This window comes from Acanthopagrus latus, chromosome 21 (genome assembly GCF_904848185.1).
Source record: "Acanthopagrus latus isolate v.2019 chromosome 21, fAcaLat1.1, whole genome shotgun sequence".
NCBI lineage: Eukaryota > Metazoa > Chordata > Actinopteri > Spariformes > Sparidae > Acanthopagrus > Acanthopagrus latus.
Window position 1 is genome coordinate 17,078,406 of NC_051059.1, and position 121,118 is coordinate 17,199,523.

Sequence of the window (121,118 nt, forward strand, 5' to 3'; positions counted from 1 at the left end):
CACCCTGTTAAGTTTAGGTGCAGATCTGGATTATAGAACAGATCAAGGGCACCTTTACCCTTAACACTGCAGGACACAACATTTTTCAACATGTTCCTTTACATTTCCACACGGACACGTCACAATGAACGGCTTATCTATCTATCTATCTATCTATCTATCTATCTATCTATCTATCTATCTATCTATCTACCATCTATCTATCTATCTGTCTGTCTGTCTATCTATCAACCCCTAATCAAAAGTCATTTTCTGGTAAGAATGTACTTAAGTAGCCTATCAAAACTACAAGTAAAAGTGAATTATACTTATTTACTCATATTATGGTTCCATGTTATGGCTCTATACGTCTGATTATCTGATATTCAGCAATTGTCTGTTTAGTTGTTTGGCTCTGATGAAACAACAACAACAACAACAACACAGGCAGAATAAAAGCACAATATTTGCATCCAAAATGTAAATATTGTGGCAGTATAAAGCATGAACTGGAAATACTCAAGTACCTCAAGTGTAGTTAAGTACAGTACTTGAGTAAATGTGCTTCAGACAGATAGATAGATAGATAGATAGATAGATAGATAGATAGATAGATAGATAGATAGATAGATAGATAGATAGATGTGAGCAACAGTGCTTCCCTCTATCGACAACACTTCAGACCACGTGACCTGTGTTTACATCCTCTTCTCAGCTGTTTCTTTCTTCCTCCACTTCGACACGGCGGTTCGTCCGTCACTACTTTACCTTTCCGCCAAACTAGCAGGTTAGCTCGGTCGACCAGCTCGCACTTCTTTTAGCCCCCGACGGAGGCTGCAAACGTCTGAAAGACACTGTCACCGACCGTCGCATTGCACGTCCACACACACACACACACAAACGGACAGAGTTATTGCGACACGGCACTGTGAGTATTATTATTTACATTTCTCTACTTTATCTACACGCTTTTGTGCCGTGAGTTATCCGGCTTGTGTTGTGTCGGCGGTGTTTATTTTGTTGCGCTTTGTTCAAATTGTGTCGCGCTAATGCTAGCTAGTTGTTGTGTTAGCTGGTTAGCCGTGTAACGGCTGGATAACGACGCGAGCTTACCTAACCCGCTTTGTCTCTGTTTTGATGATGGCGCACTCAGGCCCACGGAGGCTAACGTTAGCTGTGGTCTCACACAGCGATAACCACCACACACGCGGATGTTACCTCATGCACCCCACTCTCAATTATAAAAACCCTATATTTCACTCGTCTGTGTTGGCAACCTTTTGCTAAATCCGCGCATTTTCTGTCTTTTTTTTTTTTTTTTTTTTGCACAGCTCTTTTGTGACTTTTTTTTTTCTGTCACACACGTTTGTTCCATCAGGCGGAAGAGAGACTCCGAGAAATCGGTGTTGTTTTTTTGTGTATTTGTTGGCGGCTGCTGGGGGAAAAAAACAACAACGCGGGACTCATATTCCTGCATCTTCTCAACAAACCGGTTGAGCTGGTCGCTGCTCAACATTGAGGTTAATCGCACTGCAGATAGCTGGCTAGCAAACTGCGTGTTGGTCGACAAGTGGGAACAAAAAAAAAAAGGCTGGATTAGAGCAGACAAACACACAGTTACACTTGGTGTTAGTGTTTGTCAGCTTGTGTAATAGATGCCTCACTCGCCGTGTGTTTATGTACAGATGTGGACGGGCAGGGTTAAGGGACAGGCGTGATTAATAACGCTTGACAACATTTCGTGAAAACGGTGTTGTTGTTTTGCTCCATCGTCACACGCAGTGCGAAGAAAGCGGTCCCGGCTGCTGATTGGCTGACAGGCTGCCGTCTGTGTGGCAACTGCAACACGTGAGCAGGTAGACAGCTGATTGGTTTCACCAGGTGTCAGTCATGTGAACATCTGTGAACACCAGCGTGGCCAGAAAAATAGGAGCTGTTGTATAATTATGTGAAGCAGGGCTGCGGAAGAGTATTAGGGTCAGGGGCGAGAAACAAAAAAGAGAAGGGGAAGTTTTTTGTTGTTGTTGTTGTCATCATGCTCTTCAAGCAAAAAAGTAAAAATGTCGAGAATAAAATGGACATTTCAAGATTAAAGTCCACCTTTTGAGACTACATCAAATAACTGGTGTAGATGAATTGGTAAACTGTACTTAAGAGTCGGCTTTAGTAACCAGGAAATGATTTGTCTTTTAGCTCGTAAACTCAGTGTAGTCATCAGTATTAGGACTTTCAAGTGACTGTAACACTTCACACAGGACATCACACTCCAGAGGATGAAGTGATGGCAGAGACTGTAGGCTCGGGCAGATTGCATAGCTGGATTTTAATGGACCGTTAGAGTTGACTTTATTTTCTCAATTGACTTTTTTCTTGACGTACACAATGAAAAAATAAATTCCTCCTCTCATTTTGTAGTCCTTCCAGGCCCTAATACTCTAACATATAATAGAACTAGCAGTAAGCAAAGTCAACATGGCCCTGCATCCCTTAATAAAAAGGTGTTCAAGGAGTAGATGTATGGTTGCAGAAAATTAAAATAAGTGCACAATACTTAAGTGCAGTGTTACATGGAGCAAACTTCCACCCCTGGCTTAGATAATGATGAACGACAGTGTACAAACCAAACCACATAGAGTTGAATTAACACTTCAAGGACACAGGTACAAAAGCAATAGACAAGGGGTGCAACTAATGGATACTGTCAGTATTGATTTATCTGTACATTATTTTCTCATTTGGACCTTGGACTATAAGAAAATAGTGAAAAAAGGCCCATCACAATTCCCCAAAGGACAAGAAACTATCATCACACCACTTGTTTTCTCTTAAACAGTCAAAAACCCAAAAATATTAAGTGGAGTGTCAAACATGACAAAGACAAGCAGCAGGTTCTCACCGGTGAGAAGCTAAAAAAATGCTATTTTCAAACCATCTATCTGATAGCAAATCCTGATGATTAGGGCTACAACTACCAGTTATCAAATAACCCACTCATCGCTTGCCAGAGAAATAGTTTTGTCTATAAAATGTCAGAAAAATACAAATATCCATTATTATCCCCCAGGGCCCGAAGTGGTTTCTTCAGATGTCTTGTTTGGTCCTACCATCATTTGAAAAGCCAATTAGTATCACAGATATAACTGAGAAGCTAGAGCCCACAAACCTTTGCTTAAAAAAAGACTTCAGCTGTGGTTGAATGCACATCTCTGTCACACAGGGACAGCAATTAACAACACTTGGAGTGTATGGATTTGCTGGCAGCCCTGCGATGCTATCATTCTCATTACACATCAGTGAAAACAAATAGATGGATCCTGAAGATGTGTTTGGACTGTAATAGGCTTGTCACAATACTGGAATTTCTCATTTTGATACCACACCTTGAAAAATATCGATATTCGACACCACTGGGAAGAATTGACACAACAATGAAGGCACACTATTTTTAGATTACAGAAGCAGAATGAATGAACATGTTTTTCTTCAGATTTAAAAAAAATAATAATAAATGTGTGGATGTATCGATATTGCAGAAAATGAGTATTGAAACAGTTTCCAGTACACAGAATCGATACATATGGAATAACATAATATTTTCGACAAAATTAGACTAAAAGTGAAGTGAAGTTTTGGAGGCAGTGCGATTGCATATAAAGTGACTTGCGAGGTTGCATGTTCATGAAGGTGTCACAAATTGAGGGTCTGTGTGAGTTGAAATGGTTTAACACCTAACCCCGAGTCTTTATGAGCTTCTTTTCATGAATAGACAATAGAATCAGCTGGAGTTGAGGTAATTCTTAAAACAGCCTGAGCCGTTTCACACCAACTCAGATCTCTATGCAGTCTGCTCCTGCTGTAAGCCTCTACTGTCACATCCCTTGGCAGTTTGTGGCTAATTAACACAGTCCAGTGGTCTGACTTGCATAAATGAAAAAAGAGATGCAAATAGACTTTTCATTCAATCTGAATGCACCATCAGAGCTCTAACACTAACCTGAGGGAGAGCCATATATTGTTACCTGAATAAATAGGTTTCATCCACCGCTGAGCATGAAAATGTTCAGAGGTTTGCATGGCAGTGCGAGGGGGAACAAAAGGCAGGTTCATGATGGTGAACCTTGATATGACACTTCCACTGAGATTACCCAACATAACACTTTATAGAGGCATACCACCATAATGGCAAGTATAAGGTAGAAATAGGTCTTCTGTCGTGCATTAAACAAATGTCTGTCTTATAAGATTAAATAGAAAATAAATAGCTTTAGCCTTCACACAACAAAATGCAACTGCACTGAATAAAAATGAAAACTCTTAGCAAAAGTGTGAGCAGGGCCTAAGGTCATGGGGGTAATATATTTAAATGGCTTCTTCCTGTTAGGAGCTTCAACTTGCTGCAGTGACCATCTGCCCTGTAGAATATGAAATGAGAGATTATGTGTAAAAGTTTGCTCTTGGGTTTGACACGAAGGAGGGTCAGTGGGTCATCAAACATATTATGAAAAAAAAGCAATTCCACTTTTCGGAGTTTGAGGAATACTATGTAAAACTGGACATTTCAGTGTTGCAGTTTTGCTGGAAAAAAGGTCACTGGGTGACCAGAACCAATATGATTTCTCTTCTGTGTGCCTTGATTGGGAACTGAGTCATTAGCAGGGCTGCTGATGATGATTATTTTGAGTATTGATATATCTCCAGATTGTTTTTACGATTAATCGACTTAGTCTTTAAAATTAGAGCCCCACCAAGGCTCATGTTTCTGGGTTGATATTAGGGGTGAAAAAGCTAAATACTCAAAGATGTAATGGAGGCAGGATATTTTACAGTTTAACAAGAAACATTATTGTCATAATTGACAGTGTGCTACAGCAGTGAACTTCACTGGAAGTGTAACATTTGTTAATTACTTCCAAGTCAATGACGGCCAACCAATATATCAGATCTCTTTAAAATGTCAAAATGTTCTGAAAAATGCTAAATGTCATGTCTGCAGATTGTTTCTTTTGTCCAACCAACAGTCCAGAACTCAAAGACTCATTTACTATCACAAATGAGAAAGAAAAGCAGTAAATCTTTACACTTAAGAAGCTGGAAGCAGGTTTGATATTCTTACTTTAAAAATGACCGGTTGGCAATTACTTTTCTTGTCATAATTGACTAATCGTTGCAGCTCTGATCAGTAGTTTTTGAGGTAACACTTGTCATTTATTAAAGTGGAAAAGTAATAAAGTAAAGTAATAAAGTGGAAAATGTGACCTGCTGGAGGCACTAGATGAGGTTCTGTACAATTATCAAATTCATTGTGACTGACAAAGAAAGACTGACCAACCAAAATTGCTACAGCCATGCCATTAGCCCCAAAATATAATATTTGTTACAGAAATGGTGTATTGAACTACATCACAAAGTTCAGATTTTTTCTATGTTCCAAATCAGTGTGGAGATAAACAGCACAGCTCCTTTTACTTGCGTCTTCACACAGAGGAATATTACAGAGGTGCATGTGACTTAATAATATATTCCAGTTACCTTTTGTAGCAAAAATAGAGCACTTCTATGAATTTAGCATTCTCTCAGCATATCTGCAAACATGTTGCAATAATACATTTTAAATCACAAAGAAAATTGTCCCTGAATTAATGTCAGGTTTCAGTAATTACACCTTTTTGAGTCTTTTGTTCGGTATCATATCCTTCAGTGTGAACCTCACATGCTCGCATTTCTGCTGAGACAAATCATTCACACACTGTCCTCTAGACATGTAAATTCACAGGAAGGATGTGTTGTGAGAGAATATGAAAATTATTAATGAGAAATGTATTTTTCATGGCTATTGTAGCTTTGAAACACAAGTCATCACAAATTACAAGTGCTGTAATCTGTCAGTACACATCACAAGAGATTTCTGTGCACGCTCGATAGCAAACATGAGACTTTTGACTGTAGACTTATTGATGCATGTGGTTGTTTTCTACAAATACAAGTTGCTTTTTTTTATCTATAGGGATAAACATTATTTTCTTTCTTAAATGAAGCTGATAAAAAGGTCTGATTTTCCACTGGAAGTGCTGATATCCATGAGGTTAGAGTGAGTTCAACTCACCCCGTCTGAAAATGCTGCTGTGTGCTGCCTCGACAGGCCTTTGGTATTTAGTTGCAGCACCAGACTTGATCTTGTGTTGCCAGAGGATCTGTTACATGTTTCGTCACCCCGGATGGTTCACAGTTGTCCCTAACCGGGTCATAGCGGCCAGTTGTGACCTGAGATGGCGTCGATACACTTTCCATACTCAGCAGGGGGCAACCCGGGACACCCTGTTTACCAGTTGATTCCCATTTCCAAAGAGACCGGCTTCACTTCGCCTTAAAGGAGTGGGTGAATAATGACCCCTGTTTCGAGACTTATCACTGGCATGACTGTAAAGCAGTGCCCAAAAGCAATTTCCTTGTAGAATACCTCCTGACCCATTTTCCTAGAATTTCTTTCAACCGCCAGCAACTCAAAGGACTACGCTTAACTAGAATATAAAAATACGCTGCCATACAATCAGCGATGGTAAGCGAATCAATGATTCTTTTCGCCTGCGAGAAAGAGCCAATGGAAAATTACTTTCCCAGGCCTCCCACTACAAAGTCACCCCTGAATTTAATCTGTATTAGCTGAGTCAGATGTGGAGATGCTGAGGAGGCAGATAGGGAATTCAAGACTTGTCTGCCTTGGCTGCATCTCTAGTTTTACCCATTCGCTCAGTGCCAGCGTGGGGTATTCCAGTTATCAAAGCAGCTATAAAACATTTAAAAACCACCATGTATTAAGAATTGTGACTTTATAGCCACAATGTGGTGCTTGATAATTCAGTATTGCAAAGTAGAGCTCAGTATACTCAAATGTAAGTAACTTTCAAATCACCAGAGATCAGTGCATTTTTTAATTGACCCCTTTTTTAAAAAAAAAAAAACTCCCTGCCCTGTAGCAGTTCCCTTTTCGGCTTGTGTACCCTCCAAAATTGAGGGAAACGGCTGCTTGTGAGCCTTAGTGTGGGCATTAGGAATAGATTAACAATAGAGCAGTTTTTTTACATCATTCGAAGCGTCAGAGTAGCAATGATTAGGAGCAGTGAATATTGTAATTTAAAAAAGGATATAACAAAGCTCTTCTGTCAAGGTCCACTGTGTAGGATTTAGGGCCAGACTTGATTATAATGTTCATAATTATGTTTTCATTGGTGTATAATCACCTGAAGCCTTTTGTGTCAGCAGGTCTGCTTCAAGAGAGTACGACAAAGAGTGGACAAACCAAACACTGGCTGTAGAGAGGGCCTTTCATGTTTTTCTGTGTTTTTAATGAGCACTGTGGGAGAGGTTCCTGATGATGATGATGATGATGTGTGGTGTAGTAGTTTGTGGCATATTCACTTGGTTGCCTTCTGTAACCTCACCGCAAGATGGCACTATGTCTCCTGCATAAATGAACGATCAATGAATGAAGAATAAGCTTATTTTTTTTATTATTTATATCTTTCTTTTTATATTTTGTTTCCATCAAGCTTAGTTTCATCTAATTAGTCTAAATAGAAATTTTCCTCCATACATTTCACTGTACATGCAGGACATTTATCTGTCCAAGATATATTGTAAGCCACTCTAAAAACAGGTTATACTTCATTTTGAATGGCCTCTGTAACATGGCTTCACAGAGCTTTGCCACAACACAGAGATTTTGTAATGTGTCTGTAGGAGAGTCGCAGGTGTGGCAAATATTCATGATGGCTCTTTTCCATTAAGCATCCCGGTAAGACGTGGTTGCTGTGAGCCAGAATGTATTATACAGCGTCCTTGTAGCCTAAATTTAATTATTGATTACACCTGTGCTCCTGCTGCTTCAGAAATGTCAAAGTGTTGTGAAAAAGGCGTATGTATGTCAAAAAAGCATATAATTAACCTGTATAAGGGAAGTGTATGTTTGGGGGTTAACGTGTGTGCAGTGGAAATTATGTGACAGGCAAAACGGTCATCTTAATCTTGTTGTCAAACATGATATTTTGGTGAATACGTCGTTTGCAAATAATATTCAAGTCCCTCATGAAGGTGTTGTGAAACATAAATTGTTGATGTTGTCATCCATAAATGAAGTTTATCCAGGGGGGAACTAAGTGGAAAATCACAGTTATAGCCTATTCTCTCTTTTTCTCACACAGTTGTTAATTTTTCATCAAAAGACTATCTCAGTTGTGGGAGAATATTAATAAATCTTTACTTTAATCAGCATCCATAATATGCACTCTTCCTTGCAGATGTAGATAGACGCTGCATTCCCATACTGGCATATTGTCGTAATGTGTTTGTATAATTTTCTCTCAGGTCACTTGCCTGGACATGACTGTTGTCTGAGCTGATATTTGAGGAGTCACAGCGGCAGCATCCTTCAGCTGGCCGTTCACCTCCATGCCACTCTGAGGACTCATCCTGCGTACGAGTTCGGCCCCTGTGTTTCTCTTCTCTTTGCACCATGGGGGGAGCCGTGAGCGCTGGGGAGGACAATGACGACCTCATTGATAATCTGAAGGAGGCACAGTATATTCGCACAGAAAAAGTTGAACAGGCTTTTCGGGCCATAGACCGCGGGGACTACTATCTGGACGGCTATCGGGACAGTGCCTACAAAGACTTGGCATGGAAGCATGGCAACATACACCTGTCTGCTCCGTGTATATACTCTGAGGTGATGGAGGCCCTCAAACTACAGCCAGGACTGTCTTTCCTCAATCTGGGCAGTGGAACCGGCTACCTGAGCACAATGGTTGGCCTCATCATAGGTGAGCATAGTGAACTCTTTTTTTTTCACAGCTGTGATTTTCTCGTGTGTGGGAAGTGTTAAGGTGTCCTGTGAAATCTTGGTAAACAGATGTACTCTGAAAATACAGTGTGTGTCTACAAATCTGTGGCAATGATAAAAGGACTGAAATGATCATTTTCTTTTTATTTCAAATAGTCTAATGATAGCAAAGATGCTCATCACAATTTCCTTAGAGTATAAGTTCACTCAAAAATGAAAATGCATTCATTTTCTACTCACCCTCATGCTGATGGGGAGGCAGGAGAAGTTTCATAGGAGACATTTCTGGAGCTTCTCAGCAAAACAGAGTTGAAACATTCTCCTCAACAACTGATGTAGATGGGGACTTGCTCCTAAACGTAAAAAACAACATCAGATAGACTTAAAATTGCTCCGTAAAGCTTTTCCTGCATAATCCAAGTCATGGGAAGCCCTGAGGTCCAAAGACTGATTTGAAAAGTTGTTATTTACATCACTGTATAAGCCCAAATCTTTGCTGTAGCTGCTGAGCTAACAGCATTAGCATGTAACCTGTCTGAAGTCGGTGCATGTTGACGTCTTTTCAAAACAATTTGGGAACTCTGGGATTCTGGAGACTGATGCTTGGTGAGGTGTGCTGAATCTTTTTTATGTTTATTTTCTGTTGCGTTTTAACACAAATCCCCTTACACTTCAGTTGTTTAGGAGAGTGCTGCAACACTGTTTTGCTGTCAAGATCCAGAAAAACGGCAAATCTTTAAAATGTACTTTTCTGTTAGAAAAAATACACTATTAAAGTATATTATAATCATTTGGTCAATCAATAAATCAGTTAATAAGGGTATTGCGTAAGACTAGGCATGGGACAATATGACAGTTTTAATTAATACAATTACCTTGGCCAAGATAATTGCGATTCAAGATATTATCTCCTTAATCGAGTCTTAAAATGGAGCTGAAACATACTGGAATTAATTTACCTCACATTTTGTGAAAGAAACAAACATTTTTAATTCAGCACAGTTGGGACATGTCTTCCCTTAGTGAACATCCTCTCTATGAAAAATAATCAAATAACCTTGAGGAAGGGAATCATTAACAACAAGTTCCTGTTGCATTTATAAGGGATGAATAAATGCAGAGGACCTCATGTCCCTGTTGTTCCTTAGTTCAGAATGCATACATTTTTTACACATCTGATTTAACTTGTTTTGTGAGGAATACAATGGGCAAACCAAGCCTTTAGCCCTGCTCATAGGCTCAGGGTTTTAAAATGACTGGAAAAATGCAGTCCTCTCTGTTGTGGCACTTCAAAATAAATGATAAAATCAATATAAGACTTTACCTTATCAAGCTTTTTCACAATTACCCAGATAATGAAAATTCACCACGATCAACTTATCCCAAGTGTGTCTATACCTTTCTGTGATACAATCTTATATCCTCCCATCTCCAGGTAATACAATGAAAATATTCTTCCTGATGTGTGTTTTTTCCCAAGGGCCGTTTGGTGTGAACCACGGAGTTGAGCTCCACAAGGACGTGGTTGAATATGCCCGAGAGAAACTGGACGACTTCATAAAGAATAGCGACAGCTTTGATAAGTAAGTTCACAATTTAGAGGAGTATTCATTTTTTTGGCAAATGTGCTGAGTTGTTTTCTTTGCTGAGAGTTAGATGACAAGACTGATGTGACTCAAAGATCTGTCCATTAAATGTAAGGTTGTTAGCTTAGCATAAAGACTGGAAACATGTTTAGTCTAGTAGCCCCGTTCTGTCTTCAAGTAACAAGTCTAAATGAAACTTGTTTATTAATTCTGGACTAATAGAGGCTTTTGAGATTTTGTGACCTTTAGACAGAGCCAGTTGAGCTGTTTCCTCCTGTGTCCTGTCTTTTTGCTAAACTGAGCTGAGTGATATCGATCCTCTCATCAAACTTTCAGCAAGAAAACAAATAAGCTGTGTGTATTTCCCAAAATGTCGGGCTATTCCTTTAACAGGATCGTTAATGTATTCAAACCACAGGCACTAGTAACAGTTTTACCTGCCAGTTTCTCTCCCTTTGTCTTGCAAATTGAATAAATTTAAACCTCTCTTATTCTACTCCTCCGATTTGCATAATTTCTCTCACGTCTCACAAATTTGGTAATGAGCCTGTTGAATGTATCTTATCCACTATATGTGTCATTATTTTTTTCACAGGTTTGAGTTCTGTGAACCCGTCTTCGAGGTGGGGAATTGCCTTGAAATCTCAACAGACAGTCACCAATACGATCGCATTTACTGTGGCGCAGGAGTGCAGAAGGATCATGAAAATTACATGAAAGTGCTGCTGAAAATTGGAGGCATTCTGGTGATGCCTATAGAGGATCAGGTAAGGATGAAACAGAATCAACAAATCATGATTGCTATACGGAATGTGAGCACATGAGGGAAAACAAGGTAAAATAGCTTTGACCTACAAGAGTGGTTATGCAACTTTCACATGCATTATTGAGCCACGCCTGCCCCTGGATTTGAACAGCAGTGCTAGGAGCACACACAGGGCTGTATAAATAAAATGTTTTATTTAAAGTGGATGTGTGAGTGTGGACAGACTTTGGGGCATGTAAGAGGGCATTAAGAATATTTTAGGAAGCTGGTGGAGAAAATGGATGGCAGGAGCCTTTTCCAGTCAGAAGGGTTAAAGATCTTGACATATTTTTGTTTGAGGATTTTGGCAGACGAAGTCAAGTTGAGAAACTTTAAATACCATGACCCAGGATTTGTACGTTTTACTCTGTCAGTTATTTAGTGAAGGCGTGAGCATACTCTGAAGTGAGTTCAGTGAGTACAGTGTATTTTAAAGAAACCCTTCAGATATTATGCTGTGATGCATTATTAGAACGAAAACAGCCTACACACAGATGAATCATGATGGAGAAAATAATTAAACAGAATTTTAATTAGAGGTCTTTGTGAGATCTAAACGGGCATAGAAATGGTCACACTAATGTGAATACTTTTTCTTCTCTCTCACTTGTTCGTCACGGCCTTTCATCAACACAAAGACAGCACTCTCTACCTCCAAAAGTAAAAGCTCATTAAAAAGAGGACAGGTGAAATAACATTGTTCAATGGGGAGAACGGAGTGTTGACACACTTACTGTATGATTGAGAATCTTCAAAGACACAGCTGGGTACTGATGTGAAAAAGCCATGACATTGAAGTCAAAGATGCTGGCTTGTTAAGACTTTTCCATCCTTCTCTGCTCAAGCAGAGCTCAAACATTGTTCAGTCGGCGCTGAGTTTGAAAGAGAGACTGAAGTTAAAGATGAAAAAATAACAACTGTTGGTTGCTTCCATTTTACTAATAACTAAGCGTTGCTGCCAGCTGCCTGATCAATATTGAGCATGTGTAACTCTCAACAGAGATGAGAAAGACGCAAGATGTCCCTCTCCTTAGCAACGTCCGTTATCGGCTCCAGAAAAAAGCGATGTGTCTAATTCTGACACAATAATACAAGTTTAAACATCTCCTACATGAAGTCTGAGAAACAAAGCAGCTGCGGTTGGGAGAGCTAGAAAGTGAATGAAGAGAGGGAGTGGTGTTGGTGAGAACACAGCAGTGAATCAGAGAAATAAAACGTGACTTTTATTTATTTTATTTACAGTCCTAAGCACACATAGACCTATGTAGACCACACTCACCAGGCACACAGCCCTGCACAGCTCCTAACAGACTGAGAGCAGTAGAGAAAGATGGAGACAGCAATTCAGCCTGGCCGCTGCATTTTTATAGAGTTTCGACCTTCTGCCTCTTTGGCTGGGGGCTACAAACTGCTGGCCAAAGGTTACCGCCCAGAAACATCCTGAACACAGCAAAATAAGAAGAAAGTACACGCAGAGGGCATGGCCACTTTAGATACACTGTTTAATACTTAGTGTGGGTCATAGGAAATGATTAAGAGGGATTATTTTGGTCTCGTCATTGTTTTTTTCAATACCTTCAGTTTAACAACATTGTAGCCATTAAAATCCACGCCTTGGTCAAGGTGCAGTATTTACAACCCTGAATCAAAAACCTACTTTAAACTTGCCAATGTTCGCTTGAACTGTGGCTGTACTAAAAGGAAACAAATGAGTAATTACATAGAGGCCTTGTGCTGTGATGGTCAGTGTTATCCCGTTGAATATAGTACATATGGCTCTGAATGGATGCAGCATCCTCTGGTATTAATGGACTTGTTGTGTGCCACTTGAATGCCCACACACACACACACACCAAGATATACACTCATGTTATCACCATGCATGAGGAGTCCAGAGCTTCGTTAATTGTGTTTTGATCACTGTCACACTGTGGACTGGTAATTACTTGTTATGGCCTGAGCCACCAGATATCTGTCAGCCACTGAGGGCTAACGTCTCACACCAGCAGACATTTTGATGATATGTCTGGTCAGGGGTGAACGATGTGGCAGTACACTGTATCTTATAACTGCCATGATTTGTCACCAATATTAATTTGCTTTTGATAATTTAATAATCATTCTTTTTCGAGTATAAATGACGAGCATTTAATTGCTCCAGTTTCTCAGATGTCAGAATTGTGCTGCCTGTCCTTTTTCCTCGGACTGATTGGCGGATGAAACACGACATTTGAAGACATTTTGCTTATGGACCAAACGATTCACATTAATTGGAAAATGGTAGATTGTGATTATGAAAATCATAATTAGTTGCGGCAGTTTTCTCCCGTCAGTGGATTTTCTATAGTGTTATTTACATGGTAGTAGGCCACTGTGGGCAGTTACGCAAGTCATGAGCAGAGCTGATTGATGGCGGTATTAGATATTAGGCAGTATCTGATTGGATGCATTTTAACTTAAAAAGGTTGAGTCTTTTTTAAGAGATGCGTGTCATTGTTTCTCTGTGCGTCTTATCTTACTTTTTTTTTAACCCCTCTGATGTCCTGCCACTCTTGCAGAAGATCTTAATCAATCTCAATGAGGCTGCGTGATTAAATACATGTTCAAATAATCACTATTTAGTGTGACTTTACATCATTCTGAAAAAGTACTTTGATCCCAAGGTCTTTTAAGTTTGCTGGGTTAGTCCAACGTCACATTTCTAAACTTATTATCTAGGGATCAAAGACTATACATATCAACATAGAAATTTACATGAGCTTTGACAGAGACATTTTCACCCTTTCGTTGATGCTGTTCGATGTGTTTTTGAAACCCACTGGCAGTTTTCTGTTCAAATTCAAATGTATTCTTAGTATTTGTAGTGTGGAGATGGGGTTAATAATTCATGAACCTGTGTGATATAGCAGCTCACATGCAAATGTAAAGGAGGCCCTCTTTTCTTCTCCAGGGGCATGGGTTATATTTCTCTGGGTATGTAGTGTATGTACATCTGCCAATTATAATGAACACCTGGAATTTGGAGATCATTAGAAGTGTGAATGTTATTATGTTATGAGTCAATACTGTGCATAGTATATACAGGCATATTTTGAACAGTGTATTATTGGTATCTGGCGAAATAAGAAAGGCGGCTCACCATTATGAAGAAGTAAAGATATTCTGGAGCAACTGTGCTGTTTAGGCTCCAAGTGCCACACAGCAGTATTTCATATTTTATAAGTGTACAGTGTTGAGTTCAGGTTTTATCTCTTTATGCAGCTGACCCAGATAACCAGGACTGGCCAGTGCTCATGGGAGAGCAAAAACATCTTGGCGGTGTCCTTTGCCCCCTTGGTCCAGCAGAGCAGAGCTGATGGAGAGAAGCCTGACACTGTCCAGCTGCGTAAGTTCTCCGGCCTCCGTCCTCAACAAAACAAAAACCTCGGAGTCTCTGGGTGTCGTTGTGCCTAACAGGGTTTGATGTGTGAGGGAGGCAGTATTTTAAAGTCAGACACTACATTCAAAGTGATGTGATGAGACGTTTCCTAGAGCAATACTCGCTTTGACATATGAAGCTCGCCCTGCAGCTGCTACATAGTCAGTTGTTTTTTTCCTTGAAATACTGAGACGCAGTCTCTCTTTGACTTCTTTATGCTGACCTAGTTGAAGTGCTGGTGTATGGATGTATATTCTTATTTGTGCGACGCATCGCCCTGAAGGACTGTGTCATCTCTCTTTGTCCTCAGCTCCAGTGACTGTCCGCAGCCTTCAGGATCTATCTCGGATCTACATCCGCCGCACCCTCAGAAACCTGGCCAACGAGGACAGTCAGGGGAAGGGGGTGGTGCAAAGAGTCCCCCAGAAGCGCAAACGCAGGCGCTGCCGACGGCGACGCATCAATACCTACGTTTTTGTAGGCAACCAGCTGATCCCCCAAATGGTGGAGAGCGAGGAGGAGGAGCACCCCGAGGAAGAACACAAGGAAGTGGAGGAGGAGGAGGAAAGAGACATTGGCGACATTGAAATCCTCAAGCAAGTGAACGTGTTGAGAGACCAAATAATGGCTTTACCGCTGCCTGAGTCACTGAAAGCATATTTGCTGTATTACAGAGAGAAATGACTGTTCAACTCGAGATCCGCTCTTAATGGGTGCGGCGCCTGCTGAAATGCTTTTCCTTCACCCATTTTTTCGATACAAATGTAGCATTATTTCCATTAAATCTTGATGGCAAAACTGTAACAGAAGGAGGCGTCATAGATAATTTTGGATAATAATGTTATGATTGTTATGAATTGTCAGTTTTTGTTCATTTTTCTTTCTGATTTGTATTTAAAAGAACAATGTAAAAAGTATACTAAATGGACTTAGTTTCAGGAACCCGTTTTGAGATTCAGATTTTATCACACTGTCAGGATTTCTGCAGAAGTGTGCAGATTAAAAATTGTATAAAAGAAAAAAAAGTTCTTACTATATTTGTTAAAATATGATCATGCTAAGATGAAGACTTTTATTGCAGCTTTTTTAGAAGCTTTAACTTTCAGTATCAGCGTCGGCGATTTGAAGATGCCGAGAGGAGAAAAAAAAAAGGCACTGAGAGGCAAACGAGGCCACATCCTCCCATTTTGAGTTTTGAGAGTAAGATGTTGCGTAATCACGAATGGGACACTTGTGTCATTGCTCTTCTTGATATTAACGTGTTTTGTACCTTCCTATTACAAGAGATCATTGATATTGGTTCATAATTTTTTCTACAGGGCGCCTTTTAATGTACCTTTTTCTACAGGGTGCTTACATACTTGTGTTTTTCTCACTGAGTAGCTGACATCCTCTTTGATATGAGCAGGTGTTGTAAGCCCTCACCCCACCTCCATGGTTTCCTTTCATTGCAAATAGTATATTCATTTTAAATGATTCATATCAAGAGGTTTAAAAAAACTGATAATGCTGATGATGGGTGTTCAGTGGTGATTCACATTTATAGCTTTTTTTTTTTTTTTTAAAGAGGGAACTGGTTAAGGGGAGATGTTTGTCATTAATGAGTACATGCATGAATATACTGTATACGTGTTGGCTGTTCCTGACTTTGCTACCACATCTTAAGATCGGTCACTGGAGGTGATGTCCCAGGTGATCAAGTCCGGAAAAGAAGATAAAACAAACAGATGATTTTAAAGAATAATAATCAATTAGATGGCCTTGAGATAAAATTCTGTATAGAAATGCGCTTTTTTTTTTTTTTTTAATCGACGACAATGCAAATCAAAATCGCTGAGGATTTTGAAGCCTTTTTGTATCCTGGACTGTCGAAAAAGCGTCCAGAAAAGCACCTTATCCCGCAGTCCTCAAGTGGAAAAAAAAGAAAACAAAGGTGCCATTTTTTTGGCTTAGTTTCTATTGTGGACTGAACTTCTTGTAATGTAAACCCTGTTTAATCAAAGTACAATTAGCTTGCAGACCTTCCCCTGATAGTGATGGCTCTTAAGTGCCAACGTATCCCATCACATTAGGTGAATGCTGCGAGTTTCCGCCACAGTAATTCCACCCAAATAAAGTGGTATATTTCTACAACAATAATTATACTACTACTACTACTACTAATAATAATAATAATAATAATAATAATGATAATGATAATAATAATAATGAAAAAAAAAAGTAAACATTCCACGGTTAAAAAAGAAAAAAAGCACATCACTGATAGATGTCACACTTTTTTTTCATGCTTTTTACAGTCAAAGACTTGGACGTTTTCCTTCATCTTACTTTGAATGCATATTTTTTTAGTATTCCAAAAGCTGAGTTGAATGTTGTTGATATGAATTCTATTCGATATAAAAGTGATATATATGTATTGTTATCATATGAATTCTGCATACAGTTTCATTTGCATTTTGGTTTGTCGTAGCGCCCTCTTGCTGTACTGTATCTTGACACTGGGAAACTCTGTAGATCAACAAACTCCACTGCTGTCTGTTAAATAGATAAGATATATTAGTGCTATAGGTCTTCAGTTTTTGTTCTGGTGTACTGAAAAATCTTTTGTTTTGAGAAAAAAAGGGGGTGATTATTCTATTAGTAGTTTTGTGTGTGAAGAGGTAACATTTATTTTCTGTAAGGTTTTTTTTTTTTTTTTTTTTTTTTTTACATTCATTGGAAAGCTTTGCAAGTAAGCAATAATGGAATAATTTCTCATTCTTATAATTACCAATAATAACATAGTCCCATTTGATTTGCTTGGTATCCATTAAATTTCACATGACCAATTATAGGCATGCAACAGTTTATATACCATTATCTAAAACATAATTGCTAATTAGAGAGCACATTAAGGATTGAAAGCAGGGGACCTACAACCTCGACTCTCAGGTCACGCCTTGCACCAAAGTTAATGGGACTGCCCGTGATTACATTTAATGTGGACGAGAGCTGACTACAATAACGGCACCCGCTGAAGACCAAGTCATAACCGATTCTCCGCTTTCATATTAAGTTAATTTGTCGAGAGCCAAAAGCGGTTCTGTTACTGTTTATCAGGCCCAGGTTGATTTTTCTCATAGTGTGTGCAGTTTCATTTTTTTTGAAAATGTGTTGTTTCTCCGTAAATGTTTGGCACAAAAATAAAGGTCACAATCACATTACGCCTCTTCTAATCATTGTGGGAGCTATTTTTATTTGGGTTTCAGAGTATGTCCGACGTGGGCGAGGAGTCAAATGAGTTGTCACTGCAAGCGAGTGAAGATGAAGTGTGCGACCGCAGTGGAAGTGTCGCCGACGACCTTTTACGCTCTTGTCACTGTTCCATCTCTTCATCCCGCTCAGGACAAGTTCCCTGAAAAATGAGAATGCTGTCATTATCTACTAACCCTTACACTGATGGAAAGGGAGGTCAAGCTTTGTAGACTACTAAATATTTCTTCTCCACAGAAAAAAACAGCATGGCAGCATTCTGCTAAACAACTGTAGCAGATACGGACATAAAATGGTTGTCCAAGATCCCCAAACAAAATATATTTATTAATATTATTATTTTAATAATTATTACATAATTCCAAATAAATGTAGGATCTCGGATCATGCCGGATGAGTTGTTTGGAGGCATTTTATGTTTTCATTTGACTTTTTTTTTTTTTTTTTTTTAACATTTCATAACAAATACCCCTGCTACTTCTGTCGTTTAGTATCCTGCAGAATTCTGAATTTGAATCCTTAAACTGAATTGTAATTTTACATTTTTGGTGTAACATTCATGCACATTGCACGCTCACATGTCGTCCATAATTGCATATGAGCTAAACACTAAACACTGGAGAGAGAAGAGCCGATCAGGAGGTTAATATTTAAAGCAGCCCTCATGAAAACTTAAGTTGAAGACAGGAAAGAGCCAAGTGCTAATGGCTAATCGGCGCCACTGAAGCGTCTACAGCACCAATGTGAGGAGAGTAGATCATGACTGGATTTTCATTTTTGGGTGAACTCATCCTCTAAGTGACAGCCGGTGAGCGTGCAAAGAACAAATAAACTTCAGTTTCACCTCTTGCAGGTCTTTGAGGCAGCGTTAACTTCTCAGCCAAAAACAAGCGATAAGGCCTCGACCTGCACACTAAACCCGATACAGCGTGCATTACAAATTCACAGTATAAATATATTGATGTCTGATAGAATTCCTCCACCTTTGACTGCAGGTAACTGAGAGGTAACATGCAAGATGAATGTTTTCATGAAAATGTAAGCAGCTGTGTGAAATCAATTTTTGATCAATCCACTTCTGAAATATGAAACTATAAAGCCGGTGTTTCAGGGTGTGAATCCACTGAACTTTAACTCCCATGAAGCTCCAGTTAATGAGGCAGATGTTAAATGAATGGTCTCGTATGGAAAACAGTGGAGGAAAACAAAACCTGTTTACCATGTTTAGTCTCCAGTGCGAGAAGCTCCAGAGACACTTGATGCTAATATCCTTATAATGCAACACAGTGGCATCTTTCATCAGATGCAGGTTTCAAGGTCTTGTACTCGTGTATTAATGATATATGAGAAGAACAAATTCAAATACACTCGACTAAACTTCACTGCGCCTCGACTGTGCTACTTTGAAAAAACCCCTCAGTTTGTACTCAGCTGCACTTCTCTGCGATAAGGTCCTCACGATGTATACTCAAATTATAGTTCCTAATATCATTTGCACATTAATGCACATTTCAATATAGCAGAACCACTTGTTTAGTGTGGCTCAAATATGTAAAGAATAAACAAAAACAAGATATCTTGGGTAAATTAAGGATACATTTCAATTAATGTATTCTTAAGTGTGTATTTATAAAGACTTAAATATTATAAAAAGGTGTGTTAAAATAAGTGGAATAAGTCAGTCAAGTGTGGTCATACATACTGTATATTTTGAGTTGTACTGCTCACGTCAATAATTGTTCTACATTTTTGGTTAGACACTTCGTTGTGTGTTGGGAAATTATGTCAATTTAGTAACTGTTTTTAATTCATTGCATGCTCCATCGACCTGTCCAGGGACTACCGGTGGAAAATAGCAATTTGCTAAAACCCGGTGCAATGCAATCTCTCCTTGTTATCTACAGGGTTAATGTTTTATTGTGCACTGTCCCTGTTCAGATGAAAGAAATAATAAGATTAATGAACCTACTGCAAGAGGACGGTTAGCTTAGCTCATCTTAGCTCAACCATAAAGGCTTGAAGCGACCAGAAAACTCATTTTTGGTATAGATTACAAAAAAAGTTAGTGATTTGGTTACCTGGATTCACCATGATTGGCTTCCACGTACAATATCAGTAAAGGCACAATACATAACAAAACTGTGGTTTGGACATCAAAAAATGTAATGTGCTGCAGAAACAACCTCTCGACCGAACCTCTCAATCAGGCTTCCACCTTCAAGGCGTCAACCTGAGTGCTGAAGGTCATAAATAATCAGTTGAACATCCACAACATGAAAAACAAAAAGCGACCACACGTGAGCCATGTTATAAAAGTTCCTATTTATTCATTTATTACACAGCATTATTTGTTAATAAAACATCTGCCGAAAAAATAAAATAAACCTCACTTCTCTAGATCCTGTGTTGGAAGGGTACGCAACCGAGATGATTTTTAATTTTTTTTTTTTTTTTTTTAAAGCACAAGAGCAATCATTCAGGCTTTCTTTGCATAGACCGCACCACCATTAGTCTCCCTCAGATACTCGTGTCAGCTTAACAAGCCCCGCACGGCACCGAGCACTTTACTGATCCCATTTAATTTACCGTCCTCTAGAGTTTACTTACCCATGGGCCTCTTCTGTTTGCATTCTACTCTGTAAATGGAAGGTAAGAGCATGACTAATTGCGCTAATTGACCTGAACTCTTGTCGAGTATGATAGTTTAGTTGGCACTCCACTGCATTTATAAACAGTTTAACGCAGAGTGAAGTTTAAAGGGGGGAGGGGGGGTCCTGAACCTTTGGAGGTCATGACGCTACATATTTTTATATTTTCCTCACGGTGTGTCTTTATTTACAATCCAAAAAGAAATTTTAAAAAAAAGGATAACATTTTCTGAAAAATACACCATAGCTGATTTGGAATTCTTCTTCTAAATTGGTCCACAGAGTAAAAATGATGAAGAGAGCACGAGGTTATGAGCTACCTACCTACCTACCTAACTCTCCGGCGCACATCAAATTAACAAATGCCATAATCCCGACAAGTAATCCCTCGAGTAATCACCGCAATTCATAAATCTTTGAGTTCATTTGAATGTCAGTGTTTATTTACATAATCAAGTTTTGGTGTGTGGGGGGTTGGATAATGCTATAAACATGATGGAAGGTGTTTTTAATCATGTTCGGAGTGGTGTTGTCAGATAACGGTGGCGTGAACCTGATTATCAAAGTGTTCGCTCTTCGTCCGCACAATAGAAAACTACACTTTCAAAACAGCCTTTCTGTCCATAGATCCAGGAAAAAAAGTGATATTCTGCCCACTGTGTCGTACACGGAGAAAAATATATGAGGTCACTCAGTTTAAGAAACCGATCTGGTGCACTCTTTTATCTACCAGATCAGTTTAGTTCGTCTCTAATTACGCTCCAGTGGACAATAAATAGTACTGCTGATGGAAGTAATGACAGTAAGGTGAAGGTTTTCATCTCAAGAACACACAAAAGATGGAAATACCAAAAGCGTGGCTGTACTACGCCGTCATGTTCAGCCTCCGGACAAATCCTCACCCAGGTTCAAGTGTCGTACCGTCTCACGTGGAACAGAAAAAAGAAAAAAACAGGCTAAAATCTGATTTATTATTTTTTTTAACTCTTCAAATCTTCAAAACTTGAATAAAATGACATAGAAAAGCAGACTACCTCGGGAAAAGAATTCTTCTTCGTCGTGATGTGTCGATTATAAGGATGTCTGAGGATCAAGAGGACAGTTCACTTAAAAACTTTTTTTTTCTGTAATGGCACACTTTGCGTCCATGGAGCCTTTTTTTGTTTGTTTTTTGTTTGTTTTTTTTGTTAGTTTTTTCCGGAAGTTTCTCAAAGAGGTTCATGTTTTAGGTCCAGAAAATCCCAGAAAGGTATCAAGTATATCACCCCCAGAAAAGGTCTTTTATTCCAGCGAAGCATACAGCTGTCCTCCAAAACACTTTCCACTTCTCCCCGTCCACCGTTTTAGGCCCGCAGTCGCCGCTAAGTGCGGCGTCCTTTTAGAGGGTGTCTCAGGAGAGCAGCGCCTGTCAAGTGGCGTACTTGAGTTTAGGAGTCTGCGAGTTACACGAGATAGTGGAAAGAGAAGGAAACCCGGTGGTAGTCGCGCTGCCTTGGCTCTCCACAAACATCGGGTCCAGGCAAGCAACTTTGGCAGCGAAGAAAGCGTGAATGCAATGAAGCACGGCGAAGAGGTTCGAGAACTCGAGCTCCTGAAGAGAAACAAAGACAGACACTCAGTGGATTCACTCTGTCACCTTGTTGCTCTGATGTTCTGGTTAGGCATCTGGATTACCTTTGCTTCAATAGATTTGGAGTCTTGGTTTTGGAACAAAAACTTGATCTTGCTTTTCCCGTCATCGGACGATCCTTTCAGTTGAGAGAACTTGTATCTCCACAGAACGGCCTGAAACACAAGAGTTGAAAAACATTAAACCCTGAACGACTAAAAAAAATCTTTATTTACCATCTAATTTGTGAAATCCTCCTAGTGTCGCCGTCTCATGAATAATCCGTGTTTGAAATCCACCTGGATCCGGTGTGAAATGGGGCACATCAGCAGATCAACCAGATAGCGGTCGTTGTGAGACATAAACTTGTTTTTAGATTTTTTTTATTGTTGCCATTGGGAAATCTAACGAGCCACAGCGATTTCACCTGAAATAGCGGCGCTTCGTTCGATGATTCAATTAGTGCTGAACTGAAATAAGCAAAAGCTGCGCGGTGAGCCAGGCAACAGTCGGCGCATCCAGACTGAGTCCTCAGGTAGACAGCTGGCCACGCTGCACACATGAATATGCATCTGATCGGTGCTGACAGTTCCTGCTACCATCACCGTTATTACAAACAGCACTCGGATTATTCACGGCACCGGAAGTCACGTTCAATGGACACAAACACGAAACCTTTTCTTCTTTTTGAATGAGAACAGTTTAACAGCAGGAGTGTCGCCTCTAACCCATCTCTGACTCTGCCCGCCATGATGGAGGTGAAGATGATCACCGTCCCCCCTCATCGCGAGTACCTGATTATATATCGGTATTGTGACCGATGTGGAGATACTCTGTGTTACTTCCACAATTGATTACAATCTCATGAGTCACTGCAATGCTGAGCTTTGTATAATAAAGCAGCGGTGGCATGGGACTAACCAAATTAAGTCCTGTGTTATCTTGTATTTTCTATTTTCTATTTTGACAACTGTTGTACTCGATGTGACAGCTCCAGGTGCCGGTTACTCCACAGATTTGATCATAAATGACTTTATACAACATGCTGATAAATCACTTTGAATCAAATTACCCAACAGTGTAAATTAATTCAATAAGTTGCACTTAGTCCAGCTACGACCTTAGAATAAAGAGTAAACATTAGTGCGTCAGTCAAAAAAATTCCACTACTATGAAATATAATATGACACTAACAGCAACCTTCTCCCTGTATAATGAAGTACTCCTGTACTGTAAGAGCGGCTCATTATTTAGCATTTGATTTGTTCTAGATAGTTTGGTTTGTATTAGGTTTAGGTATCGTAGTTTCTTTTGCTAGCTTTTTGTTTTGTTTTGTAAGAATTTGGGGACCAAAGGGTTTCATATACCTGGGGGAGGGACAGGTCCAGCATGAACCTGGGAGGGCCTGTTTTTTTGTTGTTTGTTTGTTGTTGATGTTGTAGTAGAAGACCAAGAAATGCCCACAAGAGGCATGATTAATTAGTTTTTTGCAACAACAACAAAAAAAAAATTGCAAAAAAAAAAAAAAAAATGTCAATGGGCAATGAATTAACTAGGTTACTTTGTTAGATCAAGCTCAATACTTCCTCCACCATGAAGGGAGGAAGTTATAACCAGATTACTTTTCATGGCGTTTATAGTGCTGCTCTATAGCTGCAGATGGAATGCAATATTCATGAATACGCTTTCGTTGGTGAAAATAACATGTCATGTTTTCATTTCCTCGGAAGAAACTTTCATATCTACAGAATGAGCCGGTCCCCGTCCACAGAGTCAGCCATGTTGCACCGCCTTGTTTCTACAGTAGCCCAAAATGGACAAACCAGACACTGGCTTTAGAACGGACCTTTTTTACATTTTAGCGTCCAACATAAGGAGTATTAATGGTGCGAAATGTAAGAATTTTAGTGTAAAACATTCAAACATTTACTAAAATTATTAACAGAGACAGTCTTGAACCTGTGCTGCTCCCTATCTGTCTGGAGTATGCGCTTGACACGTGGCCGATTCTTACATATTGCACCATTAAGTTGGTTGCAAACTGCAAACTCTCCACTAGATGCTGTCAAACTGGACCTTTAACTTTTTCATGTTTGCGCCAAGATTTGTGTAGATGACTTTTCAGCTCTTTAAACACAACGGCTCACTGAAAGGTTTCAGGTGACGGAGCTTCTTAACGTTCTGAACTCCAATGAGTCGCTCGTCTTCTCTGGGTAGAAGCAGGATTTTTTTTTTTAATCTTTGTGTGTTAAAAAATGTGCTTTACATGTCATATTTCTTAATTGATCAAACAGACCGTAGAACAGTGAGTGCTTCATCAATTCCCCATCATCTACAGGTCACTGATCTACACCTGCAGCTGTTTACAGCGGCCAGTTCGCTGAACCTACAAGCCTCTGGGCTGACAGAGGAATCTATAAGTGTGGCGAGAAAGGCCACAGCCAGCTGACCCCTCGCTGAGCTTGACTCTGCGTTTGACAACTACACACGCTCGCTGTGATCACTCAGAGCTTACTTGCTGCGAGGTGCTACTCACCGCACAGCCGTGTTGCTGTTTTATGCTTTCAATTATTCTCAGTAATTGTGCAAAACAATAGAGCCGATCACAATGTTTACACTAACCTGTGGGTGGAAAATCCAGAGTTTGCAGACGGCTTAATTGTATTTCTTTAATAGTATATACAACCAGTCCATCAAAAGTGCGTGGTTGGCGCTTTAATATAAACATTTCAACAGCACTTTCTCTGACGTCAGTTTGGAGACCATCGTGGCCACAGTCTAAAGAAAATAGCAGCATATCAAAGATGCCAGAGGAGCAACACAGTACAGAGAATAAACACAGCATAACAGCAGGATAGGTCAGATATATATATATATATATATATATATATATATATATATATATATAGAGAGAGAGAGAGAGAGAGAGAGAGAGAGAGAGAGAGAGAGAGAGAGAGAGAGAAAGAGAGAGAGAGAGAGAGAGATAGATAGATAGATAGATAGATAGATAGATATAGATATAGATATATACACACACACATATATAACGTGATTATTTTTTTTCATATGCAACAAATCAATGAAACAGAGATTTTGGCGATGCAAATCAACTGCCAGTCGTCTCGCTGGAAGTGACTGCATGTTTGCACAACGTCGCAGCGATTAGCTCTATACATTTCTTGAAGAACGAGGAGATTCAGCACGGCTCCAGGGACAGAACATCTCCACCAGCTGCATCGCCCGTCTATTATAGGAGCAGAGCTACCGGATGCCTGCAGAGAGTGGTGCAGACTGCTGAGATGATCGCCAGGGCACCTCCACAGCGTGCAGCACCATCACCCTCCCCCCCCGCCAACACAGGGTTTACACACATATGCCCTCCGGCAGGAGGTACAGAGGTGTGAAATAAAGGACCTCGGGGCTCACGGACTGTTTTTATCTGCAGGCCATAAGACTCACGATAATCCACTGCCTCTGCCACCACCCTGACCCATCTCACCATACACAACGCTTCACTTCTGCCCTACCACCCCGACTCCACACACATAAACACACTCCATACTGCACATACACAGACCATTACCTCCTGTATGTGTGTAGATTTAGCCTGGCACTGCATATTTGCACTAATAATGTACAGCATATCTCACTGATACTGTATCTGCATCATTTTCTTTTTATTCTTATATCTACCTTATTCTTGTATCATTTTTTTCCTCATGTTTGATAGTAAAACTGCATGACAAAGAACCTGTTGTCCTTGGTCGACATGTTTCAAGTTGGGATGTACATTTTTGTCTTTAATCAGCTGCCTCAACAACCTCAACAAGCATCAATAATGATTTGTCAGACATTTTTCAACTAGAAAACAGTTTTTAGTCACCGACTGGATGTTTGTTCAATGCAGAATCAGAGCGGGCTGCATTAGGAGGTGCGGGAGAAGAAAAAGTAAACACCAAGTTACTCGAATCATAAACTAATTAACACAAAATAATGACTTTGTGTTGACTGCAGCAAAATCCCACATAGATTGAGTCTTAATAATATCCGTTGGAAAAGAACATCTTTTTATAACATTTTTAATTAAAAATCACTCACAATTCTCACGACAGTCAATTGTATTTTATTCTAATATATTTAACAACAATTTGCAAGTTGTAACATGACACTTTTTGATATATTTGCACCCATCTTTTTTATAGCTGGGTTAATATGATTAAGCACTCCTAGTTTCAAATTATATTTTTAAACAGGAAAATTGCTGCTTTTGGTTAAGAACTGGAGCAACGGCGGAACATCTCATTGATTCGCTGAGCCTGCAGATTAGGGCTCAACTTGTTGAACACAGTTATGTTTGTGGCGTTTTCCGATTGAAACTAATTCCAACACGGGTTTTTCGCAATTTGCCAATCGCGGCTCTTAATTACAGAGTAATCCCAGCCGGCGCATTGCGAGCCATAGCAGTGTACATATGGATTGTGTTTTGTGCATTTCTCTCTGTAAACAATACGCTGGCAACATTTTAAGCGTCCTTGGGGAACATTGTTGCTTCACATTGCAGGAATCAGGGCCAAAATCTTAGAGAACAATATGGCAGTGCTTGTGTCCTGCTCATCCACATAATGTGCACCAGTGGAGTAGTCTGCGTGGCTCTCAGACTTGGGGAAAGGCCAAAATGAACTGCAGGCAGGAGTGAGATGTTTGAGCTTGGGGGAGAGGGGGGGAGCAGCCGTCAAAACAAATGTGCTCTTACTCCCAAAATGCACACAGTGCAGAATAAGGTAGCAGCTTTAAAAAAAAAAAAAAAAACAGACAGAAAAAGGGAAGGCTGAGGAATCGTGATTAGTTTCATCACTCTGTGTGCAGTGTGTGTCTGAAATCTCCCACAGAAAGGACCTCTTTTACTTATTCTTACTGATGATAAAGGTCTGTCCCACGCTCACCTTTGAAGCAGCATCAAAGCAGACAAAGCCCATGCTGAAGTCAACTGTCAGTCCCATGAGGTGGCTCTCCATGATACAGGCATATGTTTTACACTGCAGAATAAGAGAAGAAGATTGTTAAATGCAGACAGGAGCTACGCAAGGACACAAAAGCTGCCTTTGCTCCTCTGAAAAATGTCACATGAACATTATCAATCTTTGTACTAAAGCCACTGAGCTGGAACCATGTGCCGGATTAACATCATCACGATTCCCTGCACGTTGCCTACTGTTCAGGTGCAGACCTGTATCCTCTCCACCTCCAGGAAAGTGGCCATCTGAAAGGCTTTTTCCCAGATCAGCAGCTCGCTGTCCAGCTCCACGCTGAAGAACAAGTCCTCCCCGCTCTCCGTCTGGACGCTGAAGCAGTGCTTCCTCTTATCCAGAAGGTCATTATCCTAAGATAAGACAGTACGGCTGCCATGCTGATCAGGTACAGATGGGCAGAGTGACGTGGAGATAAGACAACGCAACAGCAATGCAGTTTCCTGAGGCTAAATGGACGTTTATGTGCTCTGATGGCAGAGGAAAAACTGCAGACGATGGGTTTAAGAGCACTTGAATCCATTTTTCTCTCTATCCTCAACACTTACATAAAGATAGTAGCTATATTTACAAGCGGATCCACATAATGTATTACACTGATGTATCTTCATGCAGCTTAATGTAAACCAAATGGAGCAGTGAAAAGGTACAGTGTAGGTCGACCTATATCTGATATAATTTGTGGATCTATGTGAATTAGATTAGCTATAATGAGTCTGGAGATGATGATTTGCAGATAAATTCTCACGATCATATTCAAAGTGACCTCGAACCTGCAGAGAATGAGCAAAACAGTCTGAACCTTGAGCGTCTCTGTGGGATCGAAATAGAACACATGCAAATAAATCGGTGAATTATGCAGTTAATTTTTAGTGCCGTCGTCAGTTTTCCACTCCATACTCTCTTAATGTATCCGCCGTGTGTCTCAACGTTTAAGAATCTTGACGGGTTCCTTACCTTTAAAATCTTGCACATGATCTCATACACCGTAAAGCTTTTCTCTGCCCTGGTCCAGTCCCATGTCGTCACCTGAAAAAAGGCAGCGTTTGAGTTCAAGACAGGCTCGGTCAGAAAGGGGAAAGAAGGTGGAAGAACTATTCATAAATAACAATTACAAAAAAGGTTTACTTCTTGAAATTTCTCTTTTGTGCCAACTAAACTAAAAAGCAGGATTCTCATTTGGTAGGCTTAGAAGCTTGTACTAACTGTAGCCAGTTAGCCATAGCTAGTGCTGAAGCTAAAGCTCAACCTAGAAGATGAGGAAATCTAGGAGGAGCACTGACCGAACAAGTATTAAGAAATGTGTATAAAAGTGTCATTAAAATGTTATTTGTTGCAGCAGTGCTTAGAGCTGCGCTTTGCGGTTTGTAGCCTCAACGATTCGTGCATCATATATTTATGATGATCAATATGATTTACCTATAGGCTACAAAAGAGGAGGATCTGAGGATGAGAAATGACTGATGGGTCTGGCAAACAAAATTGCCATCTAATGCAAGTTTGGCCAGCGCCGCTGAAGTGTAAACCTCCCCAAACCAAATAAAAAGTGGTTGGAGCCATTATCATCACTCTTTACGATAGCACCTTGGCTTCCAACACAACAATCAGGTATATTTTATTACATAGCTAACCTGCATCTCCATAAAAAAAGGCGGCTATTGACAGGCCCTCCATTAGCAGAAAGCTAGTTAGCCGGGCACGCTAACATTTACAGCTTACGTTAGAGCGGATCAAAGCCGTTCAATGGATCCCTCACACTTGTTATTTTGGTTTTGAAACCCAAACAAACACCTTCCACGCTCTAAAGATACTGAAAGTCACGCTCACTACAGTCCCATGGATGTCTCAGCGTGAAGGAAAATCCAAAGCAGACCTATCAGTTTCTTGTTCCCAGGCTTTGATTGGATGAACACCGTTCAGGGTTTAGTGAAAGGTTATTTATTGATGTATAGTTGATGAACTCAGAACGTGTCATCCTGCCACATCAGTGGAAAAACTCCTCAATGGTAACCAGTCTTCAGTAAATGAAGATGCCCGTCACATCGTCTGCTTGTAGCGGGCTGCTACATTCTGCCATCCATTCACATTAGCATATTCCATTTATATCGGGTTGAGCAGGCAATTTCAGTTATCTATCAATCTTCTCCCATCTCCAGCACCATCGACAGCTTATCCCTCTTGTCATAATCACTTAAGTGGCTGGCAGAATGTAAACAGATTTAATGATCACCATCAATCAGCAGGAAGATCGATGCAGCGCAAATGATTATGAGTGAGCTGCTTCCTCGTGTTCGAACAGGAAAGCATTTTCTCCCCCAACAATGCATTAACATCGGGTGAAAAATCTCCCGCGGAGACGAACGACATCAATTTCAAAAACGCGGAAAGTTCGATGGTTCAAAAGAAGTTGGGGTAAAACAAATGAGGGCAGAGCGGAGAAAAACTCACAGGAGGCGCTGAGAACTTGAAGAGTGAGGAACCCCTCAAGGCGAGGAACTTTGGTGAATACATTCGGTCCTGAACGGAGTCCTGCTCCTTCTCGTCAACCCAGCCCATGTAGATGATCTATCAAACAGCATGAAACAGGAAGATACAGACATGAGGGACATGGTGAGTGTCATAACAGGGATCATCATCCAAAGTATGGGTGGGTAGAGAGACAATGTTATTTAACATAACAATGTCACATGTTTCTCTTAAATTCATCAAGAATCATTTTCAACATACTCAATGAGATCTGACATAAGCACATTATTTTTCTTACGATACACTTGGTGAGGGCGACCAGATCTATATCTGAATCGATACCAATAACACTGACACTAGGTCTTGTTGTGGGTATCAATACTAGCCTAAATAGGATTGTTGAAGAAAAGCAGTCAATATTAAATATTATTGAATGTCGGAATATTTGCCATTACATGCGACGCTTCTCACAGTATTAATTATTGAACTGTTGTTACAGCATCTGGGGGCTCGAACACGTTCAAACGTCCATCATTAAATCATTGATCAGCAAGCCGAGTCATTAACTGTTCACTCATGAAGTCCATTGTATAAGTGCTCTTTTACAGTTTTGTTAAAAGGGCGTTTGCGAAGACGATCCATACCAGATTTGAAAAACGACTATGATGACACAGCTGCCTATTTTGATGATTATTTCACACGATCACAGATTTTTGTAATTGTGTGTCTGGGCGGTTTTCAGTAGGAAAAAAGGTGAAAAGACGGCAGTGAGACATTTGTTATCAGCTCAGGTTGTTTGTGTTCGAGGCCTCTGTGAATCAAGTTTGATCAAACCCACAAGCACAGTGTGTCTAACTCCGAATGTATAATATCTTAAAATGTTGTTTTCCCATAAATGTAGCTCGCATTGCTGCTCATTTCGTCATGAATATCTTATTTTACTCTATTGAGAAACACTTGAGATCTAATACCAAGTTCTTATGGGGCTTTGAAGATTAACTGTGGAAGGTTTGTAGCAGTTTAAATACCTGTCAGGTGCTTCATCACACTAATGCAAAAAAATGCAGTATTATCGTTCTGCGCCTTCGCTCAGTAACTTTATTATAGTCCTAAACTTAAAATGTATGAACGCCGCGGAAAAATATTCATGTGTCACAATATCCTCATATTGGCATCATGAAGGCGAAAAAGGTATGAAATTACATATTCAGGAGGAAGGAAAGAAAAAAGAGGTTAGACCAACGGGGAGATGAGGAGAACGAAAGCAAAGCTTCAGTGAAAAGTGTTCTGAGACGCGATTTAAGACACCGAGTGTGTCTCGCCATCAGCGCTCATTACAGTCTGGATGATTGCAACCCAAGTTAAAATGTTTACTTGTCTCTCAGTTTTTTGATGGATGGCAAAACAAGCCGGTGAAAGATTCGTGACAGGCAGCCGCGTCTCCTGCCGTTTTTATTTTCTCACATGAATCGTCGAGTGGATTCGCAAGCTTTTTTTGTGTGTGTGTATGTGTGAGGCAGAATAAATAAGACAAAAAAAGGGTCCCCCCCCCCTGTTTGGACTGAAAGACACCACTGTGAGTGAACCAACTGAAGGCACTTAAGTTGTTTTCTGATCATTTCTCGGTGGATGGATTCTAATGATGCAAACACTCTCCTTGTGTTGCAATAGTCGGCAAAAGACAGGGCCGTGTCCTCTCCCTGACTGGCTGACCTGGTTAGATGTTTGATGTCTTGATTTATTTTGATGATATTACTTCCATTTATTATGAAGTCAAAGCAAAGAAAGCAGCAGCAGCTCTTTGCTCTCCTGCTGCCTGGAGAAACATCTTACCTGCTGGTTAACTGGAAAGTTGCGGTTAATCTTCTTCACCTGTTGAATTGAACAAGAGACATCGATTTCTCATTAAAATATCTCCTGCTTACAACCACACACCAATTACTTGTGAAACTCAAAATAGTCGCCCGCGAGCCCGGCAGGGACCAGAAATCACTGACAATGTCTCGAAAGGAACAAATAAACGATGAATCACAGTATCTTGGCTAACATGTTAAACACAGCACTGAAGGAATAACGCTCGAGCTTCTTCATTTAATTCAATGCATGCAAATTACAAAATGAGATAGAGTCATTTCCACAAGGACCCGAGGCTCTTCCTTAAAAAAAATCCATTTAAAAAAATCCATTCTCTCTGTGATAATAAAAGCAGGGCGGAGGAGGGGGGGGACTACTGAGAGAGCAGTGAGGCTTTAAATTAAAACACTCTGCTCACATCACAGGTATCACTTGCTCCTAATCCACACCATGCTATCAATATAATGCTTCCTCCACAGCACAACACCAAATTGAGCCGTCCGGCCCCGATCCCGTCCTCCTATAGAGGCTGGAACAAGTCACAGCTGCTTATTTTTTTGGAGATGTTACTCAGAAACAAGATGTGTTTTTCTGGGTCGAGGGACTGAGAGCAAACAGCCAGATAACTGTCAAGATGTGCAGATATATGGGAGCAGTGACAGTGGGTTTGTTCAGATTCAGCTGTGTGGTTGTGAAAGTCGAAACCCACCTTGCAAGCATAACCAAGAAAGGGAGTGGGGGTCCGATTCTGAAGTTTGAAGTTATGAAACACACATCTCTTACTTTATCCAAATATACATAGAGGAAAACTTTCAGTGGAGTGTAAGGGTGCCCAAGAGGTAAAAGAAAAAAAAAGTACTAAAGTAATGTAGCACAGTAAAAGTGCTGTAGTTGAGTCATTTTCTGTCTGGTCTGAAAAGCTATATTTCTTGTTAAAGGACAAGTTCACACAAAAATGAGAATTCAATCTTGTAATCACCCTCATGCTGATGGAAAGGTGGGGGGAGTTTAGTCGTCTACAGACATTTCTGGAGCTTCATAGCAAAACGAACACAATTGCAGCATTCTCTATTAGATGCCGAGTTTCTGGGAGCCCAGAGATCCCGAATCAACTCGAAGGACATTATTTACACCCTTCGAGAGAGCTTGTGCACCGACTTCACACGGGATGCATTCTAACGCTTTTAGCCTAGCAGCTAAAGTTAAGATGCTGGTGAAAAACAACAACTTTTTGGGGATACATTTGGGATCGTAAGGGCTTCCAGAGACTTGGTGTGTGCTGGATGGGCTGTACGGAGCAATTTTGTGTTTATTTTTCTAACATTTTCAGATAAGTTACATCAGTTGTTTGAGAGAATTTTGCTGTGAAATAATGTTTTGTGGACTATTAAACTTCATCCACGTTTCTCTTAGCAGGCAAGACCAGTCACCCAGATATTGACTGAATTTTTCCATTTTTGGTTGAACTGTTCCTTTAATGTGACATTTTGCAGGTACCGTCACAAACAGTAGATGCCCTTCTCAATTGAATGCATTCCTCACAAAAACACCCCGCTGCAGGTAACTCCTGTGATGTTCCGTGTCTGCTACTTGCAATGTGATGCGACAGTTATCAAGAATCTTTATTTAATCCTTTAAGTCATTTTAGGAGGAAAATCTAATTTTTCTGAGGACAAGTGAACAACATTCACATTTTCCATTTTGCGGAGCACAGATCACAATGAGAACAAATGCAAAACAGACCATGAAATAAATCAATCATATCGTTCATAAATAAACATCACTCAGTTAAAACATTAAAGACAGCATGCTCCTAAAAATGCCCTGAAGCTTCCATACAGTCTCAATATACGCTTCAGTGCTAGTACTTTGTAGTACTGCAACGCTGGCACTTCGTCTCTGCAGTTTCTGCATAAATGTTTATCTTATTTTCCTTGTGTGTATGTGTTTTTGATGGTACACTGAGAATCCATTTTAATCACATCAGAGTCACCGGTTAAGTTGCAGACTTAACATCTTATATTTGTAGAGTGTGACACAGCAGCGGAGTGGATCCTCCTCCTTTGTCATCGCTCAGAGAGCTGGAGGCATTTATTTATGACGAGTGGTGCAATATCTGACTATGAACAGCTCAGTTCAACTGTACGAGAGCTATCCGAGAGGGACTGAAGCCGCTCTGCGCACACAAAAGGATGACCCTCTTCTTCACCGGGTCATTCGAATTCTCATATTTTTAGGTGTTTGTGCTATTTTTGACATCTCATTTGCAACGTTTTCCCATTTAGAAGGCGAGGTGCATTCATTTTCGTTTCTTCAAAAAGGTCTGTCTATGAATATTTAGCTTGGCTTTTTAAAAAAAAAAAAAAAAAGCAGATGCAAATTTGAGAGCACAAACCCCTGTAATACATTCTCTAGCTCTGCAGTTTATTGTTTGTTTTTTATTGGTCTTTGTGGAACTGTGGCTAATCCTCAGCATGATGGATCAATCAATAAATCACTTCATTTGTCCCTAAAGGGCAAAAGAATAAAGGACATTCACAAAACGTGAGTAAACACAGAGTGTGTGATTTAGAAGTATGTTTCTATTGACAGCGAAAAACATGAAGTTATAAAATATGTTCTAATCCAGACTCTGATTGAGGAAACTTATGTGAAAGATAGCGAATTAATGACCTAATATATCTGTATATTGTCGGATGGATTGTCACAAAGGTTTGTACGGACATGGTTCTGCTCAACCAAGAGTAAACCAACTATGTAATGACAGCCACTGCCTGTGGATGTAGTGAAGACTAAAGTTTGGCATGATAGCCGTCACCATTGTTGTTTTTTGGAGCCAGAAGTGACCACATCTGGACGAGAGGGTGGAGCTAGAGAGGATATCCTGATTGGATCCGACCAACAAGCCGAGAACACGCCTTGGTATCGACATGTCAGTCACAGGCATACCTTGCTCCACAGACTCCACAACTACCCACAAACTGCTTGTCGAGGTAATAAAGTTAAAAGTTGGGGGCATTTTTCTCATAAGCTTACATACAATCAAAGCACAACTTGGCTTTAACTTTCAGTTCCGTGAATAACATGAATATCCAGCGACTTTTGTTGAAGCATCTTGGTGCTAATGAGCAAGCACTACAATGCTAAAACGCTAACTTAAGATGGTACACATGGTAAAACATATCGTCCGAAAATCAGCCTGAGTGCAGCGCCGTTGTGAGCATTTTAACAGAGCCAATCGCAAAAAGGAATCTGTTTGTTATAGATTAAAGGTGACAGCAATCAATCCACTTCTTTAAAAAGGTAGGCGTCTGAAATAATCAGCCAAACGAGGCAGTATCATACAATGAGACATCTACGTCTATTCTTTGAGCACACATCTGTGTGTATTCCTACACCCATCTTGGCCATTAGCTTACACTCACACCTCAGCAAATGCCAAGGCCAGAGCGAGAGACACACTCTCGATTGTCGAAGCCATTCACTTCGTCCACTCCAATTAACCGTCATTATTCCCTGGAGTCGCTCTCCGGCAGACACACACACACACACACACACACACACACACACACACACACACACACAGCAGCCCTAGCTCCCTCCCTCTCCCACCGCACACTGATGGACTGGTGATAATTACTAATCCCTGGTTTTCACTGCTGCTCACTTCATGTCATATTCATGTCAGTTTGAGAGCCAACACTCCTGCCTAGATGCATATTTCCAGACAGCCATTTAGCAGGCACTCTATAAATACAACTCATATTATACTGCATGAAAATCAAAGAAATCCCACCTTTAATACGCAGATAAATGTGTCACAAAATGAGACACAGTGTGTCAGGTTTTGCATGAGCAAATGCACATGATGGAGCTTGTTAGCCGTGTTTGTTTTTGACCCCCCTGCTGAGCGTCATCACCCATCTGGATCCACAGAAACATCTGTTGTTTTTAAAGCTCACAGTAAGAGAACGAAGAAAAGCTTTGTCTCCTTTTTGTTTGTTGCTGCCTTTTTTTTCTCGGCGTTACTCCTCCGATACATATCATGCTGAATTATAGATAATAAGTGCGCAGGTCTAGCTGGGGGGGAGTGACTTTAGCGCAGAGCAATTGCTTTTGTGACCTCGAGGCTCTCAGATAGAGGTGTTCACTTTTACTCATCGTGTGAAAAGACATTAGTATGTGTCTACTTAATGCCATGACATTTACAAAGGGACTGTTAGACGATGTCCAAATTGAAAGGCAGCTGCGCTAACACCCAACCCAATATCTCACTGGTTTACATGGGAGACTTGCGAGAGGCGGCAGAGCTAACAAGTGTTATTGGTTCACTGGCTACTCACATTGTGCTTGGTGAGATTAGAAATGTTGCCGGCTATCGCCTGAAGCCAGTCCAAGCAGTCTTCAGCAGTGGGAAATTGCACGACTCCGCTGCAGACGCCGTCCACAGCTATGACCTGGAAGGCATTTTTCCTGGAAGAATTAAGCGATAAAACAAAAAGATGATAACATGATTTTACAATATTTTTCACTCCATGAATTACAAATTATACAGAACATAACTCTTCTGAGCCATTCACGGTGTTCAAGGAGGCCGTTAGCTTCCTTTTCTATCAGTTAGGAATGAGGAGCGACTTGCAAAGACTGGAAAATCAATGCAATAAGCATTTTAATCAACTTTATCTTTCGGGTGGTCAAACTTAGATCATCATAGGTCTTTATTCAATTTTAAAACTCTGGACAGACTCTTTAAAAAGTTCTAGCTGATATCACCATGGCTGTAGTTGTTGTTGTTGTCGTGTTGTTGCTCCGGGACCTTCATTGCGACTGACTAATCAGGCTGTTGTTATGTCATGGCTTTGTGACTCGTGTTGGTGTCGCTCTAGGACTGTTAAGTTGTAGCAAAAAAAAAAAAAAAGTCCGAAATGCAGACTCCAGGCAAGCAAATGGTGGAACAAAGAGCAAGTTTTAATGAAAAGCTGGCAGGCAGAAGGAAAAACTACAAACTGAGGAAAAACAAAACAAAAGCCAGCACAAACCGAATAAAGCACAGGGAACTCAAGACAAGAACGCGGACGGGAACACGAAGAACGAACACTGACGAACTGACAGCAGAAAGAGAGAAAAACATGTCGGACTAAATATGCAGAAGGATAATGAGGGACTGATGAGGACAATCACGATGGAGGAAAACGAGACGAGACAGGAAGTAACACAACATGACACACGAGGATGAACCTTTCAAAATATAACAGGAAACAATAAAACTGAACAACATCATGACAAGGACCGTCATCTCCATTCACGGAACATAGTATTATCACTTTTAACACTAAGATGACTTATCATTTTGCATTAATATTCAGTTTTCTGTCACTGTTTGGCTTTGACAGGCAACATAAAATCCTTGATTAGTTTCTGTTTGGGTTAAAATAGACTCTTTCATAACGTTAAACATGTGTCACAAAGAATAACTCCACAAGCAAAACAAAAACATTCGTTAAGGTCAATCATGTTTTTGACATTACAAAAATATGATTGTCCTTAATTAATTATGATTCGCCTTGAACAGCACCAACACACTGATATCAGACTCATAGCTCATATATTTTTTTAAAAAACTGGTCTGATCTCTGCAAACACTTCTCATACATATGTCATGTTTTTCTTTGAACCTGCGTTCACTGATCTTTTGGCAGCGTGGGGTCAGTGTGAAGGAGTTATAAACACAACACTGACATGAACGTGCAATAGGTGGTTACACATCAAGCGGTCATGGAGCCAATATAACATTCACTTGAAGTTGTATTTATGGCCACCTGTTGAATGTGTGTTGAATATTCCCTCGTTTCACCCTGACCAATCACAGACAAGAACTCTAGACTCATACATGCACCAGTTTGCACCTGAACAAGGCTGGATCTGACATACATTACTGTATGTGTAAATATGTGCTGACCATTTTTCATTTACATGTTTATTTTGTGAAGACGGAATTGTTGACAATCCTTTTAATGACTATTTTATTTATGTGTGAAAAATGAAACTAAATAGAGAAAAATCTCATCCTGCTTCCTTTTAACTGGCTAACATTGCTACTCACTGCAACACTGCTTGGGAAAATGTTAACACAAGATGATAAATACTCTAATAGAAATATTCACTATTCTCGCTGATGGTCTTGTTTGTTCACGTAGGTCATATGGAGGCATCATATTTGTTTTCATAACCTGTTAAAAACTTGTAGTGGCGTTAAAAAATAATTCTGTCCTGTTTCCTTATAAAAAACACTTCATACTAACTTTGCTGTGTTGCATTGCACAATGACAATAAATAATCATGAAGACTTGTATCTGTAGCTGCTAAATGCTCCACTGAGTTCTTCAACCAGTCACTAACTGGTGCCTGCTGCGGCTGAAAATTACTCAAACAGTGAAGTAACAGATCTGAAACCAGCTATAATCTGAGGGGACCTGCAGGTTCAGATGACAACTGTTTATACACAAGAAACAGAATTCCTCAGAAATACATGAAATACAGGAAATGTAGATTATTCAATGAAGTTGTAAGGGGGTAAAAGTCTTAACATATTAACATCAGTAGTCTAGTTTACTTGGTCATTTTGAGGCGTGAGTTTTGATGACCTTACAGTGTTTGGTAAGTTGATCTTTGTTGTCATAAAACAAACTGAGCCCATTAGCTACTCTCTGGCTGATCCATATTAAACTTACGGCACTCTTACGCAATTTTCTATTAATGGGGCTCACATATGCCAAATCACAACTGTGGTCCTTTAAGAGTCAGTCCACAAGATTACTGTTTCATCCGCACTCTCACCAAACTTCATAGACGACGTAATGGCTCATTACATCATGCTCAGATGGTCCTGACGCAGAAACCCAGGACTGTTTGACTTATTTGATTGTGTTTAAATGATTATACTAAATAGCAGAAAATCTGCTCCATTTGAAAAACCCCAAAGCATTTAAAAAGCCATTGTGTGCCTAATAGGGAGATACCAGAGCTTCAAGACCGAGTCCTGCGGCTCACCTGCAGGCGTCAGAGCCCGGGATGTACTGCGACAGGCGAGAGTGAAGCAGCGGAATAAGGCGCAGGTCCACCCATCTCTTCTCCCAGCGCAGCCCCGGTGACGTGGGCCAGGACGAGCAGGACAGCGTGTCCTGCGGAAGAGTGAAACACAATGTAGAGGAGCGCGTGGTGTCAAGAGCTCGAGCCCTGCTGCTGCTGCTGTAGTAGCTGCAGGTGTAGAGGCAGGCTGCAGAGGAAAGCTGATTCACTCTCCTCACAACGATAAAGATAGAGCATCCCAGTTATCAGGGAGCAGTGACAGTTGCATGGAAACAACTTTCTGGCAGCGGGGACGCTGCAGCATGGTTACAGAGGGACAATTATAGAATCAGTCAGTCAAAGAAGAGGCTAATGGAAAAACTACCGTGTTGTTCGGATGGTAGTTCAAGTGCAGGCCACTATCACACAGAGGAGAGGAGGTCCCACTACTCTGGTCGCTGGGGATGCCTGAGAGCACAGCAGGGACAAACACACACACAAAAAAAAGCCAATAAACCCTACAAACTCAGAGCAACACCCCCCGTCTATTTCAAGGCTTCCAACTGCAGTGAATCACAGCCATCAACCAAAGTGTGATGCTTTGTTCTCCAGCACTGTAGGGCTCCTGCTTTGTGCCAATTTGTATTCAGATGACTGGTTGGATGGCCAGTCAACCTGGCCTACATACGCATATGAAAGGATTTTATAAAACGCTTTCAAGTCTGATGACGGGCTAAAGCTTTCCCATGGAAAAGCAATCAATGGCGCCACAATGAGCAACGTCATTTGTCTCGTCTCACATCCGTTTTGAGGTTTGAGTTACACACTTTGCTCTTTTTACACCCCTCTTTAGCAAAACGTCATCTTTTTTAGAGCCGGATGTGAGGCTTTTTAAAAAGAAATTTCCCAGGCTCAGTTCTACAGTCACCAGGACAACCGATCCATGACAGAATATAATACCAGCTAAAAATACTCCTGGTTAATTATTTTTCAGTGATTATACACTTCAATTAAGCAGTGTTTGGAGAGCTTTCTTACACGTGCAATCCTCACACAGGGGCAGTTTCAGGAAGGCTGGAGTCTTCTTCAGGAACGAGACGGTGAGAGTCACTTCTTCACCAGCGTTTCTCAAAACCTGGACCTGCGAGATAAAAAATGCAGGGATATTTTTACAGCGGGAGCTGTAAACTGTGTTTTCTGCCGATTGCGTGCTGTGATGAAACATGGTGTGCTAACGTCTAACTAAGAATGGAAAGCCGAGATAAGGGATTTACACAGACACAGAAGTTACGCTCCGTACACACACATTTCTTTTAGTTGCCTCTTTAAAAAAAAAAGAAACAGGATGAAACAGACACAACTGGCTTTACAAGTCAAAAGGATACAAATCATAAAGTGAGACAAGATAAGCCGCTGAAAGAGCTGTTCCAGTGTAAGAAAATATGAGATATGAGCTGACAGCTTACCACTTCCTCGTGGCGATAACTTCTAACGTTTATTCCATTTATCTAGGAAGAACAATAACAGGGTTACCCTAAATAATACTGCTGGCATCATATCACTGCAGCTCCATCTTCAGAATGATTAATGAGGCAAGCACAATAACTGTTATGGCATCTGCGCTGAAAGCTGTAAACAAGAGAGTCACATCCACAGTTGCCATGAATACAGAACGCCTTTGGCTGTCTCGGAGATGTTTCCTCGGCATCACACGAGCCGGGAGAGATGAGATGTGGGAAGAGATTTTTTTTTTTTTTTTTTTGCCTGATATACTTGTAACCAATGAATGAGCAGGGATGTGACATTTGCTTACGGGAACGCAGTTTTGCAGACATGTGGCACGTGAATTATTAAAGATACAGCGTTTGTTATTTTTTGCAGTGTAGGATGAGGTGTGTAAACAAGCATCAATCTGAGTTCTGGCATTTCTACCTGAAGGATGCCGTCTCCGATGAACAGCAGGCCAGAGAGTTCAGCTGGGAAAGAAAAAAAAAACATGTCAGTAAAACTAACACGGAGAGTAAGATGAAAGTAAAAAAAAAACACACACACACAACAAAAACAACATACCTTTTTGTTCTTTTGATATTTTTGATATCACAACAGGGATTTTGTGCTCTGCTCCACCCTGAGGGAACAAAATCAAATCACATTAAATTGACGAAGGTATCACAAACCCTGAACGACTCGAGGACGCTCGCGAGGAGCTAATTTTTCCAGCGAATCCCTCGGCTGGTGCTGTTTGACAAGAAAATGATCAATAACACTTGTTCAGACTTAATTTAAAGGAGTTGTGAGGAGCAGCCTAATCAGCTGGGATCTAAATTACCTTGATGCTCAGACCGAACCCTCCAATTGTCTGCCTCCGGATCGTTACAGTCCTCTCCTGCAAGAGACGCAGGGAGAATCAAGAAATGACTTGAGACTGACGCTGAAGCGGACGGAGCTCTTACAACAGAACCAATACGGAGAGGTTGCAAAAAAGTTAGTGGAAAAGTTAATCAGGATCAACTTAAAACCTGAAGAAAAATCCGTATTTATTTGTGAAAGTTGCATGTGTAGCACCAACATAACTCACTTTTCCACTAAAAGGAAGCACTAATATTCAATACTGTCGTTTTTTTAGACTTTTACATGAATCATATCGCGATTTACCCATATTCACTTTCTTGCCAAGATTTAGAGGGATTGATTTAGACTTACATGTCCAGCCTACACATAACATTTGAAGCTGGAGCCAGGAGGTGATTAGCTTAGCTTAGCATTAAGACTGAAAGTAAAGGGGAAACAGCTAGCCTAGATCTGTCCAAAGCACCTCTGAAGCTAGTCAATTGGCTCCACGCACAGTCGGATTTGTGGGTTTTGGTGGAGTCAAGAACATTTTTTCACTCCCTGCTGCAGACAGTCACTGCTCACGGCTGTTGTTCGGCAGCAAACAATTACAACGCCACTTCCCTGTAAAAACTAGACGACCAAAACCAGATAAAGAAATTTAGAGGTGCTGCTAAGCTGATTTTCCACTGCACGTTTTGACAGAATGACACTAGCTTGTTTCCCTCTTCTTCCAGTCCTGATGCTAAGCTAAGCTAATCACCTCCTGGCTCCAGCTCAGTGCAGAGACATGATGGTATTGACCACATCCAACGTTATCTTGTAATATCATTTTGATCAATTTTGATGTGAATATGTTGACAAGTGCAATATCTGGCATGCTTGTCATCAATTGCAACTTCTTGAGGCCAATCAAAATAATGTTTATAAACCTCACAGTAATTATCTCAAAACATTTTGAACCTTTTTCGACAAGCTACTGGTGGATGGGGACGGGAAATGACACATTTTTATCGTTCATTGCCCACCTCGTAGACAGGTGCCAAATAAAATGAAATGATGCAAAAGAAAATGTTGGACTGCCATAAAATGTCACTACTAAGTTTATTAAAAATTTTGAAAACGCAATGTTTTCTGCCGTGCAGCAGACCTTCTCTGAGCAGCGAGCTCACAATAAGAAGTAACAACATCGTTAAAAAGAAATGATCAAAAAAGTGTCAAATTCATGAGACAGTGACAATAAATTCGGACTCCTCTGAGGTTTGGATATGAAATTTTGACTTGTTGTTCTCCTCCTCCTCTCTTCCTCTCTTTTAAACTCTCCTATTCATTAAAAATGGATTTTCTTTGCATTGCCGTTGCTGTTTTTCTTTTTTCTTTTGCTGTTTCTTGTTGTTTTCTATTTTCTATTATACTCTATAGATCTTAAGATCTATTGTCTGTCTCACTCTGTTCTTTATTGATCCCGTAATTGTCTCTGGTCTTTGAGATCTGACACCGTTATCTATCGATCGTTACAGCCTGTAGCTCTTGTATAAAGATGTTGTTCCATTTTTGGAATTTGACGCCTGCATTCTCAAAACATTTCGTGCTGATAGCTTGCAGGAATTCTGCATTTTATTTATATATTTATTTTAAATGGGCACGTTTAATTGGTCACCAAGGCTTAAAAAATGTCTGCGGTAGCACTTTCATCCTTTACATTAATTAGTGATCATGTTTGAGAAGACACGAGCAGTTCCTCTATTTCGTCTTTGACAGCAAAAGGTTATTGGTTGAAAAATAACGTTTTGGGAAAGGTCATGAACTGGAGGGTTTTAATGAGAACCAGTGGATTTGTACAAAGTTGTCAGAGATGATGACAAGTGAGGTCTGAATATCTCTCTGTATGCCAGGATCCAGGAGGTGAATCACTATTTAATAGCTCCATTTGATTTATGAGGAATAGATTAACTGATTTGTCATTGACGCAGACATTCGCAGTATCTTTATGCTGCAACCTTCATTCACTGTGCCGTACATGTTAATGATTTTTTTCAGCGTAACGTATAGAGGAGAAGCACCAGGGCTACTTACGCTCGAGTAGAAAGGCTCTCCCGACACACAGATGACATCTTGCTCTTGAATGGTCAGAATATCTTTGGCCAAGTGTAGTCGAATATTAAACGGCTCCTCATTACCTTCTTGCATCAAATAAATCCCAGTCTTTGTCTGCGAACAGTCAGAGAGATAAAAATCATTCATCATCCCTCCCTGACTAAATTAACTGGCCATGAAATGAAAATGTCATTGAGAGTACTCGACTGCAGGATGAAAATGGGAATTAGGATACAGACTTTTTTTCTGTTGATTTTTCTTTTTCAGTACTCTCCTTGTTAACGCCGGGGTTGGAACAAATAAATCGGTGCTCTGAGTAATAAACACACATTTAGACGGAGAAAAAACCCAAGACAACTGTTGATTCATGGTTTCTAATAATGAGCAGACCTTCATTGAAATCGATTCTTATGATTCGTGCCCTCTGTTTGCTTTTGTATACATGCACCTTGAGATAAAAAGAAAAAAAAAAGAAAAAACTGAAATTATACCGTCTCATTTACATTAAGGGAAAGGCTGATCACGGTGATGACAAATTAAGAACCTGTGAAATTAAGTGGCTTGAACCACGCTCTACATTTGAATCTCCCAGCGTGAGGACTGTGTCTCTTTCCAATGATCCATTTAAAACATGCTAATCCGCATAAATTTGCATTCTGCGTATACTCCCTCCTCCCCGGCTAATTGCGATGCCTGCTCTGTCCTTGACTTAAAAAGGTCTAAATAAAAGAAGCACCTTCACCTGACAAGACTGCTAATGGAAAGAAGCCACCAGTGTCAGCATCCTTGTCGCCCGGCGTACGTCGCTCATCAGTTAACAAGACAGTCGGGCGGCTATTCTTAGAGCTACCATCTCGTCCGCAGGTCAAACTTGAATCAAAGTCAGTTTATGGAGCATATTATCTCTCAGCCCCAAATGAGGGATGTTGGAGAAGCGAGCCTCCGCCTGCAGCTGCAGCGTGAGGAATGAATTGAGGGACGCATTAATTCACATTATATGAAGTAATGTGCGTGTGAGAGTCATTAGCCGAGCAAAATGAGGGCAGTAGTGCCGTAACTGTACATAGCTGGTTCAGACAGTGTCTCACGTGGCAGAGCACTGACCCGCTGTAGTGCTCGTGTTGTAGCTAATTAGCCTCCTCACTGATCCTGGTTTATGTTTCTCTAAGATTCTCCCCTCCGTTATTATCTACATCGTGATCGGAGCAGATCCGCAACAAGGACATCTGTTTCTCATCCAGGGGTGTAGAAGGGAGGGGAAGAGTTCAACATGGAGAGTGTGTTAAAGAAATTGAGCTAAAGGTTAGTTTTTTCATTTTCAATTTTTTCTTTTCTACAAGATGTAACCATTGGTGGACTCACACCCCTGTAAGAAACGTGCACATGGTTTAAACCACACCTGCAGCAGTATGTCCCCAAACCATTACATTATTATTCAAAACTGGATTTGGCTGCGCCGCTCAGACTTGCTTCCAAGTTTATCCGGCATTTCCCCCCACAGACCACGATTATAAAAGAGACATCTGTAAGACAGTAAAACCGTGTGCTGCAATTATGGAACAGTTGTGACTCTTTTATGACTTTTGTGAAACTTTTCTCAAGCCGAGAAGAGAGATTTAAAATTCTGTGGCGTCATCACAATGTAAAGCCTGTCCTCCGTAAGCAAGGAACCTGAAAAAGAAGGAAGGGGTCATCGCGTGAATGAATCTCATGTTGGGGCGTTGTAGACTGTGCTGTCAGTTGTATTGAGGTCAGTGGGAGATGTATGGAGAAACACACTTCAACCCAACATACAGTATGTGCCATTTGACTTCTGATGAAGAAACGCCTCCAGGAAATGAAGGCACACACTTCAGAGAGTAGGCTGGCGACAGATTTTTTTTTTTTTTTTGCTTATGGTCTAAGTGCAGACTCGTTGGCGGAAATCAGTCGGACCTGCCTCGTTTGATCAAAATATTATCAGCCCCGTCACTCAGTTGGGGGAAATCTTGTGGTTAACCTCCTCTCTGAAGTGTGTTCGCTCATTTCCTGAAGGCATTTCCTCATCAGAAGTCATTCGACGTAGATATGGTTTTAGTGTGCTTCTAAATGCATCTCCCATTGGCTTCGACACACCTGACACCACAGTCTGGCCCCGGAGCGAGATTTGGTGACGTAATAACCCTTCCTTCATTTTTAGGTTCCTTGTACATAACCACTGAGTAAACCTGGAAACTAAGAAAACTATTTTGGTCTGTGCGCCAGGTGAGCAGCTCTCATTGGACTACATATGCAGCATTTTTTAAAATGTGTTAATCTGTGTCTGATGTTAAAGACTCTGAAGCAGTCATTTACCTTCAACATCAGCCTATCAGGAGAAAAAAGATAAGCCACACTGAGAAGGAAAACCATCAGATGGGAAGCAACTTGCTGGCAGTGGTACGTATCGTGGTTTGCCAGTGATTAAACAGTTTGCTTGCTGGTAAACGACGCAGAGCTGGACTTGGTTTGAGAAACAGCCACATAACTGCAGGTCCATCATCACCATCTTCTCATGTGACTGAGGACGCGAGACATCTGGCTACTAAAAGCTATTTACTGCAGTTTACGCTGAGCAACGTTAACACCAGAAGTCAGTTTTAATAATGTTTACACTTGTTGATGCTGATTTTCTATTCATCTTAATCCTACCCATTGGGATACCTGCAGACTCCAGAGTTATACTTTCTGTCACATCTCACAGGCGCTTTATTCTATCGTATCAATTTTCTCATGTATGTTTCGGGGCCCTGGGGGATCCCGTTCAAAGGCACCCAGTTCTGCCAACGCAGATTTAGTAGATGGAACTATTTATTGAGTTCATCTTTGCCGAGGCTCCCGATAGAAGGTTTGAAACACTATCAGGGGGTTTCAGGGCACTGAGTCATTTTGAAGAGACAGACACAGTTTAAATAGCATTTCACTTGCTTTATATTGCAGTGTTTCCCACACGTAGAGGTATACAAACGTAAGTATGGACACAAGTATATTTGGTGACTCATTTTTGCACGTGGTGCTTTTATTTATCTTTAATCCTTCCGAGGGAATGACGCATTGCACTCTCAACGAAATTGCCTATTTCAAGGCTATAGCAACACTTTTTTCATCTCTTCAAAAGTACACCATGTTGCCAAAAGTAATCGCTCACCTGCCTTGACTCGCATAGGAACTTAAGTGAAAGGTGTTGAGGTCAGGACTCTGTGCAGGCCGGTCCAGTTCATCCACACCAAACTCTCTCATCCATGTCTTTATGGACCTTGCTTTATGCATTGGTCATGTTGGAACAGGAAGGGGCCATCCCCAAACTGTTCCCACATAGTTGGGAGCATGGAATTGTCCAACATCTCTCTGGTATGCTGAAGCATTCAGAGTTCCTTTCACTGGAATTGAGGGGCCAAGCCCAGCTCCTGAAGAACAACCTCACACCATAATCCCTCCTCCACTAAACTTTCCACCTGGCACCATGCAGTCAGACAAGTACCGTTCTCCTGGCAACCGCCAAACCCAGTGGTGGCGTGCTTTACACCACTGCATCCGATGCTTCATATTGCACTTGCTGATGTATGGCTTGGATGCAGCGGCTCAGCCATGGAAGCCCATTCCATGAAGCTCTCTACACACTGTTCTTGAGCTAATCTGAAGACCACATGAAGTTTGGATATCTTCGTGGCTGAGTTGCTGTTGTTCACAATCGCTTCCACTTTGTTATAAGACCACTGACAGCTGACTGTGGGATATTTAGGAGTGAGGACATTTCGCAACTGGACTTGTTGCACAGGTGGCATCCTATCACAGTACCACACTAGAATTCACTGAGCTCTGACCCATTCTGAGAGCGACCCATTCTCTCACAAATGTTTGTAGAAACAGTCTGCATGCCAAGGTGCTTGCTTTTATACACCTGTGGCCATGGAAGTGACTGGAACACCTAATTTCAAATTATTTGGATGGGTGAGTGAATACTTTTGGCAATATAGTGTATATCATCAAATTTCAACTGTTTTGACCGAATACCTCAACATCGAGACTGTGATAATACAGTGATGACTACTGGTATGTTATATAGTCTCATATCAACATAACAATATAATATCGATCTGTTGCCGAGCCCTAATGCAAATACTGTCCACTGTAAATTACTGAAAACTTCATCGTCTCAGAATGTGAGGATGACAAATAAACCTATAAGTTGCAATTTGTATTAAAGACAAGTATATTTTTTTTGACACAAGGTGCAGATTAATTGAATAGAATAATATCAATCTGTTTTGATTTCAATATCATAAATTACATATTTAGAGGGAAATAGGTTGACATTTTGCTGTGATTGCAGTTTCATACAGTCGTCTACTCCAGCCCGTGGTCCCTGGGTGCTCACGTGCAGGAAGGACGAGGGGTTACAGGGGAAAGGGGAGGCTGCATTCGCACAGATTCATGTGCTATAGCACTGTCCAAGCCGCATGCTTCCAGGCGCTTGTAAATGTCAGAGCTGTTTCTATAATCACAGTCGTTTCACTGTCAAAATGTTACATTGATTGAATCCCACCAACCTCTTCATTTGAAGTCTTGAAATCCATGTGCTACAATGCAGTGAGGGATACTGCAACAGAGAGAAACAAGATCGAGTTAGACTGTGGGGGCAAGCGCTGACTAACGTCACCATGAAAACCGCACGGCTGATTCCAACTAGCATTGTTAGTAGGATACCTTTTTTCTATTAGAGCTTTGCTTTTCTTACACAATGGAGGGAAATAGCTCGTTCATTGTAATGCACCTCCTCTAGACTCAACTCACATTCCCAGCGAGCAATCTCGGGAGAAAACCTGAGACTATTAAGTGTTAATGAATAATTCATTAGCAAAGGTGAGAACCCAGGTACCCTAATAAATGTTTCAATATCCAATTCAGTGCTCCCAGAAATGAACTGTGTTACCATATCTGATGTCTCGACAGGGAGAGAGACAGAATAAAACTGAGCCACAGTAAGGGAGGCAATGCCACAATAAAAGCACAAAAACCTCAGTGGTGTTGTGGTTTTTAAAAAAAGGGGGTAAAAAAAGGAGCGACACCACAAACACACACACTGGGAAATCATGTTAGTCGCTCCTTTCAGACAAACACACAAGTTGTCTCGAGCAACATTTTTTTTTTTTTTTTTTTTGCCAGAGCCTCATTTGCATAAACCAGTTTCTAATCAGACAGCCACTTGACTCAACAGAAAAAAATGAGCACAGATCAAAAAAAACCTCACACTCACACTCACACTCGAGGTACAGAACCTGCGCCGCAGAGGGAGTCGACATACCTCAGTAGAAAGGCCCCCAGCTCTTTGGACGGTGAGATCTAGCCATCGAGCAGCGAGTTGATCCCTGATCTGAGCCACAGCAGAGGGTCTTCCCGAATCATGGCTGTCAAACCTGGGCGGTGGGGAGAGCAGCGCTGTCACCTCTCCTGGCTGGATGGAGGATAATTCCCAGTGGAGCTGATGCTGAAGAGCAGAATGAGGCTAACGTTCAGTGAGGGATCGGTGGCTGTGCTGCAGTAACAGAGGGAGAGATGCAGTGATCATACTCGTACTAGGAAAGACTCAACAACGACCAACAAACTATTGACTATCTAAACTGCATTTAAATACTCAGATTCCAAACAGCATTCACTCGTCTTCTGACTACGGCTGAAGAGGTTTAATCTACAGATACGTGTGATGTCAATACGTCTATGTATGTGGGACGAGGAATCAGAAGCAGTTCACAGATTCAAACTCGAGACTGTGAAATCCCTCAGCCGATTGATGAAGGAGCCACTCAAACACCTTGTTCGTTAAAAAAAAAAAAAAAAAAAAACCTGTGGATCCATGCACACGAATGCCACAACGCAATTAACTCATATTCTTCCATTTTCTTGGATCTTTTGTACGCCGAGCACAAATGACTCTTTCCAAGTGTTTATTAAGTTCCAGTAGCACACCCTTGAGAAATCCTCCTCGTTAGTATGCATTGTTGGCTCAGCGCCACCTTTTTTTTTCGGTTGAGCCGCAGTGTTGCCTCTATGATCATTGTTCTAAAAAAAAACAAAAAACAGAACAGTATATATGCATTTCAAGCCACATTTCATGTATAAATCAGCGGGGTGCTGATTATGGCGTCGGAGTAGCCTTAATGACTCTTGCAAATCCGGTGGTTAAAGCACTGAGAGGGAGGAGAATGAGTCGTTAACATGACGTTAGTCAATGCAGAAACACAAGAAATCTTTGCGTTGATCAGATCACTTTACTTTTAAAGAAAAGAAAAACATAATCCATTTCAAAAAGGCACATTTCTCGAGCCAATCTGACTCTTAAATCTTTGTTTTGATCTCAGTTATCTTTCTGATTATGTCTGGTATTGTAAGTCTTTTAAGATGGTTAGGTTATTCATCTGGTGGTTGTGGTTTAATTGAACGTTGTCCTGTGTAAGGTCTACTGTAGTGCCAATAAAGCTGATTGAGAACCAGCTTTGTGTCAGTAGACTGAAGTATTTACAAATTATAAACTCCTCTCCATTTTGCTTGCAGACGGAGCCGTGCACTCTTTTGCCAGTGAGTTCAGTTGGACAGAGAGAGAGAGCGTCTGTCTCACCATGTATTGTATCAAGTGATGGACGTCTCACCAAACTCTGGTCTTAAATAGGCAGCGCTGATGAACTATAAACTGAGATTCTGTTACTTCACTGCCAATCTGCCACCTCAAATGCTCAGAAACATAATTTAGTGCACTGTTTAGCCGCACTAGAGACAGTTTGTGAACTGGACGCAGCCACCATATTGTTCCTGTCCTGTATGTTTGCATTTATGCGGTATTTCTCACCTAAAACATATCAGAAACATATTTTAGTGTATTGCTGGAATACTAAATTATTTGTTACCAGTTGGCTGCGTAACTGTTTCCTGTTTCAAATCAGACTCTGTGAAAACAACTCACCGCAAAAATCGCAGTTGCTGGAGGTGTTCTACCTTTTGAGCAAAAAGCAATACCACAGCCCTTTTTTTCTGTTTCCTCTGGTCATGTCTTCCTTCGGCACAGACAGTCCAGTTTTTAATGCTTTCCAGTACATTGAATCCTTCAGATGCATTTTTCAGATAGAAAATTTCTATTCCTGACCTTGGACAATGTGCTTTGGGTGCCTTAACCTAACAAAGGACTAAATGAGAGGCTTCTATAACCCTGAACAACTCCCCTGTAACCCAAGCGTGGTTCACAAATGTGCTTTTTCATTCAGTCAAAGAAAGTCATGGGATAAAATGTTGGCTGTTAACATTTCTGCAAACCACAGATGCATTATGTGTGTGTATCATTCGCACCATACACACATTTCTATAGTATGTGTCGTATCACATTCACCTTACATTTTGATAACCTGACTTTCATGTCAGAAGTGGAGGGGATCATGGTTGAGTTACAGGCAAAGAAAGCTGCCAAGCCGGTGACCACTGTTCAAGACTGCGTAACAAAAAACAGTTTTTTTCTCCAGCCATGTCTGTGGTGAGCAATCCAACCTGTTCTGACCACCAATCCAATTCTGACCGTGTGATTTTTATCTATATTGTTTTTCAGTAACTACAAATATATGTGCTCCACCGATTTATCATGACTTTAAGACACACAATTTCACAGTTTCTCTCTTCAGCCTTGCTCAACCTAACAACCTACACATGTAGCTGTCTGCCTCAGAGACGACTCGGCTCTGTAGGGGCTGTTAGAGAAATCCTGACATCATTTGTGGACCCACTTTTAAAAATGAATGCCTTCACGTGGTCAGCCGAAAAATGTGTCTGCAACTCGGAGACGAGTACTTTGCCTTAGCGGGTGCCCTCCTAGTACATCCCATCAGACGCCAGCCCCCCCCCCTTTTTTCTTCTGTGAGAATCCAAAGATTAAATAGGCCGAACCTTTTGTGCCTTTTAAGTTGAGTCAGCGCAACTCCTTTCACAACCGCGCCATCAGATATTTTCAGTCAATTTGCCGAGCGATGTTTTTCAAATAATGCTCTTGTCTTTGACACAATGGCAGGAAGCACATAGCGGAGAGGAGGCGAGTTAGATTGCCTGAAAAGATGTGGAGATTGTAACATGACATCTCCATCTCTTGGACCTGAGGACAGCTGTGGCCCATACAGGATGATGAATGGCCGTTTGTTGCGTGCAAGTGGAGCAGCTGTCTGTGGAGTGCTCCAGCAAATGTAGTTTTTTTTACTGCACATAAATTGAGATGGGTCTCACTTACTGTATGTTCACTTGTTCTGCGACCTGGAACATATGGCGCCTGGGAGTGCAGCTTTTTAATTTGGCGAGCGATGATAGCGGATATTATGTTACTCAAATATGATGGCATCCCAAAAGAGTCCTGCTCAAACATCAAGAGCGTTGTACTGAGCATTTCAAAGGATCTGCCCAGTCCGTGTTAGAAAACATAATTAAATCTTTGTTGCAAGCTGCCAGCAATATGCACCTTCCTCTGTCTGGCTCTTTAAACACAATCTTTCCGTAGAGAATGAAAAATACTAATCACGATTGCTTATTCATGTTGTGTTTTAATATTCGTCTTGAGAGGAAAATACTCCTCAAACGTTGAAGATATATTTCTTGATCAGTTGCGACATTTTCGTAGCTCAGAAAAATGAACATTTTTCAGTTCTGAGGGCTTAAAGATTTATCTAAATCTGACTTGTTGGCCAGATTTTGTTCTAGGATACAAAATGTAATTGGTCTGTGCTCAACTTCTGTGCTTGTTAGGGACCGGCAGTCAGCGTACTGTACGTAAGCTCCTTTTTGTCTCAAGCATGAGAGCTGTAGCTGCCTCGTTGTTTCTGCTTCTGTGGTTTTTTTTACTGTTTGTTTCAGGTGGGTGTTTAATTGGTATGCTATGGAGTGAGATGGAAGTTTTAACCGAAGTGCGGGTGTTTTGAATTTTGTATCTCCAGAGTATTAAATACAGCCTCACAGAGAAAGAAAGAAAATCTTCCCGTTTAACTCACTTCCTCACTTTGGAGCTGCAGACACCTTGTTTAATCTGGTGCAGACGATTTTCTCCATTTATCAGTTGAGGGTTCGGTTGATATTTAAAAAAAAATCCCAGAGGCAATGTGACATGTACAGGCTGGTCTCTGTGTGACCAATAAAAATAATTCAAAGATATTCAAATTCATATCATAGAGGACTAAGAAAACCAACAAATATTTACCCTTAAGAAGCCAGAGCCGGTGAGTTTCATCTCCAACTGTGGACTACACTTTTGAAGCCTCATCTTAAGCATTACAGCAGTCGACATCTTGTTTTATTGCAGCCAGAAGTGCACATTTGGGTGAGTTGGTAGGAAAGCATACCCTACTTTATTGTCTATTTCTCTCTAAGTGGGGTGATAATTTACTAAATGAGCATCATGCTGTGTTGAAGAAGACTTGAAACTAGCAAATGGGTCCATAAACCCATTAGAAAACTGTTTTACTGAGTTAATAAATCAAGTGAGAAGTAGGGTTATTTTTTCATAAGATTACATACAATTGGACTTCTTTCTGCAACCAGAGGAGACACCTCTTTTCTGGCCATTAGAACAACATATCCTCATACCGAAACGACTGAACAAGTTGATTGCCATTGTATCGACATATCACCGTTCCCAAAGCAACCAGCATGCATACCGTACACATACACATGCAGTCTGGTTAGGTTTAGGCAGATAAACTACTTGAAATCTACATAAATCTTCACAGATTTTTGGTTTCACACTGGACACGAACAGGAATCTGCAGGGTGAAAGGTTCTCTGACCGTTTGACAATGTTGTATTCATTTGGGGTTCAGGGATAGTCTCAAATGGAAATTCTTCGAAGTGTGCTTCTGAATTGGCATCGCACTACACTGTGTTCATTAACAATACTGAGCATGTTCTCCTCGATCGAGCATCATGAAATTCTTCAATGCAAAGCATCACATCTCGCCAACTTCCTTCTTTGCTGCCATTATAATTACCACAGCCACTAGAGGTCGCCCTTTCATATGAAATATAAATATCAACTGCTTTCAGTTGAACTGTCTATCAGTTCATCTGCCAAACTATTTTCTCACTGAACTACTTGGTCTATAATTTTTTTTTTTTTTTTAAAAAAAGGTCCAACAAAAGCTTCAAAAGCCCAAGGCTACATCTTCAGACATCATGTTTCGTGCTGACCTACAGTCCAAAACCCAAAAAATATTCTATTTCAGTGATGTAAAGCTGACAGCAGCAACAAATGCTCACATTTAAGAAGCCAGAACTGCAGAATGTTTCAGCTCTATATGGTTTTCATCAAAAGAATGCGTGTTTATACCAGAGTGGTGCTCAGATTCCTCTTCACCCCACACTTCATGACTACATTAATAAACTCAGCCAGTCTGAAAAGTTCTGTACTTGCAGAGCACATCTTGCACCAGACATTGCTCTTTGTGTGCCGCTAGAGGTGCCACTGCTCCTCCTATTCTTTCAGATTATGTTCCAGACATATCATTCAGGCACGATGGAAAGAGTATCTCATCATGTTTTCGGTTCTTTCGGGGCATTTGTCAAAAAATAAGCCTTTCATCACCTCGTAAGTCAATACCTGAGCTCCTGCGACGCGCTCCATGCCAGATGCTCATGAATGATAGGCAGAGGAGTAAATTAGTGATGGACACATTTATGGACTGAGCTCTTGACCTTCGTGACTATGATGTATGTTTTCTGGCAACAGGGAGCCACCAGATATCAGGTGGGCGCCAACTTAAATCAACGAGAATCATTTCACAAACTGGTTGCCTGTTCTACGGCTGGATATCAGGGAGCAGAAATAGACATACACAGGATAATAAAGAGCGGCGAGAGGAAACTGATCCTGCAGCATGTTTGCTTCTGACAGCTTCCTAATGGGATCGTAATCTTTATTTCTTCTTTAACATGTGGTATTATGGTGAAATGCCTGCGGATAAATGGATTGGCCAAGTCAAGCATGTTATCTTACATGAGGGTCTTAATTAGGCTCAACCCAGAGCCTTTACACAAGACCGAATAGCATAATTCACTTTCCTAATTAATCTATATACGAATAAAACGTATATGCATGTAGTCACGTCTGTAATTCAACCAATGAGGCCTTGCAGGGGAAGACTTGGGGGCCTGGAAATGGCCCCATGCTGTGTGGAGTACATGAAAGGATTAAAAAGATCAGCATATTGCTGAAGGCCAGGCAACACTGAAATGAAGCCGCACAGTCGAGGGACACATCTGCTCCCTTACTAAATATAAAGTCGAGAAACATACAGTATTAGCTACCTCTCGATTGCTCGGGTAAATTATGTATGAATTCAAACCGTCTGACACAAGACAAATTACTATCTTAGGGTTATAAATAGCGTGCTGTACATCAGCGGGTGTTTACTTTATTTCCTGCAGGATTTGCTTGATTTCCTTTGGGTCGTTTCCAGCCGCAAAATGCGACCCGTTCACCTTAAAACCTACAAAATACAGCGATGCAACTGATGGTGCATAATCATTTAAGGTGATGTGATGTTTTTGCTCAATAGCGAAATCAACAGCGAAACAAAAATATAGGACCAGGCTATTCAAACAATCTCTTTCATTAATTCTCTGAACGAATCGATTAGTTGTCGTAGTTCACAAAATGTCAGAAAAGGGTGACGACCACCTCAAATGTCCAACTGATGATGCAGGAAGTTCTGTAACTCATCGAGTGTTTATTTCATTTTCTGGGAAGATTTTCATTTCCAGCTGCAAACTGTGACATTTGACTACATAAATGCAACTAATGACTCATAACCATTATCCAATATGCTGCTATTGACTTTTTAAATAAGAGTTAAATGATTTAGTCAACAGAATATGAGAAAATGGAGAACAGGGCTGAGGAAATGACACATTTTCTTGTCCACGAATTTGTCGACTGGTTCACCAATTCATTGATTATTCAAAGTATACCGTGACAAAGAAATTGATGACAATCATACTGTGCACATTTGCCTCACCACAGTATTGAATTCTGCTGTATTAGTGACATCGAAAGGACATTCTTTAAGTTTTTATAAAGTTTGATGTGTGTCAGGACAGAATACTTTTTGAAATTGAAGCGTTTGTTCTGTTTTCATCCCTTTAAAAGGTCACTGTGAAAGGAAATAATGAAAAATAATCGTGTAATCTGTATAAATTGAATTGTGGTGTTTTTTTTCTAGATGGTTATCATACCGTGAAATCCTCATACTGCTGCAACATTTAGTGTTTGGTGCATAAAATGGTGAAAAACGATGATCACTGTTTCCCATAGCAAGAATAGAACATCCTCAAATGTCTCGTTTTGTCCACAGTGCAAAGTTATTTAGTTGGCTGTCACAGAGGAGTAAACAAAAAAGAAAATATGCATATTTGAAAAGCTGAAATCAGAGAATTTAGGCAATAAGTGTCATTAAATTGACTATTTTCTGAAGCTCTCACTGAGAAAATTATCCCAGAGGCCAAAGTGATGTCTTCAAAATGCTTTTACAGTCTGTAAAAAAAACAAAAACGGATTAAGAGCATGAATAAGCTCATGTTGTGGACAATTTCAAAACTGTGAAAGTAAACAGAAAAAAAAATCTATGATGTCCACACAGCCTGTTCTGCTATCATAAGCAAAAACAAAAAAAACCACAAAAAACTGTGAAGCGGGTTAATTGCTGCTCGGGGGCTATTTTACCGTTCACAGGTTGGATGGATTGCAAATGTTCCGAGGAAACACAATAATGCAATTTACAGTACAAGACTGCCTTCTATCAAGGTTGAGCTGCTGCCGCTGCTGCTGTGGCGTGCTGTCAAGGCAGCGGTGCTTAACGAATAAGCAAGACTCTCCACATTAATCAAATGTGACCCAAAATTGTCCAGCCGGGGCTACACACACACACACACACACACACACACACACACACACACACGTTGTAAAGCTTAAAGAAAAAAAATGCTGCTCTCCCCCTCGACAGAAACGTTGAAGGTATAGATGTGATCTCAGAGGGCTGGTACCATAAATCGGCGTGTATAATCTAACCCCTTATAGCTTTTCTTAGGGGCAGTTATCACCAACGTGTCGCTTTCATTGCGTTGATCTGTTCTGCGGCCCTGAACCTCTAAATCAGATGGGCTGGTATATGAGGCGCATATAAATGAGAGTTGTGTCTTCTGTCTTCCCCACGAGACTTTGGTGTGCATTCGCTTCATTAGCCATCAGTCTCCGCTAAACCAGACTAATGGTTTTTTTCTTCTTGCACGACAGTGACTCCGTGACACGGACCACTGATATTTTACCTTGCACTCCGGGAGAGATAACTACACCGCCTTCATATGTTCGACGCTCGTACATCACACCACAATAAAAGCATATGGCTTCTCCTCTGTGATTTTCAACATCTGGAGCGCTTCATGTGGATGGTCGACCAAACAGTTGCTGTAAAAGCCCCACGGCAGCAGCAGGAGTGGTGCATTTTGTCTCTCCGCCTGCCAGGCTCTGGTGCTAGATTGTAATGAAGATGTCCAGGTGACATACTGTGGGGCTCTCCCTGCTGCCCTTTGGATAGGACAATCTCTGGAAATGTTAAAGGATTGCTCCACGGCTGGTTCCTTTAAATAAACCCCGTCACAGCTCTTATCTCTAACTTTCCCTAAACTCACTGCAACTTATTATTATTTTTATTTTTCCATTTCTCTCTGGGAACCTGTCAAGTTTATTTTTTTGGCGCATCATTTTCAGCAGAGCAGCACTCCTTTTAATGGCCAAAATAGGTCACTGAATAAAGCCACGCGGCATTAAAAAGAATGAGATGATGCTTCGCTGAGTGCTGAAAGTGCAGCCCCTCATATGCATCGAGCTGCAGGGAGTGGAAACAGCACTTTGAATGTGTTAACATGCATAATTGATGCCAATGTGTACATTCAGGGCTTCTAGTAATGCCCTTGGACAACATATCCCACTTGTACGTTTCAAGACGTTTAGCTAGTCGGGATTTTTAAGCGACCCGCTGAGATGCTGGGGATTATTGATCGCCAAAGAAGGGAAGATAAAGTGTGGAGGAACTCTCAAGGGTGCAGCAGATCTTTGTCGCGTTGGATGAAACTTTGTGGCAATCTCCTTCCCTCCGATTGATCCGGACTGCGACACAGTACGCGAGGGATTTTTCTCGTCCTCTCTTCCCGCCTGACACATTGACCAGACGTGACTGACACCATTTTACTCAGGCCCTGGTCTCCTGCCAGTGTACCTCTGTCACTTGGCCAAACTGCTCTTTGATTTAGGACATAAGCAGAAATCAAGGGGGAGGGGACGCGTGTGCTAGGGCATAAAATCTTCAATGACATGCCACCATCTCCCACACCGCTGTAGGAAGTGAGACCTCCAGTACATCAGACAGATTGCTCCTGACCTATGACCGGGCCAATGGACCGGCTGCGGATCGGGCTCAATATGCCTGCGTGAGCTTGAGTCTCATTCCTTAGATTGTCTGTCACACAGTGATGGTAGGAAAAAAGAAAAAAAACAAGCCACACCAGGTTACAGTTAAAGAAGCAACATAAATTTTGTGAAACACTGGAGGGGCTTTAGTGCCAGGATGATAAAACACAGTGGACCAGCAGCAGCAGCAGAAACACTCCTCAGGTTCATCACAGATGGACTGCCTTGGGAAGATTCTGCGGATGAGCCATTTGTGAATACCTAATTGGCGTTCAGGATCTAAAATGGCCTGAATATAAGTAGGTATGTTGATGGTTATTGGCTTGCCCAGTGCAGGCAGAAGTACTTTGAGGGCAGCTGAATAGCAGCACTATCCACTGACTGGCTGGAGGAAACAGCGGGTGCAGCTTGTCTACCTGCAACTGAGGGCGATGTAAAGAAGAAGAAGAAGAAAAAAAAGAGCACTTCTTCTTTTTCCCACTGCAGGATCACACAATAATGACAACGGTGTGGTGGTGGTGATGATGATGATGATGATGAGGCCCATCATCATGAGTGAAGTGCATCATGCAAATGTGACCACGAGAGAGGATGTGGGTGCTCCATCATCCATCGGGATGACATATGTGGCACATACATCAGCATTAAGGTTGATCAGATGAGGGGTGGGGGGGAAAAGTGCATTATGAAGGGTTAACATTTCGTTTCATGGGTGTTTGGCACCATAATTAACTACCTACGTTCGTCATGCACTGTATCACCACCAGGCACTGTAAATGCAAAAACATGAGAAATAAAAGGTCTGTGAGGCTTACCTGATTTTTCTAGTAACAGGTGGCGATGTCTCTCTCTTTTTTTTTAAGATCCCTTTGGACTCCAATCCCTCATGTGACGGGCTTTTTTTTTCTTATCTTAATTTATGCAACGGTGGCTAAAACATCTCAGCAGGGGGAAGAAAAAAGAAAAAAGAAAAAGAAATCACAATGTATCCCTTGTGGCAGCATCGCCCACACGGCATCCTGGTCCACTCACTATACTCTGTGGCGCTGTGCACGTTGAAAAAAAGAAAAAAAGAAGAAGACAACACCGAGAGGTAAAGACGAGCCACAAGCACACTCGCACGGGAAGAAAAACGCAGGATTTGTCCATATTTCTTTTTCTTTTTTTTTGGTGTGTGTGTGTGTGTGTGTTTCCTGGGCAGCGGTTCGGGTTTCAGGGATTCCTCTCCTCCGTCGACATCTCTGGCAGAGGGTCCGGCCGCTCGGCTCCGTCTCTGCCTCGCATCGTGCTGCCAAAATGACTGAAGCTCGGGGAAGAGAAATCACATGCGGCGGGTTTAACGCGCGCGTCAATCCGCTTGGTTTAACCCGAGGCACCCGCGCAACTCTGGATGCATCAATATTACATGATGACTCTACTTTTTTCTACTGTTTCCAGGGACCGACTGACTGCCTGATGCTCTTTACAGCGTCACACTCCGAACGTCTCGCAGAGCGCCCCCCCCCCCCTTTTCTGCCAATTAGATTTGCGTGCACTGCGGTCCTCTCTCTCTCTCCCTCTCTCTCTCTGTGTGTGTGTGTGTGTGTGTGTGTGTGTGTGTGTGTGTGTGTGCGTGTGTGTGTGTGTGTGTGTGTGTGTGTACATATATATTTATTTATATATATATGCGTGTGAATCCACTCGGGATTCATGCCGAGGTTCGCCCGCTTACAGATGAGATCTGCGGCAAAAAAAAAAAAAAAAAGACAAAAGAGAAAGCATATTGGATTTGTTTCATCGTGGCTCATGCTTGAAAGTTATTTTACATTACACTGTCAGTGTGTGTGTCTCTGCATGTGGGGTTTACAGGTTCCCTGAGCTGCAAGAAAGAAAACTAGAGCCACTTGATATATGTAGCGACATATGGATGAAAAATATATCACCATGAAGGATTCCAGTTGGATCGTTTCCAGTAAGAAACTACATGCTACATGCAATTCGACAACCGCTGGAGATCAGCAAAAGATGTCAGTGTGCTGGTCAGTGTTGGACTACTGGTCATTGAGTTCATTGATAGAAACCGAAGTTCATTGAGAGAAACGAACAGCAGTTCCTTTGACATGCTCGGGCAAAAAAAAAAAAAAAATCTGCTTCTAATAGACGCAAAGTTGCAGCCATGACAGTAGGACAGAGCTTCAAATATGGACTTTGCTCTAGAATCTCCAGCCACTGCTTTCAGAGGGCCTGCCTAATGTCGCGTTAGTCAACGTCACGCGGCCAAAACGGCTCAGATCCATGGACGCGGGGCCTTTGGGTTGTGAGATGGGACCTGAATGGATTGGACGTGGAATAATGAGAATTCCACAGGTTCCTCGGTTCCATCCCTGCGCAGATTCTGCTGGGATGGCGACAGGTTCAGTACCATCCCATCTTGAGGGGGTGTAGTCGGTCCGCGAATGGCAGGACACCGAGAGTTCCCAGCAGAACATTGCATTGTTGCGAGATGGTCGATGTCACAACCAGCGTTGCAGATGCCGACCACGTTATCATCAACATCATATTGCTGCTGTCACATTCAGAAGATGTGCTATGTGTATATTTGTATATAGATTACTGTATATGTGTTAAATGTAGCATGGAGGAGTCTATGACCCTCCTTTCATTGTCCAACCTTGTGTTGTATAACGATGAATAAATAACCTTGTACCTTTTAATGTTGTGGCTGATTGGTGTTTGTGATCACCACAGCTTGACGGTTGATGCCCAACGTCCGTGTCAGCAATTCAGTATCCGAACAAATGTGAAATATAGTGACATTCTCCCGTCTGTTGCTGAGGTACATAGGGATAAAACGTGGTCAGAGAATGTCGTCATTTCAACATTTTATCCTACGGAGTGCTGCAGGAATGAGTCATAAAGCCCAACAGCCAGTTAGCATTCTTGCACTTCTGGTTGCCTCGTCTTGGTGTCAGTGTCAGTGTTTTCAGTTAAGTGCCTGAAACAAGTTTTGTGGTTAAAACAAGATTTAGTTATACAACATAAAATAGGTCAGGACATATCACACATGTGAGTCACAAAGCATTTATGTGTCTTTAAAAAGGCGTTTGCTAACAAGTAGCTGGATGAGACTACAGAGGCTGTAGGGGACATTGAACATCGTCATGCCGAACAAAGACTCATCTACTATCATACAACGCTATCTTTCCAACTTGTAGATGGATCAGTTTATGGCAAACTCTTTATAGCGTAGTGCAGTTAGAAAGTTTAGTGGTGGAAGTCATCCACCTGCGATGTACAGTGGTTTGTTAGCAGCGTAGCGTTAGCTTTTACCTTGTGGTGAATACATTTATGTTTCAAAAATGAATAAAGTGGTGTTCATTTGTGAGGATTATCTCGCTGAACAGAACATCATAAACATCAAGATCTTATTTTTTTGTGCAATAAACCCAAAATCCAATTGAAAAGTCCTGTAGGCTTTTCGTTGAGGTAACCTGGGCCGTGCTAGCCCACAAATATATGTCATTCCTGCCGTGCTCTATTAGCCATTCGTGGGACATTTTGTCAAAATTAGTGCATAAATTCTTGGAGTTATGGGCAAAAATGTGCTTTGTGAGCTCACGCTGACTTTGACCACCATTCATCCTTGACACTATGTGGACGTTTGTGCCATTTCTGAAGAAATTCCCTCCAGGCGCTTCTGAGATATCGCTTCACGAGAATGTCACAGACGCCGACACGGAGGCTTTAAAAAGCATGGGTGGATTTTCTGATTCCCGTACAGTCAGACTCTTGTGACTCAGTTTGTGTTCTCAATGAACACACACCATAATCTCCTCACTCCTCACACACACACACACTCACTGTACATACGTACGTGTTCAGTCACTCGGTAGTATTTGGACTCTTTCCCTGAGGCCCCAAGCGTGAGCAGCTGCACGGGGCTGACCAGGTGCACCTCATTTTCCATGTTGTCATCGAGCCAGCTGAAGACTCCCGCTGTTCCCCACATGATGCAAGTCGGCTCTTGCGACGTTTCACGTTCCCTACCAACCTGAGCAGCGCGTCACAGACGGCTCTTATTCATAGAGCTGTCTGTGACACACACATGCTACACACACAGACACAGCAAACTCTTATTCCGAGGGGGTTGTTAATTAAAGGTCAAAACTTGTGGCTCTGGACCAGAACACTGAGTCCTGTTGATCCTGCAGCCTATAGCCGTTCTCAGAGTTGTCTGCTGACTCAATCACACTTCACTATACAACAGAAACCTTTGAGTGTCTGCCACTGTGAGGCTTTTCCATCCCTGTCTTCCCTAATGGCTTAACTGTGATCCATTAGCAAATCAAAGTTAATTCACGCCCAGATTATGGCACTTGCATAGCCTTCAGGTCTCACCAGAGGCCTTGTTAAAGTGCTACATTTGATCTTATTGTACCCTTAACCAATCTGACCCCGGTCTCAGGGATGTCCTGATGCGATACTGATCCAGTGGCTTTTGGAGCTGCGCCGATTCTGAGCTTATTAAGTGAAATGAGAATCAGTCAATAGACAGGTTGACATCCAAATGTATTTCAGGAAAAGAAATGGGCAAAAGAAAATGCAAATGAACGCTCATTTCCATCCAGTCATTATGCAATCATTAGGTGCCAAATCTCTATTTAGAAAACCATCATACCATTGCAGAAGAAGATGGCGGAATACGCCTTTTTTTCTTTGTTTCATGTATGTAAGTGTGCTACAGGCTGTGTTTGAATTCATTACCACGGCATTAAGGAAGCACTGACAGTGGGAAGCTTAAAATACTTGATGACCTGTGAATGAGCCTCACCAATCAACTATCTTCCTCTCGCGTTTTTAAAACCTTTAATCCAGGCAGGTTACATCAGATCTGTGTGGATCGATGAGGAGGCTGTTTTAATCTGCTGCTATTTTTTAGTCTCTTCAGCAGAGCAGAAGCTTCAGCTGATCTGAGTCAAATCTACGCTACGTGTTAGAGCCTGTTCAGAAATGGTGGGTCCATCTCCAACTGAGCGCGTGAACTCCTTTTTTTTTGGAAAAAGGCGATAAAACCACTTAGAGGGAACGTTAAAAGCTTTTTGCGATATTCAGAATGTTTTCTTGAATTTCCATGACGTGTGTGACTTTTCAAAATACGCATGAAAAACCAATGAGACCGCTGCACTATAGATATAAATTCCTTGTTGACGTCATCGAGAAGTTCAGTGTTTAAATGCCATTTACATTTGCGTATTCATGACTGGACTGCTAACTGCTAGCTTCTGCCATTTCTTCTTCACAGTGACATATGCTGATTTTAAATGAGGGGAGAAGAGAGGACTGTTATGGATGCATTGGTCTCCTGCTGTAGTACTTCTGCTATTGGCTGACTATTTCAGTTGGCATTCTCCTTCCTTACGCCATCTCCCCAGATAAAATCTGTCTCTAAGGGAACAACGTCCAAGCTAGCAACACACACGCTAAAGATTCAAGGCCACCCCAACCTTGTTGCTAACAGTACAAACCTGAACGAGGACTTTTTAATGCCACGGCTCACCAACCCACACGCAAAACAAGTTCTCCCGGACACTATTTTGCAGGGACACCATGACCACATCCTGGGCTTTGCATAGCCCAAGATGACAGCGATTGGTTAAAAGAAATACAAATAAGACACAGCCTGAGTTGAGGTACCAGAATCATCATCAGAGAAGGAAAACAGTTAAATCATTCCCTTACCCAACAATTGGATCAGTTTTGCCTGTTATACGTGAGAAACACTGTGCTGTTACCACTGCTTTAAAGCAGACGGCGCTGAGGTGGGAAAAGGTGATGTCATGCACTTCCATGCACCAATCAGGAATGAGCAACATTTGAATCAAAACTGTTGCAAGTTAATCTGATCAATCGACACCTGCGCAGTCTTAAGAAGTTTGTCTATTTTAACTGATGCTCATTTAGTCATGAAAAACATCACATTTTAAACCGCATTTTTAGGGGCTTTAACCAACCTGACCTCCCTCACCTGCTGTATGCATTTACGCACCATGTGTTCTACCTGTATGTATGTGGACTATACAAAGGTCTGCGCAGGAGAGGTGGGAAGTCAGAGACAAGACAAGCAGGAAACACTGAAAATGAAATAATGAGGGATTAAATAGCAATTACCAAACAAAGGAGAAGAAGCACAAACACATAAGCATTAATGCTGGATGCAGTTGTTCATCCGTCAGCGCAGGATGTCACCAGCGTTGGTACAAGAAAAAGAGGACGATGAATGATGGGCGCCGCGGGTCTGAATTCAACACGTCAGCCTCCAGATGAATTGCTGCAAACACAAAAAGAAGATGATGATGTACCACCATGTTGTGTTGAGAAGCTGCTGCCTCTCAAAAATGAGCAAGCGTGTCATCCATTTACCTTGTGCTCGACCAGAAAAAAAAACAAAACACATGTTTGTCTGGTAATTGAGCACATTTCCGGCGGCGTGTCACTGTCCCACTACAACACAACACAGGGCCAAGGATACACGGCTTCCCCCTTCTGTTAATTCATTTCCGAGCTCATAAACTACAGCCTCTGCTTTTCAGAACTGCTGATATGATTTGAGTCGGCACATCATGCTTTTCACTCCCGCTCTTTGCCGCTGTCAGTATGGAGCAGCTTCCACATGCTCTGAATGCAGAGGACGGCGCCGAAGCATGAAAAACACACGAGGAGGCATTTTACACCTGGCCGTGCAGGCTGCTGCTCCTCCTGGATGTGTTGTAGGTGGGGGGTGTGGGTGCTATTAATTTCAAAGCATTATCTTTTTAAATGCTGCACATTGTTTTTTTTCCTCCACCTTCCTCGCCACGTATAGAGCGCTGAATGTGTGACAGTAGCCGGGAGTTATTATGCACAGATAACCTTCCCTTTCCTTTATAATCCAAGCAGGCACAAAGGGAAACTATTCATGATCTGCAATTATGTTTTTCTAGATAAGATAAGCAGTTCACAATTAACTTAAGGCTTGCCCCAGACATAAGGAGCTTTTCATATCTGCTGACCTAGCCAATCAAACAGCTCCAGGAGCTGCTTTTTTCAATATCGCCATGGCTAAGCCTTTTGCCTTTGTGTGACTCCCTTCTTCTTCTCTCCTGCCTTGTCACTTTTCAGATGTTCGCCTCACGCCCCTCTCAGAAGAGCCCAGTTGAACACAAGGGGGCGTAGACTGCTAAGTTTGCCTCACCTTGTCCAAATCGGCAGTAGCAGAGGCAGCACCAGCAGGGGTAGATTTGATTATGGTGTCACGTCCGACCTTGGGGGGTGGAGGGGGACTGTGCTTGAATTTACATTTCAAGGGGGAATGCCTTATTGCATTATCGGCGAGGGGAATGTGTGGCTTTCTCCACACTCTGACTAAACAGCATTAGGAGTGACCGGCCTTTGGCAGCGGGGCAGGTTGGACCAGTTGTTGGATCATGAAGTCAACAGTTCTGTCCCGTTCCATACACATCCTCGGTCCAAAACATCATCATCAGCCATTAGGAGAGCTGGTGTCGGTGGGAGTGTTCTCAAGTTTTTAAATATGCCACCCATATAGGCTAATCAAGTCCCCAGAGGTTTGTAGCACAACAATCAGCAGCAGCACACTCGGCGCAGTGATTGCATTAGTGATGGCATTTTAAATAATCCTGTCTGTCTCAGCAGGTAGCTCTTATTCCTGTTCCTTTCATCGCAATTGTTGGCGATCTGTTTATAGCTGAAGGAATGAAAACAGGAGCTCTGCTACTTTATTTGCACAGTTTAGAGTTAAAGGGACATTACACATTAATAACTTTTTTTTTTGTAAATGTGCCAGCAGTGTTGTAGGAAGTGCCAAGCAGTCATAATTGAGATAAAGTATAGATATATTGTGTTAAACTATTACTTGTACTTATTTTACTTACTGTATGTACATTCAATATCTGATACTTTTACACAAGTGCTATTCATATGGGTGACTTTGACTTTTACCAAAGTAATATTTGAAACCTGATATCTTTACTTTGTGGTACTTGTGGCACACTGCAGCACATCGGTGATGAAACATAGCTGAGTACATTTACTCAAGTACTTTACTTGAGTACAATTTTGAGGGACCTTCAACATCAGATACTTTAAGACTTTTACTCAAGTACTATTCATATGGGTGACTTGACCTTTTATTAAAGTAACATTTCTGCACAATATCTTTACTTTTACTCAAGTACGTTCTTGGGTACTTTCTCCAACACTGTGGGACAGCAGTGGAATGTAACTAAGTACTTTAGGAAAGTACAGTTTTGAGGTTCCATTCTCTACTACTTTGGTGCTTGGAGGCAGATATTGTACTTTTTAGGTACTTGCAGAGCCAAAGTAGCACATTTAAAATCCACTATACTTCAACAGCAATTGGACAAAAACACAGATTCTGATTATTGTAAAAATGCCGAAATTCAGACCCAATAATCAACCAGACCCATAATATACAGTACTATGTGCCTTTACCCTGTAAGGGTAAGGAAATATTCAAGTAATATACATACGGGTGACCAAAGTAATATTTGAACATGATATCTTTACCTTTGGGTACTTTTTTATATACTGTGGCACAGCAGTGATGGAATGGAACTAAGTACATTTACTTGTGTACTTTACTTAAGTTCATTTAACAACATTTCAGTAACATTTTAACACAGTATCTTTACATTTACTCAAGTACTTACTACAACAGTGTGGAGCAGCAGCACTGTGGGCTGGAGCGCACATAAAACAAAGCAAGCTCCAGGGGTTTTTTAATGTATTTTAAATGAGTTTCTGATGAGTTTGAGTTGCTCTCACTGAAAAAAATCTGGCTTTATTTGCTGATGATTCTCTCTGCTGCTGCTGCTGCTGCTGCTGCTGCTGCTGCTCTTCTGGTCTCCCCATGTGCACTTGCATCTCTTGACTCAAACACAAGTTTAGCACAAGGCACCTGTCTAAGTGGAGGAAATGGCACTAACCCAGCCCCTAGGGGGGGTTGTGCGCTCCTATAGGCTACAGGCGCATTTGTGGTAAAAGCGAGATTTAATTGGTTTGAGCTCCTCGTATATGTAGATGGCAGCGGGGTGACTCCTCCCATGCACCTGATAGGGAGTATTTACAGCTCTTTACAGCTTACCCACTGCACTGTTTCCAAGAGCGCAGCGCCGCACCATGACACTCCACTGGACCTAAACTTTAAGGATTTCCGTCTTCACTCTCTAAACCTGCCGCTATATATTCCGAGAGAGAGAGTGTGTGTGTGTGTGTGTGTGTGTGTGAGAGAGAGAGAGAGAGAGAGAGACAGAAAAAAGTTTGCCAAAAGTTGTCCACTACTTGTTCTTCCAAGATGCCACGCTCGTTTCTGGTCAAGAAACACACAAACTTCGCAAAGAAGCCAAATTACAGTGAGCTGGAGAGCCCGACAGGTAAAGTTTGACCGAAACTCTCTCAAAAGTTGTTGTTTTTTTGTTTTTTTTTCTTTTGCGCAACTTTCTGTTTGCTTCTCCTCTGCTCATCCAGGCAACATGTGATCCTTCATTTCCCCTTTTTTTTCTCCACTTTTATATCCAGTGTTCTTCACGCCGCACATCTACAGGGCCCTTCCTCTGCCCGTCATCCCGCAGCCGGAGATCCTGAGCCCGGCGGCGTACAGCCCCATCACAGTGTGGACTACCAGCAACTTGCCGCTGTCTCCGCTCCCCAGCGACCTCTCCCCCATCTCTGGATACCCCTCATCGCTCTCCGACACCTCCTCTAAAGACCACAGCGGCTCTGAGAGCCCGAGGAGTGATGAGGACGAGCAGATGCTGCCCAAGCTGACAGACCCTCACGGGGTGGAGGCAGAGAAATTCCAATGTAGCTTGTGCAGCAAGTCCTACTCCACGTACTCTGGACTGCTCAAGCACAAACAGCTGCACTGCGACGCCCAAACGAGGAAATCCTTCAGTTGTAAATACTGCGAGAAGGAGTACGTGAGCCTGGGAGCTCTCAAAATGCACATCAGGACTCACACCTTGCCTTGTGTTTGCAAAATATGCGGGAAAGCTTTCTCCAGACCCTGGCTGCTCCAAGGACACATCAGGACGCACACCGGTGAGTGGATGTGGGGGTGACAGAAGGGGGCCCTCACAGTGAGGAGGCTGCTGCTGTGGGCTAGTTGTGTTCAGTGTATACATGATTTAACAGCCTGCACAAATAGAGTAGACGCTGCTCCACAGCCCAGATTAAGTTTGAAGTCAGGCTGATGTGAGAAGACACAAACTCTCAGATATGTTGTGTTGATGCACTGCAAAAGGGACAATATTGCTGTCTCTGACAAATGTCATGTTTTGAATCAAGCAGCGGCTGAACCCGCTCAGCTGAGTGCCTCCCTGTAAAACAACAAAACGAAACAAAAAAACCCCAGCAGGCCGACACTCTGACACTGTTTTCTATCCAAATTTGTCTGCACACAATCTCTGACGGCGCCTTTTCTTTCTTTTCCTCACTGACAGGAGAGAAGCCGTTCTCCTGCCCTCACTGCAACAGGGCGTTCGCAGACAGGTCCAACCTCAGGGCTCACCTACAGACCCACTCGGATGTGAAAAAATACCAATGCAAGAACTGCTCCAAAACCTTCTCCAGGATGTCTCTTCTGCACAAGCATGAGGAATCTGGGTGTTGTGTAGCACACTGACTGAACTGGGATACTTTCTTTTTTTTTTTCTTCTTTTTTTTCCCCACCATCATCAGAGAAAGACAGAAAATACAAACTGTTGCTTCTTTATGTTTTCCGAGCCCGGGAGAGCTGTCAGTGAATCACATCGATTGGGGTTGGGGGGGGAGTTTCTTTCTTTTTTTTTTCTGCTTCTTCTTCTTCTTCTTCTACAAGTGGTCGAGTTCATTTCAGAGCTCTGTGTGCTCATGTGCCTCTCGCCTCAAGCAGTGTTTTCTGTGATTGCAATCAGCGTCGAGCTTTGTCATGCCATGTACTCACCTACCTGTGCTATTCATGCACTTTTTCTGCATGTCTAGAATGTTGTTTTTCTTTTTTTTAAATATGACTTCACAATGTTATCCGCAGTGTTTTTGTACCGATGTCTCTCATTGGCTGTTATGCAGTCCTCCACTTCCTTCTTTTTTTTTCTTTTTTTTGTTATTACAGACGATACCAAAAAAAAAAGGCGCATTATTATGAATGACAGTATGAACAGAGGAATGCTGAAGCCATTGTTACTTAGGGAACAAGTGCAAACTTAGTTGTTTTTTTTTAGGGTGAATTTACTTCAACTTTTTGCACAGTCAGTAGAAACAGTTTGCCAGCACTCAAATAGCAAAACAGATTTTTCTCTCAAGTGCCTCAGTTTTACTTGGCAATAATATGTATGTTCCCTGTTTTTTTTGTTTGTTTGTTTGTTTGTTTTTATATATTTTTATATATTGAATGTAAGCGTGACTGAGATGATTGTATATCAGCAGTGAAAACTGTGATGCTGAATGATTTTTGATATTTTTTTTCATATCCTCATGACACTTTTGGAAAATAAAGTTTCATGACATTTATTTTTTCGTACACATTTCTGGCACTCCTTCAAGTCACCTTTTTTTCATCCGCCGGTGCCGTCTCTTCCACGAGCAAGGCGATTGTCACGCACTTCAAAATGGAATAAGGCGCACAAATGATATTTAATCCCGCTTGCACCGTCTTGTGTTATGGAGATGTAAAAAAAAAAAAAGAATGAGGAGAGGAGAGAGGTGACTCAGCTCTGAATCAGGCCTCAACCTGTTCCCCTGCGAACCTGTCCAGACATCAAACAATCTTGAAATTTAACACATACAAGCTATATTGATCTGCACTCACTTGTTAGACCCTTTGAGGGCCCATGACGCCCTCTTTACCCGAGTGTGTGTGTGTGTGTGTGTGTAAAGCTAAAATGTGAGGGCGTTGTTCCTGTTAAGAGAATAGTTCTTATTTTAAAACTGGTGTTGTCAACCCGAGGAAAAGTGTGCAGGTTTTTTGTTCAATTATCTCAGGGGCGCAGGGCACTCCTGATATCTAGATTTTGAATATGTTTTTCCCAAAAAGCCCAGAATTTGCATTTGCTTTGAGAACCTCCTTGAGTTTCTGGGATGCCTGCCATCGACGATTAAATAGACTTCCTCGGGCTACATCTTGTTGTCTTTTACCATATGCCGTCTACTTTGCAGCAGATCAAGATTAGGGCCCCGAAAAGCGATGCCTCGAGGGATACAGTCAGAGTTGAACTCTTTCTAACAAACCCCACGGTGTGTTCCCGTTTGCCCCCTAATGCCCAAAAGCTGCTGATCTGAAGGATGTGATCTGACAAACAGACACTTGTTTTTCTCACTGCGAGGGGGCCTGAACTCCCCTGTAGGTAGATTCTCCTCGCTGTGAGTCATCATCGAGCTATTCCAGGTGCTCGGATTGGGCAAGGTGGCTCCGGGGCTCTTCAAGCAACCCCCTCGCTGGAAAGCAGGTGCAACCAGGAGCACTTAAAAAAAAAAAAAACGCTGCACCAGCTCCAGCTCCAGAGATGCTGTAGAAAAACCTCAGCCACGACCCTAATGTGGAAACAAGCAGCAGGTCCTATTATTCAGATCATTTGCCTCATAAAAGGGAAGTGGCATCGGGAGGGCACTCTAAACTCCAATATCGCCGAGAAAGTGGAGCTGTTTGTCCTGAATATTCTTCGGAGGATCTTTCCTTCCATAGGCAACGCTTTATCACACCGGTGTCAGAGAGGAGCAGGAAACAATGAATACATAAAGCCAATTAGCTGCGCAATCTTGCAAGATTTGCCTTTTTACAACAACAATTAACTGCATGACTGATTCCACAGATAACAACGTGTTAAATGCTTTCCCCCCTCAAACATGAATATTTGATTTAGCTGCTGTGATGATAGTGGGAGGAAACGGGGCGGAGAGGGAGCAGGAACTCATTTGTTTGAAAGCATACGGCTATTAGAGGATGTGTTAAAGAATGTGAGATCAAATGTTTGTTAGGTGTGGAGACTGTTAATAGTCTCGCCGTTGTGATCAACTTGCGAATCTCGCAGACGCTGAGTGCAGGTAGATACCCCGCGGGTGTTTTTGTGATTAGATAGGAGAGAGAAGAGTCTTTGTGCCAACACGTTGTGAAGATAAGTTAAATCTGATTGGTGCATCACTGTTACTCAAGCATTATTTCAATGCCAGCAGTTTTACCTTTAACTGAGTAATATTTCAGCAACGTAACTGTACCTGAGTGGAGGCTTTCAGCACTCCTAGTCAGTACAACACTAGACTGAACATATTTGAGGCCTTGATTAAGCAATTTATCACATTCAGCAGTACATTAGGGGTTCAAATAACAATCAATCAGCAATAAACTTTATCATGAGTAACATTTCTGTCTAAAAACAACAGGAGCTTTGTTATATATTTTGTTGAGTCGTGTTCTTCCATTTTTCTCAGTTGTCTCTGACAACGTTCGAACTCAGAGAAATCATAACAGTAAGAAACGGCTATAATAACATAAAACATCAGAGGATACTTCAGAGACTAGGTAAGGGAGTCAACAATAGTGGCTAAACACAATGCGAACAAAACTTTTGGACATAACTCATGATTCTCATCAGCAATGGTGGTTGTTTAATAGTGAAGACAGCAATCCCATGATCCCACGCTGCTGCAGAAATTACACACTGTGTATGTACTATTTCTGCATTAAAGTGCCTGAAAACGACCCAACCATTGTTGTATAATTTGCGGAGCTGTATGCAAAAATGTGCAAAATTGTCATTTTTTTGAGGTAACGGTGAGTTTCAGTTCGGGTCATGAATGTGGGAACGTGGCCAAACATAACACGAATGAAACTTTATCACCCAGTCTGTAAACGCCTCCTTGTTGAGTTGTGTTTTTGATCAGCAATGTAGAATACAACTCCCATGATCCCACTCTGCTTACGTCGCCTGTTTTGCTTTGATTTGATGGTCCATAATGCAAAGTCGTTTAATTTAACTTACACATATGCACAAAATCCTCACAAATGCGAAGTCTGAGCAACTGTTTGGTCAAAATAGATCCCGATTACTTTTCTGTCTGCAAGCGACTTGATCAATCAACGTATTGTTTCAGCTTCATCGCGAATAAAACCATTCATCTTTACTTTTTTTGTCATTCACTTGCATCAGCCCATCCTGTTGACTTCTCCTCATTATTTAAGCCCACAATCATCACATGCTTTCGTTTTATCATGTATATGTTAAATAAATGTCCTCACTCACTACATATAAGTACTCAGGGGGACATTAAAAAAACCCACAGCAGCTTCTGTGTCAGACGTAAAGCAGGGCCCAGCTCTCTGAAAACCTGCTGACTTTATGGTGAATCAGGGAGTATGATTCCTTTATGACCATCAAGTGGAACAAATAAAGTTAAGGTCGTCCTCTGAGGGCTGATTGTCTTAGCCGGGAAGTGATCCCCAGCCCTCCTCTCTAACCCCGCCACATCAGAAAAAGGAGATGATTGTGCATTCCCCTTTACTCCAACCGCCTGGAGGAATGTTTGTCTGTTTATTGAGCTCCCGCATCTTGTTAAAAACTATTCTCTTTCATTTCAGCTGTCTCCTCAAGTGACTGGGTAGCTGCTCAGAATGGCAGCGCTTTTTTTTTTTTTTTTTTTCCAGCTGGAGGTGCATATTCTCCAGATAATACTGTTTGCCTCTAATTGTGTCGCGTCCTTTGCATCTGCGCCCTATTTGTTGATAAATTGGATTCATGCAGATGGAGTGAGCATAATTTAATCACCAGGGGAAGATGGATTCTTTTGAAGTGTCTTATAGTCTTGTGAATTTACCTCGTTAATATAAAAAGGGTTAATGTAAAGAGACAGAAAAATGTCGTTGAGAGACTTAAAAAAAAAGGGAAAAAGTTAGGCGCTGGCTGCCTGTTTGATGTGCGGCAGGCTGCAGTCGCGTGACCCTCCATGTAGGTCAGAAATGATTTTTTTCCTCTGAAGTGGAGAGTCCAGCAGAGACAGACGAGGCTATGTTGTCTTAATCAATAGCTCTGTGGTCTCCTTTTGTTGCCTCCCCCTTGAGCAGAGGTCAGCAGTCAAAAGATCCTGTGATCATATTTATTACTTGATTGTATTTCCTCCTAAATTTCAACCCACTAAACCTCATGACCACAGCTGTAAAAAAAATAAATAATAATAATAATAACAGCAGTCCTTTGTGGCCGCAGATGATTTGATAGATGGAAAGTTGTCGTTTATATAAAAAGTTTTCACTCTCTAACTATTGTCACAACTTTAGTGATAAAATGGTTCTACCTCATTTTTAAACCTCCTGAAAGCCTTAAGCCTTTAAAAAACAAGTCATGAATGTTTTACAGTGTAGCACAGAGAGCACAATAGCCTAAACTGAGTTAGGGAAAGTGCTCATTAATGGCCCTGCACTGCAGTGAAGTTGACTAGCTTTGGTCTGTAGCCCACATATTTATTTAAGTAACAACAAAATGAAACACATTTTAATGACTGCAAGATTTAAAGGTTACTCCTGACATGACATGACATGAATTCCAGTCAAAAATTGGGGCATGTTAGCCTGTTGCTACCTTGCTAACATAGTTAGCTTAAACAGGAGTCGCTAGGTTTATATTTTCTCAGTCGTTATTACATGTATGCAAGCGGCTGCCTCATTTAGTTATTTGGGTGAAACAAATTGGATCACAAAGACCATCAAATTTGATATTTTGTATGTACAAATAACAGCTAGGGAAAAATCAACCTGTAAACGTTTTAGCTAACTTTCATCTGTGTTTATCTCAGCCGCTAGGGCTGCTAAGCCAGTGGCTGTAGTTTCAGTCTTTGTTTGAACATTTGTAGGGGGGAGACCTCAGGACATTCTCAAGGTAGGTGTTTTTAAGTCTTGGGAACATCTCCAGCCATGATCGTGGCTGTCAAGACAGCTAGCCAAAATATGATCTTTTCCAAACCGTAACCATGTTGTGTTTGTGCTTAAACGTACAGAAACCAGAGCATAAGCATCCGCAGCAAAACTGAAATTCAACCTAAAGAAACACAAAGTTGGAACATTAAGAAACAGAACGGTTTAATGTATCTGTCGTTTTGCAAGAAATGTAGCCTATAGCATATCTGTTTAGCTAGCAGGTGCTCTGTTTACCAGTAATATCTATTTAGAAATAACCAGAAATTCACACATTTAAAGGATCAGACTATGTGTTCCAAACGTAGCTTGGACAGCACTTAGCCTATTGCTACTTAAGGTAGCTAGCTTACACCAGAGCTTAGCTTAGTTTTTATTTCGTCCATCATTATTGGACCTGCACAAGTGGCTGCCTCGATTAGTTATTTGGAAAAACAAAGTGGATTACCAAAAGCATCAAAATTGATATTGTTTTTCATGTAGGCTACAAATAACAGCTATCAAAAAACTATCAATATATTTAGATTTAGCTAGGGCTAGCTGTGGCTATCTGAGCAGCTAGCTTCCAGTTGATAAACTATAGGTCTAACTTTTTTGACCTGTCTGATTTGTAATGGTAACATTTTCACAGTTGTAATGGCAAACTAATTTTTTTTTATATCCTATGACAGAAAGTAATTACTTACACTTAGACAACTTTATTAATCCTTTTGGGATGTTTCCCATAGCCTAATGACTGTTTGACATTGAACACATTAATTAAACATGTCTTGAAACTTTATTTATTTGAATATGATGCGTGTATTATATTAATTAGACTACTAGTAGTATTTCTTGAAGGATTTCACCAATTTATACACTCTCATGAGAAAACTCCAGCTCCCAGTTAAGGCCAAACATTGAAAGACATCTGGTAAATTGGCCTTGAGTTGGATTTTTTTTTTTTCTTATTTTCTTTATTCAATCAAATTAGCCTCTCCTAAACCAAGAATGAACCTTGAGGCTCAACATGCTGGTTTTCACCAGTTTTAAACAGTTTTGAATATTAAGTATTGTTCATAAACAGGGTAAATGTTCACCTACATACCACAAATACTGCAAATGTGAGTTTATATATCACTAAATATGGTAGAGGTAATGTAACACCATGTTATTAATCATTCAATAACGTGTATACTCCAGTCATAGATAGGGGAAGATGAACTTGTAAACCACTTGTTGTTGTTGTTTTGGCCTATGACTACATTATACAGTGGTGTTGTATAAGAAATTTAGTATTCATAGTGCAATTTATTTGATATTTGGATGGCTCAAGTGTTATTTCATAAACATGAGTGGTTCTGAAGCATTTTCTAAAATAGTGTGACTGTTATCTTCATCATCTTTTGTGAAATTATGATCAATTATATTTCAGTTCAAACCCCTTAAATGTGAAAAGAATTGTAAATAAGTTATCGATACAATCTCTGAATATGCAATTTTGCATTTAGAGCTTTCAAAAAGTTGACGCACATTATTTGCTGCCGATGACACAGATGGCAACTCATTTGGATGATATCTTCTTCAACATGCAGCTCTCCAGAGTCAAATCTTAAGTCCCTGTCCTCCACGGGAACAGAGTCCATCCAGGCGAATAATGTTTTCACAGTCCTCTCCACTGCATTTTCAGGACAAGCTGACACTGGACATACACCGCAGTTATCAAATAATATACTGACAGGGCCCTCTAAATGGCTGTCAGTTCCACAGAGTGAGGCAGGAGTTTGATATGAGGCTGCTGTCACACTAAATGGGCGAAACCTGCTTTTAATTTGAATAATGATGATGTCACGCATTGAAAAGCAGGTGCAGCAAATTGCTCATTTTTAATCCTTTTAGACTTCAGAGCTGCCTTTGACACCGCTGATCATCTAATTTAAATTTGAATGGGTGGTATTACCTGCACCCACGCTTGACTGATTCATCCCCCTCCACTCAGACAGAAACCTCGATTTCACCAGTGGAAGCTCATCGTTCTCCTCAGCCATCATATTAGGAGTTCCTCAGGGCTCAATGTCTGGACCGTACATTTTTTCATACATGGATTCCCTGGGCCATATCAAACACAAAGTTTAATTTTGTTGCTATGGTAATTTCATGGAGCTATCCTTAAACTATGCTATATTGGTCAAGATTTTTAGCTGTGCTGGCTCAAACACTGGCAATGTGGGTCCATCTGTCCGTCTACTGCTTTGGGTCAGGCTGAAATATTGAGGTGATGAATCCTAATGACTTCATTAATCAACTTTTTCGAGTTTTTTCTCTTGAGCCACAAGCAGATTGTCTCTCAAGTATCGCAACTCGAAGATATTCTTCTAGAGCCGCCATGAGATTTACATTTGTGGTTTAGAGTGGGATTTTCTCAATAACAATCAGATGAAATGCCACAAACTGATGGAGATTCACGTCTTACCTCAGACCAAATACCTGCAATGCAATGACAATGACTCTCATCAGTCTCAGTTGCACTTTGTGTTTAGCAATGATTTGAGCATGCTAATACACTAAACAAAGACTGAGATGTACTGTTAAAATTCTGTCCCAATGTAGTTAGCAATAATGAGTTGTGTAACACAGCTGCATAGCCACCAAGTGTTTTTTTTAAACATTAGCCCTTTTTAGATAGAAAAGGCGGCACATTTGCTCCAAGATGTCTTTCTGAAACGGAGGCATAATATTCCTCCTTTTACAAAAGCCGCCACTTGGCCGCCACTGAGGTAGGCGTAAACATGTGACGTGCGTGAAGCACGAAGTTGGGCTATGAACAGTGACAAAGAATTGTCTTCAAACTTAGAGCTTTACATTGCACCCCATTGGAGTTTAGAACTGGGTTCTTAGTGTGGGGGCTTTTAATTTGAAAGTAGCAACCGTTTGTAGCATGCCACTACACAGCAAGTGGGCACAATCAAAAGGCTACAGAGACCGAGGAGAAACATGCATCTCCCGGATCTCAGCAGCTGTCCAATTGCTCATCTTGATGTCCGTGGATGAAGTGATGGACTGACTGTTGTGATCAGCTGTTTCCTGGTTTTAAAAATCAATGGCTGTGGGTCGCACAACAGTGCAGGTCATCGACACCTCTGCCCATCTCACGCAGTGGCCGGCACATTGACGCCTCTGATTTAGATAGTAGTTGAGGCAGAAATAAGTGTACCCTCCGAGGCAGCAACATTGGTGGACCAAAACAGACCCCCAATTTGCTACCCTCTGTCTAAATCCGCAGACCTAGCTGCAAAAAGGACTCCCAAATTGGCAGCTTGCTGCCCAATATAAAAACGGCTAATGATATAACATGGCAATAACATCTTTTACCGTCTCTGTTATGTCAGTTGATTTCGTCCTCTGCTCAGAGGCTAAAAGAAGCTCCAGGACTTTGTTGTCTCCCCAGATTGCAAGCATCTTTTGTTGATGATGTTCTCTTTTCAAGTCTCCTGCATGAGGACATCTCATTGATTATGGTTTAAACATTAAAACTTAAAGTTCACCGTTGAGCTTGTTAACCAAACAGTCTCACTTCAGTGCTTATTTTTCATAGCTGTTCTCGAGTATTTGAAGCAAAATTGTGGATGAACTGGGGTCATCCACACTCAAACAGATAAAAGAACCAGACATGATTAAAAGACGACTATCATCTGTGACGGCATTTATTACCACAGAAAATATATCTTCTCAGAAGCTCTCCAAAGTGAATAAACTTTAAAAGACTGGATTCATTTTGTTGTGTCAACCGGGAAAAGACAGCTTTTTAGGTTGTTTTTTTAAGGATTATCTGTTGTTTGGCATTTCTTTTCTAAATGAATATCACTTTACTATGGAACCAAACCATCATAGCAATAATATTTGTGTACCACCTGTTCTACTTTATCACTATAAATAGATCATGCGGAGGTGTTTCATTTAAATTTGTATTCACAACAAGAAAGAGGTTTTGATCATTATTTTCAGCAGCACAGTTTTCAAAAAACATCAAATATTAACATTTCCCTCATTTAGCTAGACAACACAGAACTTGGTACGAGTCTTTCAGAAGATGCAGTGGCAGCCATCAGAAGTCACAGGCAAATTGATCCCGCTGGAGCTTCCCATACTGTATACTGTCTGCGTTCACACAGGATGGTAAGCTTGTCGGTAATTGGTTATCATAATGAATTTCAAGCACCAATAGTTCCTTTGTCTTTAACCGAATTTAAGAAAAAGCCTCCCAGTATCAGTTAATGACAGATATATAAGAGGATAAAAGACAGTAATGGGAATTGAGTAAAATAACGAGCTTCAGAGTTGGTAAATGTTTACTTTAATTGCAGCACACATGGTTGTTTGTCCTCCAGGAGCTTTACTGTAACTCCATCCATATGTGCTGCAGGATGGGCAGACGCACCGCATCCTCACTCTGGATCTCTTACTTTTAGAGGTGATTGTGCTATTTCACAATCAATTCTGCACGGAAGAACAAAATTAATAGTGAGTTAGTTGCCTGTGCCAATTGCATATTTACCAAACTCAACTGTGGCTGCATTCTTTCACATTCTGATAAGGAGAAGAAATTGCAGAACCGGAACGCACCGGACTTTTAAAGACAAATAATCATCATGGAAATGGGATTTGCTCTCTAATTGTATTGCGGTGTCCCAAGTCATTTATTCAAATTAATATCCTCACTGTGTTTACCTGTTGTGGGAAGCGCTGTGCATCTTAATGTCCTCTATTTTTCTGAATCCATTACATACTCTCAATATAGACAATGTTACGGGTCACTTTTCATGACGTCCACTGATGAGGCGGCGCAAGGTAAAAAGCTATTATCTGTAATTGATTTCCCTCTCCGAATCTATACCAGTCACACAGGAGGAGACGGATAAAGAGCAGATGAGGTGGAGGAGGGTTCACGAGACAATAGGGAGATGCGCTACAACAAGGCTCAAGGAAAATAGCAGGAAGATTACTGTACATTCATAGTGAATTATTTTGATCAGTGGGTAATCTCTGAGCAACCCCGGATGTGCGCAATTGTGGATGCGAGAGTGTGAGATGATCCCTGAGAGGCCAGCAGACCAAGCCAGTGACCTAATTATGATGAATCAGAGCTGGGAAGAGCTGTCTGGCCACCAGCCTGTTTTAAGTGGCTCTCCGCTCCACAGCAACAGCATGAACGGCCTCCACAAGGCAACAAAACACAACAGGTATACTGCGAGCTCAACAGAGGCAGCATGTATGTTGCTGAGCACACGTTCTTGGCTGTATGTGCTGAATACAGAGTCAGATGCGATCAATAAGACAAGATGGGGGGTGGGGGGGTGATGGTATCTAAAGCTCCTATATGTGACATTTTGTGATTTTTGAGTTCTCGTTCCCAACTCATGAAATTGGTGTGTAGAGTTTCCCAACTTAACACAAACTCAGGCTTTGCATCAGTATACTTGAGATTGAGACCCAAAAACATTCTTACAAATGTGACCTGTAGAGGGGCTACTTTAAAATGACTTGTAGAGGGTTAAATGAGAAGATTTCCATCACTCCAATGTCCCTACAGTTCATATAATGTCCTCAAAAATCCAGGCCGACGATCGGCTGTCGGTCAAAGAAATCACTCTGATTGACTGTTCAGCTACGCAAAATTTTGTCTTGTTATCCTCAAGTGTCTTGTTGTCTCTTTCCATTTCCTCTCTTGTTTTTTTTTTTTACCTCCTTTTGTTTTGTGTACACCTGTATGATCACTAATTCATCAGCCCTTGTGTATTAACGCCTGTGATTTTCCCTTACTCTTCATCAGTTTGTCTGTTTTTGTCTTCTAGTCCTCTTTCCCTGTTTGAAATAAATGAAAATACAGTCTACCTTCACCTGGTGGACTGGAGACGTATTCCCCCTCAGGTGTGTTTGTGGTGAGTTCTTAGCCTTGAAGCAAGGGGAAAGGGGGCTAGCTTGACTCTGTCCCAGGGTAACAAACACTGACTAACAGCACCTCTAACACTCACTAAATCTTCAGCGTTATGTTAGGGACCATACTTTCACTGGGTGCAGTGACTTCCTGTTCAGTCAAACAAAAGTCCTGGACATAACCCCCTGTGAAACCACACCAAATTGTTTGAATAATTTGATTTCTGTACAGATTCCAGACGTAACATTAGGGACGTAACATGTCGATTAGTGAGATTTCCCTGTTTCCCGTCTTTATGCTATGCTAAACTAAGTGGCAGCCTTATAAGAACTGAGATTGAGATCTATATTTTCATCTCACTGGATATTTAAAGTTTAAGGTAAAAAAAAAAAAAAAAGATCTAAATTGTATAAGCTTGTCATAGAAATGTGCAAATCCCGGTAGAGTCCTAGGTACCCAGATCAAAGAGCAGCTGTTCAGGGACACACACATTACTGCATGACCTCTCTTAACTTATGGGTAAATAGTGAAACAGAATACTCTGGGGGCTTGAGAAAGGCTCGCCCTGTACTCTGGCATGACATTGGGCCTCCGAGTGGTATTAAGCGCTGTCCGCGACACATTTAAGACTTGAATATGTCGCTTTGAGGAATTTCCTGGGTTTCTCCGATGGATGTTCGAGCCTCAAACCATGAACGCAGTATGAAATCAGCTGACAATATCCACCTAGACACCTTCTACACAGAGCCAGTGGCAGCCACAGCATCTCCTGAGATAGTTTGGAATTTTTTTCTTTTCCTTTCTGTCTGGTGGTTATCTGATCGTCAGTCAAGGGAAAAGGTGAGTATGGAGTGCAAACAAAAGGCGCTTGAATAAACTAGCTCCCGGCCACATTATTCAGACTCTGGGTATTGTATTCTGCTGACAAGCCTCAACAGGACGCGAACCTCCAGAGGAGCTTCTCTGGGGAAGGGTAGGACTCCTTTGCTCTGCCTGACAAGGATCTCAGTGGAAGTTATGTACATAATCTGTATCTTTATTGCTGCAGGTAACAAATCACAACTGTTGTACTCCACTCTGTGTCACAATTAAGAAAAACAGAAAACACCTGTAACATATTATGCAACGCAAACTACAGCCCCACTGGAAATACGACTTCACATTAAATGTTCAGAGGGTTTTTTTTTTTTTGTTCCAGACTGCATTAGCTGCGTCTGTGTTGACTCACTTCTGTGGCTGGACTTGATGTATTTTTTGACCGCTTTATGTTTAAACTTGTTGTCAATATTTTTTTACTTTACTGTAGAAACACCCAATAACACAATGCAGTCAGTCCAATGACATCGGAAATTGCCACTTAGAGTTCAATGGTAGAGTTGACTCAACGCTGTAAACACCATGTAGACTGCATTTATATAGCCACACAGTATTCATAGCGCAATGTACAGGCATTTGTATTTTCCCTCAGTATGTATATATTGTATAGATCATAATCTCATTTAAGTAAATGTTCTGATGGCACTAATTGTGCTAAAGGAATCTTATTTGGGGTCTATTACAATATCTGTTCTTTCAAAACTCTGTTCCTTTAAATCTTTGTGGCTCTCTGAAACTAAGATGTACGTACTTTGGATGCCACATCACATGTTTTATATGTGAGTTTTGAGCAAATCAACCAAGATGTGAGTCTTCGCTCTCAGACTGGTTTACTTGGATACTTTCTGTGGGTCTAAGAGGTCAAATTAGTATTTAATTGATATGTAGCAAAGTAAAGATGGGTGGCCTTATTTTGGAGAAGAAGAGTACATTAATCAACATTCAAACAAATGTAAACAAAAGCACCTGAGTCAGCGAAAAGGCTTGTTCTTGTCAGCAGCCATTATCAGATTATGCAGATGGATAAAGATTGGATAAACTGTTCATATTTTAGGGTATCACCAGCTTTTCTGCTTTTTTATCCTGTTGATTGCCTCTCGACATCTCAGATATGTTTTGAAACTCCTTTGTGGGGTAAAAGTTTGAAATAAGAAACAGTTGTAGCAATACAATCTGAAACAGACTAAAACTGAAAAAGAAAAATGTTTTTTTCAGAAGTTTGGCCTCCAGTATTGATGATGTTGGTCGGTTGGTTCCTGTGGCACTTTGGCTCAAACAAAAATGTCTTCAAATGAGTCATGAGATGAGATTATGGATAATTATGGTTTCAAGAGGATGTTTTATCGTTGATCCCCTGTTTGTTCCATGGCAAGATACTAAAAAACTAGAAGAAGAAGAAGGAGAATCTTTATTTACTACATAATGTACGACATTCTGAAACTGAAAACTAAACATTTCCATGAAGTTTAGGTGTGTAAATATTCATGGTTACCGAAGAGGGACTTTGAGTGCTTTTGGCCTTTGGAGCATATTCTTCCCAAAGGATGAACTCATCCATTTTGGACCTCATATTAGTACTTCTGGCTAAAATCTTACCTTTGTCTGTGAGATATCTGAGAGTGGGATTCCCATTAGATTTCTAAAGATATTTACGGTACAGAAAGCCCTGATTTTAGTGACCCCTCAATCTCTTCCCGTGCCAAATTCTCCACATGTACTGTAGATGCAGCACCAGACTTAACAGGCCCATCATAATGAGATTTACTGAACACTTTCACTTTCCAGTTGAGTTACTCATTCAGTCTTTGTGTTTTTTATGTCCCCTGTTATCAGTTTGATGAGCCAAGAAGCTCAAGGCTTTGAACAGCCTGAACCGGGGCCACAGTTACAAAACCTTTATCGCGCTGTAAATTATTCTGATGATGGATCTCCTTTATGGTTGTTTTTTTATCTAAAGAACAAAGTGTTACTGAGGGTCTGTTGTTGTTGTAATTACCAGAGAAAACTATTATGAGCTCGTTTTACTACAACCCCTGATTCCAAAAAGGTTGGGAAGCCGGGACAGAACGCAGTCATTTGCAAACAAACAAAGTGTTTACAACGGTTTTATGAAGTGTTCTCTGGCCCATAATGTAATATCCTTTACACAGTCGTGTTTCACAGATTGGTGGGCATCTGTGCTTCAGAGTTGTTTGACTATTCATGACCACCGTACATGCAAATGTTAATCCCTACTATAGACATACTGCAGGTCACAGTTCAGGGTCAACTGGTGAGCAGAAATTGGTGGTCTTCTTCTTTATATATGGTTCTAGTATCTGACTGGACTGCTTTATGTCCTGCAATGCACCTGTAAGTGATGTGGATAACTCTGCAGCACCTTCATCAGCAGGTGAAACTCACAAGAACATTCTTACTGAACTCCATTTTGTCCTGTATTGTGAATTTACGCAATGAATAGTATAATAAATACATCGGACGCAATGTTTTTTTGCCAGATGACGTATTGAATAAACACATATGAGAAAACAGACTTTGTTGTAGCATGCCGGTGCTCTCTGCAGCGTGTTGACACATTGTGACGGGATATGCATCATGAAATACCATCTGCATACAAAACTAACATGGCAGAGCATCATCCGTTGTTCTGTTTTTAGGCTCGATTCTCTCTGTGATTACTGAGAGATAATGGATGCAATTATGTTTACGACAGTATCCAACAAAACCCTTCGGGACTGCCGCTTTTTTTTATTTAGCTTGAATGCAACTTGTTATTGCTATTTTTCCTGATTTCCAAGAAGACTCGGAAATATTTCAGCAATCTAGGATTTCAAACATAAACCACCAGGCAGCCGAATACTTGTGCAGAGCAATATTTTGCAATAATGAGCCTTATAAACACTGCATCAATATTACAATCCCCCCTCCGAGAAATAGATTGTTTGTCTTTCCAAGCTAGTAGTCACAGTCTTCCCTGCCATAAATATCCTCTGTCATTGGTGCATTCCTCTCCCTTCACCACAGCCTTTGAGTCTTTTCGGAGATTGCCTGGTCTGCACCGATGCTTTCATTCCAGTGGACTGATCACAGGAGACCTGATCCAGCTGTGTCATGAGTTGCGGAAAAAAAAAAAAAAAAACCACGGCTGATAAGAGACCAAGACCCCTGAGTGATGTGGGATAAGACGTGACTTAAAAGGCAACAAGCAGCATTTGGATTGTATTAGGAGATAATGCTAATGACGTTCAGATTAGCACTAATTCAGCCCTCTGTGACTGAAGGGAGCACACACACACACACACACACAAAAAAAACTCTGGCTTTAGATCACTGATGATAGCATCAATATGAGACATGCCACTGAGCACAGGAATGGATATGAATCAAGGGCCTGTAGGGGCAGATGTGTCATCATCCCGCAACAGCAGCGTTAGTTGCCACAGACAGCTGGAATGTTCCACTGGGATGACAGAAGGTGTGTCCGATCACACAACAACATCCCCCCACCTCTCTCAACGCCACCCTTCCCCATCAACATGCCTCCTGGTTGAACCCCCCACCAGCTCTAATCTCTCCTGTCCCTGCTAAGCGGTCAGTTGAGACAAATGGCGGGGAGCTGCTCGGTGGTGAGGACGCAGCAGGTGCTGCGCTGTCAAAGGCCACTTCACACCTCCTCTCTCTCTCACACCAATGCCATTATTGCCCCCCACCCCAAGCCCCTCCATTCTCCCCCCCCCCCCCGCGAGCCACAGCCACCCGCGTCACGGGGGGAGTGAGAGGGACTCTCCAGGGTCTGCTTTGTTATCAGCATGCTCCAGCTTTGAAGTGAGCTGGGCCAGAATCTGGACTGTGTTTACTTGAAGGCATCTCCCTTGTTGTGTGTGTCAGCCTGAGGTAATTACGGCTCAGCAAGTAGCCCTGACCGTGATGACACGGTGGGGTAGGTGTGGAGAAGTAGGCAGGGCCCGCAGTACATCAGCGTCTGAGGCGGCTCTTACTCACTAGGATGTGGTGTAGACAAGGGAGCTCCCAAGTGGGGTCTGCTTGCATGGGCATGATTTGTTAAAATAAGCAGCGACCACGGCCAATAATGTCCTATAATTGTATTGTTATCATGAAGTGCAGGCATGCTGTGCTTTTTTTCTCGGTGGGGTGTCACATCAAAGACCTGTTAGGCAAAGCAGTTCATTCGGAAGTACAATTTCTGGTGCATAATTCTAAGTGACAGCATGCTTAAGTTGTTATTTTGTAGTATTAATATATGGTAATGCATTTTCCTATTCATTCTGGTTCAGGAGTTTGAGAAAGAACCAATAACTTCAGATGGGAAATCAGTGTTTTTGTGTTTTTGCTTTTGATTCTTTGAGTTTTTGGTGAAGTTTTGCCAACATCATTACAGCTTTAAGTTAAGATGTATTATGTAAATAGTTCAATAATTTGGGTAAACAGCTGTATTTGCTTTCTTTCAGAGAGTTAGCAGAGAAGATACCCCTCTCATGTGTTTATGCTAAAAATGAAGCTACCTGGTTTGCTTAGCTTAGCATAAAGACTGGACACAGAATGGAACAGATGGTGTGGCTGGTTAAAAGGTAAGTTTGCTTATAAAAATGACATGTTATGGTATTTTTATGTGGGGCTGTGTGCCATGTGGATATCAGAAAGTTAGATATTCTATTGGGAAGAAAAATAAATCAGTGTAGTCCCAAAATGTTGAACTTTTCTTTTAAAAAGTAAAACTGGCAATGTTCACTATCACTATATATTATCTCATTCTTACTGTTTTCAATTCCCATGAAAAGACCAAAACCAACAATGTGTTTGAACATTTCTCAAGACTTTCCATTCAGCCCTAAGCCCAGAAGACTAAAAGCCAATCACAGATAGAAACTTTCAAATCTAAAAAAGGCTGAGTGAGTTCTTAAAAAATCTGGGCAGTGGTTTTTTATTTATTTATTTATTTATTTATTTATTTATTTATTTATTTATTTATTTATTTATTTATTTTTATTAGCACAGACGACTAAAACTGGAGGAAAAAGCAGATTTGTTGGGGACTATTTTCAGCTGTGGATTAATACACATTTTGTGCTCTAGCGAGTATCAATGCTTGGTTTTGGTCCTTTTTATTTACATAATTTGAATCTTTTTCTTCTCCCCCATGATACCTCACACCAATAATGTGCATCCTTTCAGTGAACTGGATCACTTATGTATATCTAAATGAGCGGCTTCTATTTTGTGAATACTACTTACAGTATTTTTTAAAATCTATTTATTTATTTTTTTGCTTAGCCCACTTTGCTAATGCTTCATATCACACTCCAATAAATGTTTTCCCCAAAACTTTGCTATCAAAATTCTACATGAGGTGTTTAATTTAATACAAAATATTTCCAACATGTTGAGTTCATGTGAACAAACTGAATAACTCAATCTTACACGAAAGATTAAATTAAGTTAATGCAATCTTTCAAGTATTGTACGTAAAGGTTATGCATTACATACTCATTACTCTACTCTAATTGCATCAAATTAATTTAAGCTGAGTGCATTATTCAATTTACTCACGTAAACTCAACATGATAGAAATCTTTTGCATGAAAGATTATGCTCATTTAATTGAATAACAGGGATATTTTATGTGTAACTGGACCACATAAAGTCATTAGAGTTCCAGCTGACCATCAAAAATATTCTTAATGTGGAAACTACTAGAGAATCATTTCTCTTATTTTGCTTTGCCAATAATTCTCAGCAGTTGTACTTTTCATAGAGGACTCGAAAAACAAGCCAAGTCTATCAGAGTCGTTCCAAAAACTCCGGTCACACATTGCACACGCTCGCTGGTGAGAGTCTGATAATAAGATTTCTCCCTCCTCCAGCTTACGCAGTAGCTAAAAAACAAGATGTTAGCAGAATACCAAATGACTGCGGAAGCCTTCAAATGAAGACACAAGCTGTTTTTTCCTTATAGATCACATTTTAACACTCAAACAATCTTGTTCCTCCGGCTCCAAACATGTTGATGATGTCAGTGTTAGCATGAAGTCAAAGGTCGGGCTTCTACATAATGCTGCTGCAGACCTTGTAGAGAGCCAGGCTCGCAGATACCAGCGCACGGACGACTGCATGTAATCTGCAACTAACATGACGGGGAAGATTGGTGCATTGCAAAAGGCCAGATATCCCCCTGCAGGCCTGCTGCAGTTGTCAGAGAGGATGTGTAAGCTCTCTGTCAGAGTAATACCACGGAAAATAAGGATTGCATCATGTCTGTGAGGTGTATTTTATAATCACGCGCATCACTTAAGTGCATCACACAGCGACTTATTATGAAATCCTGTGCTCTTTGTGCTGACTGCAGATCTTTTTGAGGTACATCTCAAAAACAAATCTATGCATGATTAGGATATTTATCTTGTCGTTGTCTCTTTCAACTCACTACAATTAATTTGGGATGTTATCCAGATTTAATAGATGTTCTTGCTCGTGAAAGAATAATTGCCCGTCTGCTTTGAACACCGCCGGGTCACAAATAGCTAATATGAAAAAATGTAAATCAACTCTGTTTAATGAATAAAAGCTGTCGTTTAGAAATATAAATAAAAAAAAAATGTAATTAAAAAAAAAAACAAACAACAGCATGAATTCCAACACAGACCAAGGTGACGAAACACATATGGCAGAGAGTTGATGTGACAATGAAAGCTTTTTTCAAAGCAAGTACACTCACAGATTAGGGAGGATCTGTAAAGTCTATCGCAATCTGATAAGACTTCTGGTGTTTTCATTGGTGAGTGTCTGCTTTTATCTCCTACAACTGCTCAGCCTCTCTTATCATGTGCAACACAGTCTGGAATTCCAGCCTCTGATGATGGTCTCGTAATCTTTGGTTACCCAAGCAAAGAGTTAAAACTTACATGGACTGCGAAATATTTCACAAACTGGCCCACAGAAGATCGATCTTCCAGCTAGAACACCTTCAAATGTTTGTTTTCAACACCGAACTTCTCAGGTAGAGGAACAATATTTTCTATTTATGACGATCTGGGATATGGATGGAAATGGAGTTTGGCTATAACAGAAGAGCAATGGGAAGAGGTAAAGGGAGTGCTAGCTGCTTCAGTTTTGTACCAGGCACTGCCTGATGCCTTTCACAGTGCTGCATCCATTTGAATTTCGCCAAAGTTAAAGCCAAAGTTATATTGTTCGACTTTTTGGAGAATATGTTTATTGGTTTCCTTGCAGAGAGATGAGAAGTTTGAGCAACTATGAAGCTACAGCCAGCACCCGGTTAGCTTAGCTTACCTCAGCTAAGATTAAAAAAGTGCAATCACGGGGAAAACGGCTAGCTCTCTCTGAAAGATGCAGAAACTGTAAAGCTCACTAAGTCATATCTTATTGTTTAATCCATTCAAAATAGTGTAAAAACACAGCGGGGTTTGATGGGGAGGTTTGTTCATGGATTTTGTTTTCTTTGGACAGAGACCATTTGTTCGTCCGTACAAATGTCCTCATTGACAAACACCAGGGTAATTAATGACTCATCAGAAGACGGCAACTCTCATAACAGAGTGCTGAATTCCTCCAGCGTGCGGCGCGTGCTTTGGTGCCACCGTTTACTAAATCAATCATCGGTGTGAACGATCGCATCGCTATCTCTACAGTTATCGTTAAAGTTCTTGGTAATGACGACCGCTTAGTGTCCCTAAAGGTCAAGCTATTCCAAAACATGAGAGAGGCTCGGGTGTGTTTTGTGTTCCCCGTGAAATGAGATCATTATCTGTAAACACGTGCAAACCCTCCGCCACCAATGTTTTCACTTGATAAGAAAAGCCAATTAAGAGAGTTACAGAAACTGTCATAATAAATGCTGTTTGCACTTCTCCATTTCAGAGGCTGTTTTATTTTTCATCCCTCGCTGCAAAATAAATCCACTGACATGAAGCCTGGAGGAATACAACTTGAGGTAAGGCTCGTCTGCCTTGATGCCAAGAGAAAGCAGAGGCAATGGTTGACCTTGTCCTTCTTTGCTGTTGGTCTGTGGGTTTGGGCCAGGGACAGGAACTCCCTGTACAGACACTGTGTCTGCGATTGCTGAAACTACTCCACAGTAGAACGCTTTGTTCACTGCCACCAAGGAAAACCTAGACAACAAAAACACACACACGCTGGAAAAATGAACACTTGAGAGGGGTCGTTTTCTCCTCAAAACATCTTGCTTGGGTTTCAGCGGTAAATAATATTCCCCTCAGACGGGAGGGGGGAAAAAATCATGCAGCTTCACAAAAAAATGCCTGGAGATAATACACACAAGACCTGTTGTTATCAAACCATTAATCTAAATCTAAAGTAGTGAGGGGTTATGATGTCTCGTGTCGCAAGAAAGAAAGAAAAAAGAGAGCCCATAACCGCAGCGTGACCCAAAGATTTGAGCTGTTTAACTGTGTGGGTGTGATTGGAGTGGGAGCTCATAACTCTCTGAAAATTAAACAGTTTAGAGGTTATGTGGTTATTTGTGTTACTTAGAAAAATCTCGGCATGAGCCAGCCAATAGAAATAACAATGTAATAGCGTTTTTTTCATTTTTCAGTCAGATATCAAGATGGATCATTTGATTTTGAGCAGCTTAGTCTGATACTGGCATCTAAAAGCTCAGCGATTCTTGCGACGACAAACTTGAACACGGGATGTCTTCACGGCCACATGCTAATAAAAGATTAATGCTCCGGTGACAGTTTCTGTCGCAGGCCGAAGAGCTACTTGGCATTTTTCTTTCGCTTCCAATCCGGCTGACCAAATATAACTGGCAAATAGTGTCACTTCAATCACCGTGCCCCCAAAACTGATAGGTTATCCAATTATGTGCGTTGATGCATTTCCTGTGAAGCTGGAACATTGCTCATGACCTTTTCTTGATAGAAATGAAATTTTCTCCCCTTCAGGCTAAACAAAATCTCACAGCACTCCACCCTTTTGAGTGAGTCATGCTGGGATAGTCAAACAAGCCCACACGATGAATCCACAGATATTACTGGCGGAGAGGAGCTGTTTAGAAACCCGGGCGTCGAGTCACATGGCTCGAGCACGTCTCGGGGTTTTAGAGAAGGTGTCGACGAGGGGGTGGAGAGTCCTTCACCGCCGCCTCAGAGCAGGTTATCTCTCACTGCAGCAAGCCGCCACGCGCCTGTTGCACCTGATTGTCTCATCGGCACATTCCAGGTGAGAGGGCCCGACAAGCCAGGACACAGCACCCAGACAGTGATACACTTGTTCGGCAGCCGCAGGTGTAGCTGCCCTCGTTTCTCTCCGCGCGCTCCCAGAGGAATCAGTGGAAGAGTAATCTGAAGGCGAGGCAAGGGAAAAAAAAAAATCAATGACAAATGACTCTGCCTTTTTTTTTTTTCATGAAGCACAGCAAGAAAAAGAAGAGGCATTCGTATGTGTGGTCATCTTATTGACCCACATCCCGCTCCATCATTCAAAGTAGACTCTGCAGTAAAAAATGAAAAGAAAATATACACATATATATATATATATATATACACAATAGTAATAGAGTGAATGGTGAAAACACCCGGCGCAAGTCATTATAAAAAGGAATTTTTCAGTACATTGATTCCACCTCGGTCCCTTAACTGGGACAAACATTGTGAGTGCGCTCAGTCTGGAAGATTGCTGCAGTCGTCTGAGAGAAGACAGGGATGTGCGGGAGGGTGGACAAAATAACAGAGATATGTAGGAACGTCTGTTTCAGTGCTACAGATGTTTTAGCTTTTAGTCTCTTCACTGCATGTGAGTCTTCCATGTAATTCTATTATATAAGTTGGAAATAATGTGTCACATTCAATATGTAACTAGATGTTTGATTAATTAAAGGAGACAATTATCAATTTAAAGTTTTTGAATTTGCGCTTGAAACACACATTATAACCATGTAATTATTATAATTAAATAAACACATATTGATGTAGATGTTCCTCCTAACAATAATGAAATGAGCATTATCAAACTTTATCATAACTGTCATCGATACATTGTACATTTATAGTTAATTACACTTAAGTCAAAAAAGTTATTTCACTGTTAAAAATGGTGAAAGAAACAAAGAAAAAAGATCCATATTCTTCGTATGTTGTGTGTTTTTACATGAAGGAATAAAGTTTTTATTACTTGTCTCTAACACTCTCAGGCTTACAAGACCCCACAAATGTGCAGATTTTCAAACAACACGACAACAAATCCCAAAAAGAAAAAGTAAGTAAGTCTACGTCTATGTAAATATTTACATCAGCATTCGAGACAGTCATTGCTTGGGAGAAACGGGAGAAATTAAAATAAATACAATTTACAAATCCATCTTGCCAGAAAAGTAAGAAAAGTCAAAACATATCAAAGTTCCAGTCATGCAAGGACGGATAGATAGACAGATAGACAGATAGATAGATAGATAGATAGATAGATAGATAGATAGATAGATAGATAGATAGATAGATAGATAGATAGATAGATAGAAAGTATTTTCATGATGAATGGATTAACAGTCTGGTGTATAAAATGTCATAAATGTGTAAAAAGTGTAAAGCCTGAGTCGATGCCCGCGTTACTCTGTCCACCACCTGAGCGCATTAGGTGCGACGCCTCAGAGAATTCACTTTAAACGGTTGCCGATTATGAATTTAATTCCGCCCTCCGGAGCAGAATAATGCTCTTGCGCTCTAATACTGTATCTCCAAGACATTAATAACTCCCCTTCATCCATTCAGACGTACACTGGTGCGTGCCGCCGTCTAAATTTATGCCTTTGTGGGTCTGCTGGGCTGCCACTGAGGGGTGATCAGCCATTCAGGGGAGGGAGGAAACAGGAACCGAAGCATTTTGATGATGTAATTGGCAGCAGATGTGGAGGAAGATGGAGATAAAGGAGAAGGAATTCAAAATAATATCTGTTTGGGCATGCTTCGGAGGGTTATCGTGAACGCCGAGGGATCGTGTTGTGACTTTTGTCTCGCTGATTCGCTGTTGCTCAAGTGCTTTCGTTTTTACTGTGGCCTGAGCTCTGGAAGTCTGACGTGTCGGCACAGCAGCAGTGGTCATGTTGTGGAGGGATATTGCGGCGTCTCTCTGAAAGAAGCCTCTAATAAAACTTTTCTATCCCCACCTGATCGGAGCGCACACAGTGCCAGTACAGAAGACAAATTGGATATGCTAATATTCGAGGCACATTGTGAGCTGCTTGTAAACAGTATTATCAACCCGACTCATTTTGCGAGCCTCAACATCAGCCGGGAGGAGGATTTCTCCTGGAAAGCTTCCTCGGCCTGGAAACAATCCAGGACAAAAGTTATTCTCTCATGTTAAATTCATGGCAAAGAAATGCGACCAAAGAAGGTCAAGAAGCCACCTTTTCCTGCCTTCCTTGTGGTCTGACAATACGGCGGTGAGAACAACAAGGCAGGGCTGAGTAAGAGGATGCGGGGGGGGTGGATGCAGGCTGGGACCTGCTTCAGCATTAAGTTATGCCTTTGTGAGGCAGAAGCACTTGCCTGTGGCAGGTGCAGGTAGCAGACATGACGCTGCCGAGGTGTTTCTATTGAGGAGTACCCAACCTGCCGAGTTGTCGGGACAAGTTGGAGGACTCAGTCACCACCCTGCGCTGGAAAGCTCACCAGATCCACATACTATGACTTGCACTTCTAAAGATGGGATGGAGGAACTGGAAAATCCCAGGGCTCCAACATAAAATTATCGGATTGTTTGTGATGCTTGTCACGGCAGCTAATGTGGAAGATAATACATCAAAACAGCAATTACAATCCCAGGGATTGTCTCTTTTATGTTCCACCCTTAAAAAAGCACTAGGAGCGCTTGCAGACTTTACAGTAAAGTCGTATATCTTTCGAGAGAGTTCTCAGCAGTCTTATTTAAAGTTCAGAATGTTTTTTTGTTTTTTTTTTTATGAGAGTGAACTCATCCTAAAGCTAAAAGTTTTAAAGGGCATGTAATAATTGGGGCTCTTATGAAGCTTTAAATCAGAGGACCCCCAATTTCCACTTCAGAAATGTGGCAGCGTTTCTTAATGAAACCATCCTTTTCTGTTCATTAAGCCCTCGGCCCTCCTGCTCCTCTCCCGTGTTTACGCCACGGAGGCACCTGTAGCTGCAGCACAGCGAATCGGCGTCTTGCAAGTCTGGCCATGTCATGGGATTCCTGTCATCACACTGCAACAGTAATCATCTGCGCTGGGGAGTCTGAGTGAGGATAAAAGCGAATGAAAAAGGCTCAGTGTGAAAAATGCGAAGAAGAATCTTCTGAAGGAAGCGTGACTCACCATGTGCTACTAGCTCAAAACATTTTCTTGTTGTAGGAGTGGCGATGGATGGCCCGAGGCAATCATTTCTCAAGTTCAAAGATGTTCTATGCAAACGTATTTCTGACATACTGCGGAGCGAGGGAGCTTCCTCGCTATGGCAGTGCGTAGCCAGAACTTATCAAATCCAGAGCCTGTTTCAGCCTGTGTTGAAAAAAAAAAAGAAAAGCCCGGGTGAGATGACTCAAAAGATTTTCAGCCCTCATGCTGGTCTGGAAAATCAAAGACCACGTCAATGCCCACCAACATGGAGTCGGAGGAATTTAAATATACGTCTTTAAGCCCTCCTTAAGCCTCCTCGCCTGGAGCGGTTCTTCAGCAGGTCATTTCAGAGCGGATGTACACAATTTTTGTGTTACTCTCAGCGGCGAGTGGAGCAAATTTAAAGATATCGATCTGAAAAAAAACGTTTGGCTGCAATTATCCCCCAAAGACACCTGAAGAGGCTTTTTTTCACAATGAGGGGCAGAGTAAGCAAAGCGATCTGTCCTCCCTCCTTCTGTTTGCTTTGCCTGAATGAATAGCAGATCCACCGGTATGGCAGTGTCAGAATAGATTAGCACCACGGTCCATCTCCCTGGCTTCACAGAATAAAATCCTCTTAAAAGCAGGGGGATGTCACTCAATCTCCGGAGACGTGTACTTGCACGGTGGAGTTTGGAAAAACCTCACTACTGGGAAATATACCTGCACAAACAGAGGGAGTTTAGACTGGAAACGAGCAGCCGAAAAAGGTGTTTGCGAAGATATATGAAATCTCCAACGCTCCGGACCAATTTTACCTTTCACAGAAATGTACGAGCTATTGAAGGTAAAGCCAGTTTGATGTAACTGCAGACGGGCTTATCTGAAACACAAAACATCCACTTAGTCTCTTACGAAGACGTACTGGGATGTTTAATGCTGAGGACGACAGGTTCAAGTAGCTCTCATCTTGGGAAGTATCTTCATATTGCCTTCAGCGATCTGATATGTTATAATCATAGCCCAAGGCTGGGAGTGAAAGAGGGCCTTTCGAAACCCATTCAGAGTTTTCAATCCACGTGGCTAAGAAAACAACAGGAAGTTCCTCTGCGACGAGCCCAAAGGCAGAGGTTAAGAGTTCACCGCTCACAGATACACTTCACTCCTCTCCTTACAAAACAAGTATTTATCTGTTCGGATTGGAGAGTGTTTATTCACACACAGCTGTGAATAAAACACATTATGTAATATACTGAAAAGCAGTAGACGTATATTTATGTCTCTGTTTAGGGTCTGTTTGAATTATCAAGGTGTAATAATAAAGGGAACACTTGAAATATTTGTTCAGATGTGTCAGTGTAAGTATATTTTTCACTGGGTCCGACTAAATTAAGTTGGCACACAGAATAAATAAATAAATAAAGATTTTTCCAATTTTCAAAAGAATATCCCTGAGGAATGAAAGCTCCAAATCCCCAGCACACCATAGCAAAAGCTCCGATCATTACCTCTGCCAACTTTTGAGGCAATAAAGTGAATCAGAACAAAATTAGAGAGGTTTTAATACAGAGTAATCAGGCAGAATCTCAGATTTGGGTTAAATTTGGCACCATCTGTGCCATTTATAATGTATCAGGTACTAAACTGCTTTTATGTTTCATATATGTCACCCTAGGTGTTGCAAAAATTAGAGCAGTTGGGCTCCGCTCGGGCTTGACAGGTTAATAAGAAATCCTGGACCTTTGATTGGTTTCTCTTCTTTCTTTGCTGCATTTGGGGCAACTAATCGCTGCACTGCGACTGTAGTGTAGCTCTATTTCTGCTCAGTTGTATTCATACTTTGTTTCATATTCTGCATTTTGTTTCTTGATTTGGAATGACTTAATTGTCACTGTAACATTTATCTTTGTTTTTTTTTTTTTTAAAGAGTGTTGCATGACTAACACCTAAAACCTGACCGGGTCTTGTATTAGATGCATGAAATTAGATCTGTGCTTCAAACAAGCTTGAAATATGTTGGTCCATACACCATATGTGAATTTCAAAGCACATACATGTCCTTTAAAAACCAACAGCAAGTGTCTAAATGAGACTAAGGAGGTTGTCAGAAAACATTAAACGTCACTACTCACCAGTCCATCATTACAGGCTGACTATTCTAATTCCTTACAACTTGTAGATTTATCAATTAATAGTAAATTGTGTATGATAACATGTAGAAAGACGCCTAGTGCAGGGTGACATTGAGGTCATGGAACCACAGCGTAGTTTGTTTGTAGCCTAACATCAGCTTCTTACTTCTGGGGATACATTTAGGCTTCAAAAATCATAAAAGCAGTGTCCGAAAGTATCATAAACTTGCTATAGAGTTTAATTCCTGCAAGAAAGTGTTTTTGTTTAGGGAACCTGGGCGACGCTAACTTCCAGGTTAGCCTGCAACAAAAACATCAGCCCTGCAACACTCTGCCGCTTGCTGCCTTGGATATTTTTGACCAGAAGGCACATACAGTCTGTGTATGGGATGAGGATTGCAAACTATGGGCTGTGAATGCTGATGTATGCGTGGCCCTGGTCCATGCTGCTCTATATAATGCTACATTTTATCTCTAAATAATGCATATTACCTGCAGCGATGACTGTATCCTGTTCTTAACTATTCCACAAAACACTCCTGTTTCATGCCACATCGCACACTGACCAGCCCTCATACAGACACTTTTTTTTTATGGCAACATTTATTTTGAAAACAAATAAAGAATGTCTTTGTTTTGACTTTGTATAAAATTTAAAAAATCTTTCACATTCTTCCACTTAGTCTCTTTCAAGCCTTGCGAAAACAGGTGAGGTCATCCAGTCTGCTGGTTCTCTCGCCCCCTGACGGTAACACACACAGAACAGAGACAATACAGATTGCCCTCTGAGATATCCGGGGACGGTGACCTGTAAGATGAGTTACCTGTCCGGGGAAGGAGACACAGTGTTGGCCTGTCAGCTTAATGCCTGCAGCGACTTCAAAGTCTGTCAGAACGATCATGTCAGTGCAAAGCGCGTGCTCCCACATTATGTAGATGTGGATTATATAAATTCATTTACAGTCACTCAACACCAGCATTTCTTTGTCAGTGCTGCTGTTTCACAGGAGCTGCGGAGAAGTCAGTGTTTTTTTTTTTGTTTTGTTTTTTTTTTATTTTCCCCTGAGCTTCAATAAAGCAGCCGTCATTTGAGGACGTTATATTCTACATTTTCAGCATAGCAGTGTGTAGCTCCTCTCAAATTTATTGGGATCACTTTTCTGTAGCGCAACAAGAATCCTCTACATTCTGCTTTTCATTTCGTAGTCTCATTGATCATTGGAGCTTCTGAGAAACAGAGAACAGGTGTGATCATCATCCTAATGGATCTTCTGCGGTGTTTCGTGCGCATTTGTGTGTGTGTGTGTGGACTGCAGCTAACATTTCGACGAATCCACTTTGGTGTGGTCTAAAAGTACAGTGAATGATTGTTGGCACAACATCCGTAGTCATCCATAATTTATCTCCGCTCAGAACACTTTCCAAAGCCTTTTTTTTTTTTTTTTTTTTTTTTTAAATGTTGATTTTCATCATTCTATAATTTCATGTTGCGCCAGATCTCGCAGGCCAAAGTGCACAATGCGATACCTTTCAGCATCTGTGTACATATGTTTATGTGTGCGTGTGCTCGCATGCACGTATGTGTGTGTTTGTGTCAACGCTGGCATAATGATAGACTGACAGTGGGAGCGACAGCACCACCCCAAGCAAGCAGAAAAGCCCTACATTCCTGGGCTGCGAGCTGTGAATCTGAGCACAGATTACAAGTTAAAACACGCAGCCAGGAGCCACCACTGTTTTAGTAAATACCTTCAGAGCTAGTGTTTAGAGATCATAGCTCCAGGACAAGGGTTGGATTGATTTCCCAAACAAGGATAGTGTGTTGTGGTTGTCCGGTTTTATTGAAGGGTGAAAATGGAAAATTGGCTTCACCTGCTGAGGAAAGGGTCTGAGAAAGATTTATGGATGCTTTAAAAAAAAATTGTTCTGGGAAATTTGCCTGTTTGCTTTCATGCTGAGAGATAAATGATACGTTAAATGTGATGCCGTGTAAAACACGTTGAACAGAATATGAGTCATAAAGTGTAAAAAGACAATATGTTTAATGTTTAAACCTCACCAGCCTCATTGAATTTTGTAAACATCTGCTTATTCTCGTTTTGATTCCAGCAACAAGCGTGAGAGAAGTCGAGACCGGAGCAGCAACAGACTGGGAAAGTTGTGGAATGTTTCGGAAACACCTGTTTGGAACATTCCTCAGGTAAACAGGTTAACTGCTAACAGGTGAGAGTGTCATGATCAGATGTAAAAGAGGCGTTCTTGTAAGGATCAGTCATTCACAATCGAGACTAGAGCAACGTTAATACACTTGATGATCTTATTAGTTTTTTCTTATGTCTTATGGAGAGTCCCAATGTTGTTAAAGTCAGGGTTGTAAATAGTTAGCTGCCTGTTAGCTTAAGCTAGCATTAAAACTGAATGTAGGAGGGATGCAGCTAGCCGGGTTGTGTCCACTGGTAACTATCCATCTACCAGCACCTCTAAACCAAAAAAAATTAACATGAGCTCTATTGATATGTGAAATTACACATTGTTGAATTCAGACTTCAGACTGACAACAGTCAGTTAGCTTAGCTCAACTGCTCTAACTGTATTTCCTCATATATATACACAAATGAAAAAAGAAATGCAGACCTCAGTTGAGACCATTTAATCATTTCATCCAGACTGTGCAGGCTACCTGACTGTTTATGCACCTGCCATCACTGTATATGATTAAAATCTTCCACAAGGTTAGGCAGACATACTGCTAAGGCTATTAGTTATTAGTTGTTGCGCAAGAACGGGAGTGAAATCACAGCCAGAATTTCACAATAGCCGTGTTCATTGTTTATTAGACATGGGTTAATGCTAGTTGAGTTATGGTAAGCGAAGTCAGCGATGCACTTTTCTCACAGTAGGCAACACAGCCCATTAGCAAGATAAGATTTAATTGGCGAGAAAAATATGTCAGTAGGATTTGTTACCATCAGACAGAGCCAGACAAGCTGTTTTCAGTCTTCACGCTAAGCTACCTGTCTCATGGCTCCATCTTAATGCTCAGCACATTTACTCCATTTTCATATTCATATCCATAACATACAGTAAATGTGTACAGTTTAAAAATAGTCTGCTCTAATAGAGGAGGCTCCCCCTTGGATTTAAGCATGCAGTAGTAAGAAATTATGGATTCATCCGGTGGTTCACTCTGCATCTGCACTAGCTGCATGGATCTGCATAGATCACCACCTGCCACTCAAATCTGAAACACCTGCTTCCTCCACAGTGTCCACCGCCAGCTGGCTCACTGCAGAAAACACTCATAGCCATAAAAAAAAAAGAAAACCTCAGCCCAGAACCAAAAACAGTATATCTCCCACATCAGAGCATTGAACATTTAATCCCATACACATTCAGAAGAATAATTCATAGCTCCTGTGTACACCTCACTTTCCTAATGTTTAATCCCCTCTCTATTAAACATGCTTTTTCCCACTCTCACTCCAGCTGTCTAGGGGTTGACTGAGCAACGAAAGGAACTTTCCTGAATTTCCATCCAAGAAAACCAAACAGAAAATGTTCCTAACAATAATACACACACCCTGCATTTAACTCAGTAATCTTTCCCCTCTTTCCTTTTCTTTACTTGAAACATTAATCAAACCGACCAGGTGGTTGCTGGTTTGACTGTGTAGAACTCAATATTTCCAGGTAATACAGAGGAGGACTGGTGCTTACGGGCCGACACATCAGTGTGATTTAGATGGCGGTCGGATCATCTTGCTTGTTGGGAACATACAGGAAGGAGGATCCACTCCACCTACAGGATTCCTCAGCACATAACAGAGTGAATCTCCGCTCGGCTGTATTAGCTCTGCCCGGCATGCTCTGCTGAATCCTTTCAACTTGACTTGATAACAAGCGTATTTGGCTCTTCTGGTCTTCCTCGCTCGCGCCTGTCTCACTCTGCCTCACTGCCTCTCTTGTTGTAATTCACTGTCGTTTTGCAACATTTTTGATCTGCGCCGTTGAGTTCAATTCTGTCTGATGCCTGTGGTTCATTTGTCCACTTTTCAAATCCTCACAAGCATTCATACATTCTTATCCCCTGTATCCTGTTTCCAGACTGCAGCTTTTAGATGGAAATGTTGTACTTTTATCTCCAATGTATTTATTTGACCATTTAGAATTATGAATTACAATACATGATTATAAATTAGACTGCCCAATATGTAAAGGCAGAGCTAAAACAATTCAAGTCAATCAACAGAACATTCATTCTCAGTATACGTTCAGTATTTTGATGACTAATTGATCATTTTAGTATTTTTTTTTATGTAAAAATGACAAACATTTTGTGAAATGTAACATTTTCCTGCTTTTCTTTGTCATACAGTTTATGATAGTAAAATTATTTAATCTGAGTTTGGGACTATTGATTGGACAAAAAAATACAATTTGAAAACAATCGGCAAGACAAAACAACTAACCAACCAATCAGTAAATAAAAAAAAATACTTGGTCTCAGCTCTAAATCAGATAAAATTAGCTTCACCTCCACCACAGCATTTAAATGTAGGTATAATCTGATGATATTACATTATTTTTACTTTCAACACTTTAGAAAGTTAGAAATACTATTACTTACATTGTAAGTAAATTGTGTACATCAGTTTAATGTGCCGTATTTCCACAACATTTAACAATAGCTTTCTGGCTCATGTTTGACCACAAAGAAAGTTAGCTTAAAACATGAATTAGCCTTAACTGTCTTTGTGGCGTTATTATAGTTCCCACCAGGATACAGTATGTCCTACTCGGCCTCTGGTTGCTCTCTCTCTATGCTTGACTCAAACTGGTAACATAATATACAGTCATTTATGAGCTGTAGTCTTCCCAGGAAACACACCATCCTATTTAGTTATGGCAGCTGCAGTGTCCGCTCTGCCTGGCCCAGAGACACTATGGCAGTGAAGAGCTGCTCCAGAGGATGAGTGACCCGGAGAGGAGGAGCAGAAACCTCAAGACAAACAGACACAACCCGTAAGGAAAGGAAACCACAGTAAGGAAACAGCTGACTAACAAACTTACTCTTGTCTCTTTTGTAGTCTGAATTTTTTTGTTTTTCATTGAAGGAGGAATGCACCCATCAGTTAAAATTTGCTGTTTTTCTCACCCTCCCCCATCCAAAACACTTGTTGGATGTATTTAGAGTTCCAGGACCCTGAAGCTGTCAAAGCTGTCATCATACTAAAATGATAGACACGAGCCAGTCAGAGGCGGAGTAGGGTGGGTCTTATTAGAAATGCATCAACCCTAACCCTAACCCTCTCTGTGGGTCTTGTAGTGACAGATGACACTGGATGTTGAGTTGGCCGTGTCTCTGATTTTCGAGCTGCAAACCTTGTTAACTCATGTCATGACTTCCAAGTCAAGTCAAGAGTTTCATTCATGTTGGTAGAGCAAGTCTAAGGTTACTGAGGGAGATTACTAGTGTAAACATATTTACTTTTCAATAACGTGTTTTATATACAGCATATTAAAAGCAGGATCAGATGACGATGCTGATGATACAAATACATCTATTGTACTCTATCGGTATTTAATGGATGAACTGGAATAATAAATCCTTTCAGCCTGAACGGCTAAAATCTTGGATGCGGCTTGTCAAACAAAGCTGCTGCAGCTTGTCCAAATCGAATGACGCAAACCCACCAAGTGGACGGTTTCCAGGAGAACGTCAGACCTGCCTCAAACTTGAACTGACTGGACGAATTTCAGCGATTGTTTACAGATGGATGTCACTTAAGTCCAAGCCCGATGGTGACACATTTACTGGCTAAAGCTGCCTGTTTTGTTGAAAAGAGGCCGTATGTTTGACAATGTAACTCAAATTAAAATGTAACAAAGCCAGCATCAGCCATCTTTGATCAGACAGTACATGCAGAATTGCTGTAATGAGGCTCCTTTAAACCGCTAAACGGTGGTTAAATAAATGAATTGAAGTGATTACAGTAACTTTATTCTGTGCCTATTTTCAGGGCTAAATGAGAAACAGTTTGAGGCTAATAAAAAGCTTAATGCTTACCCACAAAGGGACATTTTAATCCCCAGCGGTAGACTGTTCGGGTAAAGATGTTTATCATATTGCCTGGAGCTAACTAAATAGCCTCCTATTATGACACAGACAGACCTGCATGGTGTAGGAGCGCAAGGTGGTTGTTAGGCCGGATGAAATAAGGGCCTGTTGCCACCAGCTGGAGCAGAGCTGCAGTGCATCATCACCTGCAGGGAACACCTGGACACAAACAGACAGGTGTGTTCATTCTCTCTAATGAGGATGCTCTACACACACACACACACTGTGGTATTTGGTTGGTCAGAGCAGCATGTTAATGAGAAAAAGGTGAAATTAATGTGGGAACAGTGTCTGTATTCTGCAAAGGTTGCTTATTAGAAACAAAAACAAGCTTTTTAATTAAGAGCAATCACCCCCCCAACCAAAGCTGCGATGCATTTAGTGACTCTGTGTGATACTGATGAGCATGGCAGCAAACTGATAACATTTTATATGAAACCTGACAGGCTTTTTCACCGCGCTGCTGCATGTGGCCAGAAAATGGTTGAAAGCGCAGGGCACGCAGGGTGCCACGAGCAATGATTCACATGGTTGTTAGCGCAGATTATCATCCAAAGACGAGGAGGATTAGTCAGAGAAAGTATCCAGATCCTTTGTTTAAGCAAAAGTGCCGATACCACAGTGTAAAAACTGAAAGTGCTGCGTGGATCGTGTCTGTCTGATATTTTTTTATGCAGCACTCATCTGTTTTAGAAGCAGTGTTTTAATCTTGTGGGGAAAATGTAATTACTTTTTATGCTTGTTACACATAGTATATTTTTGCCTGAATTTGTGCATGATTCAGTCCACCCACACAGGTGTTTTTCATATGTGACACCTAATTACACCCCTTCTCAGGACAGTGAGTCAGGCACGAACAAACGGCTCCTAATTGACATCCCCCTCACCCTGCTTTTGTTTTTGTAGTACCTAGTTAAAAAAGTACCCTGCAAATTAATTTTTTTCCAAACACCAGCGCAGTGGTGAAAGAGGTTTTATTCCAGGCACGTTCTTTCCTCTCAAAACACGGTGCCTACATTACCCACAATGCCACTCCACTGTTGGACTGTTCTGTTTGATGCTCCGGTGTGTAATGTTAATGACGTCTAATGTACCCTGAAAACATTGGCCGGATGGCGATGTCCTGTCCCTGGCCAAAAATGGTCCCCATCCAACACTAAAACTTCAATGGTGGTTATGAGGCGGGCGGCCAGATGGTGATGTTGAATCCACGTCCAATAACGGTGCAGCCATGATACAAACCAGGAAATATTGATCATGTTGTTTGCTGTGAACGAAGGAACAAATGATTGTGTTGTTTGTTTTTAACTAAAAAGGTAGGGGGATCTGATGTCTACTCCATCCATCTACAAGGACAACATCCAACATCCATTTTTTAAATATAAAAGCACACAATTAGTCATGTTTATCTAAATGTTAACTTCAGAGAAAATAAAAAAAAAAACTGTGATGCACAAAATGATCATTCCCACTACCTGTGGACCATATCACGATATCAATACCTGTCAAAATAATCATAATATGATGTTTTTTTTCATTTCACTACTTCCATTTCACTATTTTCAACCATATCTTGCTGGGTAGTTTCAAGCAGCGAGCCTGCAGCAGCGATGATTGACATGCAGCAGAGGTCTGGTAAACCTCCCACCCTCGGATTGTTTTCACTTTCAAACTTGTAGACTTAGGCAACGACCTTCTCTGACTCAAGTGACGTCAGCAGAGACTATCAGAGTTTTACACAACTGCCCTGGTAGCCATGAAAGTTTTTCCCTTTGAGTTTATCATCTGCATTCGTGCATCACAGTATTCCCACCGTAGCTGCACCTAGCGTGCACCTGACTGGAGGTCTAATCAGCCAGAGCAGCTGAAACCACCTGAGTGGGTGTGCAAGAGCCCTCTCATCTGCAAAGTTACTAGTCAGCTGTTAAATAAATGTAGATGAGTACAGTGTGCAGAATTTTCCTCTGAATTTCCTCTGAATTTGGAGGAGCGGTGTGTAGGATTATGTGGCAACACGAATAGAAAACTGCCAATAGATCTGCCAGCAGATCCCACTGTATCCTAAACACTGGACCGTTAATCAAAGCTCTTGAGTAAATGTACTTAGTTACATTCCACCAGTACGCAGGAGGGCCGGGCTGTCAGCGGAAGCAAATCTCTAAAGATCAGTGGTCAGTGGAACAATGGCATCGGGAGTGAATGTAACAAGTGGCTCTGAATCAAATTCCAGTTTGTACAGGAAGCTGTAGAAAACCAGGAAGGACACTGCCCTCGCTCTTCCTCTGCTACATCAAAAATACACCAGCTCAGGCACCAGACTCTGCCCCATCAGGATCCTGTTTTCACTCTTTTTCTGTTCCACATTTGTCGTTGACAAAAAAAGGAGAAGGGTCAACGTTAAAGGCAGCATGAAGCTCCATGCTGTACACGTGACCAGACGTGATGGCCGTGATTTCCCAAACGGTGGCATGCTGTCTAATTTTAGAGGGGAACATATGATCGAGCGGGAATAATTGATGACTGATCGCACTATGGGTGCCGCAGACAATCTGCGTTTGGAAGGTTTGTTGTATGAGGAAGTGATCACTGCAGCAAAGCAATGATTCACCGAGCTATTCTCAACTCCTGAATCCATGTCACAACATCAAAGTGACAGTGATTCATAAGTCACTTGACATTATTAAAACAGCCCTTGAACATTCAACACCGTCTTTTCTCTGACCTTTAAGTACTGTTGAGATATGTTATGTGTACAGTATGTAAACGATTAATGCACGCACAGCTCTTGAAAAGTACAATATTTATTATAGAATTATCTGATTTAAGTTGCTGTAACGTTCTACCACATTGCATCTGATAATTATGAGGAAATGTCAATCATCTATTTTTTTTTTTTTCAGAAAGACAGATGCGGGATGGTGCCGCCTGAATTAATTTACTTTTATTTCCTCCTTTGATTTGAGACACTGGATGATATTAATGTCACTGGGTAATATGAATTCATCCGCATTGTGCGTGCTGCCACTAAGTTTGGTAACAGGTATCAAAAAGCATCCAACAAAGTTTGATAACAAAAACAAACACGAAAACAAAACGTTTGCAGCAGCGATACAGCGGACATTCCTGATCAGGTCACAGAACAGAGCGAAACACCTGTAACCAAGTAATCAGGATCATGTGATACAGCGGTGATCATTACAAAATAAGATCTCCCATTTTTTTCCGTCAGTGTTTATTAGCTTTAACAAAACACTGCCCAGCTGGCCTGCTACCTCTCATAGAAAAATCCAGGGTCAGGCTGAGACCTCTCGTCATGTTTCAGATGTTTTCTGAGTTGTTGGCAGTTTCTCCACAGAGACACTTCCCTTTTAGACTTCTCAGATGATGTCATTAGAAAAACTGCTCAAGGTCCCGAAGAAGCACAACTAAACCAAAGATAAGAGAAGAGTCACATATTTGTGCAGCAGAACTTCTTTGGCTTTTTATCTGTTTCTCTCCAGTTAATTATCTCTCAAGCCCCCAGATAGATTATGTGACCTGTTGAACGGGGCATTTCCCACTGAACTCGTCTACTTATGTGTTTATGCAATACTAGCTGGACTTCAACAGGCTACAAGAATAAAATGCAGCTTTTGCATCCATTCATCAGTATTAGGAATAATGATAAACTGTATGTAACATACCAGTGAGAGCATGTTGATATTAATATTTTAAAGCTTATTTTTCATTGATTTTGGCAGCCACTGGGGACAAAAATGGTAAAAGCAACAACTTTTTTTTGTATAGCATTATTTGAAACACCCAGGTACAAACTGCTTCAAATGACAGATGAAGTGCACAAGTCAACTGTGGATTTGAAATGTGAACAGGGAGTAGATTGACGGGCTGCGATCGAATGACCCGACAGGAAGGCCGCAACAATAAGGGCTCAGTAATTCTGTTATGTAAGCTGGTGCCAGGCCATGGAGGGCCTTGTATGTTATTAATACAATTTTGAAATTGATTGTGTGTTTGACTTGAAGCCAGTGACGGGAGGCAAGGTTCGGGGTGATATGGGACTGACGTGAGGATCTTTATCTGTGCAATTATCTTGAGTGAGCGAGTGAACGACAGAGGCAATGTATTCTTTATATCATTATTCTTGTACAAGCACACCCAACCCAGTGACGGGCATGTACAACTTTGATAATAACAATACAGGAACAGCCAGTCGTCTCCCTGATGGTCTCTTATGTAGGTCATCTAGAAGCATCGGAATTAAATTGAGGCTGTGTCATAACCAGTGAAAACATCCTTGTAGTCCATTTTACAGATAATATTTGAACGTACCGCTAGTTTCACTTACATAAAAAAAAAACCTGGAGTCTTCAGCCGCCACTGGGAACACAGGAGTAGCTCAGCCAACGGCATAAGTAATGCACCAGAAATGGGAAAGTACCATGTAATGTAGTATCTGCATTCAATCTCCATCTCTGTCCTTGTTAAACTATAGCTGCTGAGCTGCACTCAAACTAAGCACAGGGGCTGGACTTCCAGCTGGAAATGTTCTATTGGGCTTTGGGCCCATTTCCTATAATCTTTGCTAATTAAAAGCAGCCCCTCCTGCTTTATTCACATGCTCTGTGCAACAGAATACCATAAATCCTTGTAAAAGACCGAATGTGTGAGACAGAGGGAGAGAAAAGAAGGGAGGCCGAGGGGGAGAAAATGAGACAGAGAGAGAGAAAGGAAGAGAAATGGCCAAAGCAATTACTCACCATCATGATTATTGTAGGATGAGATTTATTTTTGTGAAGATGTATTTTGTAGATTCCAATTTTTTTTTCCTTGTTATTTGAGAGAATTTTCACAATTTGATTGTCGGTCATCGCATATATTTTAATCAATCTAGAGAGGGAACAACATAACATGGTGCACCTTGCTTATAATGTCAGCATTGATGTGTACAAAAGAAGCTTTCCGCATGCTCTATCTTTGCCAGTGTTCAATAGTTAAATATCAGCTTTATATTTAACTCAGAGTTACCAGGTAACACTATCATCTTGATTTATTATACTCCCTATTACAGAGAGAGGCAACACTGAAACACACAGTATGTCTCTCAATTAAAACAATTAAAACAAAAGACGTAGTTTGATGACGTACGGAAGTTATATGGTCGCTCGCTCTTCTGACGTATCATCTGATGTTTCCCCTGAAGTTACAGTGACTTGACCTGACACATGACATGTTTTGTTAAAAGGAACATTTTTTTTTTTTTTGAAAAGGGCAGGGACGTTCATAAAGATACTTGATGGGTGATTGAACCAACCATCTGTCCATCACCGCCATATGCAAACCTCTTGAGGAGCAGCCTGCCATTAGTTTGGAACAAACAGTCGCTTCTGTTGCTGGTCGTCACCTCTAAACCTTCCTGTTGCTACCTCAAAGGACCGTATGTGTGTGTTCGGCCCCGAGGGCATATAGCTTGTAGCCTGACGAGCCCAGCGAGATCAGGCGACCAAATGAAAACGCTGCATTAAATAAAATTGCACATTTGTTAGAAATAGTTAGGGTGATGTAGGTCGACGAGCATCTAGTTGTTTTCAGACATTATTAAGGGGAAATCTTGTCACAGCTTCAATACTCAATTCTCCAGGTAAGGGATTCTTAAATGGTAAAACGGTTGGTAATGATTAATAATTTGGACACTTTTGGTAACCTGTGAGACAGAAACTGCTCAATAAACACCATCAACAAAAAATGTAATTTTTTTATTTCTTGATGCATGGCTTTGATATTTGCCAGTGATGAATGCATGCTGGGTATTTATCATCAGATTCTTGCACAATCAAGCTTTTGGGGCTTTTCTGTTTGTCTGCGTGAGAAATGAATAAGACCTTTCGAAGAGGGAAAATATGCACCGTTAATTAATCCTTTGATGTATTTTATTAATATTGACCCTGGATCACTGCACAGACATTTACAACATCACAATGGGGGAAATCCTGCTTTTAAATTAGTGACAGGATTTTTTTTTGTCCGTCTCTTTCATATGCATACATTAGACTGCAAATAGATGCAGGCAAATTGAATACATTTAATTGGATTTTAATTAAATGTTTGTGTAAACTCAAACGTTTGTTTGTCAGTTATGAGTCCCGTCGACGCCTGTCAGGGGAGTCATTGTGCCGATTTAGTGAAGGCTGCGAGGATCCGAGCGATGTGGGCCGATCAGTAACATCAAGTGACCTCCAGGAAACCCCTTTTTCTGAGCTGTCACCAAAAGGCCCAGGCTCAGGAGGATTTTGGTATTACACAGGCACGGTCAGGGTATGTGGGTAATGAATGTGAAGATTTATAAAAGGTTATTTATGGTGACAGAATAAAAAGAAGGGGTCAAGCGACGTCATCTTACTTAAGAATTTTCTTCCTCTTCCCTTTATTGTTTTTCTTTTTCAAAGGCAGCTTTCTTTCTAAATTTAGATTTTTTACGTTGGCGGCTTTTCACGAGGGTGACTCAACATGTGGACTGAGGTTATGGGAGCTGGTTTCCTTAAATAAATAATAAAAAATAAAAAATAAAAAGCGAGGTGCGAGCCATTCCGTGAAACAAAGCAAAAAAACAGATCAATAAATTGTGTTTGTTTGTGTGTGTGGGTGGGTGGCTGTGCGTGTTCGTCTGTGAGAACAAAAAAAAAAAACAACAAAAAAAAAAAGGTCATAAAATACAAAAATAGAGCCTCCAGATGAAAATGGCTCCATAATCCTGAAAGTGTAAGTGTCTGTGTGATAATAGTACCGGGGTTTTTCTGTGTAGCACTGAGTTTGCATTTTCTCTAACAAGGGGTCTGGCGTCCCCGCAGCCCGTCAGTGGGATCCACGCTGGGCCCTTTCGCAGTAATCAGCCAGACTGTCTTGCTCTAATTGTTTCCAGATTTGTGTGGGAGGTCAGAGCCCCGGAGTGCTGATCCTTGCCAAGTTTATAAACAGAGCAGTGTTTCCAGATGGCCACTGGCTCCAGACTGGCTAGCAGGTTGATTGGGACCAGAATAATAACAGGTGGAGAACAGACAATGAATTCCTTGACACTTCTCGCCTCGCACACACTCATAGACGCGCCGGCACTCTCTTCGAAACGCACAAGCAACACACTTTCAATATGGTGAGCAGGAGAGACTCCTGACGCCGTCTCTGCGGTCTGAGCTCGGCAACAAGCAGATCTGAGGGTAATACCGGCAGGATGTCGAGCACATTTTGGGAGCAGAACAGAGCCTGTTTTAAGGTTTTGCACATGAGGGTTTAATGTAGCAACAAGTTAGACAATGTCAGTTTGGAGATTTAATCATTTTTGACTCCAAAAAAAGCACAATATTTGACCTTATTGAGTCCTGGAGCATTTCTTCATAAAAAGAAGACGGTTGACTTCTCCTTCGTGTCGACTCATTTTGACATTTTACAGTGTCTTTATCCCGACTTGGCCCGGTCCCAGCTTTATGAAACCTTTCCTTCTTGCGGGGGGAACAGTGTCAGCTGTGAATTGCAAAAGAGCAGATTACAAAATATGAAGTTCCTACAGGAAGCCAGCTCGCACTCTCTTGTGTTGTTTTTGGACACCGCGTCAGTTTGTGAAATCACTCGGAGTCTCCGAGGCATCTAATTATTCCTGTTTTTGCATTCTGTCATTTTTTTTCCTCTTCAATATATGTATTTTTAGTCATGTCTAAAAAAACCAAAATAAAATGAATTCCCAGGAAACGTAAAGAAAACAAATGTTGTCACGTACAATTCATGCATTATTCGAAAATCTCTCTCTCTCGCCCTCTTTAAAGTTGTCAGTTTTTGGAAATGCTCCTGTTGCAAACTTTGTCAAAAGCTGAAGGTTCACTGTTTTTTTCCAAGGGTGTACATGCTGTGACACAAACACACACACACACACACATACACAGTTTTTCAAAGTGGAGATTTCAGCAGCTCCAGTGAAGACATTCCCACCACAATCACATCATTAGCTCCACCATGTCTCTTAATGCCTCTCTCAAGTTTTTGTTTACAGAATCCAGTCCTTCCAAGGTCTTTGTAATAGCTTGAGAGATCTCTGGGTTCTGGTGGGGGGGGGGGGAATGTGTGTGTGTCTGTGTGTGTGTGTCTGTGTGTGGGGGGGGGGGGGGCTGCCTTTCATCGGTTTTGCTCTGCTACACTTGTTTGGGCCAAGGTTGGCCCCTGTTTTTCAGTAAGCGTACTCCACTCCAGATGTGCGGCGGCTCCAGAGTGGCTGCCATGTACAGTAAATCGGCATCTGAGGGCTCGTCAATCTGTGGGGTAGAGCGCTGCGGTGTCGTCAGCCCCAGCCACTGGTATAAACGGAAATTTGTACTGCTGAGCTCCCATGAGGCCTTGGGGGGAGGTGGTGTGGAGTGGGGGTGGCTGTTGGTGTTGCAGAGAGGAGAAAAAGGGGGTGGTGTGAGTGTGTGTGTGGGGGGGGGAGGATATTTGGAAGTGAGAACTCAAAACTGATGAGTAGCGAGGGACAGAGGCTGTTAACGCGCACAAAAGGTGCAGCAAATGTCTGAATATTCCCCGTCCAAAGGGATAATGAGCTCAGTTGGCTCGGCGCGCGGGACGGCAAATGAGCAGGCGGGGGGAATGACGTCGGCACGAGAATAAATGATGACTTTCGCAGAGAAATTTATCCGCTGCTGAGAATGGAGACATGAGTGTGGAAGCAGGTCACAGTCGGGGTATTTCAGCATGCTTTAAATCAAATCATCCAGCCCCCCCGAGTAGATAAAAATGATACAAGTTCATAAAAAATGAGAGCCGGGCTGATTCTGCGAGCCTTGAAGTAAGACAGGCAAACATGAGGAGGTTTTCACTGAGCTGCTGCTACTTCTTACAAGGCCAAAACTAAAAATACCAATAGAGAAAATGAGGGCTAATAGCAATGATGCAGCATCACTTGTTAATGTAAATACACCAGCCGGAGTCATAATAAAGCTCTTTTCAGAGAGGACATAGAGCAGACTCTAGAGTGCCATCAGGGCAGACAGTGTTTCCCCCGCACATTCCTCCCTTTACATTTTCCCATGCTCAGAGCTCCGGCTCTGACTCAGCGCCATTATCACTGGGACCAAGTCATAGGAAAGCTGCTGATGACTTACAGAGTGAAGCCTTCATGTCCAGACTAATGTTTTAGCTCCGTCCTCGATGTGGTTTCCTCCCCGTCTGATGTTATTAAAGGTCAGCCATGTTTCTGTGACCCCGAACACACTGAGGCATGAGAAAGCTGCGTATAACGAAAGGAAATCGAGAGGGTGAATGATTCATTTTCAGTTTTTAAGCGTCACCTGGTTAAGAGCTTTATCAGAACAATCAGTTTTTTTTTTACAAGCACTTAAATGACTGGGTTAAGACCTTTTTACTCTGTGCAGCATTATCCCTGAAAGAAATGTGTTGAAATCACTGATCGCTTAATACTTCAACAACGAAAATAAGTTGGTTCCTAGTTGTTGTGAATCGAAACGTTATGTATTTTTCAGTCGCTGGCACGTCGGACCCAGTCGCACTTCTCGGAGGGGGAAAGGAGCCGAATCACTGGAACACAGTCGAACTTTCTATTGGATCAAACGGTATAAAATGCGGCCAAGCTTTTATGCCCATCCACTATAACAAAAAGTATGTCAAGCCAACAAGTCTGGCATCACTGTGCACCAACTTAGAGTGTGGCATGGGCAGCATTTCTCTGTCTAAACCGGACTGAGTCTGAGAGAGTAGTAATCGAGCCTGACCTGAACGTGACAGGCATCCTGTTTTTTAGAGTCCAACTCTAACGCGACACCTGAAATGTAACAAATAGCCTCTATGCTGCGTTCAAAGCACTATATAAACAACAAATCCCAGCACATAAAAGGATGTAATGCACCATCACAGACAGCAGGATCATCACTTATCAGGTTTTTTAAAATTTTATTCTTATTATTGTCTCCACTTGCATCTTTTTGTCCTGCTTACAACGTTGCGCTAACACTCACCAGACATGAGGGCAATGTCCAGAACATCACTGGTACCGAGCATCAGTGATACTGATCAGGTGATCAGGCTAATTAATCCTCCACACCTGCCTGAAATAATTTGCTCTTTATTTTATAATTTTGTTTTTATAAGTAACAGAAAATGGGCCACAACTACCTTGTAGTTGTTCAATAATGATCATTGACTTGGTTTTGAATCTCGAGTCGTGAAACATTCTCAGGCCATGACATTTAGCAGATTTTATTTGACATGATTGTTGTTATTGCACGCTGTTTAGGTGCCACTACAGAGAGCTGTCTGCGGTAACTTGACCCCTTAAATGTCGTGTATACGGGAAACCAGACATCCATAATTAGAGTGGTGGATTACATCATCTCGTCGGCTAGATTTCTCATGGATAATGCCAATTTCTGGGCCATGCAACCGGGCTTTCAAATTGGCTTTTTCAATACATGACAAAGACTTCAGACGGGGAAAGTAACAAGAACATGACAGAATTAAATGAGGGCCCGTTAAAAAAGGTAGTGACGCACTCTGATATTTGAATTTATTCCACCAAAAGCCCAACTGAAAATAGACCTAACACGATACTGGCTGGATATTGTAATGGTGTTGGTGTTGTTTTCCTTGCCCACATCGTGACCTTTCCCTCTTTGAAAGACAGACCCACTGCCCGACCCCTGTCCCTAGTTTCCTTTGGGATCCCCCACGCTCAACTCTGGGTTTTCCCCCCTTTGCCCAGTAACGAGGCAAGGCGTCAGAGGCCTGATTATTTGCACTGACCCAGGTCTGTCTCCTCGGGGCGGCTGCCTCGGCACAGTCGCACTGGATCCCATTGACACGGTGAGAGGGAGAAGGAAGGGGGGAGGAAAACAGACCCTGGCTCCAGTCAGTCGGCCCTCCTCGGCAGGTTGATGAATGTCCAGGACTTCACGATCTTTGCCACCCAAGCCAGCGGAGTCAGGCTACAATGAGTTACAGTCTCTCGGTTAGAAAACCCTCCTGCCCGCCACCGCCGCCCCCCTCCCAGCCAGCCCACGAGCCCCACAGTCCCCCCATAACCTGAGCTGGCCGGCCTCCCTCCCTCCACAAACACTGGAGGTCTATCCTTGACTGCTCCGCGCCGCGCTCCTGCCACCGCCTCCCTCGCCCTTTCAACTCTCGGCCATGACTGCGCCGATTCTAACCGGCAACACACACTCACAGGTCCGACCGCAAGCTGGCACGGGTCGCCTCCACCACCCCGAGCTGCTTATGTCAGGTTGCTGCAGCATCGGTGCATTCACGAACCTGACACCTGATCGTTTGAAGATAGACGATGAAGTTCATCAGGTAGTTTCCCGGCAACGCGAACTACAAAAAGAATATTTTGCCTTCCTGAAGATGACGAACGCAGCCACTAAAACAACACTAAATAATAAATGTGCTAAATATTTTATCGCCTTTCTTTTGCCCCTTACGTCACGTCTCCACCGACTCCGTACCTAGTAAATGCGAAACAGAGGTGAAAACGTGTGCTGAGGATGCCCGTAAAACCGAAACCGCAATGGCAGGAGGAAAACAACAGCATTGTTAAGGTCGGCCCCCTGCTGCTGCAGCTAATTGTGCTCCAGTCATGGGCTATTCACCGTCACAGCTAGCTGGAGGCGAGATTCAACTGACTGAGGAACTCTTGCTCAAGTATTTCTCTCATCATTTGTGCTCGAATAGTGGAGAATGGGCTGATGATAGGGGTTCTGCAGGAGGGTGGATGTAATCACAGGCTCATACAACCTCTGGAGTGTTCCGTGACACTCACTGTCTCATGTGAATACAGTCCTCTAACTTGATTGTCTCAGCGGGCTGAAAGGTTACTGATAAGATGGAATCAACGGAGAGAAAAGAAAACACAGTAGGAGGTGTGATGAAACTAAACTATACGGAGCCGAAGACAAATATGCCGTGCCATTAGAATTGCAGTTATTCATTATTACGGCAAAGCGCGCTCATTATGTTACCCTACAATTGAGACTGGCAGCACTCGTGGTAATTTGATGACGCACAAGTCATGGTGCTGTTGGCTGCAGAGAGCCAGGCTGAAGGTTTTTCATGCCATTTTTTCCATTTTTACTGACCTCTTTAATCCTCTCAGATTTACCCTTCTTCTGACTCCTGTCGCCTTATGAGCATGGATTTAATGTATAAAAACTTTAATAATCCCACCAAGTTGTAATGAGGTATAAATATAATGCTTATATGACAGGTTGTGTTCTGTGCAGGCCTTCATGTACACATAACATGTGTTTTGTGTATATATTATATACTTTTTGATGTTTGGATAAATACTCTCTCTCTGATAAAAAAAAAAGGGAGAATGTAACTTGTATTATTGAACATAAAGTGATGAATATTTCCTCTCCGCACTTGAATCTGACTTGATGTAAAGGGAAAATTAGTTTGGTTTGTCACTGCCTTTGTTTGATCTATATATAAAGCCTCGACTAGCTGTAGAAGATAAAAAGTAATCCAGCCAGTCTGCAGAAAAGTACGTGAAAACAAAGCACGGCTTCTGACCTATAATGTTGCCAATTTCAAACAACTTTGATATAAAAATAATGCACCTCCTTTATGCTACAGAGGCTGTTTGACAACTTGTTTTGTTTTTGAAATACTTTTGTATTTCCTCAAAATAAATGGAAATAAGGCATTATGTAACTTTTCAACCTTAAGCCAACAGCTTCAAAACCATTTAAATGGTGCAGTGTTCAGTGGCTGCCTTTAAAAATATTGTGTATTATTATCAATATATCATTATTACTGATGCGTTAACATGTATCAAAATCTGAATGAGATAGATGCCATAGTTTGTGATATATCTTATATAATCTACAATTTAGGAGGTATTTAGTGTTTTTGCATGTAGAATCTTAATAGTGCAATATTCACCTCAAGTTCCACTTCAGTACAACACTATAGGTTATAGATTGCGGTGTCTTTGGTTGGAGGGTTTCAGCACATCACATCAGAAAAGAGGGTCAAAGGACTTGTAATCAGCTGACACAGACTGTCAAAGGATTCTTTGAATGGCCTTTCAAAGGAAACACTGTCCGTGCACCGATCCATCCGTCTGTTCCCTTTAAACCACATCTAACTTCCGTTCAGCCCCCCCAGTGGAGCAGGAGACATTCCTCGCGAGATGGTTGAATGGCGGCCCTGTTGCAGGTCAGCCTCGGCGGCAGCAACAAGCAATTTACAGGGTCCCTGCTGTGTGGAGCTGTGACCTGGCCTCAGAGCAGTGCTCCCAGGTGACAAATAAAACACTAGCCCTCACAGGAGCGCGACTTCAGGCTCCACAATGCTAATTCAATACAATGCGTCTAATTGTGGCCTATTTCAGAGAAGCTAGCACGATGCTCTGCCAGCCATTCAGTGGATTACTGCTAATTGGGAAATAAACGTGTGGTAAACGAGTCTGGGATGAGGTAGTTAATGTGGAACCCTCTTAATGGACACTTAGAGCTTATTAGCTTCATTCTCACAAAGCATTGTTTGATCTGAAAGGCTCCTTTATTTTCTCTTCACGGTGTTTCATTAGATTTGGTGCTTTTCTTAAAATACACTGATTGTTTTGTTAGGCGCCACCAAAAGTCGGCATCAAAGACGTTACGCAATGCTGCTGCTACATATCGTCTCGGTTATCTTGGCAATTTCATGTCATGCATTAAAGCATAATTCATACAAAAGCATATTTGAGTAATTGGCATGGGAAACTGTAGATACGGACCGCTCACCACAAACCCAGAAACCAGACGGCTATGGAGCTTATCAGTGATGGCTTCATTTGTTTTTTTTTGTAGAGCTGCTCCACCAAGAGCAGAAGTCTGTTTGTTAGAGCTTGTACACCAAGAAAAACCTGGATTGATATTGCTACCAACACTAAGAACCTGAAGGTATAACATAATCCTTGGGTAAAGCAGCCTACTAATCAATAGCAAGTGTGTGTTGCCCTTAGCTATTTGTACTGTATTTTTTATATTCACTCATGTTGTATCTGCTTTTAAAATGCTGTCTGGGGGTAGGCTGTTCTTACATCATAATCCATCTGAATAGTTGATTTTGGTGAAAATGGAGCTTGAGGTTGGAGATGTTATCCACAACGTATCATTAAGAAATGTTGACCATGAGCATTTTGACACCAAAATTAGCATGCAGGCTTTTTACAAACTAGAAAACAAACCAAAAATAGGTGATTGATTCATTTCTCATCTTTTTTTTTCCCCTCGTGTATCTTTTCTGGTGTGTCAAGTTTGATGTCACGGACGTGCCGGAAAACAGGGAGCAGCTGAAAGCAACATGGAGGATAGTGACAATGTAACAATGGTTACCGTTTTTTTTTTGTTTTTTTTTAATATCTTTCACTTCAGTCAACTCTTTCAAACTCAGCACTGAGTAAACACTCAGACACTTCTTGAAGATTATTAGTGTGCCAACGTCCTCATACAAAGCCAGTATCACAGCATTTTGCGAGAAAAGAGGCAGAACTTAGTATGTCTGTCGAACTATTGGCTATTAATGTAGCGACCACACTAAAGTTTTTGTAGTCACAGGTCACCAACAAAGTATTCTAAAGGAAAAACCTGCCAGCAACTCAGACCCTTTATAATCCCTATGAAATGTAAACCCACAGGCACAGCTAGTTCGACAATGTAGCTAACAATAGAAAAGAAAGGGTGTCCGTCCCATCAGGCAGTCAAATGTTAAGGAAAAAGTTAGCTTTAGTCATTCATCCATAGACACTTGATACAAACTAATTCAGAATCTCTGACGGTTTGAAGCTTCTAATGTTAACTTGGCATTGCCGCACGCAGGGTGAAGAAATAGTATGGTCCAGTGTTGGTGTGTCTCAAATTGTATTATTAGATTCTTCCAGACATAAATATGCTAAATATTGAGGGGATCTAAGTTTTAATCAACCCCATAATTCAAGCCCTGTCTATAACAATTAACTGAAACCCATACATATTCACTTCTGCTTCAATCCAGTACCATGCATTAAATCATCTTACATTCAAATGATTAATAGCTTCGGGTTCATGTATTTCCAAAAGGAATAGTTTCCACTCTGACCCAGAAGGGATCTTGACCTAGATATAGCTGTCCCATATGTAAAAAAAAAAAAAAAATTACATTGCCATCATTTCAGAGGCAATATGTCTTGTTGAAGTAACACCTATCTGTTGTGCCCTCAATTTCAAGTTTGTGGCATCAAATTGAGGGCTTGGATACTCTGGGCCATCAATAAGACAGATGGTCTATGAAGCGAGAGTCACTCAGAAGCACCGCTGCATCACTTTGGCTCCAGCCTGGCACAACATGGTTTTCTGTCTCAATTAAATGGGGTGAAAATGATCCCGAAAAGCAAATTGAATTCAAGTGTTAGCTCTCTGGGGATGGAGCTCAAACTCTGAAGGGTAAGAAGGATACCAGAACTGGCCGGCGACCAAAATATGTTGTTGTTTCAGTCGCTGATAACATTTACTCCCATTTACTTCCATTCATCCATCAACAGAAAGTTATGCCGTGTTCTTGCTGTCTCAAATGAATTCCAAGATTTAAAAAAGGGGCTTCTGGTTGCCAGACTGACAAATGTCCTGAGTTATAAACCTGTTGTTGCATCAGTGGCTCAAATTATTCTGCAGTCTGAATACACAGATTAGCTCCTGGTGATTATCAGTGTCATAGGAACATTTGATAAAAAGACGGATGCAATGAGGTTTTTGTAAGTAGCAATATGAGATTCATAATTATATATGTCTAAAGGTCTTAACATAACACACACTGACCTCTTGTCTTGTGCTCCACTTTGCACAGCAGGAGATACTGCATGTATAACTTTTACTGACCTTTTACATTCTTAATAAGTGGCTGCTCAGTTGTACTCGAAAGGTCACACGGGTGGTTTTGCATAATTCTGCCAATTCACTCCGAGTTGCATTTACTTTAAATTCTGCTGACCGTTTTTTCCAAAAGCAAACTAAAACTTATAGATGCCCGAGTATGCTATTGTTTTGAAAATAAACTTGGAGAGATCTGAAACCTTCATCTAGCAAAGTAAACGCTTTCTTTTGTTGTCTGTGTTCTGTTATTGATGCATGAGAATGAGAACACAAGGCCGACTATTGTTTTTTTGTTTTTTTTTTTGCTGGTAAAGCCGTACACTTTGGAGTCAACTGCTAAACAACAAACTTCATAATGAATGTTGAGCTTTTTCCAATATCCACTTTTGCCTTTTGTTTGTCTTAAATCCGTATAAAGCTTATTTTGACTTCAGAAGTCTGCACCACTTTGCACCAACACCAATAACAACGCAACAATAACAAACCTGACAAATAAATGTTGTCCACCGTCATGCATTATCTAAGATTAATTTCATTTTGCGGTGAAACAAGTTGGAAACCGATGGTTACTTGAAGGGTCACCAATGGTGTAAAGTCTGCATAATATTTAATAAATCGTCTCAAACATACAAAAACATTAATATTAAGGGTTGGTTTAGTTATTAACCAGCAGTCAGGCAATTGCTCAGGAAAGATCATAGAGGCCATTTCCATTCATCACCACAGACTGAGAGACTGATCTCTGAACAGAATCTAGATGTGTCAATCTCTCCCAATGAATAACCACAATACCTGCTTTGTGTTTAGTTTGTGTGATGACAGCTGAGTCATGTCCTTGACAAAAGAGCAAACTATCAACCTATGAAGGCCATTAAAAGCATTTTAAAGCGAGTGAGTGGACCTTTAGCGAAAAGTTCGGGACCACCTTCCAATAAAAAAATAGTTTTTATAGAGATTTAGAAGTAAAATTACCTTTGGAGGATTTTACCCTTTGAAGGACATATCTATTAGTCACTATAATATGTAACTTAATAACATTTACCACTGCAGACAGGACGGATTATAGTTAAAACGGCAAAATGTAACTTCTAAGAGACGTATTACTGATTGTTGAGTGTCATCAGCAAATTGTCAAATACTGATCCTTTGGGTTGGTGGCTCAGGTCAGACAGCAGCGTAAAGCGTCAGTGTTTGACAATCTGATTGCTTTAAAAATGTTTATTTTACATTTCCAACTTCTTACCTAATGGCATCACTGAAAGCGAGAATCCCACAAGCATTCATTAATGGATTGCCACCACATATAACTGCAGTTTATGTAAATTGAAAAGATGGACATGAAAAAGTACTTAACTAATGGCTTTTATAAATGGTTACTATTCATAAAGCCATCAGTTACTTCTTAGAAACCCTATCAAATTCCTTATTATTCTGTATTCTAAATTGATTTCTTTTAACAACACTGACCCCTACTTGCCTCTTCTCAAAGATTTGTAAAAACTGAGTAAAGTTTCAAACTCGTAACTATATTTAGACATTTTGCTGCTCTTCTTGAACCCTTGATACACACCCACACTATGCCCACAATGGGAGTCACCACCAGTTCACCACCCACAGAGAGTTTTTTTTTACAAGTCCCATCACAGAGCTGAGTCTGTCCTGGCTTGTGTAAAACACATAAAGTGACTTGTCATGTTTATAAATCCTCTCTTGTCTGTCCAAGATTATACAAGAAGTGTTGTGTGTGTGTGTGTCCCATAACTGCTAAATGACATTACCTACCACACTTAACTATAATCATGAGTCTAGGACCAAGCCAGACCCTTAAATATGTGTTTATTGTATCAACTCTTTAAAATACAGATCACGGAAAGATTCTTATGTTGTTTCTATGTCAGCCTGGATATCTATATGAACTCATGGAAATGGGAAAGGGGGAAGAATAAGTACATGGTTATCTAGAGGATTATAAATGAACTTTTCTTTGATAGTCTACTGGTTGACAGTGGCTGTAAAACAGTCCCGAGCAAGCTGTCTTCTGGATCAAATGGGCAGGTTTCTCAGCATGCTATCAGCACTGTTAACTCTGGCCGTAAACCAAACCTCCCAGGAGGTCAGAGGTCAAAATGTTTGGGCTTCAGAGAGACGCCGTAGACTGAGCATGGCCAGGATTTAATATGAAGTCTGACACAACATTACTGCCTGTGAATTAGTGACCTTAACATCCTCGCTCATATACTGTTGGACCACAAGATAGAGAAAGTCCAGATGTAGATCATCCAGGCAGTAGAGGCAGGGTACTGTGAGGATAAACTCACACTTTTATTGTATAGATAACACTGTGGTTAGTTTTATAGGTTTATATATATAATCAGTAGATGTTTCTGTTTTCGTCTTTATGGCAAGTAAGTGTGTTTGCTAACAGCGTCTTTGCTTTTAGCTATGCTTATAGCATGGCCGTATAGATATTTGTACACCACTTTGGGCATGACTGAAAAATTTCAACAAATGGATTGCCACAAAATGTTCTAAAATGTTCATGGTCCCCAGAGGATGAATCCTACTGACGTTAATAATCCTTGACCCTGTTACTTGTTAGAGAAGTTATCAAAAGGACACTGAAATTGTTAAATACTTTTGTCAATTACTTTTGTTTAAAGCATAATTATGATGAATTATTATGATTTGCATTTTCAATGGGAGAGCTTGGGGCCCTTTAGGTATAGCATCAAAATTTTTAAAACACTAAGAGGGCTCAACAAAACATGAAACTTTGCTCGTAGTATCACCTGAGTCTCCACACATGAACATGAGCATTGAGAACATTGTGTACACAGAGTTTACTAAAAAGAAAGTTTTTGAACAACTCACCTTAGCAGTAGCGTGTTCCGCTAGCTGACGTCATAGCAGCCAAGAAGTACTGATCTCTGAATGCAACGTAACATGGGCGAGAGTTAAGGTGGAACACTACTGTCTTCCAGCAACAACTCTCCACACAATATCTCATGTGACTTTTCTGGCTTTTTGGTTTCAGTATTGTGTCTTATATGAGGCTCCTTTTTCAACTTCAAGGTCAATTTTGTTTTTTGCTAACGACAAAACAACACATTCTCCGTGCATTTATATGGAACTAAGCTTTAGGAGTGGTCCACCTTAACTGTCCTCCAGGTTACGTTGCATTCGGCAATTGACACTTCTCACTGGCGGAGGAAACATATGCTAATGTGAGTTGCCCAAAAACGTTCTTTTTAGTAAGCTCTGTGTACACAAACAATGTTCTCAATGCTCATGTTCATGTGTAGAGGCCCTGGTGATACTACAAGAAAAGTTCCATGTTATGTCGAGCCTTCTTAGTGTTTCTTAGCGATTTTGATGCTATCACTGAAGTGCCCAAAGCTCTCCCATTTAAAATGAGTTTGACCCGAAAAGAAAATACGGTCAATCTTAAAAGAGCCCCTTTTGTCGTAATTATGCTTTTACATGAAGGTTCAACTCACATACATTCACAAATAAAGCCTGGGTTGCATTTTGGCGAGAGTTTCACTTCACACATTACACCTGCTAAACATCAGCATTTTTGCATAGCCCACTGTGTATGTTAGCATGCTGACGTTAGCAGCTATGAGCTGATTTGATCTCACTAGCAAAATCCTTTATTAATACCTTGTTGTTCTGTTCAGCTACTTTAACAGGGATGGAGATGGTTAATATTGCACCTTGTAAAAACCAGATGATACATTTGTTCTGATGAGTAAGGAGCCGGTCAGAGAGGTGACGCTGGATGAATGAACAACGTATCACATCAGTAAAGTGGAAACGTGTCTCATCTGTGGGGCACGGATTAACCTCTTTTTCAAACAGACGGGAGCATGTGTGTCATGTTGAGCGGCACAGCTGAGCTGTGTTGCTTTCAGACACACTGGTGAAAAGCAATTTCCCTTTGTTTGCAGGAGTAGTGATCTAACAGAATAATAAACATATAGAAGTGGTCAAACTGCTGGCCGTCATATACGCGCCCTTATATAAAGACCATATAGTTTCTAGTTACAACGATCAGCCCCACAAGGACAATGGACAGAAACAAGATGTAAACAATATGCCCGAGTTGTTTTATGGAAACCATGAAAGCAATTTTGGCAGTAAAGTAATAGATAACAAGCTTGTAACTCACTTTCATACATTTTAGGGCTCCACTAAGTTAAACACAAGCTCCACCTGACAGAGAAACAGTCTGTCAAAAGGACAACGTTAATTTCAAGCTCAATAGTTTTTTTGTGTGTGTTGGTGTCCCAGATACTTCCATGATAAATAAGGCCGATAATGAAAGTGCCTTAACACTGCGGTCAGGAGACAGCGCTTTACTGTGCAGGGCCTAATTGAAGGTTACTTCAAATGAATTATTTCTTTATAGGGAATTTCAATAACACACAGATAAGAGACTTAGAGCACC

At 41.2% G+C, this 121,118-nt stretch overlaps 3 protein-coding genes across 6 annotated transcripts; 2 read left to right on the plus strand and 1 right to left on the minus strand.

The window, feature by feature from the left end:
• The first annotated feature begins 664 nt into the window (after window positions 1-664).
• On the plus strand, window positions 665-17,824 carry pcmtd1 (protein-L-isoaspartate (D-aspartate) O-methyltransferase domain containing 1). Its single transcript, XM_037084407.1, has 6 exons — window positions 665-907; window positions 8,341-8,795; window positions 10,296-10,398; window positions 10,997-11,168; window positions 14,468-14,591; window positions 14,935-17,824. The coding sequence occupies exons 2-6, from the start codon at window positions 8,489-8,491 to the stop codon at window positions 15,306-15,308; spliced, it is 1,080 nt and encodes a 359-aa protein (XP_036940302.1). The 5' UTR covers window positions 665-907; window positions 8,341-8,488; the 3' UTR covers window positions 15,309-17,824.
• A 2,354-nt stretch (window positions 17,825-20,178) lies between these two features.
• On the minus strand, window positions 20,179-58,963 carry sntg1 (syntrophin, gamma 1). Of its 4 annotated transcripts, none has more exons than XM_037085406.1 (19): window positions 58,286-58,963; window positions 48,300-48,482; window positions 47,545-47,594; window positions 42,956-43,090; window positions 40,878-40,934; window positions 40,619-40,676; window positions 40,481-40,524; window positions 40,015-40,056; window positions 39,587-39,689; window positions 38,934-39,016; window positions 38,531-38,661; window positions 35,824-35,953; window positions 31,460-31,498; window positions 29,609-29,725; window positions 28,118-28,189; window positions 27,361-27,513; window positions 27,077-27,169; window positions 22,199-22,309; window positions 20,179-22,115 (listed from the first exon to the last, which is right to left on the minus strand). In XM_037085406.1, the coding sequence occupies exons 3-19, from the start codon at window positions 47,569-47,571 to the stop codon at window positions 21,933-21,935; spliced, it is 1,578 nt and encodes a 525-aa protein (XP_036941301.1). In that variant the 5' UTR covers window positions 47,572-47,594; window positions 48,300-48,482; window positions 58,286-58,963; the 3' UTR covers window positions 20,179-21,932. The 4 variants fall into 4 exon arrangements, with proteins under 4 accessions (XP_036941301.1, XP_036941300.1, XP_036941303.1 ...); XM_037085405.1 differs by having other exon boundaries at window positions 48,300-48,530; XM_037085408.1 differs by lacking the exons at window positions 47,545-47,594; window positions 48,300-48,482; window positions 58,286-58,963 and adding exons at window positions 43,719-43,928; window positions 44,081-44,217.
• Window positions 58,964-66,553: 7,590 nt separating this feature from the next.
• Window positions 66,554-69,034, plus strand: snai2 (snail family zinc finger 2). Its single transcript, XM_037085065.1, has 3 exons — window positions 66,554-66,901; window positions 67,047-67,568; window positions 67,970-69,034. The coding sequence occupies exons 1-3, from the start codon at window positions 66,823-66,825 to the stop codon at window positions 68,149-68,151; spliced, it is 783 nt and encodes a 260-aa protein (XP_036940960.1). The 5' UTR covers window positions 66,554-66,822; the 3' UTR covers window positions 68,152-69,034.
• The last annotated feature ends 52,084 nt before the right edge of the window (window positions 69,035-121,118 follow it).

Bases quoted from the DNA above. Each gene is read 5' to 3' on its own strand.
- pcmtd1 (XM_037084407.1), top strand. From the start codon at position 8,489: ATGGGGGGAGCCGTGAGCGCTGGGGAGGACAATGACGACCTCATTGAT. The intron at 8,796-10,295 runs GTGAGCATAGTG...TTTTTTCCCAAG, and splicing joins AATGGTTGGCCTCATCATAG to GGCCGTTTGGTGTGAACCAC. The intron at 14,592-14,934 runs GTAAGTTCTCCG...CTTTGTCCTCAG, and splicing joins GCCTGACACTGTCCAGCTGC to CTCCAGTGACTGTCCGCAGC.
- sntg1 (XM_037085406.1), bottom strand. From the start codon at position 47,571: ATGGATTTCAAGACTTCAAATGAAGAG. The intron at 43,091-47,544 runs GTTGGTGGGATT...GACTGTTCGCAG, and splicing joins TCAAGACTTCAAATGAAGAG to ACAAAGACTGGGATTTATTT. The intron at 27,514-28,117 runs GTAAGGAACCCG...GTCTTATCTTAG, and splicing joins TCATGTGCAAGATTTTAAAG to GATAATGACCTTCTGGATAA.
- snai2 (XM_037085065.1), top strand. From the start codon at position 66,823: ATGCCACGCTCGTTTCTGGTCAAGAAACACACAAACTTCGCAAAGAAG. The intron at 66,902-67,046 runs GTAAAGTTTGAC...TTTTATATCCAG, and splicing joins TGAGCTGGAGAGCCCGACAG to TGTTCTTCACGCCGCACATC. The intron at 67,569-67,969 runs GTGAGTGGATGT...CCTCACTGACAG, and splicing joins ACACATCAGGACGCACACCG to GAGAGAAGCCGTTCTCCTGC.